Here is a 144,179-nt window from a genome sequence, read left to right on the forward strand (position 1 = left end):
TATATATATATACATACTGGAGAGAGAGAGAGAGAGGAAGAGAGCATTAATTGGGAGTTGAGAGGATGAGTTAATGTGGGATTGTAAAAAGACATAAAATACCTTTAAGAGTTATAAAAAGTAAGGGTATTTTTTGTCTACGAAAATATGGGTAGATTGATAACCTACAGAGAGTAGATTATCAATCCCCATATATATATATATATATATATATGTTATTTAGACTATTTAATTTTTTTATCTAGTTGATGTATAGGTTAGGAATCTCTAAATTATACAATTTTTAGTATATAAGCAGTTTAAAAATAGTAAATCATATATAATTCAATGGCTCAAGTTATCGATGTGGGACTTTTAGTATCTAATTTAAACCTGACCATATCCACTTAAGTGGAGCTAAATCTCTCTCTCTCTCTCTCTCTCTCTCTCTCTCTCTATATATATATATATATATGTATGTATGTATAAATGTATGTATGTATGTATCTACACTATATTCTTTTGCTATATAATTTGGGGGTGCAACTCCATCAAGAATTAGATCTTCACTTTTTAAGGAACTCTAATCTCATCTAACTATTTGAATTGATATATCCAATGGTCATAAGAAAAGAAAAAAAAGCTTAAGGTGTTGAAAAAATGCAAGACACCTACATCTTGATGATGGGATGATATAGGCTTTATGCTCCTTTGCAAGGACATCTCCATTAGACTATTTATCGATAGGGCTTGGTCCAAGCTTTCCTCAATGGTTAACTCAATGTATTTAGACTTAGGCCGAGCTTGGCATGAGCTTCGCGTTTACCTTCTAGGCCTAAGTCCGGTCCACACTCTGGTTTTAGGCTTCAAATCAAGCATTGGGCTTGTTAACTATTTTCTTTTTTCTTCAAAATATGCTGAAAATACTTAAAATACTTTAAAAAATACTAAATAAGAATAATTAAATATGCCGACAATCTAAAATGTGTTATTATTCCATTAAGTTCATATGTCAACAGCAATTATCAATTAAGTCTATAAGTCCATCAAATATAAACAAATAATACAAAAAAAAAGTCAAAAAAATTGAGCCATATGGGGCTTCAATCTTCAAGCTCGCGCAAGGTATTCATGAAATTAGCTTATTTTACAAGCTAAGCTCGGTCCATTGGGTTTAAAATCTTAGCCTAAGCCCATCCAAAAGGCTTTGAGCTTAAGTAGGCCAGGCCAGCCTCCTATCTTGTGAATTGGTCTACTTTCTAGAGAGCTCTTTTCTCAATTAAGAGAAGGAACCCTTGATGAGCCCACTTAGCAAATGAATAGCCTTGAAACTTTCATATATTGTATCTCATTTGTTGCATGAGTCAGAAACTAGGTATCATCAACCAAATTCTTGAATATAACAACCATCACAGAGATGGTATTTAAATATAAAAAACATGTATGACACTTAGAATCATCCATGTGTTCAATGTGTTGAACATTAGATAATGGTTGCGTCATGATGTGACAATAAATGTATCATAAATATTTTCACATACAATTTATGATCGTTTTAAATATATAATATATTCTAGTAATTTTAAATAATGTATAATAAAATATAAGTAAGCCTTATCCAGATTTGTACCAGCCATAGTACTGCCTGTCATCCTCAGTTTCTTAACTAAAATCCAAGCACAACTACACTATCTAAAATCCACCATATGAGATGCTTCAGAAGAGTGCCATTGAACTGCAACTTGGTGCATGGCTGGCTGTTTGCCGAGTTCCCCACTCCCCAGTGATGGCTTTTGTCCATCAATTGGCATAATAGTTGTGGCCGAGGTCCTGACCAGCGACGGGAAATCCAACTACCCCATTAAAGGAGTCACACCATGCCCATTGATTGGCTTCTTCGGGAATGCAAGTAGTTCCCTCATGTGTTCCCTCCCACTGCCCGCATGGTACTTGGTTGTGTCCATAGCCTAGCATCAAACACCTTGTCGATGCTCTTGCATTTCCGTACTTTCATTGGATCCCATTTAGTTAAACATACATCTCTTAAATTTTTTTATAAATTTTGATAGTCACAAAAACATAAATAAAATTTTACAGTAGTGATGGGTGTAACCACATGTAGCAGTTGATCTCTGAAAAAGACTTTAAATAGCCTGTGGGGAACCATTCTCCAAACACACGCATACAGAATTTTTCTCTCCAGAAAGACCATACTGCTCATCTCTGGTTAAATTAGAAACAATTACTATTTGTTGTTGATTTTGGTTGCAGATCAAGCTTCACCCATCTCAAAGATTGAAGATGGATTTAGTGAGTTAAGAGGTATGATTCTATTTTATGGAAGCTTAATTTCATCAATGGTATCAGAGCGAGATTAGATTTTAAAAATAGATCAAACTGCATTGAGAGTAGATTAAATCATAATGACCAGAGAATCCATGTTAAACCCGATTGTCAGAATTACGTTACAGAATCCATATTATTTAAACATGTGAAAATATTTTGGCCGACCAATGTGGGACTAAACTCCTATTTGGGGATGAAGTCCCCTTGCCCAAGTTACTTAAGGAAGTAAAATTAATCTTGTCTAGGCGATGTGGGATTAAACCCTTCACCCCGTTAACAGCATCCAAGTGGCATATGCGGGCTAGGCTTGTCCCCCACCCTTGGCACTCCCACCAAAGAATTAAAATAGTTAAAAAGCTAGTACTGGCGCCTTGCAGAGGAGCCTCCACTCACCATGAGTTTGGGGCAGAATGGTCTTTCTGGAGAGAGAAGTTCTGTGTGCGTGTGTTTGGAGAAGGGGTCCCCACAGGCTATTTAAAGCCCTCTTCAGAGACCAACTACCACAGGTGGTTACACCCATGAAGAGACACCCCCCATCAAGATGACTCTTCACCACTGTGAAATTCTATTTATGTGGGCTTTAACTAAATGAGATCCAACATTTTTTCACTTGGGCTATATTGACACCACTTGTCAATGTGGGCCATACATCCGTACACTCTCCTCAAGGTTGATGAAGTCCAGCATCATTTGCATGTGGAAAGGTAAATTCTAAAATTATTTTGGAATTTGGAGGGAGAGAGAGAGAGGGTCATTGTTGCAGGGTTGAGTGTTGGGTTTTGGGCCCAATGGGGCTTCGGTGAACTCTTGGAAGCATGGGATGCCCTGGTTCAGTTTTTGCACTTGATGGTGTTATCTGCTCATTTGGCTTCTTGCTCTTTTAATACAAAATTTCCAAAATATGAAATATATATTGTAAAAGGATGTAGCTTACTCTCCTCATGGCAATGGAAGCTAATATCTATAAATTTAACTTTTGGAATTTGTTTACATTAATTTTACATAACTTCCATCTTGAGAGAAAGAGATTAGTCGTCATATTTGGATTAAGCAAATGATATCTATAATTTTCAAATCAGTATGGACCGGTATGCCTCAAAGGATCAGCCAGTTTTGGTATAAAATCAAGCTAATTGTGGCCTATTTTTGAGCCCCCTTCAAGATAAACTGAGATACTTTCTTTTCTTCCTTTCGATAAAAGAAATGAAAATCAGAATGTAGTTTTCTAGCCAACTAGTCTTACTTTACCTTGTTGACATTCTTCTGCCCATGTGAGAGGTCCGGGTTCGAATATTAACGATGGCAAAGGAAAAGCATGATTGTTATAGGGCTTGTGATTGGATTTGCAAGGGTTGATGCATTTTTTTTTTGTTTGAAAATGTTAAGCAAAAGACTAATTAACTGGAAAAAATGTAGAGGATGACAGTTGGGCTTTAATTTAGAATCTTAAGCTAACATAAATTCAGATTAGGCTTAGGTGAACTTTCCCTTTTTTTGATCCATTTGACCGTAAAACACATGCATTCAAATTCCTTGTTTTCAAGGTGTAAACTTATGGTAACACCAATCAACGCAAAAATATTGAAAAATTTGCTTACATAGCCACTAATGTGGTCAAAAAGTCATTGTCATACAAGTACAAAGTTAGCCTTCTTTTTTTGCTTTTCTGTAGAGAAAGTAAGCCTTCTTCTAAATTTTCTGCAGAATGAAGGTGTGAACATGTAATACAGCCAGCCTATGGGCTATTTAGAGTGTGTGGGCTTCTTCATGCCCTTGCTTTCCTAGGACTTTGTTACATATCTGTTCATTTTTAGCTTCACCTTAGACCTTTAGCTTGAAGAAAAGTCGAACTAAGAGCAAAGGCCCAATATCTTAGTCTCTACAACAGCCCATGGAAGCTTAGAGAAGCATTCTTCCAAGATACAATAACCTGGCTCAGCCCAATTCTCCTCTAACAAGCACGATCACTGAAGAGGCTTGACTCGACCGACTTCTTCAGATGCCCAAATGAAAAAGAAAACTCCAAAGAGGTTTAGAAGAAGAGAAAAGAAAAAAAAGAGAGAAGAATTCTCTATTTCATCTTAAAAAGCAGAGAAGTAGTAATATGGATTGAGTAAAATTCAAAACACTAGACCGAAAGCTTATTTATAGACTGTCTGATGACCGATTGGTAGGAAGTTAATCATGCAATTAGTAGTGCTGTTTCTTTTGCATTAAAACCGTATGTGGTCCCATGAGTTTCATTAAACTGTGCATATAAATATCCACATATGGATATAAAAGTGGTTTCTTCTCTCCTCTACTTCCATTTCACAGTCCAACTCGCTAAAAAAGATGCTGCTTTCCCTGTTTAGAAAGGTACTAGTGGGGGAGTTGGGACCATCAATCACATGACGCATCTTTCCAACATGGGAAAAGGTAGCAAAAGTTGCGCCGGTCCTTGTCGGAACAGTTTGTCGTACCATTTCTTTCCTCCAGAGCTGATTCCGGTCCAATGATTCTCGTTGAATTTGTCACCGAGGAGGCTCACTTTAAGCTGAAATGTTCAAGGAAAAACGTGAAACTATCATATGCGAGAAAAAACTAGAAAACACCTAAGCTTCAGGAGCAAGATGAGGATGCCGAGGTGTGAGTGTGACACCGAGCCGTATCTAGTTATGCTCACCTCCCGGTGAAAATTAACCAACTGGAATTATTTATTTTCTTGTTTGGACAAGAATTAGAAATGAAGGCGCTTATTTCATGCGGAGCAGTAGCTCCATAAAGATATAACTTGTGGAAATTGTTACAATATTTCCGTAACCTAATCATCTATATCCTAAATTACCAAATATTCTTATTTAGATTTACTTCTAATGTTATTCTAAGTTTCTATATACCTTTTTTTATGATCTTCATCTATGTCGAACTTAGATTTTTTCTTTTTTTTTTCTTTACTATATTCGAAACAAACTCCATAGTGCATCATGTTAGATTTTTGTTGTACATGTCTATAGCATCTCAGTCAATATATTACTTTATTCTTAATTTGTGCAACTCTTACTGCTCCTTTTTTTTTGGTTAGGGCGGATAAGTCATACCTGACGAGTATGAATGCACCAAATAATACTAGAAAATAGAATATCTCGGAGTGCCCGAAGCAGATTTCCATTTCCAGCCCACAAAGAACTACCTGCATGGCTAACCACATAGGCGGCCACCCAATCCGTAGTTCCATTGGCTTCATGGAATACATACTTGGTCCGAAAGGTCCTTCCATCCCTCGTCATTATCTAGATGTCTTGAAGTAACGGATGGTTGCCGCCGCCACCCCTCGGACCCCTTGGATCCAACTGATAATCGTGGTCGAGTCATCCTCCAGAATGACTAAGCTGGCTCGTAACTCAAGCCGGGCGTGTCGAAGTCCTGCCCGAGGAGCCCTCAGCTCCGCACGAGGCACCGAGATGTCGAATAGTTGACAGCCGCCTGCTGCCACTACTCTGGCGTCTAGATCCCTGATAACAAAATCCACGCCTCTCCTCGTACCTCCGTCCGAGACATATTTATATTTATTTGTTTAGGTTTTCCATACATCTATCTTAAGATTCATATTTTTGCTGTACTCAACTTATTTTTAGATACTTTTTTTTATTACCCTACAATATGAGCCATGCAACATGATAGACCTTACTGTTATCTACAAATTTCTTATTTAACACTCCAAGGTATTTCTCTATCACATAATATTACGTATGTACCTTTTCATTTCATCCAACCATCCCTAATTCTATTATATATCTTTATCCATCTCTTCACTATTTTGTACAATAAATCTTAAATAACAAGAATAGTCAATTTGTGGTAATTATTGGTTATCAATTTGAATCGTATCAATCTTCATTTCCATTTTCACTAACATTATAATTCATATATTTTGTCTTTGTTTTATTAATTCTGAAACTGTTATCCTCTAGTTTTTTTTTCATAAGTCCAATTTAGTATTTAATATAGTTCTCTTTTCATCAATTAATATTATATCATCTATAAATAATTAGTGTAACAAGTTCTAAGTTTGAAGCCAATCTTTGATGCAAGCATATAGTAACTAGAAATGCACTTGTTGTACCATAATAAATTCTACTACTTGTCAACATCCTAGCATACATATCCTTAGTTATTTCAATATACCATTTATGTTTACTATTTCTTCTTAAAGTTCTCCAAATTACTTTTCTTTGTACTCTATCATAAATTTCTTTTAAGTCAATGAGGATAATACATGTACTTTATTTTTCTCTATATTTTTCTATCAATTATCTTAATAAGAAGATAACTTTCATTATTGATCTTTCAAACACAAATCCAAATTGGTCATTTAAAATAATTCTTATTTTTCTTAATCTTTGTTCAATTATCCTTGCCATAATTTATAAAGTGATTCATAATTCCAAATTGGATACTAGGAGAAAGTTTGGGGTTTCAAACCTTTTTTTTAAAAAAAAATACAAAATATAAGATATTTTGTAGTTAAACTTTTTCCAGGTATCACCTCACAATCCACAATCCTTATATATAGGTCTTTCTCTTCTTTTGATGAAAATGTAATCTATTTGTGATAAATTTGATCTACTCTTGAAGGTTACCAAAAACTAATTATATATGATTGCAATTGCTATATTGTAAATTACTGCAAAATCAAAAATTGAATCTTCCATTAAATTACTATCTTCGAAACTAGATCCACATTGCCTTTTCTTATAGCTTGTTAAAGTCACCACCTACAAGTATCCTTTCTCCTTTAGAAGCACCTTACATCAATCCATTATTGCTTTCCAAAATCGTTATTTAATCTTCTTCTTTAGGCTTACTTATGATGCATAAGTACTAACTATATTAATAATATCTTCACCTACATATAATAGCTACTAATATACCACTTGTCCTTTTTACATCTATAATTTATCTTTTATTTTCTTATCCATTAATGTTCTTATATCATTTCTATTACTACCTTTATCTAGATATAATAGTTTAAAATCATCCCATATATCCTTTGATTTACTATCATTTAATTTAGTTTCCTATAAACAAGCAATATCCACTAGTTTTCTACCTTTTATGATCAAAGTTCCAACATTCCATGTAGCAAATCTCTTCTCTTCTTACACAATGTAATTTCACCTATCTCCTTCCTATTTAGGTTAGCTGTCATTGCATTTGGTTACTATTAGAGGCCTTTCTAATTCTAAATAGCTCTTGCTCATTTGTTGCTACAACTGAATTATATTATAATAAGTCACTTATAGGCAATGACTCAATCAATCCTTGCTTATTTGTCACTCCAACTAGGTCACATTGTAGCGAGTTATTTATAAGTAATAACCAATCCTTGCTCATTTGCACTACAACCTGATTAGGCTACAGCTCGCCGCTGATGGACAACAATCTAATCAACTATGCCCCCACTTCTCAACCTTACTTTGTTAGGGTTACAGTGCTCTAATAGAATGAGACACCCTAACATTCACATATATTAAATTTGGGTCCATTTTAAGTTATCGACATACTCTTAGGGCCGACTATGAATCTTACGTTAACCTTCCATCTTTTCTATCCAAGCTTAAGATGGGTCATGGCAGTATTAATTTGATGCAATATATGGAAGTAATTGATTATTAAATTGTCAAGTCAGTATTGCCAAGCCCAAGAAATTTCTGATCCGCTTATTTTTCATTTTTTTTGTTGAGTTAATATATACGAGGTTCTTGAGTTGGTAAGAGCCTATTTTCTGTCCCAATTAAGATAGAGTTAGCCTTTATAATGGATGGAATAATTCCTTACTCGACATCTTTGAGCGTCCAAAATTCTCTTTTCTCTCTCATATGATAAAGCTGGGCTCTTTCGGGGAACAAAAGCTGACCGGTTGTTGGGGTTTCACGACGCTCCACTTGTTTCTCTGAAATGGACCACTCTCCAACGGTGGATTCGCCCGAAGGAAGGTGAATCGTTCTTCCGCGCGAAAGATGCACTCAACCTTAATAAGATAGATGGGTCCCATTCTTGCTTTGCCTTTATAACTAGGTTGGCAAAGGCTACCGTTAGCCCTTTGATGGATCTAGAGTAATTTACGCTTGCATGCTGGTGGTTGGTACCTCCACGTCAAGCTTCGTTTGTTCCTCTCATCGGCTGTCCAAAAAAAAAAACACTGTTGTGAATAATGTCTCGGGGTCGGAGATTTAGTTAGCTCATTACCCGTTCAAGCGGTCTTGGACGTAGACCTTGGACTTCTTTTTAGTTTAATAGCTCGGTTATGGGAATACTGACGCACTATCGTTCAGTACAGTTGAAATTAGAGTGTATCAAGGCATACACTAGAGTTCTAGGTTTACGTCATACATGAAAATATTGACTAAGACTAGCACAGGTAATTGATGACTAGTACATGCATTTGCAGGACACTAGGCTTCATTAGAGTTGACTCTTAGATACATTAAAGTAAAATGAATATGGATGTGAACCATAAATTTTTAACTTTATTTATTTTTATATGCATGGTTGTTGCCGTTGAACCTGAATCGATGTGGGAGTGCAGCTCGGACGACTCTAAGATCGGCTGGAGATGAACTGAGCAGGCTAGTTGAAGCATCAGGTGTTGGTCTTTTTCGCTCGATGGCATGTAAGAAGTCCACTTGACGGAGAGTTTTCGACGGGGAACAACGGGACAACAGTGTGGAAGGAAGAGAATTTCAGTAGAGTATAAGCTCTATGAGTAATATTGCATGCATACTTCAAATCTCTTGGTCGTCCTCTTTACATATGAAAGCCAGTTTTGTCGTTATCTAGGCCGATCTCGCATGCAATGATGGCCAGGCAAGGGTAGCTAGGTAGTGCGGCAACGGCGTGGCATCAGTTCGTATGGGTGGTGTGCGGCACAGGCCTGGCACAAGGTGTGGTGTTGCTACAACTGCGGACTGCCAAGGCTATCAGTTGTTGGGGCTATCACCCCTTATCGACGCGCACTGATTGTTCTCCTCGGCTGGCGATTCCTCGACTGAGGCTAAAGTCATTTACCTCGGTTTACGTCAGAAGTCAAGAAAGTCGGTCTAGTCCGAGGTCGAGATGCAATATTTTCTCCATCAATTGTATTTATAATTTTTTAAATAAATGATATATCAATATGCTATTAATTTGATTTACTATTCATTTAATGGTCTCTTTGATTTTGTAGTTATAAAATTTAATTGTCCAACCTATATTTGTATTGATAACTATATTTTTAGTATCCAATTTGTATTTATATTTATACACATATAAATATTTATATAAATATTAGGTTAGATATTTATACCTAATATCTGTATCTACATTTATATTCGTAAAAAAAATAAATATAGAAATGGATATGTCAGTACTATTGCCGCTGAAATCTAATCTGATCTATAGACTCCAAGTTGGCGGGGTTGCTGGTGAGGTTGGTGAGGATGCTGCTGGTTAGTCTAAAACTGCTATTACTTTTATGAGATACCTACTTGATTTAAAGATTGGAGGATTTCTCATCAGCTATAATAGATTTTTTTAATTTTAATTTCAAGTCGGACGATCAGTGTGGGAGCCCTCCTCTGGCACAGCCATCATCCAGCCCACCTTCTTTAGGTCAGAGATCGACAGCGAGCCCAGATCGATCTTGCCGATCTGAGCAAAATTCTAACTGATCTCTTAACTAACCTCGCCTGCTCGGTGCCCAGCGGTCGGATCAAATTTCAGCAGCAACGGGGTTATTGCGTTAAATCCCACCCGATGACTAGACTGACGGTAATCACACCTCTACTTCCCCATCACGGACAAGAAGTAATAGAGCCCGATCCCCACGCGATCGCGTCACCGCCCTTCTTGTCATCTCCTCCGGATTCCGCATGTCCGACGAGCCGTCCCTTTTCCTCTCCTCCAAGACACCTCGCCGCCCGCCACGTATCAAGCGGCGCGACACTTCCTCCATTTCCCAACGAACGCATAGAATTCCCAATGCGCATGATATCTCTTCCGTCCGATCCACCATGTCAGAAGATCCCATTCGTTCATATCTAAGGCGTCGCCCCTGAGCAAATGGTGACGCTCGGCGTGACGGCTAGTTCAAGCCCCGTCCGGCCACAGTCCACCTCGGCTTCCCCCTCCCCGAACACGCAGTACGGAGAAAAGGATAAAGAAAGCGAGCAGAAATAAATAAAAGACTCTCTCTCCCGCTTTCTCCCTCTCTCTCTCTCTCTCTCTCGGTCTTCCTCTTCCCTGTGAGCTCGGAACCCTAGCGATCGATTTCTGTCGCGGCCCGGAACTGGATCCTTTCTTCCCTTCGATCGGTTCTTTGCTCGACCGGCTTCGTGTCGGCACGGTCGGATCGCCTGTTTCTTCGATTGTGAGCAGCTTGCGGCGGGCTGTTGCAGCGACGGAGAATGGCGCTGTTCAGGAGGCTGTTCTACTGGAAGCCACCGGACCGGCTTCTGGAGATCTCCGAGAGAGTCTACGGTAAAATGCCCCACTCTTTCGACCTCCATTATTCCTTGGATCTCGGTTTGTAGTAGAATTTAGCTGGTTTGTTGCGTTTTGGCGGGCTCAAGTGTTGCGGATTCCGAAAGTGCTTTATGGTCGACGAGTTTTGATGGTTTTTGCCGATGGTTGCTCGTGGGGTTCATTTAAGCTTTTTGGAAGTATTTGGTCTTTAATATATGGTGGTCATCAGGAGAGATTTACCAACGGTGGGATACTTATAAAATGAGGAGTTTTGGTGTCTTGTTTTGCGGAACCAAAGGATTTTTTAAGAAGTTCGAGTCTTTTCTGAAGATCAAATGCGTTAAGCTCATGTTTTTGTTTTTGCCCCCCCGCGGCGCGCGGTGGTCGCATGGCTACGTCACGAATATAGCTACTGTAGAAGTTGTAATGCCGGTCAAAGTTAGTTGGTTCTCAAGATAATGCCGGGGAAGCTTAATTTTTGTCTTTCTGTATTAGAATTATTTTTGGTGCCACTGTGTATCATCTTATTTGATGTTTTAAATTTTTGATGGTCTTATGTAGCATTTGAAGTCCGGAAAGGTTCCAGTTCTTATCATTGTATTTGCCCGTGTTATAATGTTTCAGAAAGATCGGTAGTAGTTTAATTCCAGTAAAACGTATAAACGGTGCCCTGCTTTGACAATGCTGAACTTCTGATCTTCTGATGACATTGTGCTTGCAGTGTTTGACTGCTGCTTCTCTACCAAAATCCTGGAAGAGGACAAGTACAGGGGTTACATGGGTGGTATTGTTGCTCAACTGCAGGACTATTTTCCAGAAGCCTCATTCATGGTATTCAATTTTAGAGAAGGAGACAGGAGGAGCCAAGTTTCAGACATCTTGTCTGATTATAATATGACTGTTATGGACTATCCACAGCAGTATGAAGGGTGTCCTTTGTTACCTCTGGAGATGATCCACCACTTCTTGAGGTCAAGTGAGAGCTGGCTATCAATGGAAGGGCAACACAATGTGTTGCTGATGCACTGTGAGAGAGGGGGATGGCCTGTGCTTGCCTTCATGCTTGCAGGTTTACTCCTCTACAGAAAACATTACAATGGGGAGCAAAAGACTCTGGAAATGGTTTACAAACAAGCCCCAAAGGAGCTCCTACATCTCTTATCTCCCTTGAACCCACAACCTTCTCATATGAGATATTTACAATACATAGCCAGGCGAGGCGGTGGGTCAGATTGGCCGCCGCGAGATACACCCTTCACCTTGGAATCTCTAATTCTTAGAGTCATTCCCATTTTTGACAGGGAAGGGGGTTGCAGGCCGATAGTTCGTGTTTACGGTCAAAACCCTTTAACCCCAGCTAATAGAAGTCCAAAGATTCTTTTTGCAACACCAATGACCAAGAAGTACCTTCGGCATTATAAACAGGTAATGCTTATATCCATGGACTTCAATGTCTTCCTTCTTTGAATTTATAAATTTTCAATTTTAACTGTTAATGCAGGCAGAGGGTGTGCCAATAAAAATCAATTGTCATTGTCGTGTTCAAGGAGATGTGGTTGTTGAATGCATCCATATGGATGGGGATCTGGAGCGTGAGGATGTGATGTTCAGGGTCATGTTTAACACGGCTTTTGTTCAATCTAATATTTTGACACTGAACCGTGATGAAATTGATGTTGCATGGAACGCCAAGGACCAGTTCCCGAAGGGCTTCAAAGCTGAGGTATGTTGCTGTGGCTCTTACATGCAAATGTCTGATTTTCATTTAATGGGAATTGAAGCCCTGTTCATGTCTCAACCAGGTACTGTTTTCAGACAATGATGCTGTTGAATCTGACTCCTCTACAGAAGTTATAGCTGATGATGAGGATGAAACAGAAGGTGCTTCCACAGAGGCAACCGAGGAGTTCTTTGAAGCAGAAGAGATATTTAACAACGCAGATTGGCAAGATGGAAAAAGAGATTTGGATTCTCATATGATTAGAATAAAAAGCTCAGTAGATGATGGGAGCCATAAAACAGATATTTATTATTTTTCCGATGATGCAAGGAGCAGGTCAGAAGCAAGGTTGGAAACAGGTAATACTGAAGAAGATTTAAAGACTATAGTCACTGAAAAATTAACTACCATGGATGACAAAATAGTCAATCTAGAAGCCCCAGGTATGGCTGCTCCAGCTGAGAGTAGATTAGAAACTGGCAATGCCAAATATGATGAGGGAGCTGCTACTGAAAAGTCAATTTTTTTGGACAACATGACTGTAGTTGAAGAGAAGATTATGCTAGAAAGCAGTTCTATATTGCAGGATACAAAGGGTATTGATTTTTCAGTGGGTGAAGAGGAAAATACATTGAAAATTGGCAATAGTAAGCAGGACACAGAGGGCATTATTACCTTTGTGAGGACCACTTTAGATGATTCGAGTTGGAAGTTAGAAGCTCCAACTGTAGTTGATGAAGCAAATGGCAGATCAGAAAAAAGGGATACCAAACCCTGTGTGGATGATATTATTACTAGAATGCAGCCTGCTCTGAATGACAACATTCCCAGCTCTGGGACCTTAAGTATGGCAGATGAAATGAGGCACAATTCAGAAACACATGATTGCAAGAGGGACATACTCAGTGATGTTATCCAAGATGAGACAAAACTGTGTCATGAGGCTAGATTGGGAAATCGAGGTATGGCAGAACAAACAGAGACCAGACTGGGCAGGAGCAATGTCAGTTGTGGCGATAAAATTCTTAGCAGAAAGTCGATCACTTTGGACTACACAATTAGATATGAAGAGAAGAATATAGTAGAAGTCAGCAACTTCAAGCATGAAGTAAAGGATATTGTTACTCTAGCTGTTGAAGAGAAGAGACCATCTGGATCATTCATTTTCGAGGAGGATGCAGATGACATAGTTACTAAAAGGACAACCACTTTGGATAGTATGAGTTGCAATTCCGATGACTCAACTCTAGCAGATGAAGCTAAGAGCAGGGTAGAACAAAGCGAGTCCCATTACAATCAAGAGAACCTTATTGTCAGGAAGAAATCTGCTCTAACGGAGAAGAATCACAGGTTAGGAATCCCTGATATAGAAAAAACAAAGTTCATAGAAACCCATGTTTGCAAAAGCGATACAGACAAGGGTGTTACTGAAAAAAGTTTAGCAGCGAAGGTTCTCAATCAAACGACAGGAAATGACTTACAAAAACAGAGCACTGAAAAATCGTTGCCTTCCATGTCTGAGAAATCACCAACAAGAATACAACCACCAGATTTAGTTGCATCCAGACAAAAGATTAAACAACAGGAACATCTGGATCACATGAAACTGACAAAACCGAAGACAATACCTCGGTGCATTTCACCGAAGGACTCTGATGCTACTACCGTTCATATGCCATCTGATCCTAGTGCACCAGGCTTTTTAGCCATTTCTGCTAATCTGAAAGACAATGAACCTCCACCCCCACCTCCTTCACCTTGTCATTCTGGTGCATCTGCCAAAGGCCCACCTCCCACACCTCCCCCCCCTCCTCCGCCTCCATGTACTTTCTCAAGTGCATTTTCTAAAAGCTTACCTCCCCCTCCTTCTCCTCCTATGCCCTCAAGAGCATGTACTAGAAGGCCACCTCCCCCTCCTCCTCCACTCGTGCTCCCTGGAGCATCAACTAAAATCTCACCTCCCCCTCCTCCACCATTACTTCTAGGAGCATATACTAGAGGCCTTCCTTCGCCTTCCCTCCCACCGCCCCCTCCTCCGCCCCCTTTGTTCATGAGAAGTTCATCATGTTCACAACCGCCTCCTCCGCAATTGCAAAATCAAGGAGGACAATTTAAAGGCCCACCACCTCCACCTCCGATCCAACCAAGTGCTAGTGGGTTTGTTGTTCCTCCACCACCTCCTCCACCCCCTCTAAAGGTTGGAGCTTCACCTCTTCCACCACCTCCACCTCCTTTGTCGTCATCAAATAGAACAAAGCTTGCCGGGGCTGCTGCCCCCGCCCCACCACCCCCGCCTCCTCCTATGCATGGAGGGCCTCCACCTCCTCCCCTTGGAGCACGTGGAACTCCACCTCCACCCCCTCCACTCGGAGGACGTGGAGCTCCACCTACACCCCCTTCACCTGGAGGACATGGAGCACCACCACCACCACCACCACCACCACCTCCCCCTAGAGGATGTGGTGGTGCACCTGCTCAACCAACTCCCCTTGGTGCACGTACACCTGCTCCACCAGCCCTGCCTAGGACACCGGGTGCTCCTTCTCCTCCAACAGACGCCCCTGGTTCTCAATGTTCTGATAGAGGGTTATCATCAAATTCCTTGGTGGGGGCAAGAGGACGTGGACTTGTACGTCCTGCAGGCTTAGGTTTTTCAGTTTTAGCACCTCGTAGATCTTCATTGAAGCCATTGCATTGGGTGAAAGTAACAAGAGCTGTGCAAGGAAGCCTATGGGCAGAATTACAAAAATATAGCGATACTCCCAGGTATCCTAAAATTTATTTTAGTTATTGCTGGTGCTCCTGTCACCAAATTCAATGGCATCTTTTTCCCTTCCGTGGTTGTTGACACTTTTGGCACCCAAAATCATATTCTTTCCCATATTGGAACTTTGTTTTTTGCAGTTCAGTTTGATTGAATCTATAGCTGATACTTTGTTGTATATACTATTCGCAAACTTTCCTTCAAGAACATATTTTACAACATTGGTTCACAAATTATGCTAGATTGCTCATGAGTTTCTGTTGTTGCATTGGTTGTTTTTGGTATTCTGCTCATTCTCACACAACCTTCTGAACACAGTGCTTCAGAATTTGATGTGTCCGAACTTGAAAGTCTCTTCTCTGCAGTTGTCCCGAAATCAGATAATAGCTCTAAATCTGAAGGGCGTCGTAAATCTCTTGGATCAAAATCAGATAAAATTCACCTGGTAATTTATCTCTACCAAGGCCCGGAGAAGTTTATTTTTTTTAGATGTTGCAATATTGGTCCTTATCTTTTATTATGCAATTGCAGAAGTTGTTTGATACACTTTTCATTGTCCATGTTGGTTGTGAGTGCTGAAACATTGTATTGTGAAGTTCTAAATGTCATATCTGGTACTTTTTTGCTTCCACCTTTTCTGTTCTGAGATTTTTTAATTGGGACTGTTCTCAGTGATGAGAGTTAGCACGTAGAGTTTGTCACATAGTACAGAAGAATAATTGTCAATCACCATCTGGGAATTTGGATGTCCAAAAAGAAATATGTGAAAGCAATGGAGAAATTATCTTTTACTTTTCTTCATTATTTGTTTGACGGCACAGAACTAGCTGATTGATAATATTGATTGTTAATTAATTCAAAGAATCACCTTGAGACAAGTAGGTAGAAGTAAATTAATCATGTTCACTAGATAAAATTGAGGATTGTTGAGTTATGGCATAGGAATCAAGGAGTATGATGCACTCATCAAAAGTCAGATAATGTTTTTGTCAAGTTTTTTTTTAGAAAAATTACCAGGTAGCTGGAAATCCGATGAAGACTGATCAGAAAGAATGTTGTGCAGTCCAACATTGTCCAGGATTGATCAAATAGGGTATAGTATGGATATTATCATATTATTTTAGAGTTTGCTCTTCTTAGGATATTATAAAAAATGACACCTTCTGCAGCTCTGGCTTTATTTGAAATGATGAATTCTTAAGTGAATAATTGATTTTGTTTAATTTTGGCCAGATCTTTTGAAAAAGTAAATTGTGAGAATGATGCTGTCCAATAAGCTAAAACAGTTTGGCAGTAGGATTGGAACTCGGGAGATGAGCTAATATGTTTGAACCAACAATTCTGTTGGGCTGCATAAATTGCTGTGATCTAAACATAGAGCTCCATGTTGAAATTGTTGATTTTTAGTATTTTAAAATTTATATGAAATATCAGCTCAAAGAGACAAGATAATCCTCTTTAATTCAGAACTTGCTATAGAGAGATCATATTTTGTGTATTTTAATTTTTTTTATTTTTGTTACTATTGCAAAATATATGTTAGATATTGCCTGACTGCTTGGGCCTTTTATTTAAAGCAGAAGTTGCATGCTCATTCAAGTGTTCATTCTTTCTTTCTTGCCTGTGTGGGTATGCTTATCTTTGATTGGCCCTCAACTCAATATACATGACAGGCTTGGTTTAGTGTATCTTTGTTATGTGCAACTCCCTAGCCATAAGCAACAAACCTTTATCTAATCTATATGGGTTGCGCTTTATAGATCAATGTACGATCTGCAAATCTCGAACGGTTGGCCTTCAACTCAATTGAAGCCTTTGAATCAGTGTTAACTTCCTTGACAAGGCGACTAAAATTGTTACATTCTAGATCTGGAGCATGACATGGCCGTGCTACCGAGGGGTACAACCCACGATAACACGAAACCAACATTATATTTAGATTTCAAATCCTTCTTAACTTCCAAATTCATCTCAAAGAAGATATAATAAATAAAAGTTTAATTTTATTATTCATTAAATGTAACCCGTATTGGTTTAGAGCATCTATATCAAACATAAATACCAACCCATAATTCTCAATATTTAGAAGATTACTTAGCTACACATTCATCAACAACTAAAGAATTAAAGTTTTGCTATATAATTCGCCAAGCTTGGTAGCATGAACTCCTAGCTTGGACCATCCTTCGTCCCTACTGATCCTCTTCACCTAGAGAGAAAAAAATAGAGATATATGAGTGACATAACTCAGTAAGAAGATCTTACTCTACCTTACTGGATCAAGCATAAGCCTTTTTATGTCAATGCATTGTTTGAGAAAAATTATAGATATTACAAAATAAAGCATTTCACAGTATAGTATATTAAAATAAGTCACAAAGTAAATCATGCATGAACAAATCATCTTTTTTTCATAAACATAGTTCTAAGTTTATATTGCAAATAAATTTGCAAATCATTATTCATATCATTTAACCCTATCATAGATCAAAACATTGCTTATAGATATGCGCGCTATGGTCACTATAACCCGTGATAGGGACGTAATTGACCGCATGTCACAGTTTGCCAACTATTATACCCGCTGGCGAGGGCTATATGCCAACTATTATACCAGTTGGCGAGGGCCGTTACCAACTATTATACTCGCTGGCGAGGGTTGTTACCAACTATTATACCCGCTGGCGAGGACCATTACCAACTATTATACCCACTAGCGAGGGCCGTTACCCACTATTATACCTATTGGCGAGAGCCGTTACCAACTATTATACCCACTGGCGAGGGCCATATCTGAGAGCCTTTCAAATACTTATATCTTTTTCTTAAAACATACACATAATAGAGGAAAAACACTAAAAGGCATGATTATATTCATATTTTATAACAGCTATTTCATTTAAACATTCATGGAACTATTTTTCATAATAAAGCATGATTTTTATAGCACATATGTTGATCCATAATTTTAAGAAAAATATAATATTTCCACAAGCGAATCTTATGTAGGAAAAACATGATAATTTGAAAAACAATAAAGAGTGCAAGATCTACTTACCTCTTTTGTCTTAGACTATCAGACTTCGCTAGATGACTCTGCTAGAGCTAATTGAAATATTAACGGCAAAATTAACTTCTAATTAATAACTTTAATAAAATAATTCGAGAATACTTGACCGAGCATACGGTGGTTTCGAGTGGGTCAGCTCTAGACAATTCGCTCAATAAATCGGACTTAATCAGGGCCAAGATCAATCAACAAAGTTCATCAATAGGAGTTTCAGGGACTTCAACAAGATCGGGATGATCGGTCTAGTAGGCAGTCTGGACACCAAGGCACTTCAAGGTCTCTTTTCAGGGGTCAACTTGGATTTGTAGATCAGGTCGATAGGACCTAATACTGGGTATCATAGATCTTCTAGATAGAGTAAGTAGAGCGAGGAGAGAGGAGAGAGGAAAGAGAAAGAAGAGAGAGAAGATCCTCTTTTTCTTCCCCAAAATAGGGGAGAGCCATTCTCTCCCTCTCTTCTTCTCAGATTAGGGTGGCGGCGGCCTGCTCCGGTGGTGGCGGACCAGGGTGGTCCTTCAGCCATATTCTCGCCGGCGACGATGGCTGGTTGACACAAGAAACAAAGGAGGAATCCACACAAATCAACCCATTGGCTCGGCCATTACTGCGACTGTCTCCCCAACTCAGTCATTCGATTACAGGGGTCCCCAAGGCGGCAAAGCTTGGCCAATCTCGGTGGCTAGCGGCAGCGAAATCCAAAAGAAAGGAGCCAAAATAGGGCACCCTTGTTTTGGAAGAAAATTTCTTTTGGCGATTTGCCGTCCCAAATGACCATGAACAGTGGCAACAAAACTAGGAAAAGAAGAGAGAGACAGGCGACGCTTACCTCAGTCCGACGAGGTTCCGACGGCTCTTACCGGCGATGAATCGAGGAGACTCAGAGAAGGATTGTTGAGATCGGCGATGATCCTTGGACTCATCGGGGATGGCTTTCAACGGAGGAGTTAAATAGGCGAATTCCTAGAGTTCTGCTCGAACTTGAATTGTATGGATGCCTTTGATTTTGCCGGATATCGGGAAAGGAAGAAGACTCCCATTGAAGTCTCTCCTCCGCTCGGATCATGCCACAGGGCATGTCAGGCTTGGGCTTGACCTCTTTGGGCCGGCTCACAAGCCCACAGGCTGGGCTATTGCAAAGATATTAAGTAACTAACACTACCATGAAACATATGAAGTAGTTATGCGCAAGATATTTTCTCAGTACATGTTTTTAACCTTGTGCAACTAGGGAGCCACTCCCTAATGTTATCCTAGATCAGGAATTAAGTAATTATGTTTGATATAATGAATTAAGTTTGCAATTAAAAATGTCAGTATCAATTAACTTAAAAAGGAAAGGTTTAATATGGGGTTTGAGATATATGCTTTTAATCCATGCTTGAGTTGAGCTCTATGATTATTGGTTGAATTTAGGTTTCCCCTCCTAGTGTTACGGAGATGTGTCCTCATTCATGGAAGTGGGCAGATGGTTCCAACAGAATGGGCAACAGTAAATGCAAAAGGTGGGAGGGATAGTACAGGGATACTCGAACTAGGACAGTGAAGGAAGCATGCAATTCTCTTGGTAGTGTCATGAACAATGGCAGGGAATGGATGTTGTTCAGGTGGAAGCTATTGTTCTATTTCATATGAATGGATTATGGACTGTCTTTTTGGGTTTGTGAATATGAGGATGTATTGCAGGCAATGGATCTTGGATTTTATACCTTTTTGTTGGATTATGGATAAAGGAGATGACATGGGAGATCTTAAAATCTAGGCCATGGTCAACAATAAAGAAAAAAAGAAATCTTTTCTCTTCCTCTATACACATATTGAAGATGTACTGATGAACGAATTAGACTATTGCTGGAAATACGTAATGTTAAAGGGACTCCATTTTGATGATGTTGAGTTTTAGAAAAATATTCAAGGGGTGTTTTGATGCTAAATTTCTCTCTCTCTCTCTCTCTCTCTCTCTCTCTCTCTCTCTCTCTCTCTCTTTTCTAATGGGTGCTTAAGTGGTAAGTAGCATGAATGGTCTGTTTGGAGCTATGTACTTGAAGTTGGGTTGCTACTTAGGTCGCATTGCAACTTAAGTTGCAGCGGTTGATTTACAAGGAAGCTCACTTCTTGTGCTTGGAGGGGAGTTTGGGGAAAAGAAATGTGTCTCTAATGAACAATCTGTTGAATACCTTGTGAGCTATTGCCCAATTTGAGCACTTCATGTACATGGACATGAGAGTGTTATGGACGAAGAGGTTGGCATTGAAGTCACTGTTGGCAAAGGAGGAGTGGAACTTGGCCCCATGGGGAGGGAGCAAGCAATGGTACATGCTTTGAGGAGGATGAAGAAGGTGAACAAGAGGGACAAGGGGGTGGGCGGCGGTGGAGGCAAAGTGGAGGATGAGGGTGGTTGGTAAAGTTCGAGGAAAAGGAGGTGACCGTGGGCCTACCAGAGGTGATGGGTTGGCAACAGTATCAAAGGTGGCAGCGAGGGGGGACACGAGAGCGAGGCAGGGGAGGAGAGGGAAGGGAAGGAGGAGGAGGAGAGGCTTGTTACGGTGGAGTTCGAGGTAGACGACATGGCTATGGGCCTCCTAGATGTGGTTGGCAAGGGCAATAGTGAGGAGGGACTCGGGAAGGAGGAGAGGGGAAGGGAGGGAGAGGAGAGAATATTTTTAATTAAGATATATATTTGAGTGGTTGCAACTCTTCCTGCAGCTATTTTAACTGTAAGTTGACCTACTACAAGATAGCCTTGAGTTGCAGCCCAATGAGTAACTCAACTTACTATACAATTTGAGTTGTAGACCTCCAAACAAGTGGGCTAGCCAGCACCTGCAACTTGAGTTGCATGTGGCTCTATTTAGAAGACTCCAGATAGTCCCTAAGATGGCAGATTCTTAATTAACAGTCACTTTGGTTACATCTGACATGGGGCTCAATCTAATCCAAAACAAAAATGTTTTAGTAACTCAAAAATGTAAGTCAGAAAATCGCGCAGCAGGTGTGTTGTATTCTTATTCCTCCCTTTGTATTTGCATTGTGAATTATGCCACATAATGATGCAATGTGAATGGTGGAAGACAGTTGAGTGACTTTTTTCGAATGATTTTTCTCAGTTTCCATAGCGTTGACCATTCCAAAGTTATGTATGCATTTCCATGCCTTTAAACATTCTTCCTGTTTTAATTTGCGTGCAGCTTTATTTGTTCTGGTTGTGATGATTATTGCTGGAAAGGCATGAAGCTGGAATGTGCACCCTCTGTTGGGTAATTAATAGACCAATTGAAGCACTGAAAGAAAGCTGATCAGAAAGTATCATAGTTGCTTTATGTTTTTGGTCAGAGTGCATGTGTTGATTGCAGGTTAAGCATGGTTGACAAAGTTAAGGTGGTCGACACTTGTAGTTTGTTGCAATAATTTTTGGTTGAAGATGGCTCATATCATTTGATTATGTTTGAGATTGCAAATATTGGCTTTGCTATAAGCTTGATGTCATTTGGATGCCCAGGACATGGTTAGCACTACCCTTTTACATGTATGGTGTGGAAGGGAAGTAGTCATATGATTTCTCTTTACCTCTTTTTCTCTTCAGCAAAATTTTGTGCTTTTATTTTAGCTCAACTCGTGCATAACTACAATGCTTATTTTTGAACTTTTTTTTGTGATGATAGTATGTTTCTCAAATATGTCATCATTGCATAAGCAGCCAGTGTTCTAAACTTCAGTTCTTGTAGTCTAACACTCATTATCTTTAACCATGTCTAAACCATGGTACACTTGAAATAAAATCAAGTTAGGAACCAAGATTCAACTGCAAGCTCTCTATGCATTTTGCTCTTTATATTTGGCTGCTTAGCTTTTTCTAGTGAAAAACTCTGGTATTGATTTTCCCCCTCTTTCAATAGATTGAGCTAAGGCGGGCCAATAATACTGAAATCATGCTGACAAAAGTGAGGATGCCACTTTCTGATTTGATGGTAAGCTAGCTCTTGTTAAATTTACATGTGTGTGAAGAGCACAAAATTTTTGCATTCCCATATGCGTAAATTATGGTACTATTTTTGTCTATGTGACTCCTTATCCACCACTTCTAACCCTATAAAGACATTTGTTAACAAGAATATGAATTGACTTGAAAATATATGCTGGATTATTCATAGGATTGTGTAAGCATATGAAGAACAAAAGACTTTTATCTGGACCTGTCGTGGTGTTATGGAGTCAACCTTTTTCACTTTCTTGTGGCTAGTGGTCTGCTGAGAACTATACTTTTCACTTGTAACTTTAGAATCAATCTTTCCACCTTAACTAGTATAACTTGAAGGACAACAATAGTTCTTTTATTTTTTTTGCACCTCATTTGGTTCCAGAAGTCTTGCTCTTCTACAGAAGTTCATTGAAGGATTTCCCTGGCTGTATATACCGCAAGAAATGCGAGTAACTACTGTAAATATTTTTTAGATTTAGGTATAGAATATTGAAAAAAATAATTACTCAAATATTGAATCTATTTCAGATTAATAAGTGCATGGGATTGGTTGATAACCAACAAATTGGAGATGGAACTTTGAATCATCATTTTTTAACCTGCATTTTAGTCTCTGCATGTAATATATGTTCCTCAGCATTTTGTAATGTTTTGTGGACTATAACAAAGCAAAAGGTTCTGGCATCAATATATATATCTTTCTCTACATATATGGCAATGCGATTATCTTCGTCTAATTATTTTTTATTCCTCTACTTTAAGGTAAACAAACAGCCTTTTCATACATAAATACACAGATCTACACATATACAAGCATGAGTACTTAAATACATACAAATGTCGCACATATGTGCACTCACTCACTCGCATATATAGGTATCTTCCTCATCCATCCATCCATTCTTCTGGTAATCTTCTTAAAATTACTCGTAAGCATCAATCAGCATTAAATTCCAAGCACACAATTTTTTTCTTTGAAGCTGGAATCCATTTTAGTGATCAAATTTTACCTCAGAGTGCTGTACTTGCATTGGATGATTCGATTTTAGATGTTGATCAAGTTGAAAATCTCATCAAGTTTTGTCCAACCAAGGAGGAAATGGAGCTTCTCAAGGTGCGTATTCTGAACAGATATCCCCTTTTTATTATTACTTATTAATTGCTTTACTTTTAATCCATTCGATGTACTAATCTTTTGTCTGTATTGATTGTTAGGGATACACCAATGACAAGGAAAAACTTGGAAAATGTGAGCAGGTAAACTATTACAAACTCCAACATATTATCACCTATCACTGATAACATTTATTAAGGGAAATGTTGGAATATAAATCTAATCTGAATTTGAGTAGTATAAGAGAGCGGTTTTAGGCTTAGATATATTATAAGCCTAGGGTATAGACAGATTGCTGTCGGGGTCTACATTTGAACTGATCTGGACATAAAAAAAAATCTAAGAGAAGATAATCTCATGCTTATAAGAGATCTAAGATTTCTTAGTATCAAGGCTGAAATCTAAAATAAAGAAAACAGCTATGCAATTATTTGAATAGGATTTTGATGCAAAGTAGATAATCAGATCAGATCTGCTGATAGATCTTTAATAAAAATTTGGAATTAGATAGATGAGTGATGGAACCAAGTGTACATGAAGTTTTGCCCAAAATTCTGAAACTGAAGCAAAATGTTTTGGTTTTGGCCAAAACCCATCCCAAACAAGGGCCCATTTTGGAGTTTTGGTTGAAACTAGTTCATTTGCTGAACTTAAGTGCATGTACCAGCTATTTATGCTGATTTTATGCCTTTCTTTACTTATTTAAATACAGGGAAACATTTTCTCTGTACCAATCTCAAACTTTAGAAGTTTTGAGAAGATTTGAACGCACTGAAATCTTAAGTTACAAAGATATTTTGAGTAAAAATACCTTTTGATAAAAGTTTGCCTTTCCGTGAATTGAAATCCCATAAGTATCTAGGATACCTAAAAAATTAATATTGTGATGGCTTTAATGCAAAACTACATCCCAAGATCCCTAGATAATCTAATAGACTCTTTGTTCTTTAATGATGTTTAGTTGTTATTTGATTTTTTATTAATTTTCATTGATATGTTTTTGCTTTTGTATAATTTTTAACCAAAATTTCATAAATGAGAATGAACCACTGACATTCATTTGCTCAGCCCAAAACTGAAACCGAAACTGAGTATTCAAACCTTAGTTATTCTGTTGGATTTATAGAGGTCAATATTTGTGTTTAATCTGATTCATTTGTGAGGGAATGGAGTCATTACCTAGTTTCAGATTAGGTCAAGTCTTCACTTAGATATTGTAGCAGAGAATTTGAGAAAGAAAAGGACCTGGAGAAGAATAAAGAAGAATGGAGATTGAAAGAAAAAAAGTGAGAATAGAAAGAGTAGAACAGATGGAAAATAAGCAGCACCGAACTTGAAGGGATTTTTTTTTCCTTAACTTCTCTAACTTTGTTGCAGCTGGCCGTTCCTCTCCATATAATTAGAAACCTGCCAGCCTAAAGCTTGACTTACCTTCTGGAATCTTATGAAAAATGGAATAAATAAGAGGGGTTTAAAACCATCGCGAACTAAAATATCTTAAAAAGGAAAAAATAAAAAGAAGATTCAACCCCAGTTATAACCTTATTTTGTGAATATTTCTGCAATCCTCGTAATGTCTTAAATTTTCTGTTTTGACTTACAATTAAAACCTTATTGAAATTTTAAAGAGGTCTAATGGGATTTAATGGTTAGCCGGAATAGGGCCTGAAACTTAAGTCCAGCATTGATTTTCCATGCTGTAATTGCATCAAGATCCATCATTAATCTTCCTTTTGTCATGTCCTTACAAATTCGTGGTTCTATTATGTTACATTATATGTACACATGAGACCTGATCACATGGTTGGCCTCTATCTTTAGTTCATAATGGCCAACTGCATCATAATTTAGCATGTATCTGTCAGGCATAAAGTGAGCCCTGGTTGCCTATTACAGAAACTGTGCATCCTGCTGCATCATGTGATTATATGACGTGACATGGCCTGGTGACTTGCATTACTTATGAATGTTGTGCACCTGTTTACCAAAAATTATCTTGTAAAGAACCTAGCTGGGATAAAGAGTGGCTTTTCCCTGATTGAAGGATTTTTCTTTTTTGCTTTCAAGTCCCTATATTTTAGCTTTCAGATGGAATCTCTTATCTCCAAAATTGAGGGATCGTTAGTGTTTGGTGACCTCACTCAAACCTGTTTAAATTTTTTATTTTTTCTCATCTTCTTGAGGAGGCAACACCCCGTGATCTTAAATTATCAACGGATAAGAAATCAAAGAAAAAGAAAAAAAAACTGTACATTAGTAAGTTAATCCTTTTCTTGTGCAACTGCTGGAATGTTCAATTCACTATCATGTGCCATAGTTCTACAAGGCAAATGCATTATTGTGAATATGAATATTGTAAGAACAAATCATGTTTTGTATATATGTGTGTGGACACATATGTATGCATGTCTCTGTGTTTGTATATGCACATAAGTATGTATGCATGTATGCATATGTATATGTATCTATATAGCTAAATATATAATGCATGCATGTGTATGTATGTATGTATTTGTATATATGCATCTATCTGTGTATGTATGGATGTGCGTGTACATGTCTTACTATTCATGAAGCTTATGCTCAAAAGCTCCTCTCAAAATGGTTTGATTTTATGAACCATTCAGCATGTAAACCGAATGTTTCCACTTAGTTCCTTTCCTCTGTAGTATTGGTTATGCAGTTTTCTTGTCTCAAGGATCCCATGTTAACTGATCAGGATACTGATTTTGTTAAAAATTTGTTTTTTTACTATGAGCTTTATTTTTATGAATTAAATTAAACTTATGCACTTCCTGTTGTAACTGTTTGTATAGTTCTTTTTAGAATTGATGAAAGTTCCACGAGTGGAATCTAAGCTCAGAGTATTCTCTTTCAAGAATCAGTTTGGTTCACAGGTGAACTGCATTTCTTTTTTCATATTTATTTGGGATGATCAACTTCATAGAGTTATGACTTTGTTTCTACTCTTGTTCAGGTTTCAGATCTCAGAAAAAGCCTGAAGACTGTAGACTCTGCTTGTGAACAAGTATACCTGAAGTACTATAACATCTCTTTGCTTTCGCTTCCTAATCTATTTCTTTCCATAATTTATGTATTATATGACATGTCAGATGCGCAGTTCTGTTAAATTGAAGGAAATCATGAAGAAAATTCTATTTCTCGGGAATACATTAAACCAGGGAACTGCAAGAGGTAACTCTGTAAATGCATGTGATGCATTGTATATGAATATGAAACTCTTTTTGGTAGTAATATAGTTAGATATGCTAACACTCAAGGTTTTAAGTCCTGGCGTGATGGGGGGCATCCCAGTTGTTTTGTCCGTTCTTATGAGAAAACGAGACCGGAATGGGGTTAGGACTTTGAAACCCATCCATGCTGGGAGAGAATAAGAAAGAGGAAAGAAAGAAAGAAAGATGAAAAAAAGAAAAAAGTGAAAGGAAAGAAGAAGAAAAAGGAAAGAAAGAAGGGAAGGGAGAAGAAAAAGAAAGAAAGGAAGGACGGAAAAAAGAAATAAAGGAAGGGATATAAAAAAAGAAAGAAAAAGGAAAAAAAATAAAGGAAGATAGAAGAAAAGGAAAGGAAGGAAGGAAAGAAGAAAAAGAAAGGAAGGAAGGAAGGAAAGAAGGGGAGAGAGATGGAGGAAATTTACTGGGATGCATGATCGGGACCGCTGCCAGGATGGGGCAGGACAACAGCTTGTCCCATTCCATGATAAAACCAGGACACCCCCATCTCATAGGATTAAAAACCTTGCTAATACGCTCCTAGTCTCCTTTATATATTAGATAGTTACCATTTATTATATTATTCAATAAAGATTTAAGTTAGTTGAGTGTATAACACAAAATCAAATGCAGCTATCATGCCCCACTAGTATCCATTATATTGGAATGTAGTTGGACCCCTTAATGACTGCAGACAGAGCCCAAGTCCCAGGTGTTTCTGTAAAGTAGCATATTTTGGTTCAGTTAGAAAATACTATTTTTTTGCTTTCATCTTTTCTTGATTTACTGAGTGCAGTAACATCAAGCGTATTGATATTTTTGTTTAATTAAATTTATCCCTTTGATTGCCCATCATTCTTATTAATATAGTATTATTTGTGTCTTACATGTTATTGTAAGCAAGAACCCCTAAGTCTCACCATGATGTAATTATCAAATAACCTCCCAGAAGTGTCTCTCTGGTACATGTATGCTTTAATTCTTTTTTGAGGCATCCTCCTTTTCTCCTTGTTCTCTTGTATAATAATGTGAAGGCAACAAAATGTCAGAATAGTTCGGTAATCTTCTGCTCAATGATTTTGATAAAAACCTCTGCTCAATATAAATTCTCATTAAATGCCATTCAACATTGTTTTTAAATTTACTTAAATATGGTAGACCAAACAGGTTCTTTGTTCATATTTTTACCCATCACCTGATGGATTATTATCTGGAGGAACATAAGCCATGCCAGTTCTTTTTTAAGTAGAGTTAAAGCCTTCAGTTGATCTGGACACCCTCCAGCTGTAAAATTAACATCTTGAGTGCGACATACATGTACTTGTTGAAGTGTTGGTAACAATAACATGTTATCTATGTCAGTTTTGGACTGAGACGAGTTGAAATGTTATAGCAGTTTTAACAGTTTTGGTTGTAGTTTTGATGTAAAACTTATTAAAAATTACAAAAAAAGAATATGATAATTGCACAAAAGTTGGAAAAACATATTAGATGTTCTTGTAATAAATAGTATTAGTATACCATTTGAGGAGATAAAAGTTGGAAAAAACATATTAGATGTTCTTGTAGTAAATAATATTATACCATTTGAATGTATCATTTCAGTGGGTCTGGCCTGACACTATTCTGAGGTGCCAAAAACTTAAAAAAAAAACTGAAAAATCAAGCAAGTATCAAGTTAAGTGAAATTGAAAAAGGGGTGGGTGACGTGGGTCAATACCAATTTGTAGGATCATGTAGCAGCACTAATGGAAGTCGTAAGATATGATTCCTGACACTATTCAGTTGCAGTAGAAGTGATATGTGATAGAGTTTAAATTTCAATCAAATATTCGACTACATGTTCAAACATATAGAGGGAAACCACATCAGTTCCTTGTGATTTGGAGTAGTTCCTAAGGCTTCTTTACTAACCTATTTGGAATTTTTTTGTTAAAGAACTACTTGTGATTAGGTCTTTGGTTTTTCCTTCAGTAGAAAGGTAGAGAACATCATGACATAATGAAAACATATGCTAGGGATTTTGAATAGGTCAGTTTATCTCCCATGATATGCCTCCAAAAGATTCATGAAACACTAAGAAAATGATGCATGCTTTAATACTAACAAACTTGAGGAGCAAGTATTCAAGTGAATGTGCTCTCCCATTATGGCACAAAGCCAAATATTTTGCAATGGAGATGACCCATATCTCATGATAAGATGACACATCAACCCAGTTGCAAGCATACATTGAAAACAATACTATGCTTTCTTTGGTATAAATAATATTCTATACAGTAGACCTGGTATGTAACAAAGAAAATAAAAAGAAATAAATGAAAGCATTTTGATTTGAATCTCTTAGTGTTATATATCCTGCTTCATATGTTAATTAATGAAGAATTGTCAAGTATTGGAGAGAAGTGTTGAGCATTACTACAACATGAGCAGTGAAAAAATATGTTATAAGCTTCTTGAAATTAGTTTTAAGATTTTGTATAGTGCTTATGAGCAGTTCTCTGTCGTTATGGTCAAAGTGGGTGCATGATAACCTTTATTTTAATGTTTTCAACATTATGTTAGGCATTTGACCACAGTACTAATTATTCCTTTTCTCCTTGTGTGCCTTTCACTCTACCATTACCTTTATCTGATGTTCTAAAATCATCTAACATCCGTATATTATCTCAGCCTGCCCACTAAAATGTCTCATATATTTATCATCAGTGCTTCATAATTCTCCTTATTGTTCTTATTAATTATTATCTGTTTACTTTTGGTAGGCCTTTTCTTCTTTTCTTGGTTTTCATTTGAAATTAACATTTGTGGTTCACTCTACAGGTTCAGCAATTGGTTTCCGCCTGGACAGCCTTCTAAAACTTATAGATACTCGTGCTACAAATAATAGAATGACTTTGATGCATTATTTATGCAAGGTATGGAGTCTGTTTTCTACTCAGATTGGAGCCCTACTATATAATGATCAATCATTATGTTGGATAAGATCATTGTATCTCTTATTAAGGATAAGGTGTCTAGAATGTTATATTTATATCAGCAGTGATACAACAGATGTTTTTCTTTGGATGTATTCAAATAGATACCCAGGCTAATGTTTCTCTGTAGGTGTAAATTCTGCTAGGAAAATTGATGGGGACATCAGCTAGGTCCCCATCTTATTTGCATATTTGTTTATTTTTATTTTTGGATTTATTTGCATTTTAGGGCTTATTTGTGGGTTTATTTCTGTGTAAAGGGGATTTATGCAAATTGTGTATTTTGGCCCTATATATTGGGACCTATTTTCATGATTAGGAATTAATGAAAGTTTAAGAAATTTCCCCCCACGTATTCTCCTCCTTTCTTCTCCTCCTCTTCCTCCTTCTCCTCCTCTTCCTCCTTCTCTTCTCCCTCTTCTTCTGTTTCTGATTTAAAATCCCACTGAGGTATTCCTTCCGGAACTGGTTCTACACCAACTTGGTATCAGAGCAATTGGTTTTGCTTCTATTGTCAAAGCCCCGATCCAACAACAATCTTCCTTTCCCTCGGTTCCCATCAACAACAAGATCAGGGTTCTCCTTCCATCAGTTCTGCTCACCAGGAAAAGGGGTCCCTCGCTCTCTCAGTTGTCACAAGAAGGAATAGAGGGGAACAATCCCTCGGTTTCAAAACAGAAAAAAAAAAAGAGAAACAGGGTCTTCATCCCCGTTCATCCGTCCGCTGCTACCATCATCGCGGTTCCTCCGACGTACCCTGCCCGAGCCGCCGCTGCCCCACCACCTGCAACCACCGTCAGCCGGTGTATGGCCGAGCGTCGCCGGATCCCCGGATTTCTTTGGGCGCACGAGTACTACGCCGTACCTTGACCACGGACACCGGAGCGTGTCGAAGGGCCACGAGCGGTTCCCGCCGCCGGAAAGAAGAAGAGCATCACCGCCCTCCTTGCGGCCTTGTCCCTCGAACCTGCAGTCGCCACTGCATCGGCCGCCCAGCCTGCAGCCGCCGGTCCGCCCTCCGTTCCGCACGCAGTCGCCGCTACAACCGCCGCCGCGTCCTCCGCCCCCATCCAGCCACCGCCGACCGCAGTTTCGCGGCCATTTGCTGCACCGCTGGTCCCCTCGGTCGATCCGCAACGGCCGCCGAGCAGCCCGGGTCACCCTTCCGTTTCGGTCGGGAGGTTCGGGAGGTTGAAGACGAGTGGTAACGGGTAAGTTCTAAACCCGTTACCCCCAAAACCCATTAGCCCGGGTCCAACATCCAACAAGTTTTAAAAAAAAAAAAATTTTTTTTTCTCTGCACGTGATCCGCACGTGCTGGGCTTCACAGTTATCGGAGCGGGTTTCAACCGAAACCCGAACCCGATAACCCGAACCCGTAAAGGGTAAAAAAAAAAATCTTCTGACCACGTGACCTGCACGTGTCCCGAAAAAAAGAAAAAAAAAACCTGCTTACCTCTGTTTCTGCCGAAGGGAAACACTAGGGGTTTCCGCCGCTGACGCCACCGCCGCCGCCTCCGCCGTGCCACCGAGCCTCGACGAGCTCCGTCTCCGCCGCCTCCACCGTGCCGCCGAGCCCCGACGAGCGCCACCGCCACTCTGCCGCTCGGTTCCCGCCGCGCCGCCCAAGCCCGAGTCTCCTCGCCGACGAACACCGCCGAGCATCCCACCCGAGCGTCCCGCCCGTGACGCTCCGCCTTCGCCGCCTCCGCCAGTGCCGCTTCCTACCGCTGCCGAGATCCGAAATCGCCCGAGGTCGTATTCTCCCTCCCATCGAGCCGCGCCGCCTCGCCGTCGCCGTCCCCGGCGCTCCCGCGACCACCCGATTGTCACCACCGCCGCCTCGTCGCCCCTCCTTGTTTCGCCGCTGTCCGCCCCTCCTCTGCTCCACCACCACTTCACCGCCTTCCCCCCCTCCTTTCATTTCATCGAGGCTTCTTCCATTTCCACCCCCCCTCTTCCTTCACGGGCTGACTCCACGCGCCCTCCACCCTCCTTTCTCATCGGGCCCAAACCATCCGCACACCCCTCAGGGCCCATATTCTCTCTGCTGTGGACCCCTGACCCGCAGGCCTTTTGGGCCCAATTTCAACAGGTACTCTCTTCTACAAGCCCAACCAAGTTGCTGTGATCAGATCCTATTGGAGCCGTTTCGAGAGTCCATCGGCTGCAACCGCGCCCCGACCGTTGCCCAGTCCACGAGTACACGATTCTGCTTGACTGCATCCGCCACAGGTAACAAGTTCTTCTTTCTTTTGGGCTTGTTTATCTAATTATGTTCTAGTTCTCTTGCATGACCGTCCTATTTTGAAACTTATTTTCTTGTCAAACTGCAAAACCTAGAACATTTACCACAACACTCCTGCTACCCCACCATTTAAATCTAAATATTAAATTAGCACACCTTAGCGACAGGACAATTCTCAACATCCATAGATCGGATTACTTTCGGATTTTGAGCGACCATAACACGTGTTTGCAACCTAATTTCTTATAGTGACTAATTTTCTACCTTAATTCTGAAATAACCAAAGTACAAATTAGTAATATTTAATTTTAAGTTATTTTTGTGAAAATTTGCTGATTTCCGAATTCATAGTAGATTGCATTAGTAGGTTGTCCTGCATTGCATTTAGTAAGTTAGGGTTCATTAGTAGCATTGCATATCATATCACCAACTAGAGAAGTCCCTGCATGCCAACCCGTAGTGGTAGAGAGTACCTCCTCACTAACTCTCAGACCCCTTTACCCACCATGGACCCCAGAGTTCTACAAGATATTTTGGAACAATTAGCTACATTACGAGCTGATCAAGATGAATTCAAAAGAGAGATCCGTGCTCTAATGCAACACCCTAGGACTCCTGAACCGTCAACCCCAATCGCAGCTTATCCCGAGTTTGGTTTGACCACACCACCTGTAGCTTTTCCCCATCCCCCTAGGAACCAACTTCATCTTGATCACCAGCGCGATCTTGACGAGCGACTACTTCGTACCGTACGAGTAGATGCTCCCACATTTGCTGGTCAATTAGAGCCGAATGTGTACCTTGATTGGAGAGCAGCCATGGATAACTATTTTGAGTGGTATGAAATGACTGATGATCGAAAAGTACGGTTTGCTAAAATGAAGCTTATTGGACAAGCTCACTGGTACTGGCATAACGTAGAACATAGGCGTGAGACTCAGAGGCTTCCACGTATCACCACCTGGGAGGATATGAAAGAAAAATTGAATGAGAAGTATCTGCCATTCTCTTACCGACAACGCCTTATGGATAGGTGGCAGAAACTAACTCAAGGAACTTCAACTGTTGCCGATTACATTGCACGATTTGAGGAGTTTCACATGAGGTGCGGTGTAATCGAAGAGGAGACTGTTACTCTTTCTAGGTTTCGGGCAGGACTCCGCGAGGAGATCCAGAAAGAATTGATCCTCCGAGAGATTACCACCCTTGGCCAGGCATACCAGTTGGCTCAAGATGTGGATAGTTTTTTACGAGTCCCTGTAGTGAGACGTACCGACTCTCGGTTCTTACCCCCAGGAGCCCGAACTAATCAAAGCTATCTCCCGCAATCCAGACCACTCTCCAACCATCTTACCCAGCCCGGTTCTAGCCAAACGCCGACTAGGCCGTTCCCGATGCCTGCTTAAAGTACGTCAACTGATAAAGGAAAAGGCATATTAGGGCCCAACCCGCCCTCAAGAAACCAAACCCAGTGTTTCAGGTGCCAAAAGTTTGGCCATATCGCGTCCCAATGTAATGCCAAGACTTATTTAATGACTGAACTGGAAGCAGGAACCCAGGAGACTGAATGTGTCGAAGAAGTCTATGAACCAAACATCGAGGATTTTGTAGAAGACTTTGGAGACGAACAGACCGGGTTAGAGTTTGCCCAGCCTACATCCCAATATGAGCCCACTGATCGGAATGACCACAACCCTAGGCTTCAGGTGGTTAGGTGTACGCTAGCCCAAACAAAGACCGAACAAGATTGGCGTAGAATCTCCCTATTTTACACGCTTATTAAGATCAATGGTAAAACATGCAAAATCTTATTTGATAGTGGGAGTTGCATCAACGCCATTGCATCTGGAGTTGTTTCTCGCCTTGGCCTAAAATCTACCCCTCATCCTAATCCATATAAAGTAGCCTGGGTAGATAAGACGTCCATTTCGGTATCGGAAAGATGCCTTGTCCCGATTCAATTCCTATCTTATAAAGACGAGATTTGGTGCGAACTGTCTTCCGATGGACGTAGGTCAAGTCATTCTAGGAAGACCTTGGTTATACGATAGGGACGTCACACTTCATGGTCGGTCAAATTCGTGTAGCTTTATGTTCCAGGGTCGGAAAATTATACTGAATTCATTGCCTCCTAGAGAGCCCGGGCCTGAGAAGAAGGGTGTTACACTGCGAAAAGATGAGTCACTTCACATCATTACATCGAAAGAGGTAATGAAAGATATCGAAAGCCACTCACCTGTGTTCGCCCTTGTGGCTAGAGTTATCAATGTGGAGTCAAATGCCGAGCATCCGGCCGCCGTAGTTCCCCTGTTGGAGGAGTTTCACTCTGTTTTCTCAAATGATCTTCCAGATGCACTCCCTCCGATGCGTGATATTCAGCATGTAATTGATCTCATTCCTGGAACGTCATTGCCAAATCTTCCCCATCATAGACTCAACCCAAACGAGCACACTGAACTGAAACGTCAAGTTGACGAACTCTTCACTCGAGGGTATATTCGTGAGAGTCTGAGTTCCTGTGCTGTACCTGCACTCCTCACTCCTAAGAAAGATGGCTCTTGGAGGATGTGCGTCGATAGCCGTGCTATCAATAAAATCACGGTTAAGTATCGTTTTTCCATTCCTAGGCTGGACGACCTTTTAGACTATATGTCTGGTGCTACAGTTTTTTCCAAGATCGACCTTGTGAGGCCCAATAGTCCCACATCGGAAAGACTCGTTCTAGAGCCTGGGCATATGAGGCGGGTGACTTCAAATCCTGCAGACGCGTTTTGGGTGGAAAATAAAACCGGGGAGGGGTGAAGGACGCTTGCGTGAAGCCCCGGAACCGGACAATATCTGGCAGGGGAGCCCCGCGGTCCCCCCTCATGTGGCCCCCACGTGGGCACTGGGTGCCTCACGTGCTCCGCAGAAGCGGGGGCGTGACATTTGGTATCAGAGCCGAGGACGGCTCTTGTCCGATGATGGGAAGGGTGTGAGGCCCAATAGTCCCACATCGGAAAGACTCGTTCTAGAGCCTGGGCATATGAGGCGGGTGACTTCAAATCCTACAGACGCGTTTTGGGTGGAAAATAAAACCGGGGAGGGGTGAAGGACGCTTGCGTGAAGCCCCGGAACCGGACAATATCTGGCAGGGGAGCCCCGCGGTCCCCCCTCATGTGGCCCCCACGTGGGCACTGGGTGCCTCACGTGCTCCGCAGAAGCGGGGGCGTGACAGACCTAAAGAGTGGGTACTACCAGATTCGGATTCGTCCTGGGGATGAATGGAAAACCGCATTCAAAACCAAAGATGGACTCTACGAATGGTTAGTAATGCCTTTCGGATTAACAAATGCTCCAAGTACTTTTATGAGGGTGATGACACAGATCTTTCGACATTTCTTGAATAAATTTGTCGTTGTATATTTTGATGACATCCTCATCTATAGTCAAACTCAAGAGCTCCATCTCTCACACTTAAGGCAGGTTTGTGATGTCCTGCGGAAAGAAAGCTTCTTTGCAAATCCTAAGAAGTGTGCCTTCCTGACTGATCACGTCACTTTCTTAGGGTTCATAGTGTCTTCCAAGGGTGTCTCCGCTGATCCAGAAAAAGTAAGTGCGATAATCGATTGGCCTGAGCCCAAGACCCTAGCAGAAGTACGTAGTTTTCATGGTCTGGCTACCTTCTATCGTCGCTTCATTAGAAATTTTAGTTCGATAATATCTCCCATTACAGATTGCATGAAGAAAGGAGACTTTATCCGGACTAAGTCGGCATCCCAAGCATTTAAAGATATTAAGCATAGGATGACCGAAGCGCCTGTCTTGCGCCTCCCCGATTTCACTAAGGTATTCGAGGTCGCATGTGATGCCTCTGGCGTTGGCATAGGTGGCGTGTTAAGCCAAGAAGGTCACCCTGTCGCGTTCTTTAGCGAAAAGTTAAGTGACGGCAGGTTGCGTTATTCCACCTATGATAAGAAATTCTATGCGGTAGTGCAAACTTTGCGACATTGGCGACACTATTTGCTACCGCAAGAATTTGTCCTGTATTCAGACCATGAGGCTTTAAAGTATCTCAATTCTCAAAAGAAACTAAACCTTCGACACGGCCAATGGATTGAGTTTCTGCAAGCCTATACTTTTGTGCTGAAACATAAAGCTGGAGTTGAGAACAAGGCTGCCGATGCGCTCAGCCGACGAATCTTCATCCTATCCATGATGAGCACTGAAGTAATTGGTTTTGAAAGGATCAGGGAACAATATACCACCTGTCCCGATTTTAGTGATGTATACCTGACCCTACGAGATGGAGTAGAGAGAGAACAAGATGATTTCTTTTTACAAGATGATTATCTCTTTCGCTCCGACAGATTGTGTATTCCTCGAACCTCATTGAGAGATTTTCTAGTATGGGAAGTACACGCTGGAGGACTGTCTGGGCAATTCGGGAGAGACAACCATTGAAATGGTGGAAAGACGTTTCTTCTGGCCGAGTCTCAAGAGAGACGTGGCCAAAATTGTCGCTCAGTGTCACACATGTCAACTAGCCAAACAACGTAAACAGAACACTGGGCTTTACACTCTCCTACCTGTTCCTGATTGTCCGTGGCAAGATGTTAGCATGGATTTTGTGTTAGGGCTTCCACGTACCTCGACCAAACACGATTCCATTTTTGTAGTGGTGGACCGGTTCTCTAAAATGGCTCATTTTCTCCCATGTTCTAGGACTTCCGATGCTTCTAGGATCGCGAAACTCTATTTTGACAAAGTCGTTAGACTCCATGGCCTCCCAAAATCTATTGTGTCCGATAGGGATGTTAAATTTATGAGCTATTTTTGGAAAACTCTTTGGCACATGATGGGTACCAAATTAAAATTTTTCTCTGCCTATCATCCCCAAACTGATGGCCAGACAGAAGTTGTCAACCGAAGTCTAGGGAATCTTTTAAGATGTCTGGTAGGTGAGCATGCTAGGACTTGGGATCTCGTGTTACCAACTGCCGAGTTTGCATATAATAGTTCGGTCAATAGGACCTTAGGCATGAGTCTTTTCGAAGTGGTGAATGGATATAAACCTAGGCAACCCATAGACTTGATTTCCATGTCTCATCAACATAGAGTTTTTGAGTCTGCACAATCATTTGCTTCACACTTGCATTCATTGCATCAGGAGATCAGCAAACGTATTCACTCTAATAACTTAAAATATAAATCACTTGCTGATTTGCACAGACGTTATAAAGAATTGAATGTAGGTGATTATGTTATGGTAAGAATTAGACCTGAACGACTCCCTTCAGGAACGTTCAAAAAGTTGCAATCTCGTAGTGCGGGACCGTTCAAGGTCCTAAAGAAAATCAGTTCAAATGCTTATGTTGTAGATCTTCCTGACGACTATGGGATTAGTGCGACATTTAGTATTGAAGATTTAGTCCCATACAAGAAATCAACATTCATTCCTTCTGACCCTTTTGTTGATACATCCACTGTTATTGATCACCCTGATCCAGCACCTGCTATTGAGCCTCCACCTCCACAGTTTCATGCACGCAGAGAGCATATAGAATATATATTAGATGAGCAGGTTATATCTACCAGGAGAGAAAGCTACCAACGTTACCTTGTTCGGTGGAAGGGCCAACCCGAATCAGATGTGACGTGGATTTCGCGAGCCGAGTTGCAGCGCCTTGACCCTGATCTTCTGGAGCAGTACGACAGCCGGCCAGATCTACACTCGACGGGGTCGAGTTTTTCCCACCCGGGAGGAGTTGATGGGGACATCAGCTAGGTCCCCATCTTATTTGCATATTTGTTTATTTTTATTTCTGGATTTATTTGCATTTTAGGGCTTATTTGTGGGTTTATTTCTGTGTAAAGGGGTTTTATGCAAATTGTGTATTTTGGCCCTATATTGGGACCTATTTTCATGATTAGGAATTAATGAAAGTTTAAGAACTTTCCCCCCACGTATTCTCCTCCTTTCTTCTTCTCTTCTCCTTCTTCTCCTCCTCTTCCTCCTTCTCTTCTCTCTCTTCTTCTGTTTCTGATTTAAAATCCCACTGAGGTATTCCTTCCGGAACTGGTTCTACACCAAAAATATTACAGTGGGCATATCAGAAGGTAGTATCCCTGATTATTCTTGGGGCAAGTAACGGTTTTCTTCATGGGTGCAATATCCTTGTTGCCTATGTGGTTGTAGAGTTGATTACTAATTAGGGTTTCTTGTGATTTTAGGTTTATTGAGCAGTGGATTTGAAAGCAAAAATACATGCCTAGATGAAATAAATAAATCAGAAATCATGATTCACATTTTGTGTCAACTTAAGTATACTTTTGTAGATTTTTTTTTTTTAAAATCAACTTATATTTTTAGTCAATTTTATATCATTCAATTGAAGTTTAGGTTGTTCTGAAAATCAGGTCCTCGCTGCAAGGTCCCCGCATCTTTTGGACTTTCATAGGGATCTCACTAGCTTGGAAGCTGCATCAAAGGTTTCTATCTGTTGCAATTACCATTGCAAATCCTGTTGTATGAGATTAATAGTGTTACCTGAGCTTCTTTTACACAGATACAACTGAAATCATTGGCTGAAGAAATGCAAGCCATTGTCAAAGGCCTAGAGAAGGTTGAGCTGGAGCTTAATGCTTCAGAAAATGATGGCCCAGTATCGGAGTTTTTCCGCAAGGTATAGCCAGTATAATCACATAATTATAATCTCCTTATATTCAAGATGCTTCTTTTCGAAAAAAGAAAGAAAAGAAAAGATGGTTTGCTGCTTATCATGGGCTTTGTAGATCTAAAAACCAACTCCCTTTTATCTTTACTACTAGTGGGTTTTCTGATTTTTTGTAGTTAAAAATATTTGTATGTGTATGTGCATTTTTGTAGCACATCACATCTTGTTGCTCAATGTGTTTCTGTGTCAATTTGCCACTGTGTCCCTCCAAATAGGATGAGTTGGCATGTGCCATAGAGTTGATACTGATCAAATTTGTTGGACTTGCTCTGATGAGTCTTCTTAATTGGGACAGCTTGGGGCCAACCTTACTTGGGTTTACCTAACAGGTTCTTATATTGTTTTCAATTTAATGATTTTCTAGCTTTTTTTCTGACATCTGAATGATCCACGTGTCAGACCTTGAAGGAGTTCACTTCTGTTGCTGGAGCTGAAGTTCGATCATTAACAACACTTTATACTGCAGTGGTATGCCACCAGCTCTCTTCGGTTCACTGAAACTACCTATTTAATTATTCCTGCAATTTTTTATTTTAATAATCTTTCTAAAATTCTGAGTGCTGACAGGGTAGAAATGCAGATGCATTAGTGCTATATTTTGGTGAAGATCCTGCACGTTGTCCTTTCGAGCAAGGTAAGTTTGAGCCTACTTGCTGTGTCCTATTTTCATTTTCAGTTGAAGAAAATCAAATGAATCCTTGTTATTGTTTTCAGTTTCTTTAAAAATGCCATCTATCAGTACACACAATGTTGTGTCTCTTAGCAATGTAGAATTGATTCCTTTTGATTCATGCTTGAGCTCTGAAGTTGCAATTTCAAATATTCTCCAGGAAGAACAATTAAACTATTAGAAATAGGACACCTTGCCAACTTGTTGCAGTAATTTGGCGGAAGTTCCAAGTATTGTCTCACTATCATTGTTATTCAGGAAAATAGACATATCTCCCCTTTCTACCTTATTTTGACTTTTGTTAGGTTAAATAAACCATATATTCTGGAGTTTTTTTGTTGCCAGAATATTAATCTATTCACCATACCCCTACCATTTGAAGTTTGTCTGCCTCCTGATGATATCATGATATTGCATATAGAAAAAGCTGCCTATTTTTGTCATGCATAATCAACAGTCCTGCCAATGCTAAATGCAACATCTACATTCCATGTTGTTGCTGGAAATTGGACCCGGGGGCGGCCGTCGGAAGAGAAGGCGGAGCTCCGGGGAGAGTCGGTGAGTGGCGTTCCGTCGGCGGATGGCGTCCTCCGTGGGGCCTGCAAAAAGCCGGTGGCCGGAGTTTCCGGCGCCGGCCCTCCGATGGCTAAGTCAGAGGGGGGAAGATATGTGTAGAAGAAAAAATGTCCAGAGTTTCAGTGTCCAGCCCCCTCTAAGGTGGGAGGGTTCCCTTTTTATAGGGGGGCACTGGATTACCTGTGACGTGACGGGGCGAAGTTACCGTATGATTAAGCATGTCGGTTGAATCATTGCAGGATCATGTGAGTTAATGCCTTGCTGTAGGAGGTTAGGTCGGGACCAAGGAGTTGTCACGGCTGATCAGACGCAGCCGAGCTGATTTGCCATGGAGGGCTTGAGATCCGTAGATAGCAGGAGCCATGCGCATTAATTGTTTGAGTAAGTCGGGGGCCTGTATAGACCATGCGCATTAATGGTTGAGTGAGCAGGAGGCCTGCAGAGGCCATGCGCACTAATGGTTGAGTGAGCCGGAGGTCTGCAGAGGCCATGCGCACTAATGGTTGAGTGAGCCGGAGGTCTGCAGAGGCCATGCGCACTAATGGTTGAGTGAGCCAGAGGTCTGCAGATGCCATGCGCATTAATTGTTGACGGCAGTGGCAGGAGATGGTCTCTGGTCGAGCTGTAGAAAGGTGTGATCGCGGCGAGTGGATGGCGGGGTCAAGCTTCTGAGGTCGGGAGCTTCCAGGTCGGTCGTCTTGAGGTCGAGAGCTCCTAGGTTGGATGCCTGGTCGGGCGCCAGGTCGGTCGTCCAAGGTCGGGTGCTTCCAATCACGTGCTTTGGGGGGACTTGTATTTCCCTCAACACTACCCCCGACTTCTGAGTTCAAGCTGCTCGCGAGCTCGGACGTGGGAAGTAGTTGCTTTTATTGCAGTGGTGGGGGTCAGGGAGACTTTAAATTATGCCGGCGCTCCGCGCGCTTCGGGGTGCTTTTAATGAGAGGAGAGGGGGCGACGCCCTTTCGTCGTTCGAGGCTGTCTCCGCGGTGAGCTCATGATGGGGCCTCGGGATCCGATGGGACGCTTTCTTGATTTCGTATTCGAAGCGTCGATCCAGGTTAAATGTGTCGCTTCGGTTTTTGGACTGGCACGTGGTGCGATCTGGACGGAAGGCGGGATCCAGCCCCGCCGATCTGGGCCGTTGGGGGGTCTATATAAACCCCCCGACTCAGTCCTAGAAAGGTCTTGCTTGTTTGTTATCGCTGCCCTCCTTTCTTCTTTTTCTCCTGGTTGCGACCGAGCTTTCCCGGCGGCGTTCTGGGACGATTTCCGGCAGTGTTCAGAGGCGATTTCCGGCGACCCTATAGTAGGTCGTTTTCCCACACTGGCTCGGAAGTTCTTTTCTTTTCTTTAAATACCTGCTTTCTTCCCCTTCTTCGTTTTCGTTTCTCGCTCTTTCCTTCATTTTTCTTTTTTTTCTTGTGAGATGGGTCTTGGTCCCGGTGAGGTTGGGTCTACCTTGACCGAGGAGGAACTAGAGCTGGTCCGTTCCCGGTTCTTCTTCCGACCCGGGTTTCGTCTCGAACTCGCAGGGTCGGAAGGCCGGGTAACTAGACCTCCGCCAGGTCGGATCGGGGTGTACATCGATGCGCTCTGGGCCGGCCTACGGTTCCCTTTTCATAAGTGTGTGAATGACTTGTTGGTGGAGTACCAACTCGTCCCAGCACAGCTCACTCCAAATTCATGGAGGACCATTATCGGGTTTGCGTCCCTCTGGCTTGCGCATGGGATCCCGACCTCGTTGAGCATCTTCCGCCGGTCCTTTATGTTAAAGACGAACCCGGCGGACGTAGAGTGGCTGTATTTCGTCTGGAGGAGCGGCATATCGCTCTTCCGAGGTGCCCCTTCCTCGATTCATGAGTGGAAGGGGAGGTTTTTCTTTCTTTCTTCCGAGCTCTCGTGGAGGTTCGATCCGAGATGGGGGCGTCCCGGGCTGAAGGCCCTGAATAGGCTTAGTGGTCTTTCGGTGGACGAGCGGAGGGCTTTTGATGCTCTGCGAGGTCTCGGGAGGGACATCCTTCTGACCGAGTTTCTGATCGAGGAAGCTTTGGTGAACGTCGGCCTAAGCTCGGCGCGCCCCGAGGGTAAGGGCAGTTGTACTGCTCCTTCATTCTTCAGTTTTTTGCCTTATCTGTTCCTTTCCTTTGTTCTTTTGATGTTGGTCCGATACTTAGAAAAAATTTCTTCCTTTCTTTGTTTCAGACATTCCCCACATGTCGACCAGCAACACATCCCTTTTCTCTCGGCTGAAAAGGCGGGCAGTCGAGGCCGGCGGGGCTATGCCCGAGCCCCGAAAGAAGGCCAAGTCGGCGGCTACTTCTGCCCCTGCCGAGGTAAGGGGTTCTGAGGCCGGAGCTTCGGGGTCTGCCCGGGAGGGAGCTCCGACCACCGAGCGTGCGAGCTCGGGTTCTGGGGGAGCATCCGGCTCGGCGTCTCCAGCCTGCCCTGCCCCCATCTCTCAACGGTCAGGTTGGCCGATTATTCGCCTGCGGCGCTCGGGGCCCGAGCCGAGCAGGGGCCCCGAGGTCCCGAGTGCACCCCACCCCGTCGTCGCGAGCTCGGTCGGGCCGAGCTCTTCGGGGGCCGAAGGGAGAGAGTCGGCCGAGCCGGAGTCCCCGATACATGAGGGTAGCTCGGCCTTCCGAGACGGTGATGTTGCGCGCGCAGTATTCCGCCGCGCAATGCTCCCGGCGGACTGGGCCGAGTTCAGAACCCTCACGCTGGAGGAGATTGTCGATCAGACCTACCGTAATACTGTTCGGGTAAGTCACCTTTTTATTTTGTCCTTAGTCATCAGTATTTTTCTTCATTTTTACTTATTGTCGCTTTCCCTGCAGCACATCCACGAAGTCGATACCCTGGTATTCATTGCCTCGGAATGCCAGGACGAGTCCCGGCGGCTCTATAGGCAATTGGAGCCGGCCAAGAAGAGGATTGCCGAGCTGGAGGCCGCGTTGGCGGAAGCCGTAGCGCGGCGGGAGGCTACTGAGGCGGGTCGGCGAGCTATTGTTGACGAGCTCGAAGAAGAGAGGGCTGCGCATACTTTGGCAAGATCGGAGTTGCGCGCCTCCGAGGCGCGTCTTGCCGAAGCTCGCTCTGAGGCCGCCGGCCACAAGTATGAGGGCGGAATTCTCCGCCTAAAGGTCAAGCAGCTCGAGGCCCGAGAGAGGATGGCACTGGAGCGGGCTGAAAATGCCGTGGAACTCTTCAAGGAGTCGGAAGAGTTCTGCGACATGCTGGAGGAGGAGACCGTGGACAGGTTCCTCCGAGGCTTCGAGAATTTCCGAAGGCAAATGGCGCGATACTGCCCCCAGCTCGACCTTTCGGGGATCCGTCCAAGGATGGGGATAGGCGCCGAGACCGAGGCCGATGTGCCTACAATTCTTGCGGCCGAGGAGGAGCTTGCCGAGGCCGAAGCTGACATGGCCGACCAGGCGACGTTGGGGGCCCCTCCCGGGGAGGTTGCCGAGGATGCTTCCGAGGCCCCAGGCGAGGCCCCAGCTGAGGCCGCCGCGGAGAGTTCCGAGCCGACGCCTGTCGTAGACCCTCGGGTTATTGTTGTAGATGATACTGAGGGTGACACTGATGCAGCCGCCGCCTCCTAGGACTTTAGCTTTTCCTTTTGCTTTCCTTTTTGTAAGTGAGTTCGGCTTTTGAATACGGCCGAACCTTAATTTTGTACTCGGCCTTCAAGCCTCTATTAATGAAAAAGTTCTTTTCTACATTTGTGCTTGTCTCTTTTTGCATAATAGGTAAATTTTTACCTTGGCTGCTTAAATCAAATTCCTCCTTCGCAAATTTCTCTAAGTGTTTAATCTCGGCTAGGTCCGTAGGCTCGGATTCTGGTGGCGTTTGCTAAATTGTCGGGCTCAGCTCTGATAGGGATTGCGCTAAGGCTCCATGCTTAGATTTTAGGAAAATCCGCTAAGCCTTTGAGCTTGGGCTCCGAAGAAGTCCCACTAATTCTTTAGGCTCAGATTTTTAGGAAAGTTCGCTAAGTCTTTGAGCTCGGACTTTGAGGAGGTCTTGTTAGGCCTCTGGGTCTGTTCCCGGGGGGAGATCTGCTAAACCCTTGGGCTCGGCTTCCAAATCGCCGCAGCATTGAGCCCGGCTTTCAGAGGAGTTCCGTTAGACAAGCTTGCCAAAGCTTTAAGGTCGGGCTCCGGGGAGATCCCGCCAGACCAAGGTCAAGCTTGTCATGGAACTTTCGCGCTTTTGGTTTCGAACTTGGTCGAGGCTTCGCCGATCATTTTGTAGTATAAATAAGCAGACGTGATGACATAGGTGCTAGGTAAGATCATACCTTGTGCACCATTAGGATTGATTATCTATGCTAGGGGTAAGCGACTCCACTCTGTGGTCGACCTTTAAGGGCATTCCTCGGCCTGTAGTCTGCTTCCGCAAATGGTGTTATCCGTCGCAAGGATGGCGCCTTAGCCAGACTCTTGTGCGGGAGCATGGCTTGCTCTGGCCGAGTAGAGGAGAATGCCGCGCTCCCCATGAGGTGTTGTCTACTTCAGGCGTGCCTGCGAGCCGGGGGGTTCGCGAAGATACGACCCCATTGTTGAAGACTCGGGGGGAGGACCGCTTGGGTACTACCCCGCTGTGGTTATCGGGCGCCGCGGGGGACCGCGGATGTTCTTCCCCGTATTTCTTCCCGAGGCCGAGGGAGTTTGGGACTCTACGGTCAACACACGGGGCATCCCGACCTTAGTCGAGGGGTCGAGCACGAGGTCGTGGGAGCTTGGGCTCGCTGTCGACCTGGTGACGCTTTCCGAGGTCGAGGGAGTTTGAGACTCTACGGTCGACACACGGGGCATCCCGACCTTAGTCGAGGGATCGAGCACGAGGTCGAGGGGGCTTGGGCTCGCTGTCGACCTGGTGACGCTTCCCGAGGTCGAGGAAGTTTGAGACTCTACGGTCGACACACGGGGCATTCCGACCTTAGTCGAGGGATCGAGCACGAGGTCGAGGGAGCTTGGGCTCGCTGTCGACCTGGTGACGCTTTCCGAGGTCAAGGAAGTTTGAGACTCTACGGTCGACACACGGGGCATCCCGACCTTAGTCGAGGGATCGAGCACGAGGTCGAGGGAGCTTGGGCTCACCGTTGACTTGGTGATGCTTCCCGAGGTCGAGGGAGTTTGAGACTCTACGGTCGACACACGGGGCATCCCGAACTTAGTCGAGGTCTTTGAGGGAGATCGAGATCAAGCTCGATGTCGGCGTAGCGTGGTGTTCCAGACTTGGCTGGGGCATCCGAACTTGGTCGGGCATCCGAGCTCGGTCGGGCATCCGAGCTTGGTCGGGGTTTCTGAGGATCACAAATGTTACAATGTCAGGAGAAGCACAGAGTAATTAAGGAGAGTTATGAACGAATTGTTACGAGAAGGGAGCAGGAGTTGCGTTTCCAGGTGCTGTGGGCCCCCCGGGGGGAGCTACTGATAGTACATCCGGAGGTTCTCGGAGTTCCAGCTTCGTGGGATGAGGGTCCCATCAAGAGACTCCAACTTGTACGCTTCGGGTCGTTGCACTCGGGCAATCCGGTATGGTCCTTCCCAATTCGGGGCAAGCTTTCCTTGCTCGGTGGGCTGAGAAGCTTCGGCTCTCCTGAGGACGAGATCTCCTGACTTGAAGAGTTTGGCTTTTACTCTGGAGTTGTAGTACCGTGCCGTTTTCTGTTGATATCTCATCAGGCGGACCCGGGCTGTCTTCCTTGCTTCTTCGATGAGGTCCAGGTTACCCCTGAGCTGGGATGAGTTGGAGGCTGTCGTGATGTTCCACTCTCGATGAGGGGAGTCCGATTTTCAAAGGAATAACTGCTTCCGTTCCATATGCCAGGTTGAAGGGGGTCTCGCCAGTGGAAAGTCGGAGTGTTGTTCTGTAGGCCCAAAGGACATTGTAGAGGTCCTCGACCCATTGCCCCTTGGATCGGTCGAGTCTAGCTTTAAGCCTCTGAAGAATGGTGCGATTTGTCACCTCGGTCTCTCCATTCGTCTGTGGATGGGCTACCGAGGTGAAGCGGTGGTCGATGCCGAGCTCGGAGCAGAATTCTCTGAAACGGATGTTGTCGAACTGACAACCGTTGTCAGATATGTGGATGCGGGGGAGTCCAAATCTGCAGATTATTGACTTCCAAACAAAGTTCCGCATCTTCTGCTCGGTGATCCGGGCTACAGGCTCAGCTTCGACCCACTTGGTGAAATAGTCGATGGAGACGACCAGAAATTTTCTTTGCCCGGTAGCTAGGGGAAAGGGTCCCAGGATATCGATCCTCCATTGGGCAAATGGCCAGAGGGCGATGATCGAGGTCAGCGGGGCCGAGGGTCGGCGCTGGATATTGGCATTCCGCTGACACCGATCACATCTTCGGACGAAGCCCGTTGCGTCCTTTTGAAGTGTAGGCCAAAAGTATTCTTGGCGCAAGATTTTATGGGCTAGCGCCCGGCCTCCCAGATGGTTTCCGCAGATCCCTTCATGGACTCTCGCATAGCAAATCTGCCTCTGAGGGGCGGAGACATCTAAGGAGAGGAGAGGTGAACGACCGGCGGTAGAGCTTGCCTTCATATAGTAAGTACCGAGGAGCTTGACGCTTGATTCGGCGAACCTCGAGCTCATCGTCAGGGAGGGTTCCATCCTGCAAATAGTTGATGAACTCGTCCATCCAACTCGGCTCTGTGTCGATGCACATGGTCGGCTCAGATTCTTCTGTGCTGGGTGTTTGGAGATATTCGAGTACCGTCGCCTTGGAGAGCTCGTTCATACGGAAGGTCGCCAACTTCGACAGTTGATCAGCCCTGAGGTTCTCCGTTCTGGGGATATGGTGAATGTTGAAGGAACCTAGGGCAGATGTGAGGTTTCGCACCTTTTGGAGATATTTCTGCATTGATGGCTCCTTTGCTTCAAAATCCCCCAGAACCTGGCCCACGACCAGTTGGGAGTCGCGGAAGACCGTCAGGTCTTCCGCTTTCAGCTCCTTTGCCAACTTGAGCCTGGCAATGAGCGCCTCGTACTCTGCCTCATTGTTCGAGGCCGAGAACTCGAGGCGTAGGGCCTGCTCAGCCACTACCCTGTCCGGACTGGTGAGGATGAGACCTGCTCCGCTACCCCCCGAGGTCGAGGAGCCGTCCACATATAGGACTCATGGCGGCCTCGGGGTCCTCTCCATTGGCATGAGTGGGAGCTCGGGATCATCCGGCAAGGTGCACTCCACGATAAAATCGGCGAGTGTTTGGGCTTTGATAGCCGGCCTTGGTCGGTATTCGAGGTCGAACTCCTCGAGCTCAACTGCCCATTTGGCAACTCTTCCGGCGCGGTCCGACCTCTGCAAGATTTACTTCATAGGCTGGTCGGTCAATATGGCCACAGTGTGGGCCTGAAAGTAGGGTCGGAGTCTCCGAGCTGAAGTGATCAGGGCGAAAATTGTTTTCTCCAATTTAGAATATCGGGTCTCAGCATCTTAGTAGACAGGCCTCTGAAGCTTGTCCTCTTCCCGGACCAGAACTGAGCTTACTGCAACCGGGGAGACGGCCAGGTACAAATAAAGAACTTCGCCTTGCTGAGGCTTAGTGAGTAGTGGAGGGGACGCGAGAAGGCACCTAAGCTCTTCAAATGCTTGCTGGCATTCCTCCGACCATAGAAAGTTCTTTGGTCGTTTAAGGATATTGAAGAATGGGAGGCAGCACTCGGCCGACCTGGAGACAAACCTCCCTAAGGCCACGACCCGCCCGGTAAGCTTCTGCACCTCTTTGACCGTCTTTGGAGGTACCATCTCTTGCAGCGCTCGGATCTTCTCGGGGTTAGCTTCGACTCCGCGCTGGGTTACTACGAAGCCCAGGAATTTGCCCGAGGTGACTCCGAATGCGCACTTTGCTGGATTGAGCATCATTTGGTACTTCCTGAGCTTGGAGAATGTTTCATTGAGGTCAGCCACATGGTGCTCTGTTGTTCGGCTTTTCACCAGCATATCGTCCACGTAGACTTCCATGTTTCGGCCTATCTGATCTTTGAAGATTTGACTGACCAGCCTTTGGTATGTAGCTCCTGCATTCTTCAATCCAAACGGCATCACTTTGTAACAATAAGTGCCCTTGTCGGTGATGAAAGCCGTCTTCTCCTCATTTTCAGGCGCCATTCGGATTTGATTGTATCCCGAGAAGGCGTCCATGAAGGTCAGCAGCTGATATCCCGAGGTGGAGTCGACGAGCTGGTCGATGCTGGGGAGGGAAAAACTATCCTTCGGGCAGGCCTTGTTCAGGTCGGTGTAGTCCACGCACATACGTCATTTTCCATTGGCTTTCTTCACGAGGACCACGTTGGCGAGCCAGTCCGGATAGGAGACCTCCTGGATGAAGCCGGCCTCGAGGAGTCTGTCTACTTCCTCGGCCGCCGCTCGCTGCCGTTCCGGGGCGAAGCCCCGCTTCTTTTGTCTCACGGATCTGCAGGTCGGTTTCACCTGGAGTCGGTGAACCACGACCTCGGGGTCGATTTCCGGCATGTCGGCGGGCGACCAGGCGAAGACATCCATGTTGGCCTGGAGGAATTCGATCAGGCGCTCCCTTTCGCAGGAGCTCAAGCCGGAGCCGACCTGGACGGTTACCTCTGGGCAATTTTCTTGTAAAGAGATTTGGGTAAGGAGCTCACCAGGCTCTACCCGTTTCTTCCAGAGGTCGTTCCGCACGTCCAAGGTTTCAATGAGCATCATGCGGTCCATTGCTTGAGTTGGCGCCTCGGCCAGTAGCTCCTGTTGGCTTGACGCTTCAACCGATGGTTTTGCTTTGTAGGTTGCCATGTAGCACGGCTTGGCCACCGTCTAGTCTCCACGAGTTTCGCCTATCCCATGATCAGTGGGGAATCGCACGAGCAAGTGGTAGGTTGAGACTACAACCCGGAGGGCATTAAGTCCCGATCTTCCCAAAATGGCATTGTAGGCTGAAGGCAGGCGGACTACAAGGAAGTCCGTCCTCACGGTGCTTTCTCGGGGGGCGAGCCCGGCTGTGACAAGTAGTCTGATCTCGCCCTCGACCGGGACCGAGTCCCCGGTGAACCCGACTAACGGGGCGTTCATTTTTCAAAGCTGTCCTTCCGTTAATCCCATTTTTGGTAGGCATGATAGTACAAAACATTTGCCGAGCTTCCATTATCAACTAAGACACGCTTTACATCAAACTTATTTACAACCATGGAGATGACCACAGCGTTATCGTGAGGAGTTTCAACTCCTTCCATGTCCTCATCCGAGAGTGAGATAGCTTCGGAGATGCGCGGGCGCTTCGGAGGGGTCCTTTCTTCGGTTAGCTCTTCAGCCGAGCTTCCTCCAACAATGGTATTGATGATGCCGGCGATAGGCTTGTTGTCATTTGGATTTTCGGGCTGTGCGGCATTTTCCGCCGGCCTTCTTTCCTCACGCCGGTTTCGTACAAACCGGTTGAGTACTCCGCGGCGGATAAGCGCCTCAATCTCGTCTCGGGGCTGGAAACAATCCTCCGTGTCGTGGCCGTGGTCTCGGTAGAAGCGGCAATACTTTCTAGGATTGCGCGGGACTTCTACATCCCGCATCAGGGGCGGGGGCCGGAAGAAGTCCCGTCCTTCGATCTCCATTAGGATCTCGGCCCGGGATGCGTTGATAGGAGTGTAGCTCTCATACTTCCCCAGGAGCCTCCGTGGTCAAGATGGAGATCTCGGCCGAGGTGGGGACCTTGGCCGAGGTGGGGACCTCAGTCGAAGTGGTCCCTGCTGTCGAGGCGGGCTCCTTAGTCGAGGAAGATTCTTATCTCGGCGGGGAGATCGGTTTCTCTGGCGGCCGCGCTCCTTGCGACGCTTCTTCTGCTTCTTGAGGCCAGCTGGTCGCACCCCGCCTGGAGGCGATAGCCTCCTCGGCCTTCGCGTACTTCCGAGCCCGGGTCAGCATTTCGGTGAACTCAGCGGGGAAACTCTTCTCGATGGAGAAGAGAAACCTGTAGGAGCGAGCCCCAGTCTTCAGTGCCGACATGGCTATTGACTGGTCGAGCTCGCGGACCTTCCAGGTTGCAGCGGTGAAGCGGTCGAGATACTCCCTGAGAGATTCCCCCTTCCGCTGCTTGACGTCCAGGAGGGAATCCGATGTTCGCCGCTGACGCCGGCTGGCAGCAAAGTTGGTGGCGAACTGCCTACCGAGCTGCTCGAAAGAGGATACCGAAGTCGGCTTCAATCCGGAGAACCAAAGTCGAGCGGTTCCCCGAAGGGTAGCTGGGAAGACCTTGCAGAGCACAGCCTCCGAGGACCCTTGCAGTGCCATGAGGGCTCGGTAACTCTCCAAATGGTCGAGGGGGTCGGTAGTTCCGTTATAGGGCTCCACCTGGGGCATTTTGAACCTCAGTGGGACCGGCTCCTCCTCGATCTAGCGGAAGAAGGGGGACTTGGTAGTAAACTCAAAGTCGCCCTCGCACCTTGCCTTCCTGCTATGAAGCGCCTCAATCTAGTGCTCCAGGTTCTCGACCTTCCTGTCGAGCTCCCCGGGTTGGTGGATTGTCGCGGCAGTCTGCTCTGGCTCATGACGGTCCAGGGCTGACTCGGCTTCCGAGAGCTGTGGCCTTCTATCTATGCTTCTCCCTGGCAATTCTCTCTGGGGAGACGCTCGGGCTGAGTCCTGGTGACAGCATTGTTCTTCATTATTGGCTCTCGAGGAGCCGTGGAGGTTTCGACCCTGGGGCACTGGTCCGTTCGGAGGAAGCACCGGCTGAACCTGGGCCTGTGGAGGCGGCACAGGTGGGGCTCCCTCCCGCTGCAGGCCTTGGACGGCCGCGGCCAAGGCTTGGACCTGCTGCACCAGGATGTTGAACTGTTCCGGCTGGACTTGAGGAACTGGATCGGCCGGAGATGGTGAGTTCTGGACAGAGTGTCCAGGACTTGGTGGGAGACGCCGGGAGGTATTAGAGGCTCCTTTACTTCTCAACTTTATGGCCACAACTCGGGCCCTTCCTCTAGCGCCAACTGTTGCTGGAAATTGGACCCGGGGGCGGCCGTCGGGAGAGAAGGCGGAGCTCTGGGAAGAGTCGGTGAGTGGCGTTCCGTCGGCGGATGGCGTCCTCCGTGGGGCCTGCAAAAAGCCGGTGGCCGGGGTTTCCGGCGCCGACCCTCCGATGGCTAAGTTAGAGGGGGAAAGATATGTGTAGAAGAAAAAATGTCCAGAGTTTCAGTGTTCAGCCCCCTCTAAGGTGGGAGGGTTCCCCTTTTATAGGGGGGCACTGGATTACCTGTGACGTGACGGGGCGAAGTTACCATATGATTGAGCATGTCGGCTGAATCAATGCAGGATCGTGTGAGTTAATGCCTTGCTGTAAGAGGTTAGGTCGGGACCAAGGAGTTGTCACGGCTGATCAGACGCAGCCGAGCTGATTTGCCATTGAGGGTTTGAGATCCGTAGATAGTAGGAGCCATGCGCATTAATTGTTTGAGTGAGCCGGAGGCCTGTATAGACCATGCGCATTAATGGTTGAGTGAGCCGGAGGCCTGCAGAGACCATGCGCACTAAAGGTTGAGTGAGCCGGAGGTCTGCAGAGGCCATGCGCACTAATGGTTGAGTGAGCCGGAGGTCTGCAGAGGCCATGCGCATTAATTGTTGACGGCAGTGGCAGGGGATGGTCTCTGGTCAAGCTGCAAAAAGGTGTGATCGCGGCGAGTGGATAGCGGGGTCAAGCTTCCGAGGTCGGTCGTCTCGAGGTCGAGAGCTCCTAGGTTGGATGCCTGGTCGGGCGCCAGGTCGGTCGTCCGAGGTCGGGTGCCAAGTCGGTCGTCCGAGGTCGGGCGCCAGGTCGGGTGCTTCCAATCACGTGCTTTGGGGGGACTTGTATTTCCCGTGTATGGGGCGGTTTTAAATTCATAGTTTGGCTTCTCTTTCAGCTAGCAATTAACCTGATATATATCTGCCATTTATTTACCTTGAATTGAGAATGGCATCAGGACCCTTTCATAGGGAACAGGTAGTTGATAGGTTATCAAAAAATACATAGGAAGATGGTACAAGATTAATGCATCCAAAAATTGTTCAAAAGGTCTGTGATGATCCTGCACATCTTCTGTGTGCATGCTGGTATGTGTTTTCCTCTGTTTTTTTGGTTCAATTAAAGAACAACTTGATCACTCTGTTAAATATGATGATGTATATGTACTTGTCTTTCTTGCTTATAGGCTTCCACTGTTATGTTATGCTTATGATTCCTCCAGCTGCAGTTAATAGCTGTAACAAGCAGAGATTTGTGAGACATACATGAACATTTATACCAGTTGTAAGCTCAAAATTTAAGAAGTTGGTGGCCTTCCTGTCAGTGTCAAACTGTGGTTGCCACTAACCATTTTCCACATTTTACTTCTCACTTCTATATTTCTTGTGGAAAAATGGGCGAACAGTTCCACAACAAGTATAACCCATGAAAAATGGAGGTATATCGGGATAAATGAGATGTTGTGCTTCCGAAATTTTATATGATAGTTAAAACCACAGTGCATTTTAAACACGGAGAAATTTCTTTGGAAGAAGATGTCACATCAAGTTTGCAAGGTTGGAATTTTGAGCAAAGGACCCACAAATGGATTGGATATGGATCAGAAATTAGTGTATGCTTTTCTGTATCCATATTTATTCAGTTGGTATGAATACAGGTATGGTTATTAGTTGGGTGCTAAAATTTTTTATCTGTATCTGTTCTAAGCTGTATGGATATGAAGCTGATACTACTCTGGATACAAATTGGATTCTTGTGCAAAGTTCAATAATGACAACTGATGTTAAATGATATAATCATAAAAGATAAGAACAATGAAAGAGTTGCATTTTACTTATTTGTCTACAATTTGGCAAGCATACATGTGAAGTATAAATCAGGTTATGAAAATCCTGACATATAGATGTTCTTTGCTAATATGTCAAGTATCTGGATTCTTGGATATGAATCCAAAAATGAAACTTAGAAGCTGTATCCAACAATGTTTTTATCTCTGTATCCAAGTCCACATTCGTATTGACAATTTCTTTGTATCGAAGTCTGTATTTGTATCTGACAATTTTTCTACCTATCTGAACCCATATACAAATCTTATTGGATACTAATTTTTGTATCTGAATCCAATTCGATTCAATATGAATTTGGATCCAGTACTGGACCCACCCACTTTCAGCCCTACCCACAAGCATAAGCTGAATGAGGCAAAGTCGAAGATGGCAAGCATGGGGAATCCTAGGATGCTTTGAGTTGAAGTTGGTATATTTTGGAGTCAAATACGAATATGAGGGAAGATATCCTTGATGAGAAATGGTTTGAGAAGAGAAGATCACAGTCAAATAATGCTCATATGAGGGAAACGAAAAATGATTTGAAGTAATTTACCAATTTGGAGACTGGTCATCATAGACAAAAAGCCAAAAGTGAAACAGGTTCTACATGGTCGACCTTAGTTTGGTGTAATAAGGTTCATTTTCTTTGTTTCTTCTCAGAATGCCGAAACCATGCCATTTTATTATTATTACCATGTCAGGGGCCTCAATAGCCCACTTTGTATGGCTTCTTGTTTTCTAAAGAATTTGCATTATGTATGATATTCAATTTTAGCTCTTCTTCTTCCTTATGTGGAACATAATGATTACAAATGAAAAGATTTTGATAATTCATTAAATTCTATGTGCCTAACTCTTTACATTCGAATTATCTGTTTGAGACAAAGTATCATGTATCTCACTTGCTCTGTATATAATCTAATCTTTATTTGCCAAAAACAAAAAAATGCAGTGATATCTACTCTTACAAATTTTGTCTCAATGTTTCGGCGGGCACACCAAGAGAATTGCAAGCAGGCTGAGGTTGAGAAGAAAAAAGTCCAAAAAGAGTCTGAAGTAGAGAAGTTTAAAGCTTCCAACAGGATGAGTGAAAATGTTAGATCACCTATTTTTTATTCACTATCCTTAGTATATGCTTATGATTTCTGTCTGCCTTGTGAGTCCTGTTTTCCTTATTAGTTGATTTAAATTTTGCTTGGGACCTGAAGGCAGCAAGACAGAGCCAACAGCTGCAGCAGACAACAGAGAAGAAGAAAGCTACAAATTGGCGAGGAAAGGATGTTAGTTGACCTCTGACCTGCTGACACTGGCATTTCAGTTTTGATCTCTGCCTGCCTCAGGAACCCATGCTCTGACGATCATAATGTTTAGCAGTCCTATATTTCCCAGAGGACTCGAGGATAGGAAACCTGGCCAGCTGTTCCTGCAAGAATGGCGTTGAATTCATGGACAGCGAAACCTCCCAATGGAGAACACCTGATCCTGCTAACTCTCGCCTTAAGCGATACATGAATCTTTCAGCTGTGTTACTGATGTCAGATCTGTTGTTCATGTCGATACAGTTATTCTGGAGGCAGACATCCGACAGCGGGCCAAAAGGAGCTCTGGATTCTGTATTCTTGTTTTGTACAAAGCTAACCACTTAGTTCTTTCCATTCTTGCTTTTTGGCATTCTAGATAGGCCCAGGCATAGGTCAGGAATTATACAATAGAGGTGAAAGAAATAAGACAGTTGAATTTGTATCCATGTTTTCACATGTAATTTTGTAATCCAAGAATGCTCCCATGCAGCCGCATTATGCTGCTCTTTAACTCTCTCTCTCTCTCTTTCTCTCCATGCATTAGACGTCTGGACTTTTATGAACTTGGTGTCCACTGAACTCCATTGGATCACAAACGCTTCATCATGAGATGAGTTTTTGAATCCCTTGTATGATTTTTTTTTTTAAAAAAAACAACAATGATAAGGTGACAAGGCATTATCCGAGTTCCATTTTTTGACCTGAAAATAGTTGTTAGGTCAGTTTCAGCAGGGATGATAGGTTTGACATGGCATGGTTGGTATGACAATGGTTTCCTCTCTCTCTTAGATAAGCAGTCAGCCAGATGATTGTAATGTTGTCATCGTTGCTCGAAACCTGTAGTGATTGAACGCTGTTTTGGCAACTCAAAATTATCATCTGAACTGTTCTTCTACTAGCCTATGGTATAGGTTTCTGGAGATTGACCACTTCCGCAATGGTACTAAAATCTGAGAGAATTCTAAAACTATATCCTGTCCCATTGACATCTTGGGGTAATACGACCATCTTCCCATTAGACGTTTGTATTCTCCAGATGAGCCGATATATCCTAAATTCATTTTCACAGATTTTTGGGATGAAAAAAATAAAAAAGAAAAAGAAGCAAAGAGTAGAATAATTGAGAATAGAGATCTCCGAAATCAATAAGCAAATTTTATTAATTTAATAAACCACTGACTAATACTAAAAACCAAATCCTAAAAATACTAGAAAAACTAAACAGAATAAACAATAAAAGATAGATAAAGTTAAAAGATAAATAAGAAACCGGTAAAGATTTTCTTATAATATTAGAGTCGTACCAAAAGTTTTGGTTGTTGATAGGGGAATCAAATGCAATTAATTTTTGTGGTAGGGGGTAAAAAGCCAACTCTATAAAGGACAAGAGGTAACACATTCATTTCTTTCTTTTGGAAGGCTAGAACCCAATGCCATTACCATATCATCGTCTATAACAAGGTTGCAGCACTGACAACGAAAACCAAAAAGAACACAACCCACAATGGCAAGGCCGCGTGGTAGCTCTGCTGATTCAAGTAGCCTTCGTGCCTCAGAGTACATGTCACAATCTTTTGCCAAACACAACATGAAAGGTAGCTCTGCTGATTTTGAGACCAAGATTGGGAGACATGGGATTCACCTCACTGAACAAATACAGGTATAAGAGGTTCTCAAACTTTTGACCAATCCCATTACCTAAAATATGTAAGCTAGTTTCTAAACAGACTCTTATATAGAGGGAGGAGGATTCCCTTAAGTTTCTTCTCAGATGATTGAAGACTAGCTCAATATCTAATGCTCCATGCCATGAGCAGACAAACACAGAAGGACTATGGCAAGTAACAAGCATCACCCACAGACCACAGTGACAGGCTTTTGGCTGTCTCCATACGATGGCATGCCATGTGGGTCTCTTGCGAACATTTGGACTGAACTGAAGCACATAGAGACCCTATGCTGACTAGATCCATCTGTCATGCCCCGAAATCCGGAATATAATACGGTCATGCTACCGAAAGATACAATTTATGATAAAACGGAGCCAACCATTATATCTTAGCTTCCAAGTCCATCACAAATAAAATATAATAATTAAAAATTTAATTTTATTATTCATTAAATAAAACCAATACTGGTTCAGAGCATCTAAATCCAAATATAAATACCAATCCATAATTCTCAATATTAAGAAAATCATTAAGTACAAATTTTATAGTCAATTAAAATACTAAATTTCTTCAATAAAATCACCAAGCTTGCTAGTGCGAACTCCAAACCTAAACCATCCTTCGTTCCTATCAACTCTATTCGTCCGAAGAAAGAAAAATAAAAATAGAGATATATGAGCGAAACAGCTCAGTAAAGAAATCTTACCTTATCTTATCGGATCAAGCATAAGTTTTTTTATGCCAATGTATCATTAAAAAAATAAAATAAAACATTTCATAATACCGTATATTAAAATAAGTTATAAAGCCAATTATGTATGCATAAATCATTTATCTTTCATAAACATAGTTCTAAGTTTATATTGCAAATAAATTCATAAATCATTCTTCTGCCATTTAGTCATATCATAATTCAAAATATTGCACATAGATATTCGTGCTATGGTCACTTTATACTCGTGACAGAGTGTTTATAATCGACAAAGATTCTTGTTTTCAATGCCAACTTTATACTCGATGGCGGGCCAGTGTTCTTATGGATGCTAGCTTCGGATATCATTTTTTTTCAATTCTAGAGATCATACATAACTATCTGAGTCTTTCAAATACTTATATCTTTTTCTTAAAGTATATACATAAATAGTTGAAAATACTAAATGGTATGATCAGATTTGTCTTTTCTAACAAAACTATTTCATTAAAATATTTATAGAACTATTTTTTATAATAAAGCATAATTTTTATAACATATGTGTTGATTCATAATTTATCATATATATGAAAAACATGATAATTTGAAAAATAATGTGTGAAAGATCTACTTGTTTCTTTCGCCTTAGACCGTCAAATCAGTTAACCCTATTTAAAAATATTAAAAGCAAAATTAATTTCTGTTCAATGATTTTAATCGGATTAAAATAATAAAAAAGGAGATGATTAGTCAGGTGACAGAGTATGGTGGCTTTGGATGGGTCGGGTTTAAGCAACTTAGTCAATGAATCACGAGGCATGGACTTGATCAGGCTTGAGATCGTTTGATAGGTTCATCATCAGTGGATTCCAAGGACACTTAACATGGTCGGGGTGACCGGTCTGGCTGCTATTGCCGAGCACCCTCCTTCATCTAGGAAGAAGAAGAGAGAGATAGAGCCTCATGATCGACCGGTCAATGACCGGGCCCTCACACTATCAGTTTCTTCTGAGGTTTGACCTTTTCACGTAGGGTCAACTGCAGTGATGGGCTTGGCTCATCCTCCCTAAAAGAGAAATTTTCTATCTATTCAGCCAAGAGGGTATGGCAGCCATATGAGTTTAGAATCAGGCGCCAATCTGGATCTAAGAGCCCATATTTCTTCTAAATCTTGTTTGAAGCTCTGCTTCTGCACAATCTGAGATGACAGCCATGTCTCACTTCTGACCAAAGCTTAATAAAATGGAGAGGGAGAGAGAAGAAAAAGAGGGGTGGGGAGGAAGATGGATTGGAAGAAGATGATTGGAAGGGCTAAGACCATAAGTCACCAAACCTCTCTCCCATATTTGGTCTTCAGCCCATCACCATTCATCTCACTCAAATCCAATGTCTTACCCTGTATCAGGGGGACGGCATGGCATGGGACTAGTACCAAAGAAAGGAGTCTTTTGGAAATCCAATTCTGGCTAGTCATCCATTGATTCTCTCTGCTCACCCCAGTCAGAGTCACACCAACCAGTTCTTATGACCCCTTTGGGAAAGAAAGGTTCACAGGACAAGAAGCACCCAACAGCTCACCACTTCTCCCCACAATCATAAATCTTATCCTCACTGGATTTATGGGCCTTGAAGCAGGGGCCCTCCAATTGATGTGACTGCTGCATTGGCAAAGGATTGTGCTTGGATCCTTTTCTTCTTTATCTTTCCATATCAGCATTGGCATTTTTGGCTCCAATCAGAGGTTGGAAATGAGGAAGCATGGGTGGCAGCTTCCATACCATCCTCTTCAGGTATGGATTTTTTCTCCTACTATTTTCCCTGTTTTTTCTTCTCATTATCATGAAATAGGTTCTGATTTTGTTTTTCTGGCATTGGCGTTTGCTTTCTATGTATTCTTTGTGCCCTTAGTTGGAAAGACGCTGTCTGAATATGGGGATCTTCACTCCCCTGATAAGCCATTTCACTGACCAATGTGACTCATTCCTTCTCTTTATTTTCTTTCCTGATATTTTCTGGGTGTTTGTGGTGGGAACTATCTGTTGTGGTTGCTTGTTGGGTTTTTAAATCTTTTTGTTGGTGGAGTTGGATATGATTGCCCTGGGCTTTTCTTTGATGTGGGTTATCCCCATTTTATATCTTTGCTTGCTTGAATTCTTTTCCTCAATTTTTTCATGAAAAAATGAAGGTGCATTTGTTTATTTATACGTTTTGATGTGCATTTCAGATAATAAGTAAAGATTGCTATGCACATTTTTGGTGGGACAAAGAGGCTTTTCTGTAGTTTGCATTTGTATTTTTTATGTTTTTATTGAGATTTCTTGTATTTGCAGTGATTATTAATGTGGACTTTATGCTTACTTTGGAGCCACCATTGGATGTCTGAGTGTTGGAAGACTCATGTAGTATAACTCGGTGAGAAAAGAAATAAGAAAGATTTTCAAAGAAAGTGACATCCATGGACACAAATCTTTTATTTGTTTTGGGGTGGCCCGCTAGAATATCCAACAAAGACACATTTGAAAGACTTATAATCAAGTTTGTTTCTGAGAGGACTCATGATTGTTTTGGTGTATGATTTCATGTCATAATGTTGGAAATCTATATGTTGTCCAATCTGTCCCCCCGTGGAGTATCATTGGATTTGGTAAATTTTCTTGTAGAATTCCACATTTCCCTTTTCTGGAAATGTAAAATAATTTTTGACCGCTAAAAGTACAGTATGATTCTCTGGTCTATCATCACTTGCAGAATGCCAGAGAACTTTGGGGCCTCTCTTGTGACTTAAAAATTAGGAAGACCATTGTTAAAATGAAAAAAAAAATTGTGCCTTACCCTGACAGTAATGTAATAAATCCTGTCATATGTGTAGTGAATTTGCAGACTATAAAAGAGGAGGAAGCATTAAAATTGGAAAAAAACATTGATTTCATCTGTGATTCAGAAGCCTGCCACTTCTCAAGTATCTTGCCCTCTCTGTATGTAAAATTCCAGTTGAGAATCTGCTGTACTAGCAGAGTTTTCTATTTGGCTGTGCAGATGAAGAATATCTTCTTTAGGTGAAATATAACAGCTTGGTTCTTGCTACATTTTTTGCTCCAAACAAATCATTGCACTTGGATGAAATAATCAGCATGTGGCACTTGGATGCCCGATAACATCCATATTTTAAGTCTACAAAATATTCCATTGAAGTGATCAAACAAATCGTTATGATCTTAAACAAGTGGAAGGATTACAACATGGTAGGCATAAGTTGAGTTTCCAATATTACAAAGGTCCACAAGGAAGAATACCAAGCTATGAACCCTTGAAACTTGTTCAAGTGTTAAAATGATGCAGTAATGCCAGAAATAACCTAATTATATACCTACAATGGGCCATAATTCTCACAAATAATTTGTAATATGATAGTCTATTTAGCCTGTGCATGTTCCCTTGACATTATGTACCAGTCACCTCACTATATAAACATAACACAACACCTTGAGGTGCCTATATGCCCACATAATAATTTAGTTAAATGATATTGGGCACAGGCTGAAGCAGTGCGGTTGTCAAGAGATTACAATTTGAGAGGTAGCTATCTTTGTAGAATTAAACTGTAACATGTGTAAGGTCTTATTGTAGACTGATGCTGATTGAAAAATGCAAAAGTACTGATAACCTTCTGTTTCTTGTCAGGTGACATGCGTCTTCTGTTCATATGTTTGGTGTGCTGCAACAGATCCTGCACATCCAGGGGTTTTCAAGTCTAAGAAATATCATCAAGTGGAGAGCAGTATGAAACAGACTCAACCCCAAGGAATTTAGAGGAGGCTTGACAAATGAAGCGCATGCTGCAACAACTGGTGACAAATCACTGGATGAGCAAATCCACAAAGATGCTATTGATGGAAAAGAGAATGATAGGCTTCAGCGAGAGCTTATCTTGTTGCAATACTTTCTTGGCTGTTTTCTTGAGCTGGTGTCCTTTGTCTTTTAAATGCAATCGGTGCCATTCACATGAGCAGTCATCTGAATACCAAATGAGTGAGGAGGGGATGTTCTTCTGCAGTTCATGTGAAGTAGAGGTATGCAATCTGCATCAGATGATGATATTTATTGAGACAGGAAAACCTTTGCTACCCATTGAAAAACGGCATGCCTCATATGTGCTTGTTTTTAGACTACTACTAATGTTTGCAGACGAAAAACATGAATGTGCTAATTTGATTTGTATACTATTGTTGTTATCTCAAAGTATCTGGTGTGTGTTGTTTCCTTATTGCATTTTCTAGTTGAAATATAAGAAAACATTTAATGATTTTTCTTCCTTTACACGAATTAATGAAAAATACATTGGCTTCTTCTGGTTGCATATTATTACATACCTCTGTGTAACAACATGCTCAACTTATTTCCTCTGTTCACCCCTTCTCGATGCTTTAAGTCACCATTCAACATTTGTATCTTCCATCACAAATTTAAGTAACCTCGCACCAGAAGTAGGTGCTGGTTTCTTCTTTTCCTGACATTCCTATCTTGGTTTAATATTGGGGATGTGATGAATGGGCCTCCAGATAGGCCGACCTGGACCAAAGTCGGTAGGCCCATCTGGCTATGGTCACCAGGAGAACGGTCGCTGCAGCCATTAGAGGTGGTTGCAACCGCCTAACGGTTGGCTGTTGCAGCCGTCCTTATCTCATTCCTCCCCGGGGGCTATAAAAAAAAAGAAGAGAGGGGAAGAAGAAGAAGAAGAAACAGAAGAGAGAGAGAGAGGCGTTCTTGTGGTCGTTGTCGTCGATGGCCCTCAGCCATAAGCACCGCCGGGCTTCGGCCGCAGGTGTTTTCGATCCTCGGCCGCAGCCGCCGTGGGGCCAGAGGACAGAATATCCTCTATCCCTCTTTTCTGTTTCTGAGATGAAATAGAGGAAGGGCTCCACAGCTGTCGGCCGCAGCCGCAGCCGCCGCCAGTCCTCGGTCGGAGCTGTAGTCGGGCCAGAGTCCCTTCTCCTTCTCTCTCTCCGGTGGGGCAGAGGGGCAGCTCTCGCCTCCTCCCTTCGGTGAAGAGAAGAAGGGTGGCAGAAGAAGAAGAAGAAGAAGGGAAGGGGGAAGGGCTTCCTGGGGTCCTCGATTGCAGATCTGGCTTTGGTGCTCGGCCGCAGCCATCGTCGAGCTGGAGGCTCTTACTCCCCTTCCCTGTCGCGGCGAGCTCCTCTTCCCTGCTTTCGTGGGGGTGAGGGAGGTTCTTCCTTCCCTCCCCTGCTGCAGTGAGGACGGGGGAGGAGCCGAGCCTATTTCAGGGACTTGAAACCTGTTCAAGTCTATTCCAGGATTTAATTTAGATTTTAATTATCGAATGGCGAGTAATTCATTTTAACTGTTTGGATAGATATAGTGGATTTGTCATCCGAGCCTAAGAATTTGTGAGCGAATCGAGGTAAATGACCCTAACATAAATTTTATTGATTTCGAATTACTGAAATTATTTTAGATGTGAAATTATAAATTATATGACTAATCATGCATTTTTTAAAAAATATGATCAAGCATAGGTTTGCAAGTGCTTCATGATTTTGGTTAAATAGCATCCTTCGTAAATACTTTATTGCGTATATATGAATTATGATTCTAAAAAAATTGCATGAAAATGATATTTGTGGCATGATTATGCATTTTAAACTTTACGATGCCATTATGTATTTTTTCCAACTTATTTATGAAATATGGTTTACAAAAAGTATGAAATGATTTATGAACTTTCAGATAGCTATGTACGACCCTCGCTAGTGGGTATAATAGCTCGACATACGGCTCTCGCTAGCGGATATAATAGCTCCGCATATGGCCCTACCAATGGGCATAATAGTTGGCAAGATTATGGCCCTGTCACGGGTTATAGTGACCATAGCAGCACAACAGTCTGAGAGTACGATTTTAAAGCATAGATAAATGACAGTAATTTACATTGCATTTCCAGCTTTACGAATATGCATGATTTGAGCATGCATTGCTTTCTGACTTATTTTGGGTATATTGTCTATGAAATGCATTACTTTGCTATAACTACATTTTCTTTAAATAATGCATTGGTATGTGAAATATTATGCTTAATTCGGTAAGATGGTGCATGGTTACTTACTGACCCGCATGGCTCATTTATCTCCTTATTTTTTTTCGATAAATAAAGTTGCTAGGAGCAGGGAGCCTAAAGCCTATAGGGTTTGGGGTGATTGATTCTGGACGTTCAAATTTTAGAGCTCTGTACAGTTGCTTTTTGGAAAACATTTTATAAATAAAATGCTACTTTTGTTATAATTTAGTATTGTGGCTTCGTGTTATTGTGGGCAATAGTTTACAGTAGCATGACCATGTCACGGGCCGGATCTGGGACGTGACATGGGAATTGATAAGAAATTCAATTTTTTCTCAGTTTGATGTTGTTCCTCCAGAAATCAGCACATCTGTGAATCCCACAGGTAAGAAGATGATGGTGGAGGAATCAACAAAGAGAAAAAGTGCAGGAACGGCAAAATTGGTCCTTGAACCCTGGCACATCTTAATGCAGATGAAGTTTCAAAAGCAGCTGCAGAAGCGAGGAGAAGGTCCACGGTTCTGCAGCCATTTGTGAGACGAGAAACGCCACCGGGACGTGACAGATAATAGCTTTGGAAGAGCCAGTGGCAGGATAGTTCCAAGGCCTGATAATCAAAGGGGACCTAACAAAAGAGGCAGGTTCCTGGTGGATGTTCCTCTTGAGCCCCTTGCCAAAATATCAGCCAGAAACACTGAGAGTGACAATCGTTGCTTTTCGGCCAAACCAACCTGTGTCTTCTGCAACAATCGTTGCCTCTTCTCCTGACTGCATTACAGACTCATCTGATCTGCATTCGTTTCACATTTCCTCATCTGGAGCTGAAGAAGTACAGGTGCTCACATCTATTCCTGTCCCAGGCATTGTTGCATGGAAGGGGATTCAGCTCTCGAGATCAACCAGTGATGGGTTTGAAGCATCTGGTGGTGAGGACAGTGACCGGATTCCATCAAGAATTGTGCACAGATCATCTAACCGGGCTAACCTGGTCCTTAACTCAGGCCGTGGTGAGATGGCGGCTGATTTCAGGGCATCCTCTGCAAGCCTGCAATCTTATGCTAGACTGCTTTAATCAAAATGATGTCTAAGATTCACATGTTTGGATCCACTTCAGCAAGTAGAGGTTGGAAATGGTCCCTGAGACTTGTTGACCATTTCAGATGAAAATGGTTACTGAGAGGATTTCCTTTGGTTGTCAAGATTGCAATGACTGGATCCTTCATGAAACTTGATCGTGCCTTGAAATAAAATTAGATAAAGGAATTTGCTTTAATGCTTAAACGTATGATGGTCATTTGGTTCACATATTTGAGTCATCAAGGTTGACCAGATGGTTTTCTACCAAAATGCCCTTGTCATCTCTCTTCTCCATTGTTTCATGCTGTACATTCACATTCATCGCCTTGTTGGTTTATTGTCGATGTTTGGCTGGCATTCCAAGTTGAACTAAGTTCACTCATGTAAGATTATCTGAAATTATTTAAGATCTCACAAAAACAAAACTGTCACTTGTCTTCTAAGATGTATGCTGTATTTCAAGCAGAAAAGCCATATAAATTCACAAATATTTTTGTCTCTACAGGGTAATCCAAGTGTTCTTGTTATGTAGGGCACTTTGGAATTTCAATTGAGGTGTGGCTCTCATCGCATCCAGTACAATTGCTAAGCAATCTGATCTGAAGGAACGAACAGAGAAACAGAGTGATGAGGGAATTATGGGGCATCTTTTCCATTCTTTTATTGGAGCTTCACTACAAAAGGCCTGTTTTCATTATAAAATTTGCTGTACATTTTTTTCTTCTCTGGGAAGAATACATTGTTGCATTGATGCCTTATCTGTGAACTTGCACATTTGAAGCAGTGGAATACTCCTTCATAGCTGAAAGTTATATTCGTGCAGTCACATAAATAACAGGAGTCGAAGCAGGATCTCGTCAACTGCATCGAAAGCTCTAGAGGTATTAAGCTTGCAGAGCACCTTTGGCTTCTGGTTCACTATCTGTTTGATAATCATATTCATGCCAATGCGATCCTCCACCCATCTTGCAGCTCTTCAGAAACATGCACGTGACGATCGTGTCGAGGACTACGAGGAGTGAATATATGTAAGTGATCAAGGAGGCTTCCCAAATGACAGATGGATTAGATTTGCCCGACAGATGGTATGGTCTCATCACCCTGCACTGAAACAATGCTTCTACCGCAGCCATGCCGAGACTGGCAGGCAAAGCTAGTGTTATGGCAGTTGCTGTCCTGCCTCTGATGAGCACAAGGGCCTTGAGGATGGAGAGGTACCCACCATTGTTTTCCGTGGCAGAGATGACAATTGCCAGGTTGCAGGCCACCATGGCGTTGGCATTGACCATGGAATAGAGAATGGCGCTTGTGGCGGAGAGTAGCAGCATGGAGTTGCTTGAAGAAAGATGGAGGATGTCCACAGCGTTGAAGGCTAGTAGTAGGATAGAGAAGATGACAGCATTAACAGAGAGGATGGCTAAGGAATTGGAGAGGTGGCTCAGCAGGAGGGAGGGATAAAGATGGAGAAGAGAGGAGAATGGTGGTGGTGCGAGCCTGCACCGGGGGAATTCCCAGATGATTTGGATGACAGATGCTTTGGCGAGGATTAGGAAGACGAGGGTGAAAGGAAGAGTGGAGATGAATGTTAAGATGGCCTGGGAGAGCCTGAAGTTGAGGAGGGAGAAGAACTGGGAGGTGGCGGGGAAACCAGCGGCTTCGAAGAGCAACCGGAGGCGGGAAGAGATTGTTCGGAGGATCGGGGAAGAGGAAAGAGTGAGTGAATGGGAGAGGAGGGTGGCCGCAGAGACAGGGAAGACAAGGAGGGCAGCAGTTGAGGCAAAGGAGTGGTAGCTCTGGAAGAAAGCATGAATGGATCTTCTTGTGATCTCAATGACCTTCCCCATGGTCTGGTGTAGAGATAACCGCTTGGAGTGGGAGTGCCATTTGAATGAAAGAATGCAAAGATCTTTCCCCACTTATAAACCACCACCTTTGAGAAAGGGGTGACCTCTTGGATCAGGTTGTTAGGAATGTGGTACCGGCCAACCTCTTGGATCAGGTTGGACTCTTCCTGAAAGTATCTTTCCTTTGCTTTGTTTTGAAGCTCAGAGTAAAAAAAAAAAACCTAACTATATTATCTCCAATAACTATGGGTTGCTTTCAGAGCTAACTTCTATGATGCACAAGATGCCATTGGATTTGTTGTAGTCCTTAAACTCATCTTGAACATATTATGTAATAATAATAATTTAGGATCTCATCCAAAAAAACGATTTAGAAGATATTATTTAGATTTCTTGGCCATGTGTAAATATTCAAGATCTATCTAGTACATTGTCGGTGTAGGACTAAACACACATGCTTATTTTTTCCATTTAAGCCCTAATATTCTCATCAGGTTGAAGGTTTAAATCAATTCAAATGCGATCGCAAGTGTAATGTTCGGCTTGTAGTTAGCCCCAATTCGATCGTGTCATAGTATTCTCTAGTTTACAAAGATTATGGGTCGGATATATTTTGATACTATTTGCAACAATTTAGAATCTCATCTAAAAAGACTATTTGAAAGGTACTGTTTGAGTTTTTTTGGCTCTGTATAAGTATTCAAGATCTACTCAGTACATTAGCGATAATAAGACTAAACAAACACCCACATGGATCCTCAAACATCAAAACAAGTCTCCAGAAAAGTCATAAAGAAGATAGGAAGGTGAGCCAAGAAGTTGGTGGCGAAGGATGCAAGAAGACTACATGAATAATTAATCGATGCACCTCTGAGATGCTACGATGACTAGTTAGTTGCATTACAATAATGCCTTACATATGTCACAATTGGCAAGATAGTTGTTACTGCTCTATAGCTCATAATTAGTACATTAATTAGCACCGACATGTGATCAGTGGCATTCTCAAGGGACACAAATCTAAGGCATTAGTAAAATGTTACAGTGGTGGTTAAAAAGAGCTACTCGGCAAGCCTGTGAAAAGGGAAACTTTTGATGGCATTCAAAGTTTTCATCCATCAAAAGTTTTCAAGCTGCAGTCTTTGGTTTAATTCGATTTGTTAAGTCTTGAATGATAAATTTCTCCACCTACTGCTATGATATAATATAAGCCAAATAGAGCCGTGCCAAGGAAATTATGTAGCATGAAAAAGGAAGTGGATAGAGATGATGGGGGTATAGCATAAGTTTGGTGACTTGGTCCCCTCAGCAGGTGTAATGGGGACTAACCTAGCTGGCATTCTCCCTTCTGCTTTGGGATGGAAAGACCGTTATGGTAGGAATTAACTTAATTTTAAGTGGTGGAGGCCCTCATGTTTCCAAGAATTATTTCAGGGCCTCAGAGTTCTACAAGATGCTGCTTTCTTTATTGAGGGACGTTCCTTATGCGACCACTCTTTTCCTCACAGATTTTTTTTTTTTTTTTCAGTACATTTACCCGCGTGGCCCCTCTTGAGTTGAGCAAAATCTGTTTTTTTTTCAATTAATCATTGTACGCCAAAGCAAAAGCAAAGCACTTTTTTTCGATTAACCATTGTACGTCAAAGCAAGGGAGTTCTATTATTATAAAGTAAGCAAATGCTCAGAGAAAACAGGTGGTCCAATTTCTGACAAGCAATATGTGCATGCGTGCATGTGCATCGTGAAAATTTGGTTTACATGCACCATGTACTCACATGAAATTTACCACATTGGCTTTATATAGCATGGTGCAGTAGTATATATAATATAGCTAAAAAATAAATTTTATATTTTAATCAGCATTAAGTTATTTCACAATGTCATTTAAGATATCAGGAAACCTTTCTATAAACAAGAGAAATTTGTGATTAGGTGTTTAAATAGTCTTAGGTCCTATTTGAGAAAACTGTTGGCAGTAGAGCTTTTATAAGTAGATAGAGTTTTCTGGAGTAGAGATTTTATAAAAAATTGTTTGCTGTTTGGTAACTACATTTCTAAATTGTTGTGGCATTTTAACATATGTTTAGTAAATAAATTGAGAAATTACTTTTATATGACAAAATTACCATAAAGGATATTGCATAGTATTATACAACAGAGCATAATAAAATATAACATATATTAATATATAAATATATGATATAGTATAATATTACCGTAATGTAATATAATATTATTATAATATAATAATATAATATTGTATACTATAGCATAATAATTTAATATAATATTAAATTATTTAACATAACATATCAATGTATTATGATATAATGTAATATAATATTATATTTATAGTATAATACAATGATAAAGGTATAAAATATTATAATTATTAGCGTACATTAATTTTTCATAATATAACATAATATTAAATTATTTAACATAGCAAATTAATGTATTATGATATAATGTAATATAATATTATATTATAGTATAATACAATTATTAAGATATACAATATTATAATTATTAGCATAAATTAATTTTTATAATATAATATATTATTAAATTATTTAATAGTACATATTAATGTATTATGATATAATATAATATAAAAATAGGAAACAAGAATACCTTTTTTGTACGAAAGAGAGTCTAATCCATGGCTAGGGTTCTTTATTAGGGTTCCATCAAATTTTTAGGTTTATAAAGGGACAAAATATATAATTATTATATTTTATTATGGATATTTTGGTAAAAAAATAGCTTTCCGACGAAGTTCAAAACAGTTTTTTTGTAAAGCTCCAAAATGAAGCTTCTTCCAAAAGCTGTTTTTAGCTTTCTGAAAAAGCTAAAACAGCGTTATGAATTTTTTACCAAATATTTTTTTTCATCCAAAAGTACCTTGGAGGGTTGGAAAGTATTTTTTGGCCCTCTAAAAGCTCCCCAAGGGCTTTAACTTGTGCCATGAGAAGCCAAACATTTAACACAGCAATATCATAGGAGCAGACACTCGTACATTTGATGACGTGGAAGGAACACACGGCTGGTGGGCAGCCAATTTTTGGTAGTTAATGGGCGCCTGCAAACTTCTAAAAAAGCAGAACATTATCCTACTATATTTTTCATAACAACTTTGTCCCCACCCCCTTATAAAAGTATAGATGCTATCCTTGCTATCACATGATCCCTCTATCCATCCAAAGATATCCTCTCGAAATAAAACAGGACACTTATAGGATGGAGAAGTTGGCAGGGCAATAGATAATTCACCTACAAAAAAAATATATAATGGACAACCTTTGATTCCAAGGAAGGTAATCCTTCCACAATGTTTAGCATGGCTATCATAGAGGGCAATATGACTCAGCATACAAGGTTGCCATCTTTTCAAGTATAATTCTTATTATTGGAGCATGTATATGGTATTGACTGTTCGACATCATCTAGCATGTTGCAAGAATGTAGATTTTATTCATCGAACTACTGCAAGTATAATTTTTAGATAAAAGAAGTATAAACAAAGAAGGTGGTAATCTAAACAGGTTGTTTGTATCTTTAGTCGTCGATGTAATTTAGTATTTAGACTCAACTATATGTTAGACTTCTACTTAGCATGCTCATAAATCTCCTATTTCAAACTACTACCTTATTTGGGCAATCTTTCCTGAACCTAGTTTGTTTATTAAAGAACCTTTAAGTCAACTGTTCTGAGTATGAGCAGATTTTGTCAGAATTTCATGGGCATAGAGGCAAGGAGACAAGCACTAAGCCAGAAAAACATGATATAGTAATACCACAATTAATCAGTGCTGTCTATTGAATGTTCACTTAAGAAAACGGTAGAAGTTCAAATGTTAAAAAATGCAAGGATCCAAAGGAATTCGTATCATATTATTGAACTGGTTGTGCCAACTCAATTCACACACACACTAAAGAAAATGGTGGAACTGCAAATGAAAAAAAGAAAGTCCAAGGATCCAAAGAAATTAATATCATATTATGCAACTGGTTATACCAAACATTGTCACATGCACAAGCAAAAAAGAAAAAACAAAGACAACCCTCAGATTGCGACAGCAAGCATAGCTCAGCATATCCATCAACATCAGAAGGGAGTGGATCCATACTTGCCACAAGCTACGAAAGTATTGAAGTTTGCATCCAAGTAGCCGAACAGGACTGCTGATGATTGCATGGGCTGGCATGTATGGATTGTTTGGTGAATATCACACCTGAAATTATGGTACATATGTGGTCAGGTCCAAATTACCATGCCAAAAGCTGTCAACAAACTGGTAAACTCATTTCTTATTTGCACCGAGAGTTATAGATGATCAAAGGATTTAAACTTGCTCAAACAAGACCCTGTATCAACCAGCTCATCTATCAGTCTGCAATGGCGGCATCTTGCAACAGTGCTTCTACAGCTGTGATGTGATCCATTCCTCACAAATCCTCCCGGCAGAATCTTTATCATGAAGGTCTTTGGCTCCATAGTGGACTTTGTAATGTCATTCCCTATCCTCATAACTCGTCACTTTCAACTAAGTGTGTGTTAACTTCATGGTTCCTGATCTGACTGCAGCCATCATGCAAGAATGAAGAAACGAATAAGACTTTGGATATCATAAATTTCCCCAAAAAATGTGAACTACATTACTATACTGATTAATATATTAGACAGGAAGGATGGACCGCAGTATAAGTTGACTACAGCATCAACAGAAATGAAAAGGTCGACGTAAGGCAACACAAAGGAGTAGACACAGATATGTGCAACTAAAATGGGAGAAAGCCATTTACTATTTTTTAGACATGTACATTGTGGGCCAGATATGATTGTGATGCGAGGGCCTGACATATGCACTGAAGGGTACAGATTATATTATCATTGTTATTGTTGTTTGTTATTAAAATTGACAGGTTGACTAGGGGGAGACTAAAGAAAACATGGAAGAATCAGAGTGAAATTTCAAGACAACATTTCAGAGAATATAATTGGATAAAAACGAATCAGAAAAAAGACAAGGGATAACCAAATTGATGAGATAGAGTTTCCAGTTTGTGTTTGCACAGTATGGTTGCCATTCATTTTATTCGGCACCTTCATTGATGGTATTTTCAATACCTTTCACCAGTGGATGCAAAATCTACAGAGAATATATGAAAACATCTGACATGCTCTAGGGTAGTCTTGCATACTGATATCATACAAAACTATCTAAAAAATGATATGCTCCAAGTATACTTTCTGCCTCTGCATCTACGATTAACATGTCAGCCATTCACAAGCATTTACATGGTCTGCTCAGATAATTGCATTGATTCAACATAATCTATAATTTCTTCAAATAGTAAACTGAATGACTAAAGATGCAACAAGAATCAAAATTTAAAATTTTCTTTGCTATTGGAGCTCACTGAGACCTGTTGCATACATATTAAGGAAACTAAGGCCTTGTTTGGGGGAGCTGTGCGCAGTAGAGCTGTTGGAAGTAGAGCTGTTGGAAGTAGAGCTGTCTGAAGTAGAGCTGTTAAAAAAATCTGTTTGCTGTTTGGTAATTACATTTGTAAAGTGCTGTGGCACTTTAACATATGTTTGGTAAACAAACTGAGAAAATACTTTTGTATGACAAAATTACCATAAAGGACATTGCATAGTATTATACAACAGAACATAATAAAATATAAAATATATTAATACATAAATATACGATATAGTATAATATTATTGTAATATAAAATAAAATTATTATAATATAGCATAATAGTAATATAATTATTAGAGTAAATTAATTTTTGATAATATAACATAATATTAAATTAATTAACATAACATATTAATGTATTATGATATAATGTAATATATATTATATTTATAGTATAATACAATAATAAAGGTATAAAATATTATAATTATTTGTATAAATTAATTTTCCATGATATAACATAATATTAAATTATTTAAAATAACAAATTAATGTATTATGATGTAATGTAATATAATATAATATTTATAGTATAATACAATAATAAAGGTATAAAATATTATAATTATTAGTAAAAATTAATTTCCCATAATTAATGTATTATGATATAACATATTATGATATTATATTTATAGTATAATACAATAATAAAGGTATAAAATATTATAATTATTGGTATAAATTAATTTTTCATAATATAACATAATATTAAATTATTTAAAATAACATATTAATGTATTATGATGTAATGTAATATAATATAATATTTATAGTATAATACAATAATAACGGTATAAAATATTATAATTATTAGTATAAATTAATTTTTCATAATATAATATAATATTGAATTATTTAACATAATATATTAATGTATTATGATAAAACGTATTATAATATTATATTTATAGTATAATACAATAATAAATGTATAAAATATTATAATTATTAGTATAAATTAATTTTCCATAATGTAACATAATATTAAATTATTTAAAATAACATATTAATGTATTATGATGTAATGTAATATAATATTATATTTATAGTATAATACAATAAAAAAGGTATAAAATATTTTAATTTTTAATGTAAATTAATTTTTCATCCTCCGAATGACCATTTATCTCTCTAACAATTTTTCTTGCGGAAGGGAGTCTGACGGCTAGGGTTCTTGGCTCCAGCAGATTTTTAAGTTTATAAAGGGACAAACTATGTAATTATTATATTTTAATATGGACATTTTTGTCAAAAATACAGCTTTCTGACAAAGCTGAAAACAGCATTTTTGGAAAGCTCCAGATTAGAGCTTCCTCCCAAAAGCTCCATATATGTGTATTCAACAGACCCATGAACAAAATTCCCAGAATTAAATCTTGCCTCTTCTCTGTCTAGACTCTTCTAAGGCAGGCTTAGAAGGTGGCTCCTCCATAAGCAATTATAATGAGTTTTATACTTCCCAACTTAACCTGTAGGTCCTGATGGAAGACCCTCTCTTGCCAAAATTCCAGAACAGTTGGAAAAAGATTTTAAACTTGTGAATCATACCTAGATGAGTATAGCCAAATCCATTTGATGTTATAAGACTCGTAGGTTAAGGCGAAGCCTCCATATGCAGCCCCTAATGAGAACCTGTGGTAAATAAGGATTCACATGACTAGACTAAAAATTTATAGAACGCTTGCTGTAATAGACATCGATATATTTAATATGCAGCACATAGGTCGTTATATCTTATTATAACTTAAATGATAATAAGTTATGACATGCTAACTTGTAAATCATAAGAATATTAATGTAATACAATTATGAGGCCAACATAAGAGAGTACATAATCATTGACAACTGCTCACCACCAAATCATTGCGAATAAACTATTTATTCCTTTCTTTCTCTTTCTTTTCCCCTTACCCTTTCCCTTCTTACATTCTTATAAATGCCCCTTCCCCATTTTCTACCTGTCCGATTAATATCTATAGTGATACCTTTTCTTTTCTTTTCCTCTCCTTATTCTTCTTCTTCTTTTTCTAACTCCCCTATTTTATTTGCTTGTCTTCCCTCACCTTTTCTCTTTTTCCATTTTTCTGTTTTCATTCTCAGACTCCTATTCATTCTTTCTATTTTACCTTTTCCCACCTAAAACAAATGTGACTACCTAACAGGTTAGGTGCCAACCTAGATTCATTTTAGAATTCTAACAAGGATGTCAATCTCAAAATTTCATGAAGTGGATTATATTAATTGCCTTCAAAGGCAGTAATCCGGGCTACAAGTGATTAGACTTAGTCCCTCAGCTGGCTGGCTCAGAGCTCAAAGAGCTAGGTAGCCCATTTATGCTGGTTGAATGCATAGTAGATGCTACAGTATCTCACTGGGCCCAAGCAGGTTGATCTGGGACTACCCTTTAGGGTGGATTGAATAGTAGGCAGGGAGATGGGGTATCAAGTGAGCAAGCAAGTGGATTGTAACTCCCATTTTCATTCAGATTACTGCCTAAACACCTTAATACAATTTATAGATTTTGATAATTGTTTCATTTGCAAGCTTGACTCATGCCAGATCCAACCCAAAATCAAGCCAAGACAACTCAACCTACACTGCTCATAGGTTAAGCCTCAAGATGGAACTTGAGTTCTAATATATAGCCTACTCCACAAGATAAAGACATCCCAACCCAACTGCACGTTTTGGCAACTCTCCTAATTGACATGGTTTTGGTGTAGTATGACCCAGGTCAATCTTTCGTTCAAGTAAGAAACATATGTTAAGAAAAAGAAAATAAAACAAATAAAGGCAATGTAGAGAGAGAGAGAGAGAGAGAGAGAAATAAAGAGTATGAAGAAGATAGATATTGGTAGCAATAAGTTGAAGGAAGGAAAAAAAGACTCCTCCTCTGATTGTTGAAACGTCAAAGAGGGGGATAGATGCATACCCTCATCCCAACCTCTCAACCCTCTTACATGTATAGATATATGGGCTCCCCTAGTTCAACTAGCTTGGTTAAAGTTAGAATCCAAATACTAGCCATGGTTCGCCAATTTAGGACGTACCGAACTGTACCGGGGCTGGTTCGGCAAGATTCCACACCTTGGTTCAAGAAACCAACGAGGGAGTGGGAGAGGGAGAAGGGGAGGGAGGAAGGGAGGGAGCCTTTTTCTGACTTCACTTAAAATCATCAAGATAAAAAAAATGTCCCCCTAGGGCCCCTATTTCGTTTGAAACAAGGGAACCCTCTATGGCCCTCCTCCAACCCTACCCCTTCCTCTCCCTCTCTATCCCTCCCTTCCTCTCCCTCTCCCTCCCTCCCTCTCTCTATTTTGCTCTCTCCTCCCTCTCCCCCTCTCTCGCTAGCTCTATTGTGTCGATACAGACCTGACACAGAACAGCACGATATCGTACCAAACTATGCTGCCGGGCAACCGATACGGGTCTTGGTACTAGCACAACATGCCTTGCACTAGTCCAATTAAGAATTTAAAAGTATCATTTTTTTGCTAGATCGGTTCAATATGGGGATGTACTAACTAACTCTCAAGAAGGTGCCACATCCTAGTACCATACTAGGATGCTATTTTACTTTTTATTTTTATTTTTAAGTTTTTTGATATTTTGAATGAATGTTAAGTTATGAGGGTGAGCTTTGGTGCAATAGTAAGGTTCTCCATTGTGATATGAAGGTCAAGCATTCAAAACATGAAAATAACCTCTCCATATATGGGGGTAAGGCTCCATACATCTTACCCTCCCCAAACCCTGTAATGGGGGAAGCCTCGTGCACTAGGCCAACATTTTTTTTAATATTTTTTCAAGATTAAGTAGTTTTTGATGGGGTGTATGATGCCGGTACTAGCATTGACACATATGGTTTCAATAGGGTTTGAGAAATTCTCTCTCTCTCTCTTTCTCTCTCTCTCTCTCTTCTCAATGAGTGGTCCAGTCGGGTTAGGCATGGTACCAAGCGAACCGGCCATGGTACCAACCTATCCCGGCAGGGCATGGTCAAGATGCCCGGCTAGTTTTAGCATATCACACCAAGACCCGTATCGATATCCCATTAATAAGGTATAATATTGATGGTATTATATCAAATTAGTGATACCTTAATTCTTCAGCACAGTAGTTACTTGGGCTGATGCAAAGAAGACCAACTTTTCCTAATAAAAGTAGCATATCTGCTCCCACTCACTCTTAGTAAATATTGGAAATATTAAACAGTAAAAAAAGTATCATATTTAGTCAAACAATGACCAAACTGTGCTTCTACAAGGCACAGACTAGCATGCATCAAGCCTTATGAGTGCAGATTAAAAAAATCCACAAAGCTGTTGGTGCTCTGAACCAAAAGAGAAGCCATTTTGTCTGCTAGCCAACATGGTACCAAGGGGAGAGAGCTTTTGAGTATAGGAGCGTCCTCCCTCTCCAATATAATCTGCTGTATGCCCCAAGCATGAAACAAGATAGAATATGAAATAAAATAAGAAAGAAATCTCAAAAACAAAGAGAAAATTCAGAAAAAAAAATATACTTAGCATTTTTTTATTTAATAGATTGCTATTATATTTCTTTAAATTGATTTTCTGTGAACTTCATGTGCAGGTCATGTTGGCTTTGGAAGCAATAAGTTTGGATGGTGCAAGGTTCCAATGGCTACCATACCCTTCCTTGTTCGATAGGGTTAATATGTAATCATGTAGTATTTCGAACCTTGGATTCAAGGATGATGATGGCGCACAATCTTCCTACAAATTTTGATATTTAAGACTTTTTATGAACTTCTCATATTGTATAACTCTGAAACTGCTAAAAAAATACTTACTATTTGATAATACATGCGGGTGCAAAACTATTAAAAAAGAGAAAACACATCTCAATCAACTTGGCTTTATATTAACTCTCAATTATGGAAAAAAGAAGAAAGAGAAACAACTTAATACTAAGTAGAAGTCGATGAACTTTTACTAACACATCTTAATCACATCACTCATGCTGCTAATATCTTCATTAACCCATGCATATAGAACATTGATTTTTAGTGCGCATGATAAATATTAAGGTGATAGAACACCAAACTATGTTTAGTTGATAAAAGATTTCAACTGCACTTCTAATAGGATTACTTCGGAGGAAACACAAAATGTTTAACAAAAATAGTAGATTCATTTAATTAGGGCTGAAAACGGATCGGATATTGATATATCCATATTTGTATCCATATTTTTCAACGACTACGAAAGCAAATATGGATATTAAACAGATATCAAAATTGATATCCATATTTGTTTTAAACAGATACAGATACGAATCGGATATTAAGCATATCCATATTTGTTATAAACGTATATGGATACGAATCGAATATTAAACATATCCATATTTTTTTATCCGAATATGGATAAAAATTAGTTATTTTTTCAAATACTAATCAAAATTTGAGCAAAATTCAATGATGAAAACCAGTAATAAAGACATGATCATAAAGAAAAGATTCAATTAAGAAAATTTAATTTTAACAAGCATTCATCAATAATAAAAACTAACAATAATGATATAATCATAAAGGATATATTTAATAAAAAATTATAATTTCAGCAATCATTCATTTAAAGCAAGAATTCAAAAATAAAATCTATAATGATATATTCAGAAAGGATAAATTTAATTTAAAAAATGCAATTTCAGCAAACCCATGCCTATGATATCTTTGCTAACCCATGCCTATGATCAACTTTTTCAGGGGGATTTATGTTAGGCAAAAAGTACAAAGATCAAGTGATGAAAGTACCTTCTTGTGTTGCTTCCTATACATAGCTATCCAGGTACACTTCGCAGGCTTCAAACGGTCATGGAAGTAGCGCTTGCATTTTGAGTTGGCAAAAAGATAGACCTAAAAGTAAACATATCCATTGGTGTCAACAAAAAATTATATATAATTGTGTTTTGATATCATAGCTCTTTTATCTTAAGTCCTAGAGGGTTTGGCCAATTGTTATATGGATATCTGGATCCAAAGCCGAAAAAATAAGGTATATCCATATCCATATCCATATTCGGAAGGTTTTTAAACTATCTGTATCTGTGTCCAGATCCGATTGGATCAAAAAAAAAAACAGTATCTGAATCTGATCCAAAATGGATACGGTTCGATTATATCCGACCCGTTTTCAGCCATAATTTAATATGATATTTTATGATTAAAAAAGGGCCCTATTAGTTCCTATTGTTTCGGTTGAAACTATTCAGTTATTCAAGTTTTGTCTAGGCTTGGACACAGCTCATGTCTAGAATACTAGAGATAGTTTTGGAGGCCACTTGCTTACAATGATACAATCTCTCAAGTAAATGCATATTCATTTTAGGATACTTAGAGAAAGATCACTAAGGTTTTCAGGGTTTTGTCATTTTTAATGGATTTTGATCCTTAAGAAATGAAATTTGCATTGCTGAGTTGCTAATTATAATGAAGCATTAAAATTAAGGCAGGACCCTCATTTCATTAGATGTTTGTTTTAAGCAATGGATGGGCTTTCTTGTCTTTTTTTTCTTTCCTTTTTTTTCATTTCCTTTTGTGGGGAGGGCAATGATGTTGAACACGGTACGCATATTAAAATACAAGGAAATATAAAACCTAACAAACAAAGGCCTGTTTTTCTAAAATAGAGTGTAGAATTTTTTTTTTTTAAAAAAAGAAAAGATAAAATATCCACATAACCATTAAGCTTCGTCAACATGAAAAATTTTAGTTTTCTTGAAGAATATTGACTCTAGTTCAACATTCATCAATTACATCCCTGCCACAACCAACTATCCCAAATTCTTTCTCAAATTTTCCAGCTGCAGGATCTTCCCTCCTCCAAATACTTCAACACGAATCTAACATGCCACCCCCCTTATGTCTTAATTGGATATGTCCTAGCACTGCAGTTACTTCTCCATCACTTAATTGCTGGTGATTTTACAAATCCACCACGAACCTAGCTTTCTTTGTTTTACTAAATGTTTATCCCTTGCATTCTCATTTTGTTGAAAATGGTATTAAAAATGTTATTCAAAAAAACAATCTCCTACACAAATAAATTGATCAAATAACTACCAGCTCTTCAATCATAGTTTCTAGCACATTGTAGAAGGCAAGAGTTGGCTATCATTGTAATATGGTCAATTTAACAATCTTCGTGAAACTTCATCATTTCTGCAAGTAGAATGATATCAAATCATTAGCATGTTAAATGAATACATGACCATAACCAATATTTTGGCTTAAATTTTAAACAAGAGTTCTTTTCCACTTTAATCTGATCAATCCATCTTGCTTTCATCAATGGAAATATTACAATTGTTTTATAGCTGCTTCCAAATGGATATATCATGCCCTAAAATAGGGAATCTGGTCTATTGGAAAGATTACATTTTGATAATAACTAATCACTGAAGTTTCAAGTGCTGGCATGTATCATGCCAGGCTAGTACCAAAACCTAGCACAGATTGACATGGCACCCATTAATTTTTTCAAAAAAAAATATTTCTAGTTAAAAAGGTGTTAATCCATTTTTTGAATTTTTTGTTTTGGCATTCGACAACATGACACGTGTCGTGATGGCTACTAATCAGCAACCTACCAGAACCAGCACTTAAATCCCTGTTACCAATATTGATTAGAATTTCCATATGGATGCTAGGGAAGCTATGTCTTTGACCTGATGTACATTTGGGGTTAAAAAAAAAACTAAATGATATCTTCAACTTAAAGAAGTAGCAAGGCATCCAACAAGAATGATCAAGGAAATGTGGAGGTAGGTATACTTATCATTCATGATAATAGTCATTCGTAATAAAGATTCTTTCCACCATGCAACCATAGGGAATAAAAGAAAGAACAGATGATTTTTATCAAAAGCATAGCATGAACGGAACAATAACTGCATGCTTTAGTTACATGGTGACCAGAATTAGAAAAACTGATGCCTTCAAGAAAATGTAAACTTAAAATTAACAAATTTGCCTAATTAAGAACTCAAATGCGGCATCCCTTATTTGATAGTGCGCTGCGCATATTACTTGATCAAGCAAAACAACCAAAAAAAAAAAGTACAAAGCATCTGAATATATTTGCAGCATAGCATTAAAAAGTATCGTATAAGGGATGGTACATACCACTTATTCTTGATGTTCAGACTTTTGGCTGCCAAAAAACTCAGGGTAGGAATGTCTCAGTTGGCTACCAATATCTGCAATGTTTGTCACATTATCAAACAATCATTTGACAGCAACTTTATATCACAAATACCTATTGGAAAATGTGCATATCAAAAGGTGAAATTTGACATGAACTCATGGAATTGGTTCTCAACAAGATCTCTCGATTACTGACCGTTCTGGTAATCTAACTGTCGCAAAATAAACTAAAACAATCATCTCACTCAGACCTTGCAAGAAGTGATGGATAAGAGAGATCAAAGACCGCCTTAAAAATGCAAGGGATATTTTATCTCAGTAAACATAAGAGCCTTGGGTATACATGGCTTACAAAAAACATCAAATGAGACTGTATATTTTCAGAGAGAGTTGCATTTTTCAGACAGCATTGAGCTTCTTAATTCTAGTCCTTCCACAGAAAGATTTCACATCGAAGCTGTCCATCCACCACAAACAAAGGGTGGAATGCTCCCTCTTTTAAATCCGCATTACCGGCTGCTGCAGTAAAACCTTCTGCAGTCCTGGCTGTTCTAGCTGCTTATTGCCCTGGTGAAACTGATGCTGAAAAAAAAAAAATCTTTTAGCATTATTTAGCATCCACCAGCTCAGTAAAAAAAAAAAAAAAAAACTGATGCTGAAAAGGATCATTCTCCCCAGAATGCAGCATTATTTAGCATCCACCAGCTCAGTAGAAATCTTTTCTAGTTCTTCCAAGGAATGGCCATCACCACTCAACACTCCCATGCTAGAAGATCTACAAGTGAAGTAGAAGACCGCACTCATCATATAATCGGTGAGCACCACAAATGAATACATGAGGACCAGCAGAGGCCCCTCCCACAGCCGCGACGACCCATCCCCGTAGCTCAACGTTTTCACCCTGTGCTCAAACAGCCCCTCCACGAAAGCCATCCCGATCGCCGACCCGAGAAATATCAACAGCCCCGCCTGCGTCTGCCCCTTGATCAAGTGGATCGACCGAACCAAAGCCTGCGGCCCCAACACATCCTCCAAGACTGAGATCACACTGGCGAGATTGCAGACTATGATCGTGTGGGCATACACCATGGAGAAGACCAACACAGTGAACAAGGCCGGGTAGACGACGATCTCCGGAGGGTAACCCAAGCAGGAGAATGCACTGCAGACCATGACGAGGAGGGCAAGAAACAGAGCCAGACAGCCGGAAATGCAGACACAGACCCAAATATAAGTGGATACAAGGCGCCTCCAAATCCGGCGCACGGTCCCGAAGAACTCCAAAGCCACGACCTTTTTTCCGGCATACGAGCAGGCGACGGAGTACACGATGGAAGCCCGGGCAAGGAGGAGGAGGCTTATTAAGAGAGGGAAGCAGAAGGCGGAGGAAACAACCGTCCCAGCTAGATGATGGCACATCTGCTTGAGGAAATGGGTGGGAGGGAGGCCGCTGGTAACCGCTAAAAGGACGAAACGGTGCGAGACGGCGCCGACGACGGCGGCATCGACGAGGGTGTTGAAGAGCAGAGCAGCTGAAACAGGGCAGATGAGGAGGGCAAGAATTGTCATGAAGGTGGAGGGATCGGCACGGAGGATCCTCACCGTCTCCCGCAAGATCTCCAGAGCGTTCATTGGCGGGACGATGCCGACCTCTTGGAACTCCGTCCACGGCCGGGCAATCTGTGGCGGCGACCGGGGGTAGTTCTGCTTGCCGATCGAGCGACCCATGCTATCAAAATCCAATCTTTTTGCCACTAACTGCTTATATGGATGTTTTCAAAGATCTAAATATGATGTTAACCTCCAAATGTGTAGTTTTTTCGCATTGATACCAATCGGACGGCAAATTAGTATGTGAGAACCCAGCTTTGGCAACAGAAATGAAGCGGGGAGAGAGACGATAAGAGGGGGATCCCAGAGGGCGGCACAGGCGGTGAGGAATTCGAAGAGAGAGATCGTTTGGAGGCGAAAATCCGAGGAGGAGTTCGCAAGGAATTGGGGAGAATAGCGTGAGATGGCGGTAAAGTAGAATAACCCGCGGAGGGGGGAATAGGGAAGAGAGTGAGAGATGTGAGGTGTACATGATAATTCTTTAATAAAAAGGATAATGATTTTAGAAGTCATTAGCATGCATTACTTCCTCGTTTTAATGATAGAGAAAATTTTGGCTACAAGATCCATCTTTGACCATTTGATTTAAATGTTTTATGATTTGGAAATGCCTATTTTTTTAATTTGAAATTATGAGATATGTTATCATGGAAGATAGAAATAGTTGAGTCACTAGCATGTAACCTTCATGGATATAATTTCTAAATTATTTATAAATTATAATATAGGAACAAATAAATTTTGTTTAAAATACTATATAGGTTTGTCAAAATAGTCATTGTACTATTACATATTACACCAGTTGTTATTTGAAGTGAGAAGTAAATTAAAGTATAAATTATACTAATTTTCAAGACGATTGCTGTGCCAATTGCTTAAGATTGCGATAAACCTAAATTTGAACATATAGTTATTTTATATATTTTATGACAAATTAACATATATTTATTTTAAATTAAGATATATTTATTAAAAAATATAATTGTTACGTTATATTAAATAAATAATGAATGTTAGATATTTTATTTCAATTGTTACATATATTCTTTAATAATTATTATGATATTTATTAAATAAAATAAAAATTATTATTCTATATTCCGAAATTATTTGTTGACATTTTCAGTCACCTATGTATAGATTTAATTAATACGTGGCTATCATCTTGTTAATTATAATGTGAAATTTGAGAAGGATTTAAATTTTGGTATTAATATTAGTGCCTAATGATAATTAAAAACTATTATAACTTATAATTAATTAAAAAATGAATCTAATTAATATACTAATTTAAATAATACATGATTTGTACTATGAGAAAGATTTATATCCTGTCAATTAATATATCCTCTATTTTACTACTCCATATAATAGATTACAAGTTTGTTAAGTTTTATGGAGAACAAATTTTTATAAACCATGCCTCAGTCTCAAATAATCATATCCTCTGCTAATATGGTGCATCCTAACTTTTTGGGATTGAGTAATTAGAGTATGGATAAATCGACCATCAGACATGATTGCCTACAAGTTCATCAGCCCTCTTAATAAGAAACTTTACTGTTACCCTTTTTTTAGAGAACAAAAATTATATAGAGTAGGCACCAAAGAAGGAAATATAGGATGGGGTCATTAATCCGTGATTAAAAAAATAAAAAAATATATGTCTTTTATTGGTATACCTTACATCGTCAAGTAATACAAACCATCGATACATAGTTTCAGAATATGGTATTCACAAATACACAGTACATGGCCATACGATACACACATAGCAAATTAGTCATCTAACAATTCAGTATATACCTTCAAGTAAATTGATACATAGTTTTCAAAACATCATGTTCACCGGTACATACTATATAGCTAAGTGATACACAATCATTGACTTTCTGATACATACTACGGACTTCTTTGATATACACCCAATAGTGATCCAATACACATCCTAAGTAAATCAATGCACGGTTTCCAAAATATGATTTTTATCATTACATACTATATTGATCAATACTCCAAGTAAATTAGTCATCTAGTAAGCCAAAATATACTTTTAGATAAATCGATATACAGTCTCTAAAACATAATATTCATCAATACCGGTATATAGTTTTCTAGCTTTGTCTAATATAAGAAATTATATATATATATATATATATATATATATATATATATATATATAATTTCTTAGATTCTACTAATTTTTAGGTACAAAAATCTTAGGAAAGAGAGGGATTTGGAAAAAAATAAAGAAACTTGGAGGAAGACTTCATGAATAGAAAAGATTGCTGACAAGAAAGAGGATGGATGGAGAAGCTTGACGAGAAAGAAAGATGATGTCACGATTTTTTTTATTATTATTTTTAACCATGGAACAGACGATCTGCTACTAGAAAGTCTATGACTTTTGGGTTTAAATAGGTATTAAAAAAAATGTGGCAAAATAAGAAGCTCGTCGTAGATGCTCACTGCATGTGATTTTTGTTCCCTCTTGGATGGGCAGCGCAGCTCCAGATCATGGTTAACAATAGGGATTGGTCTCTCATTTGTGGAGCCGAGCAAGACCAAGAGCAGCACCATCATGGTCCCAGGAGCCAGTTGCCATCAATCAAGCTTCATAAGCAGTGAAATTATCAAGCACAAAGCACAAGCATAGCCATTCAATTTTATGTCACAGTCACGGTACAGCGACCACATGTAATCGAATGGTAAAGGGGCATTGAATTGGAAAGCCTGCATAGAAACTTTGATGCACTAGTATAATGAGTGCTATGACCAATATGATAACGTTGGAAAAGTCCAGTGGAGACACCATCAGTTGAAGACCGTCAGAAGACTTACAGTTAGAAGCAGGTCCTGGTGAATGTTTTCCTTTGAATAGCATAGAAGTTGTTCAAATGGTCGTAGTCATCCAAATGACTTCATTGTCCAAGGCGAGTTCATCATAACTGTACAGGTCATTCTAGCTGAGCATCTGAATTTTTAACTACAGTCACAAAATATGGTGAAAGTTTTGGAGCAAGGGCCCTCTCAAAAACTGAACTTTTGTAATCGAAAGAACCCTAGAGCCGAACATGCGTGATTCATGTGAGAGATGCTGAGACAAGCAGTCAAAAATCAAACCCACAAGCATCAGCATTCTTGTAGAGACGAAGCACGATTTCCATGTGGTATCATCATTGTTTATGTATCAATAGTCCCTTCCTTTGTTTCCATGGATGAGTTCCTACAATATAAAATATGAAGTCCTTGTTGAATTAAATCAAATAATTTAAAATTTGAAAACCAAAATTGGTTAACGGCCAAGTGGCAAGCATCCGTGCACAAGCAAGGGAGCAAACATGGAAGAATTTCTAATGAAAGCAAACCATGACAAGTGTCATGTAACCAGCGCAGGAGCAAACATGGAAAGGCCCCTCGAAGAAGGAAGGAAGCATGAACGGCCAAGATGCAATAAGCCGAAGAATCAAAGGAGCACAAGAAGACACGTCATCAATCCGCGGGAGGGGAATCTTCTTCTTTTGACGTGCCTGAGCCTATATAAAGGGCTCTAGGGATTATTTCAAAGTACAATCAAAATTTTCTCTTCTCCCTATTCCAAGAGTCTAGATAAAAAAAAGGCTCTAGGGATCACTAGGGAGAAAAGAAATAAAGAAAATATTTCTTCTCCTCATAATTTTTCTAAGTTTCTTTTGAGCTATCTGCAAGCGTGAACGTGCTCTTCTTTCTTCCCTGGAGGCGCACTGACGGGGAAGACGTGGTTCTGTATTGGGTCGTCGTATCTCTAGGAGATCTGTGCCAGCAGACCCGTACTGGGGGGCATAAACTTTCCTGGGACAGCGCATCAGCGTGCTTCGATCCACAGGCCATCTTCTCTCTCTTTCTTCATTTTATTATTATATTGTCAAGTTAGTTATTTGCTAGTTTATTCTTCTTATTTATTGTTTTTGAATATTAGAAATATTTAATTATATTTGTGCATCTAGGCTAACAATCCAGGAAAGTTTATGTACGGTTAGCACTAGATTTTAGATTGCAATATTTAAATATTTTGCTGCATAATTATAAATTGTTCTATTTTAGCTGTTACACATTTATGCTAGCTTTACTTTAGTACTTAATTTTTCAAGCAAAATATTAGATTGCTTAACCTCCAAGAGGTTTATTAATACCTCCATTTGGACTCCTTACGGAATAATTTCCAGATTCCATTCAAACAGAAATTTGAAAATTGGTTAATTCATAGGAGCTAGCTTAATATTGCACTTAGGATAAAATTGAACGATATCTAGTGAAATTATCTATTGAATAACGGTGTCTAAGAAAAGCTTGTCAAAAAGGCATACGTGCCTAAGAAAGGCTGGTACTTAAGTGAGCCAAGTGCTCCACCACCGATCTGGAGCTGATCTGGCTGTTATTCTTTGGATTTTTCAATTAGACATCTAAAGTTCAATTTAAATATCAGTGCAATAATTTGACATAAACCTTCTCATTTTCACAGGTGTCAAAATTGTGTTAAGCTACAAACTAATGGCTTCCCACGCATCTGAAAATCTTAGTGCTAAACTTGAAAAATTTGATGGTCAAAACTTTAGAAGGTGGCAGAATCAAATGCGGTTCTGGCTCACCACCTTAGGCTTGATCTCCGCCATTGGTGGGTCTAACCCATCTACTTCACGACCTTCTACTCGCAACAACCTAAACCTTGCTCCTTCTGATGATGCATCCTCCACTAGGACTCCAGAAGAAACCAACTACCACTGTCTTCATAGAATTCTAGGAGCCCTTTCTGATAGGCTTTATGATATTTATTATATAGCTAAGAGTGCCAAAGATCTCTAGGATACCTTAGAAAATAAATATGGACTTGATGATGCCGGGGTAAAGAGATTCAAAGCTTCTGACTTTAGCAAGTTTAAATTTGTTGATTCCAAATCTATGAATGATCAAATCCATGAATATGAAACATTGATTCTTCAACTCCAGGCAAATGGAACCCACTTAGATGAGTCTTTCCAAGTTGCCTGTATTATAGACAAACTTCCCTCTACCTGGTCAGACTTTGCCAAGACTTTGAGCCACACCCAAGGTGATCTGTCTCTAACCCAAGTCCTAAATTCTATTAGGATTGAAGAACAACATCGCCTTAGAGAAAAATCTCGCTCCTCCAATCCTTTGCCCAAAGTCAACAATGTTGAATCCAAGCCCAAATCCAAAAATCAGAATCGTTTTTTCCGTCCCAACCACAACAAGTCCTTCAAGAAGAAATCATTCAACCATAGGAACTCCTTTCAGCCCAACAACAGAAAACCCAACTTCTCTCAGAACCAGAAAAAAGAGAAAGAAGGAGAATCTGTTCGTTGTTGTTTTGTCTGTGGTCGGACCAACCATATGGCCAACCAATGCTTCTACAAGATCACTACTCCTCGTCAACCTAGAAGTAAGGGTCCTACCACTTCTGGTGCCCAGGCCAACATGGTGACCTGTGGGGCTAACTCCTTTGAGACTGCTATCAGGTCTGTTTCCTTCATACCTGAAGTTAACATGACACAATTAGCACTTGACTGGTGGATTGATACCGGAGCTAGTATACATGTTTGTTCTGATCGCTCCTGGTTTTCATCTTATCAGATCTCATGTAGAGGAACTGTGACCATGGGTAATAATGCTGTGGCGCGCGTGCTTGGAGCGGGACGAGTGGATCTGACACTTACCTCTGGAAAGATCCTTACTCTGCAAGGCGTGCACCACGTTCCAGACATCCGTAGAAATCTAGTTAGTGGATCCTTGCTTGTCCAGCAAGGATACCGAATTGTTTTTGAATCAAATAATGTTGTTGTAACCCATGGTGTCTCTTTCATCGGAAAAGGTTTTCTTTGTGATGGATTGTTTAAACTCAATGTAATTATTCCATCTATGAATGAAAATTCTATTGTTCTTCATATTGACTCTCTTGTTGTCTGGCATAGTAGGCTGGGACATGTAAACTATAGTTCAATTAAAAGATTTTGCACTTGAATTTAATCCCAAAATCAGAAATTAAGAATAATGATAAATGTGAGATATGTGTAGAGGCCAAATTACCTAAAAAAACCTTTTCACTCTGTAAGTAGAGATTCTGATCTCCTTGAACTCATACATAGTGATGTATGTGACTCAGGAAGAACCTCAAGGGGTGAAAACAAATATTTTGTAACTTTCATAGATGACCTTTCTAGATACTGTCACCTCTATCTTATCAAAGCTAAAAATGAGGTCTTAAATAAATTCAAAGTCTATAAAGCAGAGGCTGAAAACCAACTAGATAAAAAGATTAAAATCTTAAGGTCTGATAGAGGAGGTGAATATACCTCTTTTGAGCTGACCCAGTTCTGTGAAGAACATGGGATAATTCATGAAGTGACAGCTCCTTATTCACCCCAATCTAATGGAGTAGCTGAGAGAAAGAATAGAACCTTAATGGATATGGTTAACTCTATGTTAATTAGTTCAGGTGCGCCAGAAAATCTTTGGGGGGAAGCACTAGTAACTGCATCTTATATCTTGAATAGAATTCCATTCAAACATAATGATAAAACTCCATATGAAATCTGAAAATATAGAAAACCTAACATAAAATATTTAAAAGTGTGGGGGTGCTTAGCTAAAGTAAAAATTTCAGAAAATAAAAGAAAGAAAATTGGACCCAAAACAATAGATGCAATATTTATAGGATATGCAATTGAGAGTAATGCTAATAGATTTTTAGTGTTTAACTCTCAAATAAATGAAATTAATAACAACACTATAATGGAAGCAAGAGATGCAATCTACTTTGAAAGTATATTTCCTTTTAAAACAAGGATAAATGATCAAATAAATACCAATAATAACTTAGGGACTAGTTCTAGCAGAACCAGATTTAGAGAAGAAGAAGAAGAAACTGAACCTAGAAGAAGTAAAAGAACTAGAGTTGAAAAGAACTTTGGAGAAGACTACTACACATTCCTAATAGAAGACTCTCCTACTTCTTTAGAGGATGCCTTGAAATCTCTAGATGCCCCCTTCTGGAAAGAAGCAATAGATAATGAAATACAATCTATAATCCAAAACCATACTTGGGAATTGGCAGACCTACCCCCAGGAAGTAAACCCATAGGGTGTAAATGGATCTTTAAGAAGAAACTTAGGCCAGATGGAACTGTAGACAAATATAAGGCTAGGTTAGTAGCCAAAGGTTTTACTCAAAAATCTGGGATTGACTTCTTTGATGTTTATGCCCCTGTAGCTAGAATCACTACTATTAGGATTCTTGTTGCCTTGGCTTCCATTCATAAGCTGGTTATACATCAAATGGATGTTAAAACTGCTTTCTTGAATGGGGACCTAGATGAAGAGATCTACATGAACCAACCCGAAGGTTTCATTGTCCCAGGTCAAGAGAAAAAGGTATGTAGGTTGATTAGATCTCTTTATGGTCTAAAACAAGCCCCCAAACAATGGCACCTTAAATTTGATGAAATAATTCTAACTAATGGATTTAAAATTAATAACACAGATGAATGTGTATATTATAAAAAGAAGAATAACAAAATTATAATTTTATGTTTATATGTAGATGATATCCTAATTTTTGGATCAGACTTAGAAATTATTAATGAAGTAAAACAATTTTTATCTCTAAAATTTGACATGAAAAATTTAGGACAAGCAGACCTAATCCTTAATACTAAAATCATAAGGAATGAAAATGGAATAACCTTGTCCCAAAGCCACTATGTGGAGAAAATTCTTAAAAAGTTTCACTACTCTGATTGTCATCTTGTATCTACTCCCTATAATCTATCTCTTCATCTAAAGAAGAACTTAGGTGATCCAGTCAATCAAAGCTTGTATGCCCAGATCATTGGTTCTTTAGGATTTCTTGCAAATTATACCAGACCTGATATTGCATACTCTGTGAACCGACTAAGTAGATATACTCACAATCCTAATAATGATCATTGGACTGCTCTAGAAAGAATTCTCAGGTACCTTAAGGGTACCATATTTCTAGGATTACACTATTGTGGTTATCCTGCTGTTCTGGAAGGCTATAGTGATGCCAACTGGATCAGTGATACAGTTGACACCAAATCCACCACTGGTTTTGTCTTTCTTTTAGGAGGTGCAGCTGTATCATGGAAGTCTACCAAACAAACTGTAGTGGCTAGGAGCACCATGGAATCTGAAATGATTGCCCTAGATACCACTAGCATTGAAGCCGAGTGGCTTAGAGATCTACTGATAGATTTGCCTATTGAGACTTCACCATTACCTTCTATATCTATTCATTGTGACTGCAGATCTGCTATAGATAAATGCAATCAAGAAAATGCAAATGTGAAAATGAATAGGCACTTGAAAGTGCGCCATAAATCATTGAGATACAAATTAAAGAATAACTTGATTGCACTAAATTTTGTAAGATCCGAAAGGAATCTAGCTGATCGGCTTACCAAAGGATTGTCTAGAACAGTGGTTCTAGAGTTGTCGAGGGGGATGGGGCTAAGCCCATAAGTAAAGTCACCACGGTGGTAACCCAACCTGAAAAGGTTCAATGGGTAGAAACAAGCTAGATAGGTGACTAATGAGGAGCACTATTTGTTTTTCCCATCCCTAGGGCAACAGTGCTCATAAAAAGCAAGGGTTAGGTTGAGTTTTTACTCTTAATGAATCCGAGACCAATGAGGCAGGGTACCTACTTGCTCGTACCCTTTTTCAGGATTCACCTGTATGCGTGTAGTCGTGAGGCCACAACTGTGGGAAGTGGGCTGTTCCCTAATAACACACATGAAGAGATACCTGCGCGTGGCCGTAAAGCGCAAACCCGCTTCGAGCATGTTCACACTATATTATATGTGCTGTTGATGAAATCTGAGCCATGGACCAAGGTTCAAGGCATAGTCCACCTTGGCTCCACAGAGGTAATCAATTGTCACTAAGTGAAGGTTCAAACCGAAAGGTACCTACACCTATTACATAATATAAGATACTCAGCATTTTATTTTGATTTTTATTTTGATTTTAAATTTTTTAAATATTTAATTTATGTGGGGGATTGTTGAATTAAATCAAATAATTTAAAATTTGAAAACCAAAATTGGTTAACAGCCAAGTGGCAAGCATCCGTGCACAAGCAAGGGAGCAAACATAGAAGAATTTCTAATGAAAGCAAACCATGACAAGTGTCATGTATCCAGCGCAGGAGCAAACATGGAAAGGCCCCTCGAAGAAGGAAAGAAGCATGAACGGCCAAGATGCAATAAGCCGAAGAATCAAAGGAGCACAAAAAGACACGTCATCAATCTGCGGGAGGGGAATCTTCTTCTTTTGACGTGCCTGAGCCTATATAAAGGGCTCTAGGGATCATTTCAAAGTACAATCAAATTTTTCTCTTCTCCTTATTCCAAGAGTCTAGATAAAAAAAAGGCTCTAGGGATCATTGGGGAGAAAAGAAATAAAGAAAATATTTCTTCTCCTCATAATTTTTCTAAGTTTCTTTTGAGCTATCTGCAAGCGTGAACGTGCTCTTCTTTCTTCCCTGGAGGCGCACTGACGGGGAAGACGTGGTTCTGTATTGGGTCGTCGTATCTCTAGGAGATCTGTGCCAGCAGACCCGTGCGTGGGGGGCATAAACTTTCCTGGGACAGCGCATCAGCGTGCTTCGATCCACAGGCCATCTTCTCTCTCTTTCTTCATTTTATTATTATATTGTCAAGTTAGTTATTTGCTAATTTATTCTTCTTATTTATTGTTTTTGAATATTAAAATATTTAATTATATTTGTGCATCTAGGCTAACAGTCCTCATGCAACAAAGTTCGCCAGTATGAACCCAAATATAACCCATGCAGAATTTTAAGATCCATAGCTTCCTTTCTGTTGGTAGAGAATAAAGGAAAACATGGTCATCAGTTTGAAAGGATCAATGCTTTGTTACTGTGTCAGAGCTTTCACCTAGTTGTTTGTTTAGAATCTTTGTTTAACATCCAAACATAGAACATTGTGACATTGTCACCACAATTTATCCAAGAAGAGATTGACAGCTGAAAACAAAATAGTTCATTTGTTTCCAAAGATCACAAGCTTGTGGTAAGACTAGAAATAGGAGAGATTGTTGCTGTAGTCAATTCAGCTCCCAACTCACGTCAACATCGTTTAATAAATGGGTACATCCTGATCCCCTTCGTTTCTGCAACCTACCAATCAGGGATAGAAGAAAATATGTACCCTTGGGCTCCTCTCCATGAATAATAGGCAATCCGTGTCTCATAAAATCCTCAATGCTACTAAACATATAGACTAATTGACTGGTTATTATAAAAAAGCACTAAACCTTTAAAAACAATTGAATAACTAAAAGAACTCAAACAAAATGTTGTTCAGTACTAAAAACAAGCAAATAAATGTAAGATTTGCAAAGCAACAAACTGAGCAATATAAATAGAAATTATATAACTAAAGCCGAAGGGAAAAACCCACTCAGAAATTTTCATTGAGAGAAAATTTAAGAATCATAAAGCAGTATCACCTAAAATATATTCACAGGAGATCTGTTGGACTGGATCATTGCTCAAGTCAATTGTGAAGCTAAGACATTATCTAATGGCTGTAAATATTCATCATGAACTTCTTTTCTAGGCTACAATTAATATTATGAGATGTTTCTGGCAATGCTTTACCAACAATGGCAATAATAACAAGGAAGGCCTTCTCCACATTAAGCTCCTTGAGGGTGCAATAATCACAGTCCATGTAAATTGTGAGCATCAAAATTTACTTTAGTCATCAAATCTTGGAAACAGAACTAAAACATATCAGAATTTTTCAAATATATATGTTTCATCACAAATCCATCGTCACAGAGAATTAGCTTGGACGGTATTACCTCTTGCTTCTCAAAATATAGATTGTGGGATCCGATTTCGTGCATGGTCAGCTCTTACTTCAGCCCTCATTTACATCTCTCCTGGTTTCAAAATATATGAAAAGGACAAATCCATTAAAAAAAATATATAAACAACGGAAGAAAACTCATAATCTTTGCGAATATTCCCTTCTGGTTCACTCCCAGCTGCTAAGAGTGTAAGTTTTCCAAGTATCCTTGAACATTTTTATCTTTATTAGTTAGCGGATATTAATGTCCAGATAAGTTGCACTCCTGAAGCCTAATAAATTCAGCCAGGCATGAAGAGGCTTGCTAAACTAACTCAAATAAAATTTAATTATGAGATGCTGTGGATCAACGTCTTCATTATTTGTTCTACACAATGAAGCAGGAGGGAGATCGAAAGAACTCCAAAGAGACATTTCACCATCAATTAATACCCTTCTTCACCTCATCTCCTTGTTGTTCCTTACCTGCAATGCCAGGGCTGATGGAGTCATCAACAACTCCCCCTTCTCCTTACTGCCTCCAAGCCTAAAGCTTCAGGCACTCCGTTATATCATTGAGAGCATACAGAGACGCAGAGGCCTTCCTCTCATACTTCTCATCCTCTCAATGGTGGATCCAAACATCCATGTCTCGTCCCCAGTACCACTCTCCTGTTCGATTGGCTTGGCAATCTCCTCTGCAACCTCACATTAGAGGCATGGAGTCCCCTCCAAAGAATCCACGAATCAGAAATCTGTAGCTTCCAAATCTCCCGTTCCTTCTCTTCATAAAAAGTGGATTATGAAGGATGTTACGAAGAAGTTTTTTTTTTTTTTTGGATAACAGAATTTCTTGCAATTTTCTGATGGAGTTTTCACCTTGACCATCTCAAATTGAAGTGATAGGTCCCCATTTATTTAAGAGATTATATCATGATAAGAATTAGCATCATGCGCATGATACGAAGATTGACATATCAGTATGATTCTATGTAACACAAACTTAGCATGGCATGCAATGGAGATACAAAATATGCTATATTCAACTTATGACATACAAAATTTGCCTAACTTCAATAAATCTTGCTTTCAGGCTAGGGATTCGCCCTCTTTTATTTGTGAATTCTAATATTTATCATCTTTACTCCAAATCTAAATTTCTCTTAAGATTGAAGAAGTTCCATTGCAAATCAAATTACAGCCAGATCCTAATCAGCTTGCAAATCCAACCATATTACTAACATGCATAGGAAGCCATGACCCTGCTTTTTTTTACCATCTTAAACACATTTTAAGTTGGACTAGTCTTTGCCTTTCACTGCTCACTCAACATGGTTTCAATCAATCCTCAGATAGTTTCTCTCTTCTCCTGCTATACATGGACTATCCTGGATGATTATAGCTTCCCTTTTTAGATCAAACATCTGAATCAAATAACAAGCTTCCATTATCCTAATTTTGCGCACATAAGGTCTCCTATATCCTGATGTCGATCCATACAGAAATGTTCTGCAAGGAGGATTTCCTTTGTGTTGCACATGATGCAATGACCTCACAACCTTTAAATACATTTCCATTAATACATTATGCTCATATTTCAGCCAACGAATAATCATTTCTCAGTTAAATCTTACATTACATAGTCAAGGCACTAAAACATCAAATCAGCATATATCCTACAAGCTAAATGCATAACTTCCTGTTCAGCATTCAACTGAGCACTATTACAGCATCAACCTACATTCTTAAATGACAAACTATTGGCGTGACATAGTTATCTAAACATAATTAGTGATGCAGAAGAATCACAGAATAAATGTAAACATCACCTAAGCATGTTTCATGTTTACAAATAATTTGCTCACAGAGCCAATGCTCTTCATTTAGAAAACCAATAGCCAAAACAATTTCCAAACATCCTTGCTGCTACATCATACTGCAATAAGAAAATTGTGCCTGATATTTGGTGGTATGTTATTCATCATGTGTGTTTTGCCGGTTTGATTGAACATGCTCCTGTGTCATGCAAAGTCACAACATCGTCACTGAGAAAACCGAAGTGTTCAAGTAGGAAAAATAGGACCCCACATATAATCCTTTTCTTTCAATGTCTTTCTAACAAGATAAGGAACCATCTCAATATGGTCTCCAGAACCTAGGTGAACAAAATGCACTCACTCCACTAGCAACAATCTTGATTTCATTCAGAAAGAGAATAAATCCTAAAGAACCATTTAGGCCTTTGAATGAGTAATTGAATTGCAAGATTTCTACAATCATATACTCATCAAAATAAATTTTACACGCCATTTTTCTAATGTTCCTTGTTAAAAGTTAGAGTGGCAGCGTTAGTTATTAATTCCCCAGAAACATAATGATTTATTACTGAAACATTCTACAAAGCAATACAGCAACCATGAAAAACTTCATTGGAACCTTCCAACTGGCAACCTTCTTGGCTTCATTTTGCTCGAACTCTTATCCAGGTTCCATGCTAAATCATTAATCACTCTTCTACTCACATAACAAACTAATTAGGTTCAACATTAACCTCAAATCTCATATTAAAGTGAAAATCCATAAGCACCTAAGTACAAATTGCCTAGAACCTTACTTCTTCAAAACCTCTTTTTCAATGATATATTAATCCATATAGCACATATCTTTATGGATTAAAATAATATCATATATAGCACATATCTTTATGGATTAAAATAATGTCCTTCAATCATATCTGTCAGCTGTGAACTCCTATAGATCTAGGGTATCAAGGTATTTGTGTGGGTGTTGATAGAAGTATGCCAGTAAAACTGTTCCTTATCAGAAAGCCCTTGTGATATGACTTAGAGAAGGAATGTGGTTCCTATAATCAAATAGACTCCCTGATCCCTTCTAAAACTGCCATGATGTCCAAATCACAAGCCTGCTATTATTCAATTGCCATACAGATTGTGATAGAAGTATTATGCAGTAAACTCTAACACTCATCACCAAATCAAATTATCATACAAGGATGCAAGGCCTAACAAAACAATGACAGGTATGCTGAAAGAGAAGCTCAGCATGCCAAAAAGAACATACAAAGCTGACCAATTCTCCTTCTTGATGAACAAAAATGGACCTTAACATTATGACTTATCATATGTTTAGATTAGGCCCTGACACCAGCCTCACAATAGAGAAAAAATGCAGCCATGTGATGTTATATATATCAGTTCTCCAAAATATCTTATAAAAATTCTTCTTCTGGCATAAAAAAAGTTCAATGAAGTGACTCATTCTATTCACCAACTCCTCTATGATGAACACAGCAATAGCATCCTGCAACAAGTCCTGACAGCATTACCTATAAAAGATGATATGCATCTAAGTTACAGAAAGCAATATCACAAAATCTCTGCATTCCAAGAAAACAAATCCTCTGAAGTACTTTGAGATTTCTATTAGAATCAGAGGGGCAAATATAACAAAGCAATCATACAACATTCCAAAACCTCGAAAAGATCATATACCAAGTACCATATCCCACAGATCATCATATACCAAACAACAACAACAACAAACTATCTGGTCCAATCTTTAAAAGATATATCGAAAGACTGATCCCGCTTCAAGAAAACACAGCAGACAACAAAACCCTCAACCAACGCATGATCCATTTCATCCAGATCAAGATTCTGGAACAAGAGGATATATCATCATATTATTCTAAAGAAAGATGCAGTCAAGCAGACGAAGAAGCGGAGCTTTCCCCACCAGCGGCGGTGGGGAGAGCGTTCTCCACGGTGGCGCCGCCATCGGACGGAGGAGGGGTGGTCGCAGGGCTGGACCTGGATACCGAGGACGCCTTCGCCTTGACGGTCTCGAGCATCCGTTGGCTAATCTCCTCGGAGTAGATCTGGAGGGTTTTAATCCCGTCGTCCACGGAGGCGGCGATGGGTGCGGAGGAGGCAGAGGCGGTGGCGAAGGCCTCCTCCTCGATCCGGCGGGCGGCATCGGAGGCGTCGGAGGGGGAAAGGACGCCGTAGCGCTTGGAGAGGACGGACTCGGTGGAGAGGGTCTGGACGAGGCGCTGGATCACCGCCTCCCGCGTCCGCTGCGAGGGGGGCCAGACGTTGAGGGCGACGGAGGGCAAGATGCCCGCCGCCCCCGCCTTGGACTCCCCGGCGTTCTCCTCCGCCGACTTGGGGGGCTCTTCGCCGCCTTGGGGCTTCGTCTCCTCGCCTTCTTCCGCCATAGCCGAGAAATTTCTCACTCTATTCGTCGGAGACGGAGCGATGTTGGGATTAAAACGTTCTCCGTATTCCCCTCATAACGAAAAAAAAAATCGAAGAGAAGAGAACTAAATAATAGACTTATGTGGGCCCTGCCGATGCGATTGGATTTTCAGCCTCGCAAACTGATACATTAGTTCACGGGCCCACGATTTAGTACCGTTTCAGGGCTGGTTTTATTTGTGGGTGTAAGGAACGCTGTCCGTTTAATTATTTTTCTGGTTGTTACTCTGGGTACAGACACCGCCCAGGGAGAAATTGTAGCATGTAATTATCAGGGAAGGGATTAATAATTATACACTTAATTAGCGGGGATAATCTCGTGTAAATTGGTGTTTTATAAATTCAAAAGCGGTGTTACCCTCACCCAATGCGCCACCCGGATTCCAATGCCAGTGACACCTTAGATAGGGCTGAAATCAGACCCTATATAGATCAAATGACTGCATATTCATATCTCTTTTCATTTTATTTGATAAATACAAATATAAATATCAAGATGCAAAAATTGATGTAAATACGAATAGGATATCAATACAAATTGGATACCAAAAAAATATATATAGATACAAACAAAATCAAATAGTTAAATTTTATGGCGACAAAATCAAAGATATTATTAAGTGAATAATAAATCAAGTTAATAATATGTTAATATGATTATTTATTTTTGTAAAAATTCATGAATGCTATATAAAATTAACTAAGATTACAAATAGAATTGAATATTCAGATATGAATCGGATAGTTGTCTATCTATATTCATATTCATATTTCTTTGATGGATATAGATATTAGTTGGATGCTCAAATTTTTATCCATATTTGAATAGACTTAGATACAAAAACATATTTGATATTATTCGATCCACCTTCATCCGTACGTAGAAGGCACAATACTTCATGGTGATTTAAGTGTTAGGGGATAAAGATCCAGAAAGAGGGTTAACATATAATAATTTTGTGGTTTTAGTTAGGCAATCTGCCTAAGTAGCAATTTTCACGGTTATTGCGCTCCTTTTTCTTGTGGGATGAATTAAAATATGTTGCTTAAAATGTAGGCATTCGTTAAGTAAAATCATTCATGGTTTTTATATCTCTCACATCATTGGAGAGGCCAACCGGTTGAACTCTAGCGCACGCGAGTGATCATCGTCCTCTTACCCTCCTACTTTTGCTTCATCCTGATATCATCTGACACCATGGGAAGAGACAACCGTTTTGTTTCATCCTCTCATCCTCTTACCTATTTTTCTTGGTATAATGTGAGGGTGAAAGGGTGAAATAACATACTAGATTACCATGAATTGTCCGTTGAAGCAAAAAAAATAAAATAAAATAATATTTTTGAATCAGATGTAGAGCTTGGAAGCAATCAATGAATGCAGAAGCAACCACTAGTCATTTTATGAATAACAATCTTTTGAGGGTACCAGCTGCGACCATCTCTTATTTCGAGATATCTGGATGATGATAAGAGATGGAGAAGCCTTTTCGGCCAAGCATGTATTTAGAGAAGCTAATGAGGCTGTGGATTGAATGGCCGTCTATATGGCCAGTCATGTCGGTAATATTTTGTAAGCTAGGAATAGAGAGCTGCCTCGGGCGCTCCGCGATATTCTATTTTCTAATTTTATTGGATGCATTCGTATACGTAATGTATAAATTACATGCTTAGCCAAAAAAAAAAAAAACAACTATCAAATGGTGGAATTGACTCCAGGCTCTTGTCACTACCAACAGATTATAAGTATGGAAATCTAACACAATTCGAATCGTTCCACCGGGGGGGAGGAGTACATCGATCGTGACACACATTAGGGACTAGTAGATGCTCAAACCTCATCATATCAAAAAAATCTCAATCCTTCGTCAACCAACCCACTATGACTACAAGCTGAAAGCATGCCTGGGAATATCTGGAGCAACACCTTTCCATGACCATTCATTGGCAGACCAGAAATCAGTGCACTCCAACCAACCACATTCTTATGCCGTGTATCACAGAACGCTCAAAAAGCCTTTATCCACTCACCCACACCTCGAGCACATCGCTATAAAGGAATTCCTTATATTCAGAGCACATTCCATGCAACAAGATCTCGCTCGGGTATTTCATCAAACAATGGACGCGCATCATCACCGTCCCCGCACTCCACGTAGAGTACCGTCAATGAAATCAGCAAGAGAGAATCAGCTTAGTGCCTATCTTGCAGGATCCTGGCACGCACCTGTTTTCCCCTGGACAAATAAGAAATCCTAGTGCATGACTTGAGAGCAAACGAAGAGGCGAAGGTATTCGCGGAAATGCCGAGTTTTCGCATGCGGTTATATAAGTGGAGGGCCTTGCAATCTGCATAAAACTTAACATGCGGACCATTTCGAGTTGGGGCATAAATTTTCTATGAGGAAATAAATCTTTATGGGAACAACAGTGAAATCGCGCATAAAATTCCTGTATGGTGGAACATCCGTGCAGAAATTATATGCGGGCATGTGCAAGTAGGTGCATAAGATTTCTATGCAGAAGTGAATCCGCATAGAAATTTTTTTAAGACATTTGAGGACATCAGCATAAAGTTCGAAACGAGTATATGTCTATGCGGACGTCCGTATCTCGTTCGAGAATGCGCTTTCTCACTTTTCTCACTGATAACCCACACACACTCTCTCTCTCAACAACCCCCCCCCCCCTCCCTATTTTTTCTTTTTTTCCTTTAGTTAAAAAAAAGTTAAAACCACATATACACCGCTCAACGTTTAGGCTATTTACACTTACATCTTGAAAATTTAAGAAATGTCATTTAACCTTCAAAATCTTAAATTTGTCGCAATTTGGTCCAACTGTCTATCTCCGGTATAAAATATTATCGGATGAGAGTCCCTTGATGGCTAAATTTGCAAAATTTCCAAAATATCCTTCTCAGTTGGTTAGCAAGGAACTTCATGAATTGAAAGGGAGTGCTTTGAGATAAGCGCAAGTGGATAAATGACAAAAAAATAGAATGCTTTGAAATTTGTATAGATAGATGAATTAAGAGGATGGAGAGCTTTGAGATATGTGCAGAGTGATGCATGATGGAGGATGGAAGGCATTGAGATCTATGGAGATGGATGAATGATAGAGGATGGAGTGCTTTGAGATCTGTATATGCGGACCAATGATAGAAAGTGTAGTGCTTTAAGATCTATACGGCAGACGAAAACAAATGCAATGCTTTGAGATATATGCAGCATATAGATGATAGAGGATGGAGTGCTTTGAGATTTATGCAGGCATGTGAACATTAAAGCATGGAGTGCTTGGAGATTTGTGTAATTGCATAGATGATAAATGATGTATTTTTTGAGATCTGTGCAGGTAGAAGGATAGAGGGCGAGGACTTTGAGATTTGTGCGGGTGAATGGATTGTAATATCCGGGCCCAATTTAAGCCCAATACCTTTTTGGGCCCGTACTTGAGCATTGGGCCAAGACACCTAATGGGCCCAACTGGGGCCCATTGTTGGCAGCCGTTTGATGGCTGCTATCTTATAGCCTGAGGATGGATGTGACTAGGGTAGGGCCAGCTGGGAAGCTGTGGAAGACCCAGCTGTTAAGCCTTTCATGAGGAGGAAGCTGGGTGTGACACCTCGCACTCCCCCTAAACCACTTAAAAACCTACTAGTTCTCCCTTCAAAAATCTCAAGAACCTGTGAACCGGCAGAGGAGGTGTTGGAATGGAGGCACCGGAGCACGGGATACTGCAATCTCCTTCGGAATCAAGGTAAATCCCTCCCGGCTACCTCCTTTCAATTGTTCAGCGTATGAATTAAAAGAAAAGAAGATGAAGGGGGAGGGGGTTAACCATGCGCAGCCAGGGACGTCGCCGACGGCGTGAACGTTGCCGGCCTCGGTTCGGCCGCAGGCACAGGCCGCGGACCGGCTGCGAGCACGGCCACGGACACGGCCGCAGGAGTCAGCCGCGGGCACCGCCGGCCGTGGCGTGACCCCAAGCTCGGCCTCTCCCAAGCCGCCTCCTCTTCTTCCTTGAGATGGGAAGGGGAGGAGATTAGAGTGGGATAGGGGGGTCTCGGTGAAGAGAAGAAGGGAGGAGAAAGAAGAAAAAGGAGAGAGAGAAGAGGGGACTCCCGTGTGCGGCCGCGAGCGTCGTCAGCGCCGTTGGTCCCTGCCGCGGGCTGTTCCTCCCTCGAGGTCTCTCTTCTCCACGGGAAGGAGAGAGGGTCGGCGACCACGGGCCGCGGCTGCTGCAGGCGCCACAGGAGCCGCCGACCGACCTCAATCCGGCCCTCCGAGCCCCGGCATGGGGTCGCCCCCCCTCTATGGTCACGAAAGAAGAGAGGGGAAACAGAGAAGAAAAGAAAACGGGAAGAAAAGAAAGAAGGAAAGAAAAAGGAAAAGAAAAGAAGAAAAAAAAAAGAGAGAGAGAAGAGCCCCTTAACGGGTCCGGCCTAACGGGACGGATCGGGGTTCGGGTCCGAAACCCGTTAAGCCCAATAATAAGAAATTGGTTTAGCCAATTGAACCTGAACCCGAGCCCAATCAGATTGGGCTAAGTCTGGACGAGCCCAAACTGCAAATTGGGTCAAATCTGAACCGAATTAAGCCCAAATTAAATTGGGTCCGAATCCAATTAAGCTGAGTTGGTCTCAGCAGACCTAATTGATTGTAAATCACGCCCAATTCAAGCCCAATTCAACTGACAGAAGGTCGAATTGACCTTGGGCTAATCCTGACTCAGGCCCAAATGAGCCACATTGACCAAATCAGAGGATCCAATTGGCTAGAAAAGGTTGGACCCAATTATAAACGAGGCCCAATCCTTTAATTAAAAACCCAATCAACCCATGTGGACCCAATTTGGTTTTAAATCGAACCCCAAAGGCTTCAAATTGGACTTGGGCTAAATCCTTGGATAGGACCTAAGCAAGTAAGTTCATAGTATGATGAACTAAGAGATTTTATAATAAATAAATGGAGAATAATGTAAACCCTATGATGTTGTTTTAGGTGATTAAGGATTTGTCACCTGGACTTGAGCAATTTGAAAAGCGAATTGAAGTAAGTAATCTATCTTAATCTTATCGTAGATCTTGTATTACATTTTATAAGATGAACCAGTGTTTTTCATACAATTTGAATTGTATACATGATTTGTGAAGAAAGTAAGTAACCTGTTCTAATCCTGTTATGGATCATGTCTTGTTATTAATGTTTCCTCAGCACTTTTGAAGTATATATGTTTCATGCATGATATGTTACAATGCATAAGTAACATGCCTGAATCCCAGAAGCTATGGCCATGTATGCAACATGATTATGCTGGTATTTTAATCATGCATGTAAGTTTATACAGTCTTAGCTAGCCAAGAGGCACTATAATGGGCTCAAAGATGCTACTGATCGAATGCAACTGAGCTGGCCTTGCTAGTGGCCGAGAATAACTTTGCTGGCCTTGCTAGTGGCCGAGAATGACTAGCTGGCCCCGCCAGTGGCCGAATGGACTTCGCAGTAGCATCCGAGAGAATGGACCACGGTATGCCGGGGGCAACGGTTTCATATGCATACTTTATGAAAATGATATTTGAAGCATGATCATGAGGCTCATTTCAGAGCCTGGGTATATGAGGCGGGTGTTTCCAAATCCTGCAGATGCGTTTTGGGGAGAAGCAAAATCGGTGAGGGGTGAAGGACGCTTGCGTGAAGCCCCGGAACCGGCCAACATCTGGCAGGGGAGCCCCGTGTTTCCCCCTCATGTAGGCTCGATAGTCACGTGCCCTGCGAAGGCGGGCCGTGACATTTATGAACGTGCCTGGCCAAAGCATACATTGTTTTACAACGGGTTTTTGAATATATCCTTATGAAATGTTGTATTTTGCTAAAACCGCTATCTCCTTTAAATGATGCTAATCGCATGAATTCTTATATTTTATGAAAATTCTGTTTGACTGAAAATACTGCTTTGTTTTCCAAGCATACATATTTTGCTATGATAAATTGTGAGATAATACGCATGTCAGCTTCTCAAACCCTGCATAAACATGGTTACCATTATGTTTGATCCGGTAAGATTATGTATGATTACTTACTGAGCCGTGTAGCTCATATCCGTTCATTTACTTTTTCTTTCAGATCCTCACCACTGATAGCTGTCAGAGACACCTTTATTTGGTATCAGGGCTTCTTTCCTTTGGGGTAAAATAAGTATACTTTTGTGTACATAAACTATATAGAAGCTCTGTATTTGGGTACTGACCAGCATGTTGTACTAAGAATGCTTTCTTATATAAAGGTTTGGTTGGTTTGACTACCCTGTTACCCATGTATGAGGCTGCGTGCTACTGTGGGCGATAGTCGGCAATAGCACGGCCGTGTCACGGATCCGGGTCCGGGGCGTGACATCTAGTGGTATCAGAGCTCTAGGTTTAACAAGACTATAACCGTAAAAAATTTGGGGTAATGGGTAGTTAAGAGTATCATAATATGTTAAGATTGTCATAATACCTTAGTCGAAGAAAGCAATTTATTTCAGTTTCACCCTAAACTCTTGACTGCTAGGTAGCTATAAGAAATAGGGAATACTCAAACATTTACCCTGATGAATTACCGGAATTATCCCTGGTTGAGAAATCGAATTCACCATCGATCTTAGGAGAGGGACCCATCATCAAGGCCCCTACCGGGCGATTCTTGTTAAGCTATGAGAACTGAAATTTTTGGAGGGAAACTTTGTCTACCTAAAAATGTTCTTTTCAAGGGTGTTGCCCGATTTGGGCGATACGGCAAAATGAGTCCTCACTACATCGTCCATCTGAGGTATGTTTAATTTCGAGGACGAAATTTATTTTAAGGGGGGTAGGATGTAATATTCGGGCCCAATTTAAGCCCAATACCTTTTTGGGCCCGTACTTGAGCATTGGGCCAGGACACCTAATGGGCCCAACTGGGGCCCATTGTTGGCAGCCATTTGATGGCTGCTATCTCATAGCCTGAGGATGGATGTGACTAGGGTAGGGCCAGCTGGGAAGCTGTGGAAGACCCAGCTGTTAAGCCTTTCATGAGGAGGAAGCTGGGCGTGACACCTCGCACCCCCCCTAAACCACTTAAAAACCTACTAGTTCTCCCTTCAAAAATCTCAAGAACCTGTGAACCGGCAGAGGAGGTGTTGGAATGGAGGCACCGGAGCACGGGATACTGCAATCTCCTTCGAAATCAAGGTAAATCCCTCCCGGCTACCTCCTTTCAATTGTTCAGCGTATGAATTAAAAGAAAAGAAGATGAAGGGGGAGGGGGTTAACCATGCGCAGCCAGGGACGTCGCCGACGGCGTGAACGTTGCCGGCCTCGGCTCGGCCGCAGGCACAGGCCGCGGACCGGTTGCGAGCACGGCCACGGACACGGCCGCAGGAGTCAGCCGCGGGCGCCGCCGGCCGTGGCGTGACCCCAAGCTCGGCCTCTCCCAAGCCGCCTCCTCTTCTTCCTTGAGATGGGAAGGGGAGGAGATTAGAGTGGGATAGGGGGGTCTCGGTGAAGAGAAGAAGGGAGGAGAAAGAAGAAAAAGGAGAGAGAGAGGGAAGAGGGGACTCCCGTGTGCGGCCGCGAGCGTCGTCAGCGCCGTTGGTCCCCGCCGTGGGCTGTTCCTCCCTCGAGGTCTCTCTTGTCCACGGGAAGGAGAGAGGGTCGGCGACCACGGGCCGCGGCTGCTGCAGGCGCCACGGGAGCCGCCGACCGACCTCAATCCGGCCCTCCGAGCCCCGGCATGGGGTCGCCCCCCCCCCCCCCCCCCCCTCTATGGTCACGAAAGAAGAGAGGGGAAACAGAGAAGAAAAGAAAATGGGAAGAAAAGAAAGAAGGAAAGAAAAAGGAAAAGAAAAGAAGAAAAAAAAAAAGAGAGAGAGAAGAGCCCCTTAACGGGTCCGGCCTAACGGGACGGATCGAGGTTCGGGTCCGAAACCCGTTAAGCCCAATAATAAGAAATTGGTTTAGCCAATTGAACCTGAATCCTAGCCCAATCAAATTGGGCTAAGTCTGGACGAGCCCAAACTGCAAATTGGGTCAAATCTGAACCGAATTAAGCCCAAATTAAATTGGGTCCGAATCCAATTAAGCTGAGTTGGTCTCAGCAGACCTAATTGATTGTAAATCAGGCCCAATTCAAGCCCAATTCAACTGACAAAAGGTCGAATTGACCTTGGGCTAATCCTGACTCAGGCCCAAATGAGCCACATTGACCAAATCAGAGGATCCAATTGGCTAGAAAAGGTTGGACCCAATTATAAACGAGGCCCAATCCTTTAATTAAAAACCCAATCAACCCATGTGGACCCAATTTGGTTTTAAATCGAACCCCAAATGCTTCAAATTGAACTTGGGCTAAATCCTTGGATAGGACCCAAGCAAGTAAGTTCATAGTATGATGAACTAAGAGATTTTATAATAAATAAATGGGGAATAATGTAAACCCTATGATGTTGTTTAGGTGATTAAGGATTTGTCACCTGGACTTGAGCAATTTGGAAAGCGAATTGAAGTAAGTAATCTATCTTAATCTTATCGTAGATCTTATATTACGTTTTATAAGATGAACCAGTGTTTTTCATACAATTTGAATTGTATACATGATTTGTGAAGAAAGTAACCTGTTCTAATCCTATTATGGATCATGTCATGTTATTAATGTTTCCTCAGCACTTTTTAAGTATATATGTTTCATGCATGATATGTTACAATGCATAAGTAACATGCCTGAATCCCAGAAGCTATGGCCATGTATGCAACATGATTATGCTGGTATTTTAATCATGCATGTAAGTTTATACAGTCTTAGCTAGCCAAGAGGCACTATAATGGGCTCAAAGATGCTACTGATCGAATGCAACTGAGCTGGCCTTGCTAGTGGCCGAGAATAACTTTGCTGGCCTTGCTAGTGGCCGAGAATGACTAGCTGGCCCCGCCAGTGGCCGAATGGACTTCGGCAGTAGCATCCGAGAGAATGGACCACGGTATGCCGGGGGCACGGTTTCATATGCATACTTTATGAAAATGATATTTGAAGCATGATCATGAGGCTCATTTTAGAGCCTGGGTATATGAGGCGGGTTTTCCAAATCCTGTAGATGCGTTTTGGGAAGAAGCAAAATCGGTGAGGGGTGAAGGACGCTTGCGTGAAGCCCCGGAATCGGCCAACATCTGGCAGGGGAGCCCCGTGTTTCCCCCTCATGTAGGCCCGATAGTCACGTGCCCTGCGAAGGTGGGCCGTGACATTTATGAACGTGCCTGGCCAAAGCATACATTGTTTTACAACGGATTTTTGAATATATTCTTATGAAATATTGTATTTTGCTAAAACCGCTATCTCCTTTAAATGATGCTAATCGCATGAATTCTTATATTTTATGAAAATTCTATTTGACTGAAAATACTGCTTTGTTTTCCAAGCATACATATTTTGCCATGATAAAATTGTGAGATAATACGCATGTCAGCTTCTCAAACCCTGCATAAACATGGTTACCATTATGTTCGATCCGGTAAGATTATGTATGATTACTTACTGAGCCGTGTAGCTCATATCCGTTCATTTACTTTTTCTTTCAGATCCTCACCACTGATAGCTGTCAGAGACACCTTTATTTGGTATCAGGGCTTCTTTCCTTTGGGGTAAAATAAGTATACTTTTGTGTACATAAACTATATAGAAGCTCTGTATTTGGGTACTGACCAGCATGTTGTACTAAGAATGCTTTCTTATATAAAGGTTTGGTTGGTTTGACTACCCTGTTACCCATGTATGAGGCTGCGTGCTACTGTGGGCGATAGTCGGCAATAGCACGGCCGTGTCACGGATCCGGGTCCGAGGCGTGACATGGATAATAGAGAATGGTGCGGTTTGAAATCTGCGAAGATAGATAGATAATAGAGAATAGAAATACTTTGAGATATGTGCAGATGGATGGATGATGGAAAATGGAGTGCTTTAAGATCTAAGATGGAGTTCTTTAAGATCCGTATAATCGGATAGATGATAGAGGAAGGAGCTCTTTGAGATCTGTATAAGCGGACTAATGATAGAGATGAGTGCTTTGAGATCTATGTGTGTTGATGATGAGAACAAGGATGGAGTGCTTTGAGAGCTGTGCAGATGGATGAATGGAGGAGAGGATGGAGCACTTTGAGATTTGTGTAGGTGGGTGATAGAAAATGAAGAGGTTTAAGATCTATGCAGGTGGATAAATTCGAAAAGTAAATATTAGATATGCATCATTAAAATGTTGAATTAAGAACCTCTAAACTCAAAATTTAAAAAAAACCATGTAGAATAGCATTAGTCTATCCCAAAAAATATATGGCAGCCTACTCAGGAAACATATCGAAAGAAAGAGCCCATTCTTAGGAGAATTATATTCTAGATCAGATGTACTAAATCAGTAGTGCACTATATGGGCAATTGAGACAACATGAAGAAGTGACAATTTGAGAGGAGCGCACATGGTGTGGGGTATAACTAGGGTTGGAAGTAGGTTGGGCTAGTCTCGGTCCTACTCCTACCTAAATCCGATATGAAGTAGGTTTTGGGCTGGATTTAGGTCCGAAAATTTTTGGATAATCCAGTTAGCCCAGGCCCAATCCAAACCTGATTAGGCCGGTCCTAAGTATCCGTTTGGGCCAAAAATAAGTTTCTGCCAAATTCGATTAAAGTTTAATATTTCATAATATTAATTCATAAGTAAATGAGATAGTTAAATATTAAGCCCTCTTATATAACATAAGTAAATGATACATGATACATTATTTTCAGCTAAATTTATTTTAATTTATTTATTATTTATTATTATTATTTTTGAACAATAACATATAAAAATTAATTAATTTGGGCTTGAATTTGGATTTCATTTTGAGTTGAGCCTAAGTCCTGACTAATATATCCAAATTTAATCTGATAAATAAATAAATTTTATATTTAAGCCTAAATTTGGTTGGAATTTTTTTCGAACCTATCCCCAAGTCCGGCCCAAGGTCAGCAGCGTACGTACAGGAGGCAGGAAAAAATTAATCACCGCCCCCCTTCATCGAAAACTCCAAAAGGAATAACTGCACAGAGCCAGCTGCTCACCGCACAGGACTTGGTGTTGCCATTAATGACACCACCAGGGACGCCACTCAGCTATCAATGCTTAACTAGGAGCAATCTTCGCTGCTTCCATGATCATACCTCATACCTGGTTAGACTCCTTGAAGGCTGAAGCATCTCTCTATCACAGTATCTGCGCCCTCTGTCCATGCACTTGACCCGGCTGCACTCTTGCACACCGTTCCCAATTCGATGCACAAGCAAACAGGAGGCTCACAACCCAAGGCCAATATATGCAGGTACCAAGTGCAGGCCCCTCCTTTTCTAAGTAGAGCAGTCTTAAAGCAAGAGGGAGGGGAAGCAAACAATACGGAGACCCGTTTTCTTCCTTCATGGGAAGCCGTGTCCATTGTTTGCAGGACCAAGCAAACACTCCACTCCATCCCATGGACCCACCTCGCCGGCATCACACCAATCAATTCCATGCTCCCACCCACCAACCAGCTTAATCCCCTCCCCCCATTAAACCCCGCGCCTGCGGCCCCGCCATTCCCCCTCGCTCCCGCCGCCAAGCTTCATCCTCCCAAAGCTTCTACGAGATGGGATTATGGAAGCTAAAGCTTCTCCTCCTCCTCTTCTTATTGATCGCAGCTTCCGGAGAGAAGCGGGGAGAGAAGATGGGCGCCGCGGGCCGCGAGGAGGGACTCGAACGGTTGTTTGATCTGGGCTCAAAGCGGCAGCCTCGGTACTCCGCTGGGGCTCTACTGCGGAATAGCGAGCGCAGAGTTCCCCACGCCTCCGACCCCCTCCATAATCGCTAACTTGATGGCTCCTTTGTTCTTCCTCCCCGCCAAAGTCCTGACCTTGTTTTTGTTTGTCTGGCAACTGTTATAAATTAAGATGCACATATATGCGACATGGGTATAATGTAGTCCTAGCAAGGTTCTACGTAGGGTTTCTGAGATATGTGCTCTTCTTTCTAAATATTTCTGTTCCCAGCCACTAAGTTCTCTGAATGTATATGACAACGATTTTGCTTCCAGTGCTAGCGAACCAGCCTCCTTGGTTAGTCGCTTAGGAAGTAATATCATATAACAAAACATCTGCAACAGGAAATAACGGCACAAACTTGAGGATTGTTTCTGCATGTCTTCAATGCCAATAGGAATGAATATTGAAGAATTACATCTGCGCATTAGCTTCACATTTCTTTCCTTCTATATCCCCATGTCATGGATATATGCCAAAGTGCAGTGTCCCATGCGTCTAAATCGACACATCATGTATCTAAGCATCGAGAAATTTACGTAATTCCATCTCGCTCACTATTGTATTGGTTCCATCTCCTGCGTTGAGTGCAACAGTTAATGTTATACATGGTTCCGTTGATTTGAGGAAAATATATTAAATGTGAACAACTTTCCAGTCTTGGAGTCTACCGAGCTGTAGTTGGAATAACTATATAGTAAGGCTGATAACTAATCAACACTAGGAATGAAGCTCTATGCAGCTAGAAATAACGGGAATTCTGAAGGCATAATAAAAGTTAAACCTCCAGGCTCACGTAGGCTAGCCTACAAGTTTTGTGAATGATTCCTTCCACCTTTTAATGTTGTGATATATCCTACATGTGAATTGAAGCTTAATCATTCCAATGGTCACGTTCCTTTAGTTAAAAAGTAAGGTTCATAATTGGAGTCTTAAACGGTGCATTTCAAAATGTTTATACTTTAATAATTATGATATCAATATATGGATCTCCCTTGCACTCTCAAAAATATATTAATTCTGCAGGAGCTCGTTACAGGAGAGTGGAGTGTAAGATTCACGCCACATATATACTGGCTACATCTTAACATGCACGTGGATGGCTAGCAAGTTTTTCTCCACAATGTAATCAGCGACATAAGGGCTTCGTGATAACCATCCGCGTCGTTGGTGAGACTCTGCGCAAGTAGTATTTAGGGTAGATCGGATACTAATTAACATCGGTGACTAGATGCTAGGATTCTCCCTAGAGGTGGCAATTTATGATCCAACTCGTTAATTCGATCCGGGAACAACCCGCTTTAAGCAGATTTAGGTTTGACATAAACGGGTTTAGATCATAAATGGATCAATCCATCTAAACCTGCTTATTAAATTAGTTGGATTCAGATTTAAACCTTTAACCCTTTTAACCTATTTAATAATTAGGACAGGTTGACCCAACCTATTTAAAATCTATATAATCTATTTCTGACTTGTTTAACCTGACCCGCTTAACCTGTTTAAATTAATTTAACCCATTTAATCCGTCTAACCTGTTTAATAAATAGGTTATGTGGGTCGGATCAGATTACCTGTTTAATAAATATGTTAGATTTAGATTTGAAATTTTGACATATTTAATAAATAGATCGAGTTTAGGTTGATAAATTTTGACCCGATCCATGTCCGACCCGATCCGACCCAATTGCCAACCCTAACCCTAATTCTTCTTTGGATTGTTTATTATCCTTGGTAGGTGTTAGTAGCAAATACTAATTGCAGCGTTGCTTTTAAAGTTCGAATTTTTATAGGCTGTAACATGCACGACAGACCAAGTCCTTTTTGTCCTGCTCTTTTTAGCCCAAACCATGGGCGCGGGTGGCGCTTTTGGAACAAGGCGTGCAGCATGAGAAAAGCTCAGGCAGTGAATTCCCATTTACTTTCGGCCCTTGACGTTTAAACAGCAAGAGACGTTGCCAAATGCTTCTAAGAAGTCCGAAAGAGACTTCTTTTATCCGTGGAATTAGCACCAGTATCTTCTCACAATGCTCCGTTTTCCTCTCACCAGGTGCAGTAAAAGGAGAGCGCAATGAGTAGACCAGTAAAGAAGGATATGCGAGGAAGAGAGTAACAAAAGAACAAAAGAATAATTCGGGATGCTGAGATAGGAACAGGAGCTCGCCGTGCTAACAAAAAAAAAAAAAAAAAAAGCGCACTTCAACAAATAAAGACTTATAATGACGAAACGCTTGGCAAAATCTGTCACTATAAATACTTTCAAGTAATAATTTTAAGAAATATTATAAGAGACATAATATTGCAGCGGTTCATCGAGAGTGTTACTAAAAGTTATCAATATAGATATGGTTATCTTATAGCCACTACCAAAAATTATATTTTATAGTAATCTTTTTAAAAATCATTATAAAAAGCTTATAATATTGTAACGGTTATTTATGAATACCGCTAAATTTTTTTATTTTTTATTAAAAAGAAGAGAATTGAATTTCTTATAAAAATAATTAATTATTAAAATATAAGATACTATAGTATTTTTGAAATGAATATATTCTATAATATGAACAAGTTTTAAATAAGTATGATAAATCATAGCTTCACGCTAGAAGCTTATGCTGTCATAATGGCTGAGTAGCAGGCAACAATCCAAGAGGTCGTCGTTTGATCCCCTGTATATATGAGTATTCTCCTGCATTCAAAATTGTAAAGATATATATGAATCTGTATTCGAATCCGATTAGATACAAAAATATATCCGTATCCGATTCGGTTGGATAATATCCTCATACTACAGACCTTTTTTTGTTATTTTTGTTATAGTGATAAGAGCATTTGCAAGAACACCCGATGAACTCTTTGCAGTCCCAAGAATGGCCTTGTCCGAGACTCCCACTTATAGTTTTTGCTCGAGAATCTATCAAGTCAATTAGGGGTGCAGATGTTGCTAGCTGCTCATGAGCAGCGATCAGGCTCGGCTCAATTGGAGAAGGAGCCAAGCTCAAATAGTTTTAGACTTTGGTTCATAGACTAGCTGAACTTGAACGCAAGTCTACTGCAGAAACAGTAAAGAAGCTCGCTCAGCTTGATAAAAGCTTGTTTCAGAGCTTATAGGAGACAAGCATGAATAGCTGAAGTCAAGCTTAGCTCGAGCATGATATATACCATGCCTAGCTCAACTTATTTGCACCCTTAAAGTCAATGGCTAATATGAGTAGGTTAGCAGAGCTTAAAGCCTCATAATTGACTTGAGGCTTACCCGGAGGCCCGAGGTTTGGTGCCAAAGGCCCTCCAAAATTCATTTCCTTTCGGTGCTAACATACACGACCTCTAAAAATTTAGATAAATATGACAAATATGATTATATCAGTATTAACGCATCGGATCCCATCAGAACTCTGCAATTAAGTGTGTTTGGGTGAGAGTAGTACTAGCATAGGTGGCCTACTAGAAAATCCTTATGACCTTTTAATTTTTCCATAAAAAAAAGTACATGCAAATTGGTCTCACTATGTCACATATACATCAATTTAGCAAGCAAGAAGAGATAGGGAAGAAAGAAGAACTAAAAAAACTCGTACGTGATTATGTCGCTCTTCCAATAACTATTGCACATCCAAAAATTAGTACTAATCCTTGATTTTAGCTCTATTTCTAGGCTTAGCACATAATATTATAATGACAATATAATGTCTTTTATATAACTTCTCAAATTAGTATTTTCATCATCTTATTATTTATTATTACGGGATTCTATTGGTGTTATAGATGGAACTTAAGTATCTGTTATTGCATCAGAGAGAGATGCTCCATATCAAAATTGAAAAACAGCTTTATCTCCAAATTAATGTCATGTTAATATGTGATTTTGACCATTGTTTTATGTCGATTTCAAAAGACTGGAAAGGTTTAGCTTTAGATGAAAGGGTCTTAGAATCGGCTTTACAAAATTATTTTTATCTACCAAGGGATAAATACTATCTTGTGGATGTAGGTTCTGCAAATGCACCACCCTTTATCACTCCATATATGGGAGTCTGCTATCATATTAGGGAGCAAGGAATTAGCATTTCTAGGCCATAATATAGAAAAAGCTATTTAATCTACATTATGCCTCTCTTAGATAACATATCAAACAATTAGTTTGTATAATAAAAATGTGATTTCTTATGTTAAAGGTAGCAACATTTCATCCTATTGGTTTTTAAATTAATATTACTACTACAATGGTTGCATTGCATAAGATTATTAGTATTTACAATGGAGAGGAGGAAGGGCTAAGTTGACAACCTAGCATTACCAACCCAAGTGAGGTGATTGAAGTTCTTGAAATTGATGAAGAATAAAATAATGATGTTGAATATGTTAGAGTGGGGTAATCCCTAAAAGCTAGTTGTATATAATTGTAAATAGTATTTGAATAAAGCAATATTTTTCCTCTTCATAATGACTTAAACAGTATAGGATGTGTCAAAGTAGTTGGTGTGTACCATTGTAAGAATCGGAATTACTAAGAACTTGAAATATATTCACAGTTATTAGCACCACAATGCCAATATTGTATGGTCAGGCCTAGAGCAGGCTGCTAAGACAACAAAGAAGTGAGTAAACAAGGAGATGAGACCTTTGGACTTCAAAAAGGGCGACATGGTGCTGGTCAAGCTCTAACCAGGCCAATTTGATTCTTTTGAAAGGTGTACAGATGAGTTGCCTGCAAGCATGAAAGAATTTTTCCCATCCTTGAAAGAGTAGGAGATGCACGTTATGTGTGAGCCGCCGTTGCACCAAAAAAAAAAAAAAAATAGTAGGAGATGCATCCTATGAGTGCAACTCCCATCATGGCTCAGACTCTATGGTAGGATTTATGCCATGTCTTTCTATGACCGCAATAGAAGAGGATTGAGAAAAAAAATGAAGGGAGCAGGATCATACACTACTATGATACCATGATAAGAAAAAAGATTTTTTTTTTTTTCTGAGGGGCTGAATACACACACACACACACACACACAAGATTCAGATTTGGCGGGATTGACTCAATCCTATAGTTACATAAGTATAAATATACTAGTCAAACAAAATCAGAAAAATAAGGGAAGATCTTGCATGGTTGGAAGGTTGTTAAATAAGAGAAGATCTTGTGCCCAAGCTTGGTAAGTTTCCAATAGATGGCTGGAAAGGTGTTCATGGAGAGAAAATCTCATGCCTAAGTTTGGTAGGTTTCCAATGAAATCTTGTATCCAAGTTTGGTAGGTTGGTCTTTACAAATCTATTTATGGCCCCAAATAAGCTTCGAGAGATTGGTTTGCCAAATTTTCTCAAGCCCTTTTCAACACCGGCTTTGTACAGTCTAAGGCTGATTACTCTCTGTTTTATTCTCACAAGAATGGTCACTCATTATTTATTTTAGTGTATGTTGATAACATTGTCATTATTTATTTATAATCCTTAGTCAGCAGTTCCATGTCAAAAATTTGGAGAACCTCAAATACTTTTTTGGTATTGAAGTATCTCGTTCTTGATATGGTATTTATTTGAGTCCTAGAAAATATGTTCTAGACATTCTTGAAGACACTGGTTATAACTGCAGCTCAACTAGCCTCGTTTCCATTGAAGAATATCTTAAACTCACTGATCAAGATGATGATCTCCTTTTCAATCCCTCTACCTATAGGTGCTTGATGGGAAGACTTATATATCTAACTATTACCAGACCAAGTATTGTTTACACAGTTCATACCTTGATTCAGTTTATACACCAACCATAGAAGCCTCAAGTGATTCTGCTATTCAACCACTTCGCAAGTTAAAGGCCAATCTTCGTCAAGGTATCCTTCTCTAGGGACTTAAATCTCATAGCTTATTGTGATTCTAACTGGGCTAGTTGTCCTATGACTTGCCGCTTTATCACTAGCCATTGCATATTTCTTGGCTCATGTCCCATCTCGTCAAAGAAAAAGAAGCAGAACACTCTATCTTGGTCATCAATTAAAGCAAAATATCGTACCATGGCTATGGCTGCTTCTATGATCGCATGGCTTAACTACCTCCTCCATGATCTTGGTTGCAAGACTTCCTTGCCTACAATTGTTTGGTGACAATCAGGCAAATATTATATATTGAAATCAATTGCCATATTGTTAGTCAGAAAATTCAAAATGGTTTATTCACACATCTTATATGTCCATCTCTTAGCAGTTGGCTGATCTCTTTACCAAGTCCTTAGGTAAGGATTAATTTTATTTTTTAAAAAGCAAGTTGGGCATTTGCGACTTCCATGCACCAACTTGAGGGGCAGCCTATAATGGCCTCTTGGGACAGTACGGTTGATAGCGTTATGATAGATCAAGTTTAAGGTTGTCCCTAACAGTGTAGAAGAGACAAAATACAGGAGCGGCTCAATGCATTTGGGGGCCTAAGGCGAACTCATTAAGAGAGGCATTTTTTTCTTTTCATTTTGTATTTGAGGCCTTCTCTGTATTACCAGACCAAGTATTGTTTACACAGTTCATACCTTGATTCAGTTTATACACCAACCATAGAAGCCTCAAGTGATTCTGCTATTCAACCACTTCGCAAGTTAAAGGCCAATCTTCGTCAAGGTATCCTTCTCTAGGGACTTAAATCTCATAGCTTATTGTGATTCTAACTGGGCTAGTTGTCCTATGACTTGCCGCTTTATCACTAGCCATTGCATATTTCTTGGCTCATGTCCCATCTCGTCAAAGAAAAAGAAGCAGAACACTCTATCTTGGTCATCAATTAAAGCAAAATATCGTACCATGGCTATGGCTGCTTCTATGATCGCATGGCTTAACTACCTCTTCCATGATCTTGGTTGCAAGACTTCCTTGCCTACAATTGTTTGGTGACAATCAGGCAAATATTATATATTGAAATCAATTGCCATATTGTTAGTCAGAAAATTCAAAATGGTTTATTCACACATCCTATATGTCCATCTCTTAGCAGTTGGCTGATCTCTTTACCAAGTCCTTAGGTAAGGATTAATTTTATTTTTTAAAAAGCAAGTTGGGCATTTGCGACCTCCATGCACCAACTTGAGGGGCAGCCTATAATGGCCTCTTGGGACAGTACGGTTGATAGCGTTATGATAGATCAAGTTTAAGGTTGTCCCTAACAGTGTAGAAGAGACAAAATACAGGAGCGGCTCAATGCATTTGGGGGCCTAAGGCGAACTCATTAAGAGAGGCATTTTTTTCTTTTCATTTTGTATTTGAGGCCTTCTCTGCAGGCCGGCCTAAGGTGAACTCACTAAGAGAGCCTTTTTCCTTTCTATTTTATATTTGAGGCCTCTCTATGATGGGCCTTATTTGGGCCTTTTTCCTTTCTATTTTGTCTTTCCTTAAAAAATAATGGGAAAAATGGGAAAATAATCATACCCTGCATATCACATGGGATGAATGTTTGTAGTGTCAATATTAATGATGAAAGTTTCTACATGGACACTCAACTCATGTAGGATCTCCATTCCCCATATAGACACACAATATTTGTGATCCCAACATTAGTGATGGAAGTTTCTATTCGTCAATTATTAAAATTTATTGCTTAATATACAATAGAAATTTAGTTATTAGAAACTTTTATTTATTATAATTTGTTATGTTGCCATATTATATTATTTATTAGAAAAAAGTACATCCGGTGCATTGTGCGGGTTGTATACTAATATATATCTAAAATAAAACTTCAGCTTATGTAGAGCTCTTTATTCACCGTATAGATGTCGGTACTAATGACATTGATATTAATATACTTGGCTATTATTAAAATTTATTACTTAATATGCATCAAATATCAATGATTCTGATATTAATATGCTTGGCCATTATTAAAATTTATTTTTAAATGTACAATAAAAATTTGGCTATTAAAATCTTCTATCTATTATGATTTATTATATTGTTATATTTTATTTTCGAAAAAAGTTGAAAAAAGATGAAGAAGCCATACTCCATGGAGCACGAGTTATATATATGCTAATCTATTATCGATTATATATATGTAAAATAGAAGCTTAGCTTGTACAGAACTTTTCATTTACTATGTGGATGCAAGTATTAATGGCTCCAATATTAATGTGATCCACCATTGTTAAAATTCATTGCTTAACATACAATAATTTTTTTTGGTACAAATATGCAACAAATATTAATGACGCTGATATTAATATGATTGGTTATTAAAAAAGTTCATTGCTTAATATATAAGAAAAGAATAGCTATTAAAACATTCTATTTAGTATAATTTATTATATTGCCATATTATACTTTTAAAAATATTTAGAAAAATTGCATCTCCTACGAATGATATCATTAATACGGTTCTTTATTTTAAAAATAATTAGGCTCTCATACCTATTATATTAATTATATTTTTGTTATTTATGTTGGACAGAGAGAAAAAACCGCACCCTGCTTCGTGTGGTTTATATGCTACTAGTCTTAGGCCCTGTTTGGGGGAGCTGTTGGCAGTAGAGCTGTTGGAAGTAGAGCTGTTGGAAGTAGAGCTGTCTGAAGTAGAGTTGTTATAAAAAGCTGTTTGCTGTTTGGTAACTACATTCGTAAAGTGCTGTGGTACTTTGTTTTGTGTTTGGTAAACAAACTAAGAAAGTACTTTTGTATGACAAAATTACCATAAAGGACATTGCATAGTATTATACAACAGAACATAATAAAACATAATATAAATTAATACATAAATATACGATATAGTATAATATTATTGTAATATAAAATAATATTATGTTAATATAGCATAATAGTAATATAATTATTAGAGTAAATTAATATTTGGTAATATAACATAATATTAAATTATTTAGCATAACATATTAATGTATTATGATATAATGTAATATATATTATATTTATAATATAATACAATAATAAAAGTATAAAATATTATAATTATTAGTATAAATTAATTTCTCATAATATAACATAATATTAAATTATTTAAAATTACATATTAATGTATTATAATGTAATGTAATATAATACAATATTTATAGTATAATACAATATATAAAGGTATAAAATATTATAATTATTATTATAAATTTATTTTCCATAATATAACCTAATATTAAATTATTTAAAATAGCATATTAATGTATTATAATGTAATGTAATATAATATAATATTTATAGTATAATACAATAATAAAGGTATAAAATATTATAATTATTAGTATAAATTAATTTTTCATAATATAACATAATATTAAATTATTTAACATAACATATTAATGTATTATGATATAATATAATATGATATTATATTTATAGTATAATAAAAAATAAAGGTATAAAATATTATAATTATTAGTATAAATTAATTTTTCATAATATAACATAATATTAAATTATTTAACATAACATATTAATGTATTATGATATAATATAATATGATAATATATTTATAGTATAATACAAAAATAAAGATATAAATATTATAATTATTAGTATAAAATAATTTTCCGCGGTCCAGGGGCTTTTCTTCGTGGTCCACACTCGAGGAGGACCTCAGCGTGGGCCACGAGGTTGATGATAAAAAAAAAACAATAGATTGATTTTGGAAGGTCTGGAAAAGGATTAAAAATTTTTTCTTCTAAAATGTGGTTCAAGAGATGCATACAAAAATTGAAAAGAAAAATACCTTTTCTTACAGAAGGGAGTCTGACGGCTAAGATTCTTGGCTCCAGCAGATTTTTAGGTTTATAAAGGGATAAACTATGTAATTATGTTATTTTAATATGGGCATTTTTGTCAAAAATACAGCTTTCCGAAAAAGCTGAAACAGCTTCCTCCCAAAAGCTCCAAATTGGAGCTTCCTCCCAAAAGCTGTTTTCAGCTTCCCGCAAAAGCTGAAACAGCTTTTCGAAAAATTTACCAAACACAATTTTTCATCTAAAAGTACTTTTGGAGGGCCAGAAAGTGCTTTCTGGCCCTCCAAAAGCTCCCCCAAACAGGGCCTTATAATCATATCATCAGCATTTCAACTTGATAAAATATCACCGCACTGCCGTGACTGAAAATATATATATGAGCCTGTACCAGCTTGAACACAGATGGAGAAGAGTCCTGTCTTGATGACTAGTTTAATTGTTCAAGATACCTGATTAAAACATCTTGCAGTTAATCTCGTGAAGTGTCGTGAGATTGACATATGGGCAGCAAACTAGTTTGCATGATTGATGTGTACATTTGATTTGAATTCCTAATATGATTATTTACCTCATTCTCTCCCTTTTTTTTTTATTTTCTAATAGTTCCTTTCTATAATTATTGGAGATTGATTGAGCACAAATCTCAACCTTCCAGCTTAATTTTCAAGTTTGAGCTTCGCATTTTACTTTCATTCATATTACTAGGCTACATATTTTGCTTGAAAGTTTCTATAATTATGATGGTATCCAGATTAGCGGTCATTTCATAGGTTCAGAAGGGTTCTCTGCTTCTGTTTTTAATTCCTCTCAGCTAGCAAACTGAATAAACTCTTGAAACTTCAGAAATCTAATGTAGCTTGAAGAGATGAGGACCCCCTGATCTAATGCCAACTGCTTACTTGCTGACCAGTCACCAAGGAGCAGTTTCCAACTTATGAGCTTTTGCTGTAAGAAATATTTTACTGCAAATAACCCATAGCTAACTGTCAGTCCACCTGCTGAAAGCTTGGAGATTTGCAGGCATTTTGGGGATTGCTTGAAAGGCTGGAAACAGAACTTGAGAGTAGTAAAGATACATTGCTTTCCCTAAAATTCTGAAAGTGGTGCCGTTACCTTGTTGCATGCATCATGAGGAGATGTCACACATCTACTTCCTACTTTCACGATTTGAATTCAATTTCTACCCTTTGCATGGAAGTAGTTGTCTGTGGAATTTTTATAGTTTTATGTTTATCTAATTACAAATTTATTCTCTTCTACGATGGATGCAGATAAACTTTTTTTTTTTTTAGCTAAGGTGGGCGAGTCAGACTACACGAGTACGGACACACCCAATAAAATCAGAAAATAATACATCACGAAATGCCCTAGGCAACTCATCTTCTCGGGTCTATAATGTGTTGCCCGAGTGATTGGCCACATATGCGGCCACCCAGTTTATAGCGCCATTAGCCTCTCTAAAAATATGCTTAACCTGGAACGCCACCCCGTCCCCGACCATCGACCAAATATGCCGAAGCAGGGGGTGGTCCCTGCCCAGACCACTCGAAGCCCTCTAAATCCAACCTATCACTGTGACCGAGTCATCCTCCAAAATGATAGAGTCGGCCCGCAACATGCGGCGAGCATAGCGAATGCCTTCCCAAGCCGCTTGCAACTCGGCTTCGAAAATAGTGGTGCAAGAGAGTTGACAGCCACTAGCGGCCACCACCCTCGAGCACGAGTCCCTGATAATAAAGCCCGCGCCCCCTCTGTCCCCACCATCCACAATCGACCCATTAAAGTTGACCTTGAGGAAACTCGAGGATGGAGACTTCCAGGTGAAGAATACCATCCGTGGCACTACCTGAGCAAAAGAAGAGTTTCAGATGTTCCGAGCTATCAAAGGCCCGCCCACAAGGGTACCTCAAATAAGCTCCACTGCCTGTGCTCGGCCTTACTCAATCGTGAACCTTGGGGATAGACTGCTCACCGAAGGTCCGAGCATTTCTAGCCAGCCAAATCTGGTGGGCAATACAGGTAGCTCCAAAAGCCAAATGGTGTAGCTGGTGTCTCTTGAACCACCGCCAGGTAGCCTGCACAAATTGGTCTCTCTGGCCCCAGGCACCCTATGGGAGCCCCGATAACTGCCAGGTCCCCTCGTCCACCCACAATGAAAGAGCACGTGGTCGACGGTCTCCTCGTCCCCACGCTACGCACAGTGCGGGGGTATGCCCGCCCCCCATCTGCTGATATCTGATTTCGTCGAAAGTCTATCCCAGACCACTTTCTAGAGGAAAAGGGCCAGTCTCGGGTGTAGACCAAATCGGCAAATCCAAGCACAGTCCGGACCTGCCTCAAAGTCTGGCTCCAGAATTCGGGCAACATCGCCAACCCTGGCCCTGGTCCTACAAGAAGCCTGCCAAACCCGGACGTCCGGTCCCGTGCATCCTGGAACCGGGAGAAGCTACACACATTCTGCCAAAGGCACTCCGAACACCTACCTCAACCTACTCTCATCCTACTCCCCCCTCCTGGAGCAAGTAGGTCACTCACCCGTAGACCCTTGACCTCCTTCGGACTAACCATGGTCGGCCACAACCTCAATGGAAGGGTATCCAGCCACGTGTCTCCCACCACATCGATACTCCTACCATCATCAATTAACCAATTAGTGTTGGTCAGGGCCATCGACAGATATCTCCCAATCTTATGCCACATAAAGGAGACCAACCTCCCACATCGACTCGCCTCCGTCGGCCATAATCGACCATATCTAACAGCCATAGCCTGACTCCAAAGGCCTTGAGGCTCATGAAGTGCACCGCATGACGAGCAATGATCGGCTCGCGCTTGGACCGGAGGGTCTGCAATCCGAGGCCACCATCCCTGAGCGGCTGACAGACACATCCCATGCCACTAGGTGTACTCCATGGCCCTCTCTTGTCGATCCCCATAAGAAGCCTCGCAGGATCCGCTCAATCTGGTCTACTACTGTTAAAGGTACCACCGTGTTAGCCATAAGATACACAGGCATCAATCACAGTACTGACAAAACCAATGTCAACCTGCCTATCATAGAGAGGAATGATGCTCGCCATCCCTCCAGCCTGCTCTGTATCCACTGCACCAAATTAGCGCACTCAATTACCTGCAGCCTTCTCCCAGAGATGGGTGTATCGAGGTAGCTCCAGGCACTCTCCTGTTCTGGTATCTCTAGGATTCCCCTAATGTCCCGCCTGACACTATGCTTACTACTTGGGCTAAAGGAGATAGCTGACTTCTGGAGGTTAACTTTCTGCCCCGAAGCAGCACAATATTCGGCCACCACTCGTTTGAGGATCTATGCATCCCTCACCCGTGCCCTCGCCACAAGCAAGCAATCATCGGCAAAAAGCAGGTGGAAGATGGGTCGAGCTCCCGGGCCAGGAACAAAAGCTTCAATAGCTCCGGAGGCACAAGTAGCCCGCAGTGTGCACGACAGTACATCTGAGCACATAATGAACAAAAATAGGGATAAGGGGCATCCATGTCTCAGCCCCATAGTATACTCAAAAAAGGGTGATAGCGTGCCATTGACCAGGATGGAGAAGCTGGGCCCCCAAATACAGCCCATCACCCAGTCAATCCAAGTACTATGGAACCCAAAACTCTCTAGTGCGCGCCGAGGAAAACACCAACGAACCCTATCATATGCCCGCTCCATGTCCAACTTAACAGCCATCAAACACCGCCGCTTCGGGGCCCGCTGAAGGTCCCACATCATTTTTTGGGCAAGCATAACATTATCTGAGATACTCATACGGCCCACAAGCGCCCCTTGTTCTTGGTTGATAATGGCCGACAACAAGGGTTTCACCCTTCCCACTAAGATTTTCGCCACTACCGTGTACAAAGTAGTACACATGCTGATGGGCCTAAAGTAGCTGGGTTCCATCGCATCCTAGCATTTCGGGATTAGGATAACAAAAGTGGCCTTCCAGTCCTCAGCCATCACAGCCTGACTTAAAAAACATCGGACCGCTTCCACCATTGATCTCCGAATGATCCACCAATACTTTCGGAAGAACAGAGGAAGGAACCCGTCCGGTCCCAGGGCCTTGTCCTTTGCCAAGGACCAGACCGCCTCCTGCACCTCCCTCTCAGTGATAGGCCTCACCAAGGTCTCGTTATCCGCCTCTCCTATCCGAGTGTCAGGTCTCGAGATACGCCCTATGTCCGCAGCATCTCCCTCCTCTGTCCACTTGGACCGGAAGAAATCAAATGAAACCCTACTGACTGCGGCCTCCCCTCCACTCGCTGACCCGTCTCATCACGTAAGAATCAGATCATACTCCTTTGCCTCCTGATAACCGTCGATCGGTGAAAGAAACGGATATTCCGATCCCTTTCACAAGCCCACTGGATCCTCGATTTTTGCCTTAGATAAACTTCGTTGATAACCAAAATAGCCTTAATTTTCCTGCCACTTCGACCATTATATTAGTGATCGAGAAGTAGGGTATTGTGATCCGTGAGGTCTCTATGTCTTGATGCGTGAACACGAGTTGTAGTTCTGCTAGCTTGATCTTCATGTTGTGCTGGTAAAGTTTTATCACCTTTTTTACGTACGTCCTTGATGCTGGCGTTTTCCAGTGGTTTTTCAGATTCGTTGGAAGGGAATTTGCATCTGCTTTAAATATCTACTACTTTCAATTGTTCTTCCAAATAAACTTCATCTGGCTTTATTATCTTCCAATTGTTTTTGGGGAACTTGCCTTTTGGAATGGTTAGTATACTAGGAAATTTTCGATGCTGATGTGGCATTAAATTTTTTACTTTAACATGTCTTAGGCTCATACTTATATTTCCCTCATAACTGGAATGCTTCCTTTGAATGGTACCCATGTGTGAACTTTAGATAGTTTTTTGTAATGTGATTTTTTTGCTTTTGGGTAAATCGGTTAAATTGAATCAGTCTAGAATAAATACATCCATAAGAATCGGAAAACAAAATATTCAAAAATTAAGTTAGAAGATCTACCATAGAACCCTATAGAATAGTTTCGATGTGATTGGCCATGTAGGCTGCTAGGCCAATCAGCCATATTATTAGCCTCCTCAAAAGTATGAGTTACTTCGAGGAAAAGTAAAGCGTGCATGATTCGCCGGCAATCTTTTAGTAGGATGTGGAACAGAAGATCTCTGTAATGTGATCTTTGTAAACTCGAATCATTTGTTGAAGTGAAGACGATAAAAATTAGATCTGGTAAAAAGTGTGACAGCTCCTTTATGCTCATGCCATGGTGCTATACAACACTAAAGCTTATGCCATTAGCACCCCCATATAGTTATATTAGGTGCTTATGCCAGATTCTGCTTGCCTATTAAAATTATTTTAATTAGTTGAAAATTTGAATCTGGTAAAACATATATTTAATATGATAATATTAATATTTTAAATATAATATCAGTACTTAAAACAATATTATATATTATATATCATATAATATTATAATATAGTATTATGATATATTTATATGATTAATATTAGTAATTTAATATAACATCATTTTAATATTATGTATTATGTTATGATATTACAATATTATAGTATATTACATCTTTCAGTAAATATAATTTGAGTAAAATGTATTATATAATGATATGTTATATCACAGTATTGATAATTTAAATATTGTATCAATATTGTATAATCATACTATGGAATTATTTTGTATTAATACATCATTTTACCATATTAGATATTTATGTGATATTTTAGTACAAAATTAGAATTTTGTGTAATGATTATAGAATTAATATCAAAATTTAGTACTATTATTATATTACTATTTTGATATAATAATATTTTAGAAATATAATAATTTTATAGTAATCCTAATATTAATTATTTTGTTAATAAATGTTATAATATAATATCACACCATATTAAAAATACTGTATAAGATTTATTGTAATACAATATAATATTATATATTATAATAATATTATTAATAATTATTATAGCATGCCAATCAAGGTTTTCATAATATAATATAAAATAATATAATATAATATACTGTAATATATGATTATCATATTTGTTGCTGGTGGTCCAAACTGAGAACGATTGGCACAGCGGTGTGAACGGGGTTCCGTTTGAGTTGCCTTGGTTGGTGTTGATCGCGCTCCACCTTCCACTGGGAAACCTGCAAGCAAGCCTCGCACCACCACTGGGGTAGTGGGGGCCCTCCGACGATCAAGTCAGAGGAGATTGGAGGAGAGGGAGAGATAATAGTAGCAAGTAAGAGAATGCTCTGGAAGTTCTTGCTCACCCTCCCCCTTCTCCCCCCAGCCGCATATATACCAGGCTGGGGGGCCCTTTTGGGGGGTTGGTCATCGTGTAGCACGATGGAGCTGCCACTGACATGGCCGTTACAGGGCGTCGTGGGGCAGCGCTGGGTACGGCCATGACAGGGCGTAGTGGAGCTCCGCTTTGTACGGCTGTTACAGGGGATCGTGGAGCAGCGCCGGATACGACCGTTGCAGGGAGTAGTGGAGCAGATGGCCGCGGCGTGCCTCTGGGAAATAGCCTGTCCTTGTCGAGAGATGTCCGACTCGGGGTCGGGCTGCGGAGACGAAGATGTCCGACTCGGGGTCGGATTGCTGGATCAAGGGGCAGCCGACTCGGGGTCGGGCTGCGGAGCCGAAGATGTCCGACTCGGGGTCGGATTGCTGGATCAAGGGGCAGCCGACTCGGGGTCGGGCTGCGGAGCTGAAGATGTCCGACTCGGGGTCGGATTACTGGATCAAGGGGCTGCCGTAGTCTTCCTGGGCGCGCGTGCCGGTCACGTGGGGCATGGTGGCTAAGTTCCCCCGTAACAGTAGCCCCCCACTTCCGAGCCTGAAACCAGAAGAGGAACGGGTGAAGGGAGTGCTGCTTCGAGATTGCCGCCATCCCTCGGAGAGGCGCGCGCGCTTCGAGCTCCCCGCCTTCTTTATGGCGTACGGCGGTTGTTGCTGACCTGGCAGTCTGAGGATTTCGGCGGACATCCCTCCTTAATGGCGTCGATTCGCCTTTGGGGCGCGAGCGACCCTTCGGCAGCCAGGCGTCCTCTGGCGTCACCGAGGCGTCACCCACCTTTCCGCCTATTTAACGGGGGCTCTCCTCCGTCCGCCTTTCTCTTTACAGACATCTTCGAGTTTCTCCTTTGCGCTGCCGTCATTGCCGTCGGACTGTTCGCTTGCTCCTCCTTTGACGCTCTCGGAGCCGTTCTTCCTTCTCTTCCGGTGAGTTGCCCCATTCTTCAATTTAAGGCTCTCCATACTTTCTCCTTTTGTATTAGGGTACTCCAGTCGTTCCGGTCCTTTCCCCCTTCTTGACCCCGTCCTGACCGTAGATTCACTGGCCATTAGGGATGGGCGAAGTGAGAGCAGACCGCATTAAGACGGAGCTGGTCGCTGAAGACCTAGATAGGTTCGTGGCTCGATACCACCTTCCCGAGGCCTGCAATGTTACGCTCCCGGGGCCTGAGGAGAGGATGTCCCATCCTCCTCCAGGGAAGGTCGCCATCAATGAGGGCATTCTTCAGGCTGGGTTTCGCTTTTCCCCCTCGGACTTAGTTGTGCAGGTGCTTCGGGGTTTAAGAGTGGCGCCGACGCAACTGGTGCCGAACTCATGGCGCGCCCTGACGGCCTTCCAGGTTCTCTGCCGCATGCACGAGGTTCCCGCCACCCTGAATGTCTTTTGGGAATGCTACGGCCTGAGCGGCCACCCCCAGGACAAAGGGTGGTGGTGCTTTGCGGCGCGGCGAGGGTGCGGCCTCGTCAAGGAGGCTCCTTCCTCCATTCACGGCTGGAAGGAGCGTTTCTTTTTCGTTGACGTAGATCCCTCTTGGGGAATCAGGGCAACCTGGGAGACGCCGATGAAGTCCCCGATTGGCCTATCGAGGTTGTCGAGGGAGGAATCCGATGGCGTCGCCGTCTTGAAGGGGTTGGTTGCCGAGGGCCGGCTCCCCTCGGTGGCTTGCCTTATTTCCGAGGATACCTTGGTGAACGTTGGTCTGAGCTCGGTCCCCACTGACCGTGAGCCCGCCACCATTTCTTTTTTAGCTCTTTTCTCCTCTTTCGTCTCGTTCTTTCCTTCAGTTTCTCAACCTCCGACCACCTCGTCCTTTTTGCAGAGATCGACGACGTCATGCGGTCGGACAAGACAACGGCTGTTGGTAGGACGTCCCTACTGGAAGCAGTCCGGAGGAAGAAACGAGCTCCTCCGAGCGGGGCCCCACCGGCGAAGAAGTCTCGCCGGCAGGGGACTCCGACGCCGACAGACGGGTCCGGACCCACCGATCAGGGGGACGCCGCGGGCGCGGACCGGGAGTTGACGCTGTATCAGCCCTTCGATGCCGAGACTACCGTTTCTCCGGAGGCATCACCCGGGCGCGGCCGAGATGGACGGGTCGGACGTGATCGGTCCCCAGCCCAGCCTTTGACTCGGTCGGCTCCGGATGATACGAGGAGGGACGCGCCGAGGCCCCGGCCGAGCGGGACCCTGTCAATTCCAGGGGCGGTCCCCGCCCCGAGCATGGTCAGCATGACTCTTCCCCAAGCGACGGGTAAGGGTAAGGCTGCGGAACCACCGTCCGACTCCGGGGAGAAGTCGGGGTCGGCCTTCACTTTCGCCGGCGCCCGAAGCCTCATCGAGATGGTACTGCTGGAACCGCGGGCAGGTCCGGGAGATGAGGGTCCCTGACGTTGGGGCTGCCAGCTGCGTCTGTCTCATGTCGGTGAGTGTTCTTTTGGTCGCTTTCATCATTTATAGGCTCTGTTGATCCCCGCCTGACGCCCTCGTTTTTCCTATCTCTTAGCTCGCCCAGTACATGATCCGCCTGGAGGAGTGCTACGAGGAACAGGCGAGGCTTCTGGCGAGGGCCGAGAGCCAACTGAAGGCAGTAGAGGAGGGAGGTCAGGCTGCGGCGGGGAGGACGACCAGGGACCTCGAGATGAGGCTCCAGGTGGCCGAAGAGCGGGCACTCGGCTTCGTCACCCTCGAGAAGCAACTGTTGGAGGCTCAGGAGCAACTCAAGGTTGCCTCGGGTCTCGAGGGCGAGATCAAGAAGGCGGAGGAGCGGGCCGAGAAGCAGTCCCGGAAGGCTGCCGACTACCGGGAGAGGTGGGAGAAGGCCCAGCGGTCAGCCGACAACGCCCGCAACCGAATCCGGTCTCTTGAAGCCAAGCTGGGCGAATTGGAGTCGGCCTTGGAGAAGTCCCGCGCGAGCGACCAGGAGCTTCAGTCGCGCCTGGAGGAGGCTGAGGCTGCTCGCATTGCTGCCGAGGCGAAGCATAAGGAGGCTCAGGCTGATCTGCTGAGGATCTCCTCCGAGGCGGACGACCGGATTGTGGCGAAGGTCTTGGAGGCGAAGGCTCAGATTATGGAGCGGGCAGAGGCGGCGCTGGCCGAGAAGAGTGCGGAGATCGGGCGTCAGGCGGTACAGGCTTATCGTCAGTCCGCCGAGTTCACCCGTGATATGTCGGAGGCGGTACAGGCCTATCGTCAGTCTGACGAGTTCGTCCGCGACATGTCGGACGCGGGGTCCGACTCCTTTGTCTTAGGCTTCGAGGAAGGCCTGGCAAGGGTGTCGGCTAAGTACCCCGAAATTGACCTGAGTGGGATCTCCCTTCTCGACTCCCCTCCGGCGCCATTGCCTGCTGCTTCTCCAACCGTCTCCCTACCCCCTGCGGACGTGGCCGGCGTTCCCGACCCGGGGGTTCCTCCAAGCTGACCTTCTGTATTTTCGTTCTTTTCTTTGTGTGTTGGCGTTTTGCCAAGTTGTATGGGTCTCGGCCCTGAAACAATGAAAGTTAATGCAAATAGAGTTTCTTCATTTCACTTTCGTCCTTCTTCTTTTTAACTCTTGGTAGCGTCTCGCTGACTCCCGACTCTTGAAATTCTTCTGGCGCTAAGCCAGGCATCCGAGGGTTAGGCCTCAGGAACTTCTTCCGGCGCTAAGCCAGGCATCCGAGGGTTAGGCCTCAGGAACTTCTTCCGGCGCTAAGCCAGGCATCCGAGGGTTAGGCCTCAGGAACTTCTTCCGGCGCTAAGCCAGGCATCCGAGGGTTAGGCCTCAGGAACTTCTTCCGGCGCTAAGCCAGGCATCCGAGGGTTAGGCCTCAGGAACTTCTTCCGGCGCTAAGCCAGTTATCCGAGGGTTAGGCCTCAGGAACTTCTTCCGGCGCTAAGCCAGGCATCCGAGGGCTAGGCCTCAGGAACTTCTTCCGGCGCTAAGCCAGGCATCCGAGGGCTAGGCCTCAGAAAATTCCGCTCGTTGGTCGGCCAAGGCTGGCGCAAGCCGAGGCGACCGGTCGGGGCTTCAGGCTAGTCTGCTCCCGGGATGATCATCGGGTTAGCCTGGCATCCGAGGGCCGTGCCTCGGGAGATTCCGCTCGTTGGTCGGCCAAGGCTGGCGCAAGCCGAGGCGACCGGTCGGGGCTTCAGGCTAGTCTGCTCCCGGGATGATCATCGGGTTAGCCTGGCATCTGAGGGTTGTCAGGCCTCAGAAAATTCCGCTCGCTGGTCATGCGCCTGTCGCTTGCCGCCCGATGGGATTTCTCCGTGGCCAGCTGCGATCGTGTTTCTCCTCCTCTCCAAGCGTCGCCTGGGGAACACCAGATGGGCATTAAATGCTAATTGAGGGGTTACCTGGGAAATCGGATCGCCAGTTGCTGCTTGCGAGGAGTGTCAGTTAAGCGGCCGCGATACGCGCGTTCTTCGAGGCGGATGCGGCCTGGGCGCGAGCGGAGATATGTGGACCTAGGGGTACAGGCCACCCGGAGTGTCCTGCACAAAGAATGCGATTAAGGAGAATAACGCTTAGGAAATCGCGGGAAGATACGCCTCGAGAGCCGGATCGGCTCCGGATTCAATGCGCCCGCATTTATTGGAGCCACCCGCAGCGGAACGACCGGGGGGCCGCAGTTGGCTATAAATATAGGTGCAGGTGCGATGGAGCCTGCCAAGCCGGAGCTGTTCAGGTTGCCATGGATCGTGGGCCTCCTCTCCGGCGCATGGTTGAGAGACCCCTATCGAAGGAATGGGAGGCGCGCCCTTCGCGACTTCCGCCAACTAGCCGTTTCATCTGGGATCAACAAGGAGGTTCTCTCCGGCGGAACTCCGCTCTAGGCGTTTCATCCGGGATCACGTCTCCCCTCCTTGAAGTTCGGCCTCCCGATTGAGCTCCGCACCAGGCGCTTGATCCGGGACCGCGCCTCCATATGCTCTTCTCCCTTGTATTCCTTCTCTCCCCTAACACTGGGGAGGACCGGAATATCCCTTGGAGGTGGCGTTCCCCTGGAGGCAGCGGGAGCTTCGTCTGCGGCGGCTCCTCGTCTTTTTCGTGAGGCGTGGATGGCGCCTCTGGGTAGGAGCAGTGTGGACTTCTCCTTCGTCCTGTGGAGCCATCATTATCTGGTTGTAGCCGGAGAAGGCGTCCATGAAAGACAGCAGCTGATATCCGGAAGTCGCGTCGACCAGTTGGTCTATCCGCGAAAGCGGAAAGCTATCCTTGGGACATGCCTTGTTCAGGTCGGTGTAGTCGACGCACATCCTCCACTTTCCGCTCGCCTTCCGGACAAGTACGACATTTGCCAGCCATTCGGGGTAGCTGACCTCCCTTATGAATCCTGCCTCCAAGAGTTTGTCTACCTCCTGGTCGACCACTCGGATCCGATCCGGGGCACAGTGTCTCTTCTTCTGTTTTACCGGTCGGTGGGTCGGGTCGACGTTGAGGGCGTGAGAAATGACCTCCGGGTCGATCCCAGGTACATCGGCCGCCGACCAGGCAAACACATCGACATTGGCTCGGAGGAATTCCACCAACCGGGCCCGAGCTCCCAGGTCGAGATTGGCACCGACCCGGATCGTCCTGTCCGGGCGACCTTCCTCGAGGGGAACTTCGATCACACCCTCGGCCGGCTCCCCGTGCCGCAAGGCCACCTCGTCTCTGGCGTCGAGGGACTCGACGCTTAAGGCTTCTACGGGCTTCTTCCCTTTGAGAGTTGCTAGGAAACATTGCCTTGCGGTCGGTTGGTCACCTCGGACCTCTCCAATCCCGGCCGCCGTGGGGAACCGCATGAGCAAGTGGTACGTAGAGACCACCGCGCGAAGGGCGTTCAGTCCGGGTCGTCCGAGGATAGCGTTGTAGGCCGAGGGAACACGGACGACCAAGAACCCGAGCCGCACCGTGGCTTCTGCGGGTGCAACGCCCGCAGTCACAGGCAGCTCAACGACACCTTCGGCCGAGATAGCGTCACCAGTGAATCCTATGAGGGGGGTGGATGTTTTGTGCAACAATTGTCTGGACAAGCTCATCTTTTGGAAGGCCTCGTAAAACAAAATATCAGCTGAGCTTCCACTATCCACAAGAACACGCCTTACATCATAGTTTGCCATAGTGAGGGAGATCACCATGGCGTCATCGTGGGGGGTCTGAACCCCCTTTACATCTTCATCACAAAAAGTGATTACATTACCGACCCTCTGCCTCTTTGCGACGGCCGCCCCTGACGCTTCAGTCGAGCCCCCAGCGTTCCTCTCGGGCCGGGGGCAGCCCCCAGTGATAGTGTGGATCACGCCCGCGACGGGTCGATTCTGCTCCCGAGGCTCCTGAGGGGCCGGATCGGCCGGACGCGGGTCTGCGGGGGGACGTCGGTCGTTCACATATCGACCGAGACGCCCTCGGCGGATGAGAGCCTCGATCTCGTCCCGAAGCTGGAAGCAGTCTTCGGTGTCGTGGCCGTGGTCCCGGTGGTACTCACAGTACGCCCGAGAGGGCCTCCTCCCAGGAATCTTCTTCATCTGTCTCGGGACCGGGAGGTCCTCCCGCCCCTTGATTTCCATGAGGATCTGGGCCCGGGGAGTCAGGAGAGGAGTGTACCGGTTGAAACGTCGGGGCGGAGAACGAGGGCGTAGGGCGCCGTGGTTCCTCGCCGGCGACAGGCTCCTGCGCCGACGTTGAGGTGTCGGGCTCCTCCTCTGGCGTGCCTCTTTTCGCCTTTTCTTCCCGAGCTTTGGAGGGATCTCGGCGGCCTCCTTGCTCCGGTGGGCGGCCGCCTCCTCGGCGTCCGCATACTGGTTCGCCCGGGACAACAGCTCCGGGAAGCTCCGCGGCAGGCGTTTGTCCAGGGAGAAGGTGAGTCTGCCCTTTCGGAAGCCACGCTTCAGGGCTGAAAGAGCCACTTCCTGGCTCAGGTTCCGGACTTCCAGCGTAGCCTTATTGAAGCGGGTAAGATAATCCCGCAAGCTTTCTCCCTCGTCTTGCCGGACATCAAAGAGGGAGTCGGAGACCAGTCGCCGCCGGCTACTGACGGCGAAATGGGTGATGAAGAGGCGAGTAAACTGGTCGAAGGACTGGATTGAGTTAGCCTCCAAGCCGGCGAACCACGCCCTTGCCGGGCCACGGAGGGTCGCCGGGAAGGCCTTGCAGAGGAGAGGATCTGATGCTCCGTGGAGGAGCATAAGGGTCCTGAAACTCTCGACGTGATCCCGCGGGTCCGCCGCCCCGTCATAGGGCTCGATCGCCGGCATTTTAAACCCCGGCGGATTCGGGGTCCGCAGGATCCTCGAGGCAAGCGCCGGCTGGGAGGAGATCTCCAAGTCGGCGAAGGGATCTTTGGAGTGGCCCTTCAGGACCTGGAGTTGTCGGTGGAGATCGTCCACCCGCCGGTCCAGGGAGCGCGACCGATGGGTGGGAGACAAGGAGCACCGAGAGGGGGACCGACTGGAGCGCGGGTTCCTTGAGGACTGGGGGGTCTGGGAACGCGCCCGGGCCCGCCTCTCGTACCCCGTGCAGCTCCGATGGAAAGGTCCCGGCAGAATGGACCGTGCTCGAGAATCTTCCTCGCGCCGGCGCTCCTCCCCATGGGAGAGGAAGGAGCGCGGGTTGAGGAGGACAGGCGAGCGCTCTGGGAGCAGCGGCTCCTGGGCCCGCTGCGGCGCTCGAGACATCACACCCTGCAGGTTCTGGACTGCCTCCGCGAGGGTGCGAACCTGCTGGGCTAACTGGTCGAACTGAGCGGCTTCGACCATCTGAATGGGGGGTGGAACGGTGGAGTGTTGCTGAGAATGCGTTGGAGACGCAGCGGCCTCCCGGCCGGAGGTGCGAGAGGCCCCGCGACCGGAGGCATTGGAAGCTCCACGACCACCTCGCCGTGCCATTACGATCGCTCTGAGATTCGGGCCCTCCTTCTAGCGCCAACTGTTGCTGGTGGTCCAAACCGAGAACGATTGGCACAGCGGTGTGAACGGGGTTCCGTTTGAGTTGCCTTGGTTGGTGTTGATCGCGCTCCACCTTCCACTGGGAAACCTGCAAGCAAGCCTCGCACCACCACTGGGGTAGTGGGGGCCCTCCGACGATCAAGTCAGAGGAGATTGGAGGAGAGGGAGAGATAATAGTAGCAAGTAAGAGAATGCTCTGGAAGTTCTTGCTCACCCTCCCCCTTCTCCCCCCAGCCGCATATATACCAGGCTGGGGGGCCCTTTTGGGGGGTTGGTCATCGTGTAGCACGATGGAGCTGCCACTGACATGGCCGTTACAGGGCGTCGTGGGGCAACGCTGGGTACGGCCATGACAGGGCGTAGTGGAGCTCCGCTTTGTACGGCTGTTACAGGGGATCGTGGAGCAGCGCCGGATACGACCGTTGCAGGAAGTAGTGGAGCAGATGGCCGCGGCGTGCCTCTGGGAAATAGCCTGTCCTTGTCGAGAGATGTCCGACTCGGGGTCGGATTGCTGGATCAAGGGGCAGCCGACTCGGGGTCGGGCTGCGGAGCCGAAGATGTCCGACTCGGGGTCGGATTGCTGGATCAAGGGGCAGCCGACTCGGGGTCGGGCTGCGGAGCTGAAGATGTCCGACTCGGGGTCGGATTGCTGGATCAAGGGGCAGCCGACTCGGGGTCGGGCTGCGGAGCTGAAGATGTCCGACTCGGGGTCGGATTACTGGATCAAGGGGCTGCCGTAGTCTTCCTGGGCGCGCGTGCCGATCACGTGGGGCATGGTGGCTAAGTTCCCCCGTAACAATATTATATTATATAATATTATAATTTTAGAATTTTATAGTAGAACAAAACAATATTATATTATTACATTATTTATTGTAGCATTAAAAGTATTATTTTGTACTAATAAAACTATAGTTATATTATATTATATTGTGCTAGTAATGCTATATAATATGTTGATTGCCATATTACAATATAGATAAATATAAAATTAAATTTGCAGGTATATACGATCTAACGTGGGTGAAATAGATACAAATATTGGGCATAAATCTCTATTCCAAGATGGATATGGAATAGTCTTTGACCAAAACTGGGCATAAGATGGTTCGACTGTTAATGCCCACTTTGTACTAGTGGTGCTTGGCTGCTATAAGTTTTTATTCCACACTTTATGCTCCAATCAAACACGGCCATCGTTTTGTTCTTATCTGTTCTTTTGATCTGGTGATCCTTAAGTGCAGCCAACCTTTCTATGATGGTGAAATGTTTGCACACTTTAATCTCAAAAATGGAAATGCCAGTGCTCTCGTTCATTGGTTAACGAGCTTCAATATTCTGTGCCGGGGAAAAAATAAAGCAACTGCAGTATCAGCCAAGAGGGTAGGGCCAGACTTTGGGTGAGAATTAGGTAAATGTTGGGGAGGACCAACATACTTTGAACTAGAAGTAGCAACTTTTCGAGTTCTTGCTGGAGAATAGATTCCAGAGCTGGCAAATGCAATTCATGTATCAATCACATTTGAATTTTGGATCTAAACATATCAAATAGGCTTTCCTATGGAGTGGGTCCCAATTGGATGTCTTCTTCTAAAATTTAGGTTTAGTGAAGAGGCAGCTTCACCTAGGTTCATAGTGGAGCAGGCCTGTGTGCAGTTTGGCGGGTCCATCAGATAGAATTTTGACAACTCAGGATATGTGGGGCTTTACATCATCTCTTGTAGCGCCACGAATGGTATTTATCAGCTAGGAGCTCCCTCCCTCGAGTTTTCTCAATGTTGACTTCGACGGATGTGTGCTAGATGATGGCAGGAGGGGTGGTGCGGGCTTTGTGATCAGAGGCCTAAGTTCTGGATGGTGGCAACTGGTGGATATCAGATTTTTGATATTTCAGTCCTGGGGTAGAGCTAAGAGTAGCTTGGGCTGATCTGTGTCAAGTCCATCTCCAGCTTGGGTCAATACAGTTCTGCTCGAAGGTGACTCGGTTACGGTGATCGGCTGAATTTAGGGGTGCATCGGTGGCATGGGTGGCTGCCATCCATTACTCTGAGATATTAGGGGCATGATAGGTTGAGATGTCACCTTGCAGGCCAGGCATATCTATAGAGAGACTAATAGAGCTGCAGATGGGGTGTTCTTGTTTGTGGCAAATCACATGAGAGGAGTGCTTTAGAATGGTGAGAAGGATCTGCCTATAGCGTTCCGACATTTTTTATTTTTTGATTTTTTTGAATGTACTCATCTTAGATTTATCTGTCTTTCATTATAGCGAAAAAAAAAAATCTCATCATGGCTTTTTTATCACCGCTGTACCCTAAAGTACATGCATAAAAGACTGGGTAACCTACCAAGATATCTAGTTATATCTAAATTTTTTCAAAGATCGTGCAGCCTTTGCCTCCATTGCAATAACTTCTTTGTTTACCTTGGTAGCTAGTTACCTACCAAGAAAAAAAAAGGTAAAAGAAAACCGGAATTTAGCAAGCTTGGATCCAGTATCAACCACCTGCTGGGGGATTCCTCTCATGTCACTGGCAAACTAGTCTAAACAGGTCCATACCCCTTCATATTCTTCCAAGTAACAAATGGCCCACACAAAACAAACCTCCATGAATAATTTTCAGAAGCAACCGAGCAAAGACTGTCACTTACTTTGGATTCGTGGCTCTCCCAACCTTCTCCACTTTCTTCTCTTTTTTCTTCAATCTGATTTGAGAGGCAAAGAGCATCATCTGAAAGCTAATGGGCATCTCCTTGGCATAATATTGGTTCCTTGCCATTATTGGGGCATAAACCTGGTATCACTGCATTCTCTATTCGTGGAAGTGGGCATATCTTTCTCCGTTTGCATATCCAACAAAAAGCCGAGGTTCTTCAGTTGGTCCATGTAAATGGCCTGAAACCTCATAGAGATATATTGTAAAAATTATAGTTAAAGCCTTGAGGGCTATATGGCCCATCCCCATGGATATAGCTAGGTGGGAGCAGAGGAATAAATATCGTGCTCAAGATCTTATTGACAAAGGAACATCCTAATAGTTTTCATACAGTTGGAACAAGCTTAATTTGGTGACTCTGGAAAGAAATCTAGAATAAGAACCAAGCAAATGAAGCTGGCTGATAACCTAAACATCACATAGAATCATTCAGGTCACCTTAATATCATAAACCATTATGAAACCATGATATCAGGATCTCTCGACTCTAACTATATCTGCAAATCGTTCTTGGGTGACGGTAGATCGTCTGATAAGAAATGTAGGTAAGGCGCAACTATAGAAATTAGAAAATTTTAGTTTATTTGAAAGTTAAGAAAATTTTGATTTTACGATGACTCTAATATTTTATTTCTATATGGATTCTTATTAGAGTTCTGAATTTTTTAATGAATTTATTAGAGTTTTAGATTGTCTATATAAATCTATTACTATATTAATCGAGCATATAATTTGCATTATTGAGATTTGAGAATACAGAATATTAAGTTTCTTCTTCCTTTGTCTTCTCCTTTTTCTTCTCTTTTTATTCTCTCTCCCTTTTTCTGTCCTGCATCATTGGGTTAACATCTGTTAGAATCCTAATCCAAGAGTGCTAAAAGTAAATATTAGAGAGATTTGTGATAGTGGCAGTTTCATTATGGAAATTCTTGAGCAAAGTTGTGGGTAAGAAGGATTCACATGCAACTGTTGTACACCAGAAACAGACCAAGCCTGTAAGCTGAAGGGCAAGTTTCCACTATCATGATCAAGGGCATCTGAGTTCCATCACATGGTGGGACACGGAGCCCGACCATGATCGAACGGAGATGATCGCACTTGCAAATCGGACAAGATCCGTGCTACATGTGATGTGACTACATAACACGTGTGAGTGCCACCTGCACATGTGTGGGGAAGGAAAAGCCATGCTTCTTCCTCTCAAGATCAGACTACTGACTCACCAATCCAATGCCACAGGAATTCTACCACTTGGAAATATCAGCATCAAAAGCTTGCATCAACATTCAGCAGCAAGCAACAAAGAAAGCCGGACCTTTTAGGTGATCTGAGCTTCCTTTGCCTTCTCCAAAGCCCTAATCCATTGAAACTATACTTGCAAAGTACAAGTGGTTCTAAAAGCAGTTCTGAAACATCCTCCACTTCCCAAATGGAGCTGCAGCAGCTCCCATCAACACACCAACAAGACGCTCCACTCAAATAGTACATTAAAAAATGAAGATTAATGGGGCACTCAACCCTTGTGGACCTTTAACACCATTATTGTTACTTTTGTGAGGACATTCACATAGAAAGAATAACCAAGATAATCATGTCATGGTGTCTCCACTCACATCAAACCTTGCATGAAAGCCTGTTATAAAATGGACTTGATGTAGTAGGCATACATACAAGTAAAAGATAATTTAATGTTTTGACTACTTTGTGGATAACTACAAGTTGAAAAGTGATACCTATAGCTTCATTCGAAAGTAATTCATGCATTTAGTTTTTAAATCTAGTCTGCCTTACAGGGATTTCATTATTGATGTCCAGATAAACTTTAAGAGATAATATTAATCTAATTTGCCGGCTGCCTCAGTTAGACAGCATAATCTAAGCGATTTGAAAGGTATAACTGGTTACCTGCTTCTCATGAGAAGACCTATTACTTATAATATAAAGAATTTAAATTAGGAAACTGCAGCAGTTAGAATACCTTTTTCGGGCATATGAAAAGGGAGAAGAAGATATGACCACTGATGGATTTATTCTTGGATTGTCAACCTTGTGTTACGGCTTCGAAGAAGAGAACCATGTAAAGTGGGGGTGAGCTGATGAGGACAAAGGTGCAGGGAATCTGAAAAAAATTGATATGGGAAACAGTAAACATGACACAGGCAATGCCTCTGGAATAACAAGCTCCACAATGTGGGCCACTTGGGGAATAGATAGATGGATACACAGCTAATTTATCCACCGGCACTTCTTTTTTCTCCTGATAGGTCTCTCCCTTGCAATTATTCCCACTTCTCACCTTGTTCTACTTCTCTTTTTAAGGCAAACCTCCACCATGCCACAAAGCCTTTATCAGTTCCTAGCACTTCCTCTTGTGAAAACTAGCTTCCCATACGTTTCTCCTCCTCCATCATTGACAGAGATTGATACAGTTCCAAATGGAACGGGAAGAATTGGGAGAGAAAGGAGCCAACGACCAGAAGTCGGAAACACACACCGGCGATTACAATGATGGTGAAGTTGGCGACGGTGGCTCGGAGACATGGTTGGACCTGACCCTTGGTGGGAGAATCTCATCAACAACTGGAAGCTCTTCTGGTACCCAATCAAAGTCTGCGACGCACAAGATGTTCTCATGCAACTTCTGCATGAGGAAGTTCTTCAGTTCACAGGCTTTGGGTGGGCATCAGAATGCCCACAAGAGGGAGAGGGGTGCAGCTAGGAGGACTCACCAATCACAGAGATTGATGATGGGTCTGCCCTTTGATGCTCCTTTCCTGCAATCTATACGAGTTCATCCTCACTCAATTGTTCACAAGCCACACAGGGAAGGAGGCATAGCTCTGGTGGCGAGATTTGATGACACCCCTTCCAATGTCAAAATGGCATGGACACCCTATGCACTCGAAGAAGCAGCAGGGATGAACTGGCCTGGAAGCTATCAATTGAATTCTCAACCGGCCAAGCAGCCATCAAAACAACAAAAACTCGACTTGAGTCTCCGACTCTAGTATGTTTCATCTATCTATTACTAGCCATTCGCTCTTGTATCTGGCCTGAACTGTTCAACCTAGATTTATTCATCAATCATAGAAACAACTGACTGGTTTAGGCCTCAGTCCAACATAAAGATTTGATTTCCAGTTTGACGAATATATGTCGTAAATGTAAGTTGGAAGGTGTAAAGTATTTCCAAAGGTTGTTGTTGGAAAATTGAGGGTTCAACTTGCACTTTTCCCACCATGTTTTCCATCTCAATGCGCATCCTAGTGGCCTTTAGGCAATTTATCCATCCATTATGAAGTCCAACTTGCACAAATAATTCTTCAATTCAGATTCTCTTCCAGTTTGTCTTTAACTAAAGGCTCATATGATCATAAATGAATATGGTTTCAACAGGGTAAAAACTAAAGTATGACACAAATAGCAGGCCTTTAGATCCATAGCATGGCCCGGAATATTTTAGCTAGGTAGGAACAACAGTTCTTTTTCTACATAACATTCAGGAATGATAACATGGCTAGAGATGTGTACAGCTTAATATGTCAATTGTGATTTCAAATACTGGAACTTTAAAAATGGGAAGCAGGGAGGGCGAAGGAAGAAACAGAACACAAGCAGCAACCCTGTCTACCAGTAAGCCATAAGGGGTCACTTGCACTTCAACTCATGATATATTGATACTTAATACCCACGATTTCAAGATTCTGTGCAGAGATAGTAGAAAAATTAATCTCATGAGCATAGAATAAAGGTATTTTTTCCAATTTAACAACAACAACAACAAGAAGAAGAAGAAATGAAGTTGTCTCCCATCTTTTACAAGTTGCTGCTTGGATCAGTTTTAAACCAACAATTATCTTCAGCCAAATGGTTGTTGCTTGCACTGCTCCAAATGATGATGCTGAATATGTGTATTTACCAGTTGCCACTCACAATCCTACTGGTCTTTGTCTGTTAGTGGCATTGTTTGGTATACTTTTAATTTACCTTAATCTTAGAAAAGCAACTCTAATGCACAAAGTGGCTATGATACCTTAAAGTCCAGTGACATGCTTTTCCACTAAGCCTTCAAATGCTTCCTCCCTATCCACTTCGCAATAAATTGAACATGTACAATCAAGACAAATACAAACCAAGGAAGCAACAGCCTATATTTATTCTAGGTGGTTGTGACAGGAATCTTGAAGGGAGGGAGAAATGAAAAAGAAAAATAAAAAAAAAAGGTGTTCATGATTGAGCAAAACTATCTAGCTGTTTGGTTACTGCCCTGTCTGCAATTCCAGTTGCAGCAAATCTGGTTGCAAGACAATTTCCCTGAAAATTCTCCTGGTTGGATCATATAAGAATGCAAATGTTGGCTAGTTATAGCATTTCATTTGGTTGGGCTGCAACAAAATATATTACAATTCCTGTTAAGTATTATTTTAAGCAAAAATAATTTAACAATGGTGAAAATAGATAGGTTTTGTCAACCTGGTGGCTAAGCTGAAGCTTCCTTCATCCAGATATTCTTGGAAGCTTCCCCTGGCTGCTCTTTCATCTGCGGAAAATTAACTTCCTGGTTTCTGCAAACCATGGGGGAAAATCAAAAACCTTGCCAACTCTGCCCAGCCGGCTGCTTTTTCTCATGCTGCTCCACTCCGAGCTGCTTCTTATGTTGCTGCCTTGGTTCTTTTATCTGATGGAGGCTATGAAGATCACTCATGGGATCCGTTTCCTTACTGCATTCTGATTGCATTCAGACATTCTTCTTCTGATCAGTCTCCTCATCTCTGTCCTTCTGTCCAAGGAGTGTTTTCTTTTGGAATCTCTACTGAAATCTTATATATTCTCGTTTTATCTTCTCTCTTCTCCGCTGCAACTAACGCAACTCTGTATTCCCCTCATCATTTTTTTCTGAATCCATTTTGGTGACTAATGTGGTCCGTGGATCTCTCCCATCAGTCTCCGTCTTCTCCAAAGAAAAGAAAAAAGAAATAAAGATAAGGTTATGACCCATTTCATTAGAACGATGGGATGAGAGAACAAATGTGCACAGGAAGAAAAATGAATATATTTTTAGCTCTAAGCAAGGAAAAAAATTGAAGAACTCATGAAAATCAGAGGTCCAGCCCCGCGTACCGCAATCAATCCATAAAACCCCAGCACTAAACACCAAAAGTGGAGGAAATAGATCAAATTTTATAGAAAAACCCAAGCATATCTTCCCACGAGGAGCGGCTGGGCCCAAGACGAACTCACTGATGATAATAATAATAAATGCATTTAGAAATTATTTAAGCCTCATATATTTACAGCTAAGAGGTTTTTTTTGGAGGTTTCAATTTATTTATAACTAAGAATCTTTAGACTTAGAAGCCTCAATGTTGTATTTATAGCCTTTAGGCTTGGGCACCTCGGTCTTCTGGGGCTGGGACTTAGACGATGTGTAAGTCACGTAAGGGTTGAGTCGGCTCTTGTATCTCTCGTTAAAATGTAAAAATCATCGACTCAAGCCAAAGCAATCTTCAAATTTGGCCCTCACAGTCAAATCAAATCACATTATTGGGTTACATGGTCATGTTGATGGTCATTGTCACACTGAACCGTGATCAAGCCAAAATCTCTTCAGATGATCGTGATTGTATAGCCCAAGAGGTAACACCTAGCTAGGAAAATCCAATGGACTCAGCTCCATATGGTTCATGCAGGCCAAACTCTACATCTTGATGAAGCTGTTGCGTGAAATTTGACTCGAAGTCCATATAATGCCTCAACATAATATATGAAGCGGCATCTGTATATGGATGTGGAATTATGGTTGCTTCCCCCATGTAAGGGTCATACTTTTTTTTTTCGAGAAATAAAGATACATATATTCGTATTTATAGATTTGAACTTGCCCTGGAAACTAGCTCAGTACCAACTTGTACTACTGGCAGACCCTAATCCATGAGCTTGGCTGCAGCCTACTAGACTTTGTTTTAAGTTCATTCCCACATTTGACAATCATAGTATAATCTCTCTGTTATGACTCTGGCACGACGGTATGTACTAGATGATGTGACAATTGCCGCACACAACATACACCATCTCGATACCAGATTTTATATCGATGCCATTTTGTTATTGGTCGATACGTCCGTTATAAGAGCCAATTCGATGCACCAAATATCAATACATCTCTTGCGCAATATATCAATACCGAACCGAAATAGTATGGTACGTCTAGTACCATTCAGCTTGGTTTGGTAAGGTATACCATAGTCGCATGCGTGCTGAACTTGGCATCATAAGCATACAGGGTTCAATTTCCTAAACAAAGAGCATTTATAATCTTCTTTCAGCAAATAAGCATATCAAAACTATTTAGATTCAAATACAGTGGTAAAGATTTAAAACTATCTAGGTTTCCAATAATTGAATTGGCACAAGCCAACCCCCAAAAAATAACCACTAATAATAATACCACAAGCTAAACATCAAAACTAATTTACAACCCAATTAATTAAACAATTCCTTGAATTCTCCAAACTTTAGTAAGTTTTATAATTCAGAGTTGTTTTTTTACAGAAAAACTAAAATAATAGAGTTGGTTTTACACTAGGTCTTGGGCCTTATTCTAAGCTGATCCCGAAAGTGTAACCCACCAGATCTAAAGAATCGGGTTCTAAAAAATAAAGAGATAAATAATAAGCTTAGAGACTAGTAAATAAACGAAAATCACAACAACATATATCAAAGACGTACAATAAAAAAAAGCTTTGAACAATTTATGGATATATAAAATAAAATAATTTAATTAACATTGGACTTGTCTTTCTGAAAACACAATTTACAAGTTATTCTCTAAATCAAGATCTTACATACAATTCTAAAGATTTTTGACTGATTAGTTTATGCAACTAAAGCAGCATTATTTCTGTGCAAGAGCTCAAAGTACCATATATAACTCTTGAAAAGGAGGTCCAAAGTATTGCATTTAACTCTCTCGTGGAGTTGGTCTAAAACGCTGCATTTAACCTTATGATGTAGGTCCAAAATACCAAAGTAGGTCCGAAATGATCTAAGTTCTGGACTCATTGGCCCGATCTCAAATATAGCTAGATTGGAAACCACGCATTGTGCTATTATGCATCTCATGCCAACTTGTGTTATGTGCCAACTCCATATTGGTTCAACATGATATGGATCAATACGGGGCTCTTAGCATTTAGCAGAAATATATATATATTTAATTCACAAGAAGTATTTCATAGTATAACACCCAAAATTTTTAATACATTCTATAACAAATTAATATAAGTATATCTTTTAGATATAGATTTGAAAGTTCTAATTAAGTAGTGGTTACTTATCAGACAAGCTCCACCAAATAAAAAGGGCCTTCCACTCAATCCAATTTCTCTCTTACACATGACAATCATAAATAATATAAAAATAAAAATATGGCCTCTACAGTCCAGAAAAGTTGAACACCTCATTAAAACCTCATATTTTGATAATTTAATTATTATCTTGAAATTCAATGCAAAATATAAAATTTATAATTAATAAAATAAATTTTAAAAGTTATGAAACTCAATATAAATATTTTACAGTATTAACTGAAACGTGATTTTGACCAGATTGGCAGATCCTGACAGACATGACCGATTTTGGATCTAGATTATATTATAACGAAAAAGGTACATAAATATAAAATACATCACTGAAAATTGTAACATTGATTCTTGGAGCAGGAGCAATGTCGCCGGAAGTTCATCGGAGGTGATCGACGTCATAAACTTAGCCTTAAATTTCCCCAAATCCACCACAGAACTCTAATATTCTGTCCAAATAATCACAATGGAGCTGAGGTTTATATTAAATAGGCCTCAAGTTAGAAGCTGGAGCTTTGAATCCGGATCTTTTTCTCTCTAAAAATAGGGCTATATGTTGCACCCCAAATCTAGGATATAACACAGCCATACTAATATGAGGTAGTGCCCATGATAATACGAAGCCAATAACAATAAATATAAATAAAATTATCTTAAATAAAATATAACAAAAAGTACAAATCTATTATGCATTAAATAATTAAATAAATATTGGTTCAGAGCGACTAAATCCAAATTTAAATGCCAAAATCTATAATCTCAATATTCAGAAAGTCACATAGTATAAATTCATAATCAATTTAAAAACTAAAATTTTTGCTGCAAAATCTCTAAGTGCTAGAACTCCAAGTTTAGACCATTGTTTATTCCCAGTGAACTTATTTGTCTAGAAAGAAAATAAAAAAAGATATTAGCTGCATAGTTTAGTAAGCAAATCTCATACTACCTTAGCAGATCAAGTATAAGTATTCATATGAATCAATATATCATTTAAAAAAATTCATAATTATTACAAGATAGAATATTTCATAATACATTTCGGTAAAGCAAGCTATAGATCCATTCACACATGCAAAAATCATCAATATTTCATAAACATGGTTTCAAGTATATATGCAAATAAAATCATAAATCATTCTTTCCATATAAACATATCATAGTTCAAAGTATCGTTCACAAATATATGTGTTAAGGTCAATTTATACCCATGATAGGGCTATATTTTATAATTAATAAAGTATTATGATTCGTAGTTCATATGCTAACTTTATACCCACTAGCTGAGTTGTGTTTCATATGGAACTAGTTTCGAATGACGATCTATCCCAATTCCACAAATCATATATAACTATCTGAAAATCTTTAAAATATTAATATTTTTTTTTTAAAATATACACATAAGTTGGTGGAAAACTACCAAACGGCATGATAAGATTTATATTTCATAAACAAGTTATGTTCAGTAAAAGCATCCATAAAACCACTTTTCATAAAAAAAACATAATTTTCATAATACATATGTTAATCATATATTTTAAGAAAAATATGATATCATCAATGATAAAATATGCATGAAAAATATATAATAGTTTGAAAATTAGTAAGGAGTATAAGCTCTACTTCTTTCACCTCAAAGCATCAAAATTCACTATGCGAATTAATTAAATCTATTGAAAACCATTTAGGAATACAATTAATCTAGATTCAACAATTTCAAAATCCAAGAGAACTAAAAATGGGTCAAAATTAGACAAAATGATCCAATTTGGAGTACTCCAAGATATATGGCTTCATATTTGAAATAGGATCGAGAAAGGATAGGGTCGTCCAGGTAGCAATACCCAACTGCTGAATTGGTCCAGGTTGGGTGAACTCAATTAGTCAAGATTAGCTATGGTTTAGGTGACTCAATAAGGGTTAATGGTGACCCAATTTTAGAGATACCTAGCAAGAGCTAGGGTAATGGGTCAATATATGATACGGGTACTGAGGTGGTTTAGGGCATCCTTACAGGGGTCAACTTGGATCTATAGAAAAAAAAAGACGATACTTTATATTAGGATCCATGAATAAGATAGTGAGAGAAAGAGGAAGTAGAGAAAGCAAAATAAGAGAGGCATGGGTCTTCTTTCTCTCTCCTTTTTTTTTCCTTCTTTTTCTTCTTCGACAAAATAGATGAAGAAAAGAGGGTGGACTAGTGGCTATGAATGTGGTAGTGGTCAATGTCAGAGGGCTAGCGACAAAAGGGGATGGTGGCGCAATCAGAGGTTCGACAGTTGGTGGCCGCAATCGACAATGGCAATCGATGCAAAGGAAGCATGGATCGATTTGAGAACAGGGCCAAGAAAGGGGCTTTTTTGGCTCGATGGATTTCGAGTCCTAGCCCACTCGTGGGCAGCTAAGGCTCCAGTGCTAGCTAGAGGCCAACATAGAGGAGAGGCCAAGAAAGGGGACAGCGGCCGTTGGCTACAGATAAAAAAAAAGTGAAAGAGGATCGATAATTTCATGAAACATGGGAGGGGGTCTTAAGCTATATTCCGGCAACTCCTTGCCGGAATCC

The 144,179-nt window shown here is 41.4% G+C and overlaps 5 protein-coding genes and 1 pseudogene across 18 annotated transcripts; 3 read left to right on the forward strand and 3 right to left on the reverse strand.

The window, feature by feature from the left end:
- The first annotated feature begins 10,125 nt into the window (after positions 1-10,125).
- On the forward strand, positions 10,126-54,495 carry LOC103707456 (formin-like protein 5). Of its 6 annotated transcripts, none has more exons than XM_026804794.2 (18): positions 10,130-10,824; positions 11,531-12,234; positions 12,311-12,532; positions 12,612-15,295; positions 15,612-15,738; positions 22,257-22,328; positions 23,355-23,453; positions 23,555-23,596; positions 26,270-26,350; positions 26,431-26,481; positions 26,567-26,648; positions 29,507-29,601; positions 38,309-38,380; positions 38,458-38,574; positions 39,025-39,093; positions 39,193-39,259; positions 53,632-53,774; positions 53,892-54,495. In XM_026804794.2, exons 1-18 carry the CDS (start codon positions 10,752-10,754, stop codon positions 53,973-53,975), a joined length of 4,884 nt encoding a protein of 1,627 aa, XP_026660595.2. In that variant the 5' UTR covers positions 10,130-10,751; the 3' UTR covers positions 53,976-54,495. The 6 variants fall into 6 exon arrangements, 3 of the variants coding, with proteins under 3 accessions (XP_026660595.2, XP_026660596.2, XP_038989999.1); XM_026804795.2 differs by having other exon boundaries at positions 10,133-10,824; positions 53,888-54,495; XM_039134071.1 differs by having other exon boundaries at positions 10,135-10,824; positions 12,612-13,879.
- A 989-nt stretch (positions 54,496-55,484) lies between these two features.
- Positions 55,485-64,009, forward strand: LOC120113322 (annotated as a pseudogene).
- Positions 64,010-64,131: 122 nt separating this feature from the next.
- On the reverse strand, positions 64,132-65,607 carry LOC103707406. The gene has a single exon (XM_008791877.4). The coding sequence runs from the start codon at positions 65,333-65,335 to the stop codon at positions 64,376-64,378; it is 960 nt and encodes a 319-aa protein (XP_008790099.2). The 5' UTR covers positions 65,336-65,607; the 3' UTR covers positions 64,132-64,375.
- A 3,705-nt stretch (positions 65,608-69,312) lies between these two features.
- LOC103707457 lies at positions 69,313-81,062 on the reverse strand. 9 transcript variants are annotated; one of them, XM_039134074.1, is made up of 5 exons: positions 79,353-81,062; positions 78,980-79,053; positions 76,610-76,711; positions 72,376-72,459; positions 69,313-69,917 (listed from the first exon to the last, which is right to left on the reverse strand). In XM_039134074.1, the coding sequence occupies exon 1, from the start codon at positions 80,726-80,728 to the stop codon at positions 79,688-79,690; it is 1,041 nt and encodes a 346-aa protein (XP_038990002.1). In that variant the 5' UTR covers positions 80,729-81,062; the 3' UTR covers positions 69,313-69,917; positions 72,376-72,459; positions 76,610-76,711; positions 78,980-79,053; positions 79,353-79,687. The 9 variants fall into 9 exon arrangements, with proteins under 9 accessions (XP_038990002.1, XP_038990001.1, XP_038990005.1 ...); XM_039134073.1 differs by having other exon boundaries at positions 79,197-81,062; XM_039134077.1 differs by having other exon boundaries at positions 69,313-69,570; positions 69,714-69,917; positions 78,980-81,062.
- A 13,846-nt stretch (positions 81,063-94,908) lies between these two features.
- Positions 94,909-95,828, reverse strand: LOC103707407 (MFP1 attachment factor 1-like). The gene has a single exon (XM_008791878.4). It carries the CDS (start codon positions 95,741-95,743, stop codon positions 95,231-95,233), a length of 513 nt encoding a protein of 170 aa, XP_008790100.1. The 5' UTR covers positions 95,744-95,828; the 3' UTR covers positions 94,909-95,230.
- Positions 95,829-136,262: 40,434 nt separating this feature from the next.
- Positions 136,263-137,498, forward strand: LOC103707408 (zinc finger protein 7-like). Its single transcript, XM_008791879.4, has one exon. The coding sequence runs from the start codon at positions 136,694-136,696 to the stop codon at positions 137,264-137,266; it is 573 nt and encodes a 190-aa protein (XP_008790101.1). The 5' UTR covers positions 136,263-136,693; the 3' UTR covers positions 137,267-137,498.
- The last annotated feature ends 6,681 nt before the right edge of the window (positions 137,499-144,179 follow it).

The sequence above is a fragment of the Phoenix dactylifera genome, chromosome 15 (assembly GCF_009389715.1).
Source record: "Phoenix dactylifera cultivar Barhee BC4 chromosome 15, palm_55x_up_171113_PBpolish2nd_filt_p, whole genome shotgun sequence".
In the NCBI taxonomy this organism is placed as follows: domain Eukaryota; kingdom Viridiplantae; phylum Streptophyta; class Magnoliopsida; order Arecales; family Arecaceae; genus Phoenix; species Phoenix dactylifera.

Bases quoted from the DNA above. Each gene is read 5' to 3' on its own strand.
- LOC103707406 (XM_008791877.4), bottom strand. From the start codon at position 65,335: ATGGGGAAGGTCATTGAGATCACAAGAAGATCCATTCATGCTTTCTTC.
- LOC103707457 (XM_039134074.1), bottom strand. From the start codon at position 80,728: ATGGGTCGCTCGATCGGCAAGCAGAACTACCCCCGGTCGCCGCCACAG.
- LOC103707407 (XM_008791878.4), bottom strand. From the start codon at position 95,743: ATGGCGGAAGAAGGCGAGGAGACGAAGCCCCAAGGCGGCGAAGAGCCC.
- LOC103707408 (XM_008791879.4), top strand. From the start codon at position 136,694: ATGGAACGGGAAGAATTGGGAGAGAAAGGAGCCAACGACCAGAAGTCG.
- LOC103707456 (XM_026804794.2), top strand. From the start codon at position 10,752: ATGGCGCTGTTCAGGAGGCTGTTCTACTGGAAGCCACCGGACCGGCTT. The intron at 12,235-12,310 runs GTAATGCTTATA...CTGTTAATGCAG, and splicing joins ACCTTCGGCATTATAAACAG to GCAGAGGGTGTGCCAATAAA. The intron at 12,533-12,611 runs GTATGTTGCTGT...TGTCTCAACCAG, and splicing joins CGAAGGGCTTCAAAGCTGAG to GTACTGTTTTCAGACAATGA.